Source organism: Lonchura striata, chromosome 11 (assembly GCF_046129695.1).
Source record: "Lonchura striata isolate bLonStr1 chromosome 11, bLonStr1.mat, whole genome shotgun sequence".
Taxonomy (NCBI): Eukaryota; Metazoa; Chordata; class Aves; order Passeriformes; family Estrildidae; genus Lonchura; species Lonchura striata.
In genome coordinates, this window is record NC_134613.1 from 21,696,954 (window position 1) to 21,839,132 (window position 142,179).

The following is a 142,179-nucleotide window of genomic DNA, read 5'->3' on the forward strand; positions in this document are numbered from 1 at the left end:
CTTGCCAGGACAAGCTGGCATGAGGTCTTATGGTCACCTTCTCCAGCTGCCAGATTCCTTTGACTTGCAGGAACTCTTCCCATGATATCTGAGGCCCCAACAGGATCTATAAATGGGTTCATTCTTTCATTCAGCCTTGCAGGTTTCGTTTGAGTAAACACCCTGTGGAACAACCACAGCAGTTCCTTATTGTCCCTCTTGAGCAGAACACCTTGGGTGCTGTGCTGCTTCCAAAGTCAGCGTGGGCTTTGCCCACCATGGGCTGCCCAGTGGCCATGGGGGAAGCTGGAGCATCTCCCAGACCCTTGGTGGGCCCTGGCCAAGGCCTGGGCACAAAAGGGCCTTTGTTCTGCTGGACTCAGTGCCCTGGGGCTGCTGCTGCACAGCTCCCTTCCTGACACCCCAGACATCCCTGCTCCTTGCCAGGTGGGTCAGGGTGCTCAGCTGGGAAGAGAAGGGGCTGGCACCTGGGTTTCATGTGAGAGATGCTGCAGTGGTGGGTGTGTGTCCAAAAACCTCTGGGAGCAGGGGATTGGTTCCCAAAAGCAGCTGAGAGCCTGAGTGTTGCTACCTTGGAAAAAGAACAAAATCTCCCCCTTCAGCAGACCTGAAACCTCATTAGCACAAGGCTCCATTAAGTGAGCACTGCACGTGCTGCAGGAATGATTCCCTGGGGGCAGAAATAAACAGACATTAAAAACAAAATTAAAACAACTCCCACCAGTTCAAACAGTTTGAGATTTCAGTGCTCCTTCCCATCTCTCCCACCAGCAAAGCCTGTTCTCCTGATGGCAGGTACAGGTGAGGGACATCAGGCAGCCTGGGGAAGGGATGGGGTCACAGCCAAAGGCAGGAACAGCCCCAGAGCCCGGCAACAAGGGGCAGCTCGAGCCCCAAGCCTGAGTCTGGGGGAGCTGCACCTATCACAGTCCTCATTATTTTATTTCAGCTGATAAAAATAAGCTCAAGCAGGGCCCTGGCAGGGGGTTATTCCTTCAGCTGTGAGAGGAGAGCAAGAGAACAGCTTCGGGCTCAGTGCTGGGGGGGAAGCGGATGCTCTGGGATTGGATTAACCCCCAGCACCAGCAGTGGGAGGGCAGCGGCTGCCAGAGCTGTTAATTACTCATCAAGGAAACAAAAAGAGATGAACAGGACCTGCCTGGGATTAATTGAGCCCAAAAGCCCCCCCAGCTTCACTCCCTCACTCAGCTGCCTCCTGAGAGCAGAGCCACACGCATCCCTGGGCTTCTCCCTGGAGTGCTCCGTGGTCCTTTACCTGCTTTGAAAGGATTATATTCAATTCCCAACTGGGTACTGATTCCTGTTCCTGGTTTGGGCTGTTTCTTTGCTGGCATCAGTGCAGAGACAGGCCCTGGGATGAAGGACAGCTGTGCCCAATACCAGCATCCCAGTCTGGGGCATGGCCTGAGTATTTTTTGGAGGGAGGCATGATGCAGGGGCAAACCACTGGTTGCATCCCATATCCTGATGCTCACTCAGGACATTCAGGGGCCCCAGCACTATGGGTGAACAGATCCCACCAGCCTGGCTGGGGCTATCCCAACCCAACCAACCCCTCCATGTGTAGGAAAATGGGAATATTACAGCTCATTCTGCTACAAAAGGAAAGACGAGCTGGCTCTGCCTCATGGCACATGGTGCCCTGGACAGTGGGCAGGAATTGCTGTAATTTGATATATTAGAGCATAACCCCACTTCTTGTGCCCCCAGGACAGGGTGAGGGCAGGTGAACATTGACACACCAGCTGGATGCTCCCCATCCCACACAGCATTGAGGGCTCTCAGCTTCAGCATAAGGAAAAAGGTGATTTTAAGGGAGGTGGGGAAAGGGGCAGCACTGGCTGTTTTATATTCTGCTACCGAAAGGACAGAGGAAATGAGTTTTCTTTAAGCAAGCTTTAAAAGCACAGGAAATATCCTGGTTATTTCAGGCCTGTCCTCGGTTTACCCCTGGGATGGGAGCTGGGTCAGGCTTCAGGGGCTTAACCCAGGTGGAGCAGGGTAAGGACAGGGTTGGGATGGAAATGGGAATGAGGGTGGAGATTGTGATGAAGATTAGGGTGAGGATGGGGCCAGGGATGGAGTTGGAGATGGAAATGAAAATGAGGAAGGATGGGGCCAGGGATTGGGCTGGGACTGGGCTCACCTGGGACAGGTGCTCAGCACTGGGGAATCACTGCCAAGGGATGCTGGCAGAGGGACAGAGCACATCCCCAGCCCATGAGTGGAACATTCACAGCAAAACACAAAGGTGGCATCACTCTTTTGTCTTCTTTTTCTAAAAGGTGGAGCAGGACCCTGCACAGTCCTCTTGACACCCCAAACAGAAGGGACACCCCCCCATTTCCAAGAGACTCCAGCCCAGCCTGCTGGAAATGTTGGATCCAATTCAGGTCAATTAAAGTTGAGTTTTTATTGAATTAAAGTGTGAAAGTAAATACAGCCAGCCCAGTATTTGGGCTGCTTTTTTTTTTTTTTTTTTTTTTTTTTTGATGTTGATTTTTTTTCACCCCACTCGTAAAAGTGATTTAGAAGGCAGTATGGATTCCTGGGCTGGAGGAGACCTAGGAGATGGTTCTGGAGCTTGGAAAGGACATGGACACGTTCCTTACACCTGGGCAAGTGTCAGCAGTAGTTCGGACGTGAGGAATAAAAGTGGTTCTGGCAGCAGCAGCCAGGTAAAATCCAGGAAAATAGTTGGAAAGGATTCCTCATGGGAAGCACTGCCTTGGCTGGGGAGTCCAGGTTGTCTCCAAGGCTGCCTAAGCCTGGAAGGAGTTGGCTTTTGAGCTCCAGCTGGGATCAAACCCCTGAATTTGCTCTGGTCAGCACAGTAACTCACATTGGCATAGTCCACTGGGTACAAAAACATTCATTAAAACAGGTCCCACGTGGGCAGTGTCCCACCAGCCCAGGGATCACCAAGGCCAGAGCAGAGGAGGAGCCCAATGGGGCCTGGACTTCCTCCCCATTTTTAATGCCTCTGCAAGATTCTTTCCAAAAAGCTCCCGACTGCGGCTGGCTGTCGAGCCGAGTATTTTTAGCAAGTATTCATGTGAAACTGCTCAGGATCATAATTTGCAATGTAAAGTTAGAGGCTTCCTCAAAAACTCAGAGTAAGCAGATTTGGGTCAGCAGGACTTTGTGCTGATTGTGCTGAAAGGAACCATCCAGCCAGGTCCAGGGGAGCTACAGGGGCTGGAGCTGAGCACTGAATTTTCCGGGTAATAAACCCCCACTGTGCCCACAGGACCAAAACTTGAAATCCTTCCATGGACTGTGACCCTGCAAAGTGACAGATAAATAATGTCACATGGAAATAGTGGCATCCAGCATGACAGTCACCAGGAGTACCCGCTGCCTGTTTGGGCTCACATTTTCCCCAGTCTCCCTTGGCCTCTTTTTGCCATCATTGATCCTTGAGCAGGAGGGAAAAGCTTTTAGGAAACAGCGTTAATAAATCCAGCTCCTCACCCAGGGGTGCCCAGAGAAAGTGAAGGGTTTAACACCCTGTGCCCAGGGGCTGCAAAGCTCTGTCTGGGTGGGAGTTTTACTGCTGTGAAGATGCCACAGCAACCAACCCAGGTTACCTGCACCCAAAGAATGAGGGAGAGGAGTGTCTCACATTTTTAATTATTTAAATAAAGAACAGAAGCATCTCTATAGACAGGACATGACTGGGCACCATGTGCTTCATTTTCAGCATGACAACATCTCATTTTCTCACACCTCTGTGGCCCAAAGGAAAACTCTCTATGATTTTCCTGCTTCCTCAGGGTGAAGGAAACTTCTGTCTGAAGCAAACAACCAGAGTAAATTGAGGATGAAATGTCCCAGCCCCAGAAGGGATTTTTGTCAAGGCTGGGTTAGCACCTACCAGCTGATGATTTCCATTTCTGTCCAGTTCCTTACAAGTGGGGCAGCAAATGCCACTTACTTTAGTATAAAATGGGCTTTATGTATTTAGACTTTGTCATAAAGGGTTATAATTAAAATTTCACTTTTAAATGGACTACTTTTAAACTGTGAATCCATAAAATATGTGATCAATTGCGATGTGAGACCTCAAGGGCTGCCTGCAAGCTTGGTGCAAAACTCACTTTTAATAGAGATTTGGTAACAGAATTAGAACTGCAGCAACTGAGAAAAAAACCCCAATACCACATGGGTACTGTTCTCAAAATGGCTTTTTCCAGTTACATTCTGCTTTTACCAGCTGTTATGGGCTAAAAAAAGTCCTACATAATCATAAATGTTAATAAATACAGTACAAGTACAGGGCTTTTTCTCCCTGTTTTGCTGCCATTCTTTGGGGTTCATATTTTATAAGCTCTTTTCTGTACCACAGATAACAAGTTGTTTGGTTTTTTCTTTTCCCCTTTCCCTTGTGAAGAAATACCTCTGCAATCCCTAAGATTCTTGCTTTGGGACTTAATTTTGTCTTCAATACTGAACAACTCCTAGAGCTATTAAAAAATAAGTGCTCAACCCACTTAATAATTACTTTTACTGTGTTTTGAACACACAAAACATTAGGGCACCATGCAGCCTTGTCACTGTATGCATCTGCAATGTACACTTATGGGTATTTTCAGGCAGCAGAAGTACTTTTAGCATTTTCATGTGGAAAAAGTCAACACCAGGGAAAGGCACAGCTCATCAGCACCAGCTCTGATGAATGGGTTTGTTCTGCCTTCCCTCAGAGCCAAGGTTTAAGCACTGGGCTCATCCCAGGCCACATCACAACACAGAGGTCCAAACCCTTGGAAGAGTGAGATCCTTTTACCTGGATTTACTTCCCAAAGTGTGTTACTCTGTGCCTCTGTTGGGTGGAACGACACAGACTGACGACGTGAGCAGCTCTGATTGCAAATAAAAAAATCTTTATTGCATCTTAGAAGCAAGTCTTAAAAAAAAATGAAAGAAAGAAAGGGAAAAAAAAAGAGAGAAAGAAAAGAAAAATTTTCCATGCACCTACATCCTTGGGACTGTCACCAGAAAATGATGAACATTGTAAGACACAGACTCTATGCTAGTTGCAGTTCATACTCCATACATGTGTAAACAATGGTTATTTCTTCTACTGGAATAGCAATTGCACTGTAAGATCCCATCAAACGTGGCAACAACCACCAAAGCCTTGGGTTTTCTCCACTCCTTCACTTGCCTCCATTTCCCAGAGTGCAGGTGAGGTGGAACTGAGGGCAATGGGATGAAATGGGACTGGAGGATACGATAGAAAAATATATTGTTCGCTGGTTTTTATTTTTTGTTTCTGCTGAGCAGGATATTTACAGGTACACAGGTCCCAAGAGATCATCTGCTTCAATGACAATGTCCAGTCACTGTCTAAGTCTCAGTGTAAAGGGTTCCCTATCTGGCTTTAAGGCACTTTATTTCGTGTATTTTCTCTTAACCTTGCTAGTTGTTAACTCATAGGGATCACACTTTCCTTGTATTCAGTCTCCTCATCCCCAGTTCCTCTTAGAATACCAAAAAAATTACTAAACTCACTGAAGTCATTCCAAAAATGTTAAAGAAATTTGGGGGGAAAAAACAAAGATTAATGAAAAAATATTTTAGAAAGTAATCTTTGGAGATCATTTACTATAAGTATGATGTACACTACCTTATCAGTGAGAAGATGCAATACATTCCTAATATATATATATATATTTACACACGCATATATATATATATAAAATATTAAAATGACTAACGGATATTCAAGGAAAGGTCAAGAACCTAAAACAGTGGATATTAAATAAATTAACGGTCTAGCAGATACAGAAAAAAAAAAAATCCCAAAACAAAACTAGCAATCAAACGTAGTAATTGTTCCCATTAACATCACGGAAGGAAATGGATGCGGTCGGGCGCGGGACGCTCGGCGCTGAGGAGTTTTCCAAGTTCTCCTCAGGGATCGGGGATTGTTCCTTGTGTGCTGTGGTTTGGCTGCCAGAGATTCCCATTCCCAGCCCCTTCCCCTCCCTGGTGGCGGGGCTCAGCCTGGGACAGAGCCCATTGCCCAGCACGGATTCCCCGCGCGCTCCCCGGCTGCGGAGCGACACCAGCACAACTTCCACAAGGACTGCTCGGATCACGGCTTGTGCTTACGTCCTTCACTCGCCTACAAGTGGAGGTTACTTTTAAACTGAAATCATCAGCTATTAGGGAAAAACAAAACCCCTCCTGCAATTACCACCCTTTCGTCGCCACAGCGACTCGGATTTTCTAACGCAATTTGAGAATTAATGGCTAATCCTGAACCAAAGGAGCAGAATCTTTGCACGGTAGCAGTCACACCAAAAACATTTAGACACAGCGTTTTGTCACTTGGCTTTGCACGCTCAGGTCCACATTTACAGAATCCCAGCCATGAAAACGGCAACGGAAACGGTAGGAAACAATCTTTTGTTCATAAGGAAATTCTAATTCAAGTCAGATTTCCACTGATCAGATAACTCTTAAACAATATTTTTTTTTTTTTTTTGTTTGAAGGCAAATATTGATCACAGTTTTGTTCAAAACCAAAAACACAACAACAACAAAAAAAAAAACCCAAGGGCCTTGTTCTTCTCAAAACGAGCACTTTGTAAGAAAACAACGATGATTTCTAAAATATATCCTGTGTGGTCTTTTAAAAGTGAATTATCAAAAAACATTTTCCCAAAAATAAATTAGATAATTAAAAAAAAAGTCTTTTCCAGCATAGCTGGACATTAGGCTGTCCTCACTGAGCCATTAGTATTGCTGCTTTTCCCAAAATTTGGGTCGTTTTTTTCAAACCATATTTCAGCCAGCTGTTGTGTGGACCCATACGTTGAAGCTTTGGACCCCAAGCACATTTTATATTGTTTTGGATCAAGATTAGGGTCACAAAAAACAGGGTGATGCACATGGACTACTCCAATTTCTTGGCTTCTGAAAGTTTTTAAGCCAGCTTGAATGACTTTGTTAAATAGATCTACGTCTTCAAGGCCCCAGCCTTGGATGGAGACATCAAAGCCACCCGCTCGAAGAAGGTCACCTTTGTAAATACAGGTGATACCAAAGCCATAGTTCCTCCAGAAACCTGTTTTCTGAGTGAAGGCAAAATGATTGTCACTAGGAACCTTTCCACTATAAACAATCTTTGGATCATACTGGCTAAAAATGATGGGAAAATACACTTGCTGACCCAAAACTGTGTTGGCTCTACACCGCTGAAGGAATTCTGTGGTAAACACTAAGTCAACATCACAGAAGAAAAGTAAAGACTCGTTCTGGAACTGAGAAGATCCAACTTCCAAAGCCAGTGCCCTTGAGAACTCCCCTGACACCGGCAGAACCTGCATGTCAGCCTTGGGGTATTTGGAGTGGTAATCTCTCATCAGCTCGATCTGCTTCGCTTTGTCAGGGTTGGAGTTGGAATTGAAAAGCAGGACGACCAGCTTGACGTTCTGGTTTGGAATGAGGCACGTCTTTTCAAAATTCCCCATGAACCTTGCAAACATGTCGAACCGTCCGGAGAGAGGGATCAGGATGTTGATCTTCTTGTCTTTGAGCTCCTTCCTTTCTGCTTTGGACCTGCTGAGCTGGAAGGGGACAAACATCTTCAGCGAGTTGGAGAGGAAGGACAAGGAGCCAGAATCCTGGTTGATTTTGCTGGCCAGCTCTTTGGCATCCATCTCTTCGTGCTCCATGAACTGGATCTTGCTGAAGGTCTGCTGCAGGTAGGCGTGCCTCCTCACGGGGACCGTCATCTTCTTCCCCTTGTGCTTCTTGTAGAGAAGCAGCAGGTCCAGCACGTACTCTGCTCCGTACATGGGGTTCACCCTGCGGTATCCATACTGTATTTCCTTAAAATCAATGATCCTCCCCCGCGTCTTGGCGTTGGCGTTGATCATTTCCATGACCTGCATAACGATGTCATCCAACGCCTCGTGCTGGGACGAGTCCATCCCTCGCCGAGGCGGCTGCCCGTCGGCACCCGAGTACAAATATTTTCCCGTGAGGAACTCCCACTCCAGGATCTCCTCCCGGTGGCGGGGCTGGAAGCGCATGAAGGAGGGCGGCATCCCCAGCTGCAGGTCCTCCTTGTGGATTTCGGTGTTGCTGTACTTGCTCATGAGCACGATCTCGCGGTGCAGCTGCACGGTGCGGTGCCGCAGCTCGGCGATCTTGCGGCTCAGCATGTAGCTGTGCAGCCTGTACTGGTACGGGGGGTTCTTGTTGGGGTGCAGAGTGATAGCTCGGTGTATTTTGCTGTTCCTCAGGTCCCGGATGTAGCCTTTTTTGTTCTTCTCGTAGTTCTCGTAGAACAGCTGCTGCATCTAGGAGAGACAGAGAGGAGAAGTCAGAGTCTCGGCAGAGCTGACCCTGTGAAAGTTTGCCCACGCAACCCCGCTGGGAGAGAATTCCCCCTCGCTCACAGGGCCAGAAGGCTTTCTGAATAAGCTGTTCTTGGGTTTAGGCACAGGTTGTAGCAATACCGGCTGCTATTCAAGGAAATTAAGAGGATTATTCATTGTGAACTGGTGAAAGAAACATCTATCATGGATTTGGGATTACTACAGCCCATTCTAGAGGTATCACCGGCGGCCAAACAATTCTGCAGTAAGTCCATTGTAAGCTCATTTCTTCACAGCAACACAACATCACCAGGAAAATAACACCGTGAAATGTTCACTACAAAACTCTCATTATTCATTTGTTTCCCATTGTTTTCATATTAATAATAAAGAAGAATAAAAAGGGATGCCGTGTACATACTAAGCAAATCTTACAAGACCTCTTCCATTATACCCAAATACTATTTAAGCATTAAAAATGAAGGTTTAGGCATTAAAAATGCATGTTGCTGAATGTTTTAGTCAACATGCCAAATATGCTACCTCAAGTGCTGCAACACAAAGCTACAGCTGTCATCTTAAAATGTCAATGGACAGTAAAGTGCACCTGAGATTCCTAGAGTTCCAGAAGTCAGGTAATACAGGATGCATGCATACACCAGAACAAAAACATCCTTAACATGGCATTTGCTATTTCAAAACAAGGAGATAGTGAGCTAAGATTAGATTCACAAGTCTTAGGAAAGCAGACCAACCAGCTTTACAGTCCTCAGTAGCTCAGGCAGTAGCTGATATTGTCCAAGGCAAACCAGGATGATAATGTGGAAAATAAACTGAAAATAAAACCTTTACACCAAAGGTATATACCGACTTAGATAAAGGAAATTTAAAAAGACCACAGGCAGATTCTGTGTCACAGCAGAAAAGTCATCAACCTGCCAGAGCTGACACAGCACCCTCATTCAATATGGGATCCAATCTCTGTTCCTGTGGAATCTGCCACAGGAAACACAGCAATAAAGCTTGTGTAAAAGGGCTGTACAGGTCAGCAAAGAGCCAAACTCAAAGAACCAGGGAGAAGATCTCAAATATGATGGCAATCAAACAGAGCACTAAAAAGAAAATCACCAGCACAGAAACCTTCCTTTTACCAGCTGCTCAGAGCCAGCACAAGTCCTGTTTTATTAGGCCTTGGGTTGCAATTTCCCCATTATTGTGGACAGACACAATCTCAGGGATAAACTTACACCTGGATTTAATTGCTGCTATCTTAACAAGCTGGCTGTGTGCATGCTGAAACCTGACATTCGGCGCAGCGCCGCCGACAGCACGGAGCAGGCTGAGCCCACCGGGAGCAGGGATTTTAATCTGAGCAAACGTAAATCATGCAAAGGAGCGAGGGAGGGATTTCAGCAGGGCTGAGAAAGAAAGGACGTTTATTCCGTGGGTCACCACCAGTCCCCCACCCCCTTCTCCTTCAAGTTCACCTCCTCCCGCTCTCCCCAGGTGATCCCTGCTGCGTGCACGCTGTCTGGGAGCGATCCAGGCCAGAGGATGGATGGATCTGCACAGCAACCAAAGGAGAACATCTTGGCCATGGCCCCTTGGCAGGCCTCCGATGAGCTGCCTGTCGAGATGTGGAATGTCCCTTTAGAAGTCATGCAAGATTTACAAGAGCGCTACGGGCAGAGGTTAGCTGGTCTAATCCCACGTCCAGCAGAGTTATCCAAACTGAATGAACCTCATGCTTTCCCAAGAAACACATTTTTTACACTCACCCAAGAGACTGTTCTTTATTTGTATCCCTGTATTGTTCCCTCTACTAATAGCTTTATTTTTTTTGGTCACTTTGAACCTTTCTGTTGCTGTGAAGGGCTCTAGGAGACCTTAAATCACAGCCACTTAGGGTCAGTCCTGTGAGCACCTTTTACTGCAGTGGAGAGCTCCCACGGGAAGAACAGGATCAACCCAACACTGCAGGACCCCCTTATTTTACTGACAACACTGACCTATCCTCTAACACTATACACATATAAAACTAGAAGTATTAAATGCATATGGTAACCAATTTCACTCACAATTTTAACAACTATAGCAGAGGCTTTTCCAGGAGTCCTGTGACATCAGATAAAAATTCTTAAATCCATTATTTAAAGGAAAAATTGACAATAGGATTTAATTTCAAGTCTTGTTTTGAATTTATAAGACAACAAAATCAAGACCATTCAGCCTGAATGCATTTACTTCAGAATTGCTACCTAGGGCATTCTGAAGAGGAAACCATGACAAGCAGAAAGGCTTTCAGATTACACAACGAAGTTTTAATAGAATACTGATGGGTAGGAAAATGTTATGAAACTTCCCAATGGAAGTAAAGATAGGAACCCCTAGCAAACTGCACAAATTAAAATTAAGAAGCATATTTTAAAGCTCTGGCTTGCCACTCAGGAGTAACCTCTTAGATAGACCAGTTACCTTCTAATACTCCTTCCTATCCATTCCCAAAACTAGCTTGCTCCAAAAACTGAAAATAAAACATCTCAGCAAGCCTTTACCAGGGCTTCAACACAAAGCAATTCACCACTGAAACATCCATTAACATCCACCTTGCTCCAGCCAAGAAGGAGACAACTGCCCGAGCCCTGCTCCAGCCAACCCTGCGGAGCTGCTAATGAGAAGCACCACAGTAGCCAGGTTTTTATATAATCCCATTTTTCAGGAGAGTGCCTTGCCAGGCTGGCACGTTCCACGTTTTTCCTATGAAGTCTCCCCCACTCCTAGCCCAGTGTCCCCCCTGTCCCCTGGCATTCCACAGGCTGCAGCAGCATCCCGCAGCTCCGATCCCAGCAGGAAGCACAAAGAAGGGTACTGGAAGGGGTTAATCAACTCCCTACAGGGAGTACAAGGAGTCACAAACGATTTCTTCACAGTGACACCAAGAGCTGCACACAAAGTCCAAGTGGCCAAAGGAGCAGTTTAACCCTTCACGGGCCGAGGCAAGGGCAGACACTGGACCAGTGCCACAGAAGGGCTGCGAGGCTCCAGAGCTTTGTCCCAGAAACTAGCCCCACATGGATTCTGTCTGCTCACCTACAAACTTCAAGGAAATGAGCAGTTCCCTCCATTTGAGCCGTTTGACAGCTCCACCAACCCTGATTTGCTCAAATCATTAAGGCTCCCCAGCACTGGGTTCAAGCACTAACAAGGGCAATGCCCAACTATCACAAAACATTGCTAATATAATTTCTTACCATATTTGGGTCCAAACCACTATCCTAAATATCACCAATTAGCACACACTGGCTTTTGACTCCACGTGACATTGGACAGCCATAAGGAAAATACAAAATCATAATTAACTCTCGTGTACATCATCCATAGGTGGGTGGAAAAAGGCCACAGAGAAAGGAATACCTGTGATTTATTTGCTCCTCCCAGTCACTTAGCACACACGTGGGGAGTGACAGGAGCCCAGGATGTGCACATCTCCCACAGACATTACGTGCCAAATTCTCCATGGCCTGCTACCAGTCTTGAGAGCTGAACTCTTGCAAACTCTTCTTCTAGTGAAACCGGTTTCTCTGTGATTCTTTTTTTTAAAAAAAAGAACTTTTCATGGATATTAATTTTGCAATGATTATATTCTAAGCATGCTTTATTCTAGTGCAGAGCACTGAGAGCATAGGGATACAAAGAAGAGCTACTCTTTATTGACCACTATTTACTCTAGACCTGTTGAAGCCTTAAAAACCCTAATGTTCCCCAAACCATTAGAGACTGAATGTTTAAACTGTGGTACAGCTGTTGTGGGCACTGCTGGCTCATGTCCAAAAGACCAACTGAAAGGAGAGAGTGTTATGTTCTTCGTTTTAAATGAAGAAGTCTTTTGCAGGCCAAAAAAAAGTGTACTGGAGAAAATGGACTTTAAAAATAAGACCAGTTTATGCAGAAACTGGCCTGCAGCCACAGAGCAGCCCCCAAGGGCTTTCTCTCACAGCTCCAGATTGTGCTACCAGAGCCCAGAAAACACAGCCCCACAAGCCTCACGAAAAGCGATCATGGATCAGACATGGTGTATGGCAGGTTTCAAAATGCCCAAGATGGGTTTCAATACAAAGCCCAGCTAATTAAAAGCCCAAATGAAGGTTAATGGCACCTAGCTCAGAGCACCTCTGTCAGGAGGAGATGAGGATGTGGGTCCCAGTGTGGAGCTCTTCTGCCACAGGAGCGATGCAGGTGCTGGGCCAGCCCCCACCCTGCCCCACAGCCCTGCAGCCAAACCCAGGCTGGATGCTCATGTCCATCTCCTCCTTCCAAGGATGTGCCACAGCTGATGGCAAGGGGGCAGCTCCTGTTGGATGACTGAAGTGAGATTAAATTCCTTCTGCTACCACATCCCAAGGAACTGCACTAGCACCATCTTGACCCTTTGTACTGATTAACCACAACAGATCTCCAGTTTTCTCATTTATACATCACCAATACAGCTCAACTGATGAAAAAATTTGCCAAGGGAAAGGAGCAGCGGGGTTTTGTGACTTCCCTCTGCAGGAGGGGAAGACTGTAGGGACCTCCTGGATACAACTCTGTGTATTCAGGGTTCTTTCTGTTTAAATCCTGATGCTTTATAACACTGACATGACTGAAGCCACTGCTTCAGACAGAGCTATTATGGTGGGGACAAACACAGGGAAGTAATGGATAAACACTCATTTCCAGTGAACTTGGCCACTCGTTCGTGGCTTTAAGCTCCCCAGTTGCCACTACAGGAAAGGATGCAGGAAACACCACTCGGTGCTGGGAGATCAGACTTCCCTCTCACTAGCAAGTGAAGCTTTGAGCTCTGAACATGATTAAATGATGTGATTCTTCAGACAAGTCACTTCTCACACAAATTTCATCATGTACTGCCAGTTCACGTTCGCTTTGTTTCATAAAGAGAGGCAAGAAAATCATCCTGAGCAGTCAGTAGTTGAAATTTCCATGGCTGGGGTAGCAGGGGCAGATCCAGCTTTGACCTCTGGGTGCAGTAAGCCCAGGCAAGCTCTGAAGCAAGAGGTTTATTCTGCACAACACAAATACCTCTTCTTGTATGATCCTAAATGGAACAGTGCTGGTCTCACTCAAGAGCCTTGCAGTGCCTCCTGCACCACTCTCCTCTCCAAAGTATTCCAGAAAGGAAGCCAAGAACTAAGGCAAGTTTCAAACACAGCAAACTCAAGGTCATTGAATTCCCAAGGAATCTGTGAATTAGGAGAGTTACTGCTGGAGTTCAAGCTTTTGTGAACCATACCAAGTAGCTGTTTAATTAAACAACTGTTTTTCTCCCAATCCTTTCTTGTTTAAGCAAGTAGAAGAGCTTAAAAATTACTTATTCATTTACAGTTTCTCAAACCAAGTAGCCTTTAAAGTATTTCCAGCTTGGCAAAGGAAAGAAGAAAACCTGCAAAAATGAATGGGCCTTCAAAACTGGCATTGAGTTCCTCACCTCTGACCCTGAGCTCCACAATCTCATTACCCAAAACCTACACGTGGGAGCAGTCCAAGGCACTTGGGAACTGAGATCCTCCAGCTAGGAAGCAGAGAAATTCCCTCCTCCTGGCCCTGCATTAAACTGAGCTTCATCCTCCTGGTCTAAATGAGGATACAGAAACCAGATAAAACAGAACGTGCCAGTTAGGATATTTAGATTTAAGTGTGTAAACCTTAGGAGAGCTGGATGTGATTGCAAGGTTTTCCTCCAAAAGGTTCTGATTTGACAGAAACAAAACCAAGTAAAATACCACTAAATATTAACAAATGTTCTACACTACAGCTATTGAAGAAACAGAACATTGTAGGTGCAAATGACTAATTGTCATTGGGATTGCCTGAGAAACTGTAATCAAAAGTTGCTTCTAACATAATTTCCAAATTACGAGTCCTGGTGCAAACTGCTGCTCCTCACAAGGCTCGCCCTTGCTCAAGTCAAGGCTCTGACCCATGGGGCAAATGATTCAGCTCTGCCTCTCCAGCCTCTGTCCCAGATCCAAACAAAACCAGGGATACAGTGACTCCCTGCTGATTGTTCATTTAGAGGCCAGACTCAGGGATGAGGCCAGATTACTTGCCCACTGAATCTGCTGCATCTCAGCATTTCTTTTCCTTGTTGTCAACTCCACACTTTTACTCCACAGTACAGGCAGAGCACAAGAAAACTTGTTTTTCATTATGAATTTCAACAGGCCCATGAAAGCCAGAGCCACAGCCTTGGAAGTCTGCATCTGCTCTTCCTCATGCGAAGTGTTAAGATTCCAGAGGAGCAGCACATGACCCTTGAAGGGGAGTTTCTTGGAGATGATGAGCAGAAAGCTTCTGAAACCCTGGCCAATATATTTTGGATGCTAAAAACAGAGTTAGAGGGCTGCAGCCTCCTCTGAACACAGACTACGGAAGAGAAGACCTCTTCTGGACTGATTTTCCACCATGTGTTTTCAAGAAGCAGTAATGTAATCATTTAGAAATAGTTTTGTTCATGGAACTCAAAGATTCCTATTTGGGAGCTACTTTCCACATCCAGTGGTTTTGTAGGAGCAGTGAGCCATGATGGATGAGGAGCCTTTTTGGTCCACTTGGCAAGGCTACCAAAAGCTGCTGCTTAAAGGGGAGCAGAGAAGAAACCTCTGCTTGGAGAAATTTCAGCTGCAGCCCAGGCAGCCACCCACCATCTCAGCATCAGCCCAACATCAGAAATCCAAGCTGGAGCAGCTTAGTCTCTGCCAGATTGGATGGGGACAGCAGTGATCCTGCATCACACACCACCCCAGATCTCTGCCAGCACGATTCTGCAAGGAGCCCAGGGGAACATTGGCTCCAGTGGGTCTGTCTGCAGACCCCTCCCTGCCAGTCCTGCCCACACCAGCACAGCTTGCTGCTGCTGCAGGATGCATCAGGAACCTCCACCCCAGAGCAGGCACAGGGGGACAATGTCACAGTGACAGCACTGAAGGACAGGGCTGAGGCAGTCAGCACAAAGCTCTGAATCTCTCTTGAGCCTTCACAGGAGATTACTGTGAATTTAATTAGGCAAAGATTCAGCCTCACAATAGCTGCAGTTCTTCCCTGCATGTAAAAAGGTGGGGGTGTATTTTAAAAAACAGATTCATTTGCAAGACATTCATCACTTCCAGCTTAGGCAGAACCATTTTGGATGAGGAGAGCCAAAGCCCCATTTTCATGGTAACAAACCATGCTATCTGTTTCTGATCCCTTGAAAAGATTTGTGTCAGGAATACACCTTTTGGAAAGGGGCAGGAAGGAAGCTGGGAATGCTGAATTAAATCCCCAAGACAAGGCCAACTGCTCAAGTGCCTGTGTCAAAGCTGCAGCCCCTCAGATCTGCAGTGCCAGAACAGCCTCAAAGAGAGAGAGCATCTTCCATAACTTCATTTATAAATCCATCAGCATTATGCTTCCCTAACAACTGATGGTAAAAGCACTTCACTGCCAGACACATCAGTATCAGCTGATGAAAACTGACAGAAAACTGGGAATATATATACCATTTCTAATCCCTCTGCTGGTGAACCCTCCTCCCAGATGCCACAACAGCCTCTCCATGGGTGCTGCTGTGCCTCTGCCAGGCGAGCAGCTGGAAGAAGGGATGTTGCTCAGGAGGAACTCTTGAAACCTCAGCCCCTTCCAAATTGCTGATGGCCTGTCCCTAGGAGGTGGCAGCTGCACAGCTCTTCATGCTGGTGGGGTTATCTGAAGCACAGAACCAGTCAGCATTCAAGTAACACTCCAAGAGGGCTCCCTGTCCACTTGGTCCCGCTGGACCATCGAGGTTCACTCGTGTCTCACCGGTGTCACCTGGTTTGCAACAGCACAAAGGACAAGGTGCTGGTGAATCACTGCAGCAACTGCATGGCACAGCCATCTCCCTTCCAGGCTTGGATTTCAGTGAGTGCTCCAACATGGTGCTCTCCAGCTGCTTTTTCCAGGGACATGCTGAGATACCCGTGGTTGGTGCTGCTGAAGGCTGGTCTGCTCCGAGCGGGGCAGGAGCTGGCAGCATGAGGCAGTGCTGGGTTTCCTGCTCAGGTCTGCTGTCAGCAGTAACCACAGTCACAGAAATCACAGAATATTCCAGTGGGATCATTGAGTCCAGCTCATAAGTGAATGGTCCATACTGGGATGAAACCCACAGTCTTGGTGCTATTAGCACCATGCCCAACCAGCTGAGCTCATCTCAGTACACCCCTCCCTGGCATCCAGCAATGAAGCAGGAGCTCAAATTAAGCTGGATTTAAAGAAATCTCCTTTCACTCCTGTTGGAAGAAAACTAGAACAAGCTATGGAATTCCCTACAGATCTCCCACAGAACCAATGCCCAGTACAGACACAACGTTTGTGACACAAGCAGAGGGTTTCACTCCTCTTTCACCCGCCTGCGAGCTCAGAGCAGTTCTTCCTTTTCCATCTGTTTTTTCAGCCAGAGCCACCATTTCTGGAGCTGGTTTGAAGACTGCCTACAAGGGCCTGGACTCAATCACCAGCTTGTTTCACACGGGGAGCAGTGCAGGGTGACAGCTTCCAGGGCTCACCAAAGCTGCACAGCATTGTTCTCAAGTGTCTATATGAAACGCGTGCACTTTTTTTTTTTTGCCCAAAGAATTGTTTAGCAATTGCTCCAAGGAGGGGAGGAAAATAAAGTCACAAACCCTTGTTTTATGTGGAGAAGCCACATGTTTCAGTCAGCCCACGAGGATCCACAGCTGAGCCCTGGCCTGGGGATAGCAGAGCTTTAGGAGGCTGTGATGGTAACAAGCACCGTGCAGTAACGCAGCTGCTGCAGAAAGAATTTCCAGTGAGATGATGATTGCACAAGGGTTCCTCTAGTGCTTGTACCATTACCACGCACGACTTACAGCCTTCCTGCTCTTCTGTGCTGAGCTTAAAAACAAGATCTGCCCTTTGTCTCATCACTGGAAAACATATGTACATCATCCAGCGTAGACGTGGCACTGCCAAAACCATTCCATGACAAGGTCTCTGCCTCAGACAGTTCTGCCATCTAAAGTAAGAGCAATACACAGCAGTTTGGTTATAAAATACACAGCTCCTTGATCAATAAGGGATCAGCAGGCGAGGTTCACCCATTCAGAGGGTTGATAAATCTCCCAACAATTTGCCTTTCATGCCCTGTAACCCAAAAGCACCATAAATTGTGCATTAATAGCTCTAACTACAAAGGTCACCTATTTTTCTTGCTTGCTTTGCTGAAGCACAAGGGATAATATATTTAAAATAAGTCACTTTTTCGGAGAAAGCAGTGACTTACTAATTACTCATTTGGATAGGGTTGGCCAGGTGGGTTCAGATTGAACACCCTGGAAAGAAAAATGGTGAGAGGAGGGAAAAGGTTATGAAAGAAGGGAAAAACACTGCTGAACATGCACAGGTCTGGGACCAACCCATTCCTCTGTAGTTTCACATAGCTCAGAACTAGAGGAAGGCAACATCTTTCTAGGCAGCCACAGTTTTTATTGTCCTCCTGTCAGTGGAACAACTTTCTCATTATTAAAACGAGCTGTCAGGCAGACTGGCATTTCCCTCCTCGCCGTGTCCAAGTCAGCCCGTTCGTTCAAATATGGTTAAAGATTTCACACAGTGTTGCTGGCTAACTGTATATGGTCTGAGGTTTTCTGGAAGTTTGCTGTCTGGCACAGTTTGGATGAGGAACAAGCAGCGTTACTCTGCAGCACTCTGTAACCAAGTGCCTCTTGCATTACACACAGTCTGTCAGAGCCAGGGGTTCACCTCCACATGGGTGTTCAAGCCTTGCTGATGTTCACCATCCATCATCCAGCTCTGACAAAGAGAATATTCAATTGCTCCCTTTGTAATGCTCTAAATTAAAACAGGAGATGTGGATGCCGATAAATGCAATTATGCTGAATGTAAATGCATTAGAAATGGAAAGGAAAAAACCACTGTTTCAAATACTCCCCAGCTTGGGGAAGGATTTGCTAATCACACAACACAAGTGAACTCTCTTTTGAATACTAGCCGCACATACAAAGAGTTTTTGGGTCTTTCTAGGGTTTTCTTTGCTTCCAACCTAGAGCACACTTTGTTCTGCTGGCTGCAACCAAGCTGGCACAGGTGCAGTTTTGGTAGAGCAGACCTGGCTCCAAACCTTGTGCCCATTGCCTGCAGCCACCACGGCTTGGTCCCTCCGTCCCTCCAGCTGCCAGCCTGCAGCCTACAAGCCTCAGCTTGCACGCAGCTGCTGCTTCCTTTCCCTCTCCCTTGGCCACTGCAGCCTTTCTAGATTTAGAAACCAAGCAGCTAAGAGGAATTTATAATTTTCAGTAGTGACTTTCCCATACTCCACTGACATTATTCTGCTCATCTGGGAACAGGGGCAATGGGAGATCTCCTGGGTGGGTTTGCCTGATGGGTCAAGGTCCTGCTGCTTCAAGCAACCTCACGTGTGCTCAACAGAGAAAGGCAGGGAGGAAGGAAAAGCCATTGCTGTGAATGCAGAAGGAGCTTTAGCCAACAGATGGAGAAGGCCAGTGGAGTTTGCAGCTTCCTTCAGCAGACAGCAATGCCTTGTCTTCTTACGACCCATTTTTAGTTGCTGATCGAGGACATTTCAGGGATTTGACTCATGAATAGCAAATTACTTGTGCTGGCTTTGCCAAAAAGCCTTCTCCTTGCTGCAGGAAGCCTGGGCTGCTTTGAAGTAGCTCCTGAACCAAGACAATTTACAGCCTGACAGCTTAAAGCTGCATTGAAATGGGCCCTGGTGTCCTGGGGGTGTCATAAATCACCGGGGCTCGGAGGCGGGCGGGGCAGGGTGCATGGATGGGGACTGTGTTCTTCTGCTGTCCCACAAAGGCACGGCCACGAGGGAGCCAGAGCCCTCAATGGGGCTTTCAGAGGGACACACAGGACTACTTTCTGCTGCCCTTTCCTCAGCCCTCTTCCGAGATATACTTGTACCATCTGAACTGCAGGTTGTTCCCGAGTTCAGTGAGGTTTTGAGCTGAGCTAATCCAGGCTGTGACGTGCACCCCACGAGCAAATAGGTGCCCCCAACTCCTGGCCAAGAGCAGGCTTGGGAATCTCTCTGAGACCAAGCTTTGGGGACAGGCTCAGCCGGTGGTGGCAGAGGGATCCACTGCTGATTCAGTCCTGGGGGCTGCACCTTGTGTCAGAAAACCAAACAGGTCCTGACACATTATTTGAGTCTTGAAATAGCAGCACTGCTCAACGCAGCTCATCTGGCAGAGCCCAGAGCACCCCCAGAGCTCTGGGTGGGAGGACAGCTCTCACTCAGCTCAAGGACATCTATCAGGGATGTCCTCCATAGCCACAGCCCGATTTGGGATGACCAATCCAGCAGTACTTTGCTCTAAAGCCTGCAGAAAGAGCTCTGCATGTACCCCAGGATTCTCACCCCCGTTTCATGGCTGTTTTGCCCATCCCCATTTGGGGTTTTCCATCGCAGAGCCAGGGAATGTAATGCAGGCTGTGGGACCGTGCTCTTCATCAAGCCCTGCCTTTGCCTTGTCTTGATGTGAATGCCAAAGTCAAATATAATCCACCCACCCAAACCAGATGTTAGAAACCTGTCTGTCTCTCTTCAGCTGTCCTCTGAGGTCTGGCTTCCTGTCAAATGCTTGAGGCGAGAGTTTTTTTTTTATTTTTAAGGCAATGATAATATGTTCAAAGGCTCTTTCTTCTGTTTGGAGAAAGCAAATCTACACCTGGTCCAGAAGTGCTTCAATACACAGCAGCAACTAACAAATCTCTGCCTCTGAGAGGAGTTTGGCCACTTGACTTTCAAAATAGTTGTTTCCTCCCTTCACAGAAATTTTAACAGCTAATTCAGTAATGCCACAGGAACACAGGTGACAAATTCAGCCCAATCTGTTCAGGGTGCCACCTTTTACTCAGCAAACCATCACAAGAGAACTTGTATTCTCCCTTCTGGAATAGCATTTATTTCTACATATCTCTAAGCCAGAAGAATACAGAGATGATCTCCTGGACATTTGTTTTCCATGGAAACAGTGCGTAGTTGGATATTTCTAACAGATAAAAAAGGAGAGGAACAAAGACAGAGGGGGGGTAGAAGGGAGAAGGACAGCTCAGACCTGAAGGGGCACGTTTGCAGCACTGTTGTGTTGTCTCATAGTACTTCTTAAGCAAGAACCTCCTTTTGGGTACTTTATGTCCTAAAAAAACCTCAGCACGTAACAGGAGTCTGTGTTGCGCAAAGATGAGAGATGGAAAGCATTATGCTGACCTTAAAATGTAGCTCAGGGGCCTGGTACATCACAGACTGTTTAGTATTAGCATTATCCAGAAAAGCACCGAAAAATGCATTGCAGGATATTGGAGAAATCTATATCCGGATATTAAAACTAGTATTGAGTAAACTGTGAGGAGTGACTATCACAATATGGGCAGACCGCAAGCTTAACAAAGCCTAGGAAATAAAGCACTGTGACTAATTTGAAGCACATTAAAAGAAATCACATACAAACCCCACTAAATCCATCAACTCCCAAGGACACTTCTTTGCCTTGTTTAGAAGGGGTGAGGACACAAACACATGAGATTTACACAACATGTTCTATTGCTCACTGCTTTATGCTGATTTCCAACCAAAGTACTGCCTGTTCTCGAGGACTGGGATTTCACACTTGGAGGATTTCTAAGAAAGAGGTTTTATGGCTGGGACTGAAGCGACGTGGCCAGAACACAAGGAGCCAGCAGAGCCGGTGCCTGCCTGACGATGCCTGCCCACCACAGCAGCACTGTCCCCTGGCAGCAGGGATGAGTCCAGGTTCTGGGACCCACCAGCAGAGAAACAGCATCATTTTAGCAGATGGACAATGTTATTTGCAACGAGCCAAGAATTAGGTCAAAGAAAACCTTCCTCCCCCTGAAGTGCTGGGCTCCCTGCACATTGATTTCTCCTGTGGCGTTGCCCTCCTGTCCACTCTGCAGGGGACAGAAACCACCCAACCCATGAAATGTCAGCCTCTCCATTTTGTCAAAAGGCTAAAGGAAAGTAGAACAACCCCACAGCATCAAAAAACCCGCATCAAAACCCAGCCCTACCACAACATCCTTCTCATCTTCATCCCTCAGACAACACGCACTGTACTGAGGCTGGAACTGTCTTGAAAGGACATTTATCTGCTCTGCTCTGGGCTTGCTTTGTGTTCCACAGGAGAGCAGCTAGACAGGGATCAGATGGCTCAAGGCCACGAGAAGTGTGTGGTCACAAGAGCTGATGGTGGCAGCAGGAGCTGAGCAGTCTGTACAGACACCGTGCTAGGTGCCAGCCTGGAAATTTCCTTACAGGAAAAGAGATATATTGGAGACTGGAAAAGAGCAGATGACAGCAAGAGGTGGTAGTTTATGAGAGTAGTTGAGACCACTGCTAATAATTAGTGCCCTGAATGCTGCAGAATGCCAGGAGGAGTGAACTTTGTGAATCATGATGCAGGTTTCTAAGAGATGCACTAATTCATGCCACTACTGAATGATATCAAATCCAAATGTCAAGTCCACTCCAAACCCAGGATCACCTAGCCAACTCTAGATTCAGTTTCTTTCTTCACATCCAAGTTACAAAAACCATTACCCTGACATAATGGTTTAGGTTTTAATAGCATTAATCTTTTGGCCATAACCATGAAGGAAATAACAAAACAATAATAAATCTGTAAGCCTCAGTGGCAAGCAAAAGAATGTAATCTTGATTCTCTTGTCCACTAAATAATTATGCTTACATCATGCTAAAATAGAAGTCTACATTCTGCTTTCTGTTTTTAAAAATACAAGGAAGAGATCAAACTGTCCATATATATGGAATTATAAAACCAAGCCATATATCACCCAGACCAAAGTATGTAATCACGACATAACAAACGGAGTTTAATACTCAGCGGAAACCACAGCTCTGGAAGACATTTAAAGGAATATTTCCATTTTCCTAGGTACTATATCAGGTTCTTGGCCAGACATTTTTGATTGCACTTTACTAAAAATACAGTCCTAGTTTCAGAAGACAAAAATTTTCGAAGCATGACGAAATGTGAAAGGTAATTGCAATGCACCGCTGAGCTATTTTATTACATTATCTAACATCTTTAAAGAGTAGATTAGCTCACAGTGCAAACATTCTGGTTTCCCTGATGTTTGAGTCCTGGCAGCAACACAAGCAGCAGGAAGAGCCGTGCCTGAAGACAGGAGAGTGGTGCTAGTGAGCTTCTGGAGCAGCTTTCCTCAGCAGAACAGGCAGCACTTCCCATCCAAGAACAGCATGGAAGAGCTGCAGCCCCTTTGCTGAGGCAGTCTGGGAAGATTCTGGGAGAGGTGTGTGATCTCCTGCCAAGCCCTCCTCAGCAAAACTGAAAGAGCCAAAGGTTTATCAGCACCAACTGGGTCTCACTGCTGACATAAACCAGGGGGGAGCTGATTTGAGAAGCTGCCGGAACGCACAGCCCCAGAAGTACTCAGCAGTGGGCAAGCCTCCACCTCAGCTGCCTTCATTTAATCCTAAATTCTTCCTACCTTCATTTAACCCTAACTTCCCACCCTCATTTAACCCTAATTTCCTAACTTCATTACCTGAAGTCCCTACCTTCATTTAACCCTAACTTCCTACGTTCCCAGAAGGAACAGCACAGTGCTAATGTGATAACACCTGAAGAACTAAGGCTGCCCCAAATCAGAGATGCTCAGCTCTTAGGAAAAGGACACAAGCCTGGTGAGAAACAGCAGCTGTGGAGAGAGCAGAAGGGACTTGCTACACCTGCAACAAATAACTCACTGCAGTGGCTGAGATTTGTGCTCCACAAATCCCTGTTTACCTAGGAAATCCATATTTACAATGGCTGTGGTTACATGTTCCTGCTACTCCCTTTGCTCTCCCACCTGTTACAACCAGGAGCAGGGGGAGCCTCGTCCAGCTGTTCCATTATTCCCAGAGATTTCTCCCTTCCTCTTCACTCTCTGGCTGGTTTGTCCAAGAAACAGCTCTGGTTATGCAACAAAAAGCCATGAGAAAGAATAATCACTAACCAAACCTCTGCCTCCTTTGTGCAGCCAGGCTCACAAACTGACTGCTCCCCTCGTCAAGCACAGGCTCAACTTCTAGGAAACCAGCATGCAGGTGGGTCCAGAATGGCATGGGATGCAGGGAATAAGCAAATGTCCCTCAAGAAGGCAAAATGGAGGAGAAATTTTTAGGTCTTTAGGCAAAAGTAGACAGTAGCTGTGTGCTGCCATCACCTAAGTATATGACATTGCAGTTTATTGCTCCATAAAACTCAGTTTTAAGCTCAGTTTGCATCCTGAAGGCTGTTTGCAAGCAGCAATTTAAATGCAGGGTTTCAAACATGATGTTACAAAACTGAAGATCCATTTTAGACAAGATTGAATGAATTGTATTTTGAATGTTGTTTTTTCTAAAACATGTACAGTCTGCCATAAAAACAAGTGAGAGAAACTACAGCCAGAATACGAGGTGTCAATGGTCAAGCATATCCTCATTAGAGGGTGGCCAAATGATATTTATTTAAAGTGTTACGCACTATGAATTAAACATTTATTTTGTGTCACCCAGTAAAATATCTGAGCCTCATTTTGGCAGCTGTGCAAATTCTACCTCGACTGCACTGATGACTGACTGTACTTCTTTTGACTTTCATACAGTCTTTCTTCTCGTTTTAAGAGAAAAACCTAAAAATCAAGAATGCCAAAAATGCAAACATTTGTGTATCAGCCCATGGTATGCAAAAGGAGGACGAAAGCAGATCACCACTCACGACATCGTCTCTATTAAGGTCGCAGATGGAATTACAGCATGATAATTAAAGTTCTGGAACACTTGGCAACCTTATCCTGTAAGAGTGACTCTTCCAAAAGATCTGGGAACACGGACTTTCTGTTCCTGGATCGATGGCTTAAACAGGGAACATATTAAACATCATTTGGAGATCTGACCATCAGTTCCTTCCCCCACTAAGGCGAGAAAGAGCCTCACAGAAAGAGGCTTAGAAACCCCTCAGAGATCCTCCTGCCCAAGGTGGCTAAAACTAGAGATGACACTCCACAAGAAACTCACGTCAGCCTGCTATTAATACTTACCCAGTCTGAAAAGTGTTTTGGCATGGTTTTAACAGGATTGCAAGATTTATTCCATTTGAAATGCTCTCTGGACCACACGGCAGAGCAATGCTGCTCTGTGTCACTGTTCCATTGACTCAGCAGTAGAAATGTGCCACTTTTTCTACTCAGAACAGTCCTGGAGAGCAGAACCAGCCTCTGCTACGTGAGGGACAGCAGTGGCAGATGGCAAAATAGTCAATACAAAAACTCTAACAAGAACTGAAATAGGAGCTGTTGACAGCTACTTCCATTGGGCAAGGCACATTCAAAAATCACGTTCTACAGACCAACATTTACTTCAGTGCCTGGCACAGAAAAGAATGGTCACTACATGCACTGCCCATTGGAGGGTTTATGAGAGATAAAACAGGAGAAACAAGGAAGGAAAGGGACTTAAAAGAAAGTCCAAATTTGACCACCAGGTGTGTATGGTTCCTATCTGATAACATGTAAATAAGGTTCCATATTAATTTGAAGGTGTAAGAAGATCCGAGAGCTGAAAACAAGGACACCACACTATTAAAGTGGCAGCCTCACCCAAATGAAAAAAAATGGGCAAGATTATATACCACTGCCCAAATGCTCCAACCTAAAAATCAGATTAAAGCCTATTAAAAAAAAATAGATGTATTTTAAATAAAGATTCTGGAAGCTGTTGTACCGAGCATCCTACTTGCTTTACATGTGACCAACCATCCTGTCTGGACCAGACCCCTAAATTATCCATACAGATCATTACCTTACACAACTGTCTTTATCTTTCTCCACTTGTCCCTACCACTCATAGTCCTGTATTAATGAAATTTTATTTCAGAGCTTCAGAAGATTCCAGCAGGACAGGGAAGGTTTGGTGTTAAATGTAGTTCTGGTAGCAAAAGATATGAGTGGAGAAGGTCAGGGGACACGGGGGCTTTGCTCTGAGAAGTTGCCAGCAGACCAAGTCCCAAGTAAGATATAGATATTTTTTTTTTAAAGAGGTCTGGCTAGTTATCCATGGTGAAGGTCACTGTAGGTCACCAGAGCTGATGTCAGGAACAATTCTTATCCCAGGGCAGATGGGAGACTAAATCCTTCCCCCAAAGCCTCTCCTACTGCAGTGTGGGAAACACCTCTCTCCTAGGACCGCTTAAGCATCTCTCCCCTAATCAATCATCCCTCTGTGGAGACAGCCAGGAATTAACCTCATCCCTCTGGAGCAAAATTGGATTAGGCTGAAATTCCTGACCTAATACAAGCACACCTGGGAGAAACTGAAGCACGCGAGATCAAACGAGCAAAGTCCAGGGGGGGACACGACCGAGTGCTCTACAAGCTGCAGCTCCAAAGGCAAACACCACCCGCTTTTCCAGTCGCTCCCGCTCCAATTTTTGGGCAGGGACAGCGGGCTCAGAGCCGCGGTGGATCCGCAGCGCTGCCGCCTCTGCCAACCGCAGCGTCCAAATTCCTGACGGGGAACGGCCGGGCACTGCCGTGAGCTGCACCTCGTGGAAAATCCATTGTCAAGCCCTGAGCTAAGCCAGCCCCGAACCCTGCCAGGAATCAGCCTCCCCATCCACGTGGAGCTGCAGGGACATAAGATTCCTCCTGGCTAGTCCAGTTGCACATTTTATGCCACTTTGGTAATGAGACGGGTTTGGAGCAATCCAAGCCTCAGCCCTGAAGGATAAGAACTGTGGGCACAAAAAGTGGCCTGGGATTAAGCAGCATTTTGCTTTGCTTAGACTATTACCCTGGGTGGAGCACAGCAGCTGGGCCAGATATCCCTGAAAGGCACTTTGCTGGGCAGGACAGCTGGATCCTCTTGGACTCCGAAAAACTCCTGGTTTGAGTCTAAAAGAGCATCAGAGAGGGAATGCTGACTCAGATTTTTAGCTTTTTCCCCATGCCCCACCACATCCCAGCAGTGCTAGAAAGGTGCTATGTTCCCACACCCACAGCAAGAGGAAAAGGAACAAGTAAGTTTTTGGGCTCACTTAGACAGTGAGAAAATGTATCAGTGCAATGCACCAAAACTCAGCAAATTGTCTTTAAAATGCAGCCTGATTTGTGTCTAGAGAAAACCAGTGTTCTGTACTGATTTTTTTCCCCTGTCAGAAGAGCTGCCAGGAGCACACGAGGCCTCAGCTGTGCTGAGATGTGGGGAAGCTCAGCAGACAGCAGGATGAGCCTCCCTAAATGAGAAGCAGCAGGTTCAGAACCAGGAGGAAGGGGAGGGAAGGGATGAGAGAAGGAAGCAGATTACTGGCTGTGGCCAAGGCTATACTCATTATATAGAAAGGACATGAAAGGCTTTACTTAAAGTGCTAACGTCAGTTCAATGTATTTATAAGGATTCAAACAAGTCCCACCGGGCAGAACAGCCCGAAGGAGCTTTGTGTTTGTGTAATTTAATGGCTCTTTGTTCACTGGAGTCAAAAAAGCAGCTCTGGATTTGGGAGAGTCCCCAGCCAGGCCCAGCTCCCAGGACTGAAAGAGATATTGCTGCAGAGTGCACTGAACTCTGGTGGGGCAGCCTGAATTAAAGGGCTGTTGTAAAATAAATCCTCTGATAAGAACAATTAATGTTATCCTAATTATGTCTTTTCTCATACTCGCCACTGTTCCTGCTGGCTGCCACGAAGGCAACTCCTCCTCCTGGGAGAAACTGCAAGCGAGGTGGGGACTTTAAAAATACACTTCTGCCAATTTCTTTTCAATCCAGCACACTGAATACAAGATATAAAAAACCACTCTGCAGCCTTTTGTTCTGGGCTGTATTTTTATTACTGGCAAACCCATTAAGCTTGAGGTTTTTCTTATTTTATCTTTGCTTTCAGTTTTTTGGGGTGTTTTTTTTTTTTTTTTTCTTTTTTGGTAATCAAAATGGCAATAGTTTATTATATGCTCTGAGGTTTCCTGCACACAAAAAGAAAAAAAGGCTGTGCTACTATTCCTGTCTCTAATTCACCCCTTTTGCTTGCTCTGCTGTGGGCAAGACTTCAAATCATAACCAGCAATTTTGTCTGCCTCCTACTTACCAAAAATTACTGCTGCACCCACTGGTGATTCACAGACACACACATTTGGTACCAGGACATCCATCTGAAACAGCAGATGCCTGGCATCTCTATCTTTGGTCATTACAGCATGAGAGCAAACCAGCCTAAAAGGTCTCCCTGATAAACTAGTGGAAAGCACTCATGTGTTTTCAAAAGGATTTTAGACTGATTAGTTGGAATAATATTTTCAAGCCAAGAGGATAATACTGGAGCATTATACATCCTTGAGATATGTTATCTGAAATGTACCATTCTTTGTCAAAATGGATGTCTACAAAGGCTATAACTGTTTATTTCTAAGGAAGACAAGGAAAAGGAGAGAAACCTCTCCTGCATCAGTAGATTTAAACAGAACTCCAGCTCCAGGCAGCCAGGACATCCCTCAACCTGTCCAGAAGATCATCCTTCACTAAGGCAGGGCTCAGCATCCCCCTCAAGCACTCAGAAGTGCTGCCCAACACCAAGCTGTATCTCCATCTTCCACACGGTATCTGCAGAAGAACACGCTCATTTGCATCCCCAGAACAATAGAGAAATTAATGAAGATGACTGCAACTCAGAGAGCCTTGTGTCTGCAGCAAGGGAAAGGTCAAACAAATTAAGGCTCTGAATTCTGGGCAGAGATTTCAAGCTGGCTCTCTAACATTTGCAACACAAGGGAATAATTAGAAAACATCCATCAGCTCCATTTCCGTTCACAAGCCCGTTACTGTGAACATGGTGATGAGCTGTCCTCTGCATAGCTAGATCTGCTCTCAGATTATGGTCAATTAATTCTTCTCAAGTATTTCAACTCCCAAACACAAACTTCACTTCCTTCAGCTCCCAGATCTCAGACCCGCCGACCACACACAGCACCCCTCGCAGGAGGAGCTCCAAAAAGAGCTGAGCCCCTGCAGGGAGCCACTGCAGCTCTCAGGGACATCAAGGATGGGAAATGATCCCTGCATTAAAAAAAAAAAAAACTCTAGGTACTATAAAAAAACACAGAAAAGATCACAGGAGCTCCACGCTGAACACACAAAGCCCACATCACCTCCCTGCCTGTAGCTGTGAAGTCACATTCAAACGCTCGGTCTCTTTTACAAGGAAGCATCCTGCTGAGCCCTGAGGATGTTTCTGGATTGGGGGACAGGAGAAATGCAGGAAGCTGCAGTTGAAAAAACACATTTTGTGTGAGCTGTTCCATGTGAGAGCTTGCACACCCAGACGTTGTACTCCCTACAGAGCTGGCACAAACTTATTTTTAACAGACTAAACCAACCTGTCCCCCCTGGGATGCAGACGGCTGCTCAGAAGAGATCTGCTGGTTTGGCTCTGCCTCCCAACTCCAGGCTTTTTTACCACACAGCTGAGGAGAAGACTGCCAGTTTCTGGAAATCTGGGTAGGGATCCATAAACCTGTGCAATGTCTCCAGCTACACTGCGAGGAAGATGCCAGGAAAGATTCAATGCAGGAGCCTCAGCAACAGGACTGAAAGGAGACAAAATCCCTTGCCAGACATCCTGGTGTGCTGATTTGGGCTGGGATAGAGTTGGCTTTCTTCAAAATAGCTGGTACGGGGCTGTTTTGGATCAGTGTTGATAACAAAGCAATGTTTCAGCTATTTAGAAGTGCTTTTAGGAGAGTCAAGGACCACTCTGCTCCTCATCCCACCAGCAAAGGGGCTGGGAGGGCACAGGGAGCTGGGAGGGGACACAGCTGTGACAGCTGACCTCAACTGACCCAAGGGATATTCCAGACCAGATGGAATCATGGTGAGCACACAGAGCTGGGGGGAGAAGGAGGGGATGCTCAGAGCAATGGCATTTGTTTCTCAATTCACTGTTTGGCATGATGGAACCCAGCTTTCCTGGGCATGGCTGAGCACCTGCCTGCAATGGGAAGTGGGGAATGCATCCTTTGGTTTGCTTTGTGTGTGCCCATGGTTTTTGCTTTACCTACTGAACTGCCTTTATCTCAACCCTGAAGATTTCTCACTTTTACTCTCCCCATGCTCCCTCCATCCCAGGGGGGAGTGAGCCAGGGGCTGTATGGGGCTGGGGCTAAACCACAACACCTGGCAAGGAGAAAAGAGGATCTGAAGAGCTGCTTTAATATCAAAGTCTCCTGTTACCCAGGAAAGTTCCAGAGAGAAATCAAGGGGGAAGGATGAGGAAGAGATCACACGAAGGATTTCCTCCCTGTGGCAGTGACAGCACAGGCACCTGCTCACCCCTCAGCTGAGCTCTGCTTTCTGTGGGTTGTGTCCAACATCAGCTCACACTGAACCAGCACCTCCAGGGATGCCCCTTTATTCCCCTATTTGAGCAGCCTAGTCCAGGGTTGGAGCTGCATGGTCATTACAGCCCCCTCCAACCCTCCCACCCCGAGATTCTGGGCACCAAACCTGCTCCCCATCTCCTGACAGACACTGGGAGAGCAGCACAGCCCCACCTGCAGCACTGAGCAGCAGACAGGGCCAGACCTACTTGGATCCAGGATTCCCAAAAATGGTCACTTCCACTCTGCATCATCTCCAGTCTCCCCTAAGCCCCCTTAACTCACTGCCTGGCCCAGGAAAGCTCACAACTGATGCACATTTTTTGTTGTAGTATGGCTGCCAAGGCCAATATTGATATCTGGCCATAATCCTTCCTAGCCCTGCGGAGATCTCTGGGAGATCAGCATGTTGCAGCAACAAGGTTTAGGGGCTAATAGGTGCTCCATTAAAAGCTTGCCCTTGGAAGTTTTAAAACATGTTTTTCCTCAAACATTATGACATCCCCCACTATGTCATGCCCTTTCCATGCTATCCATCTGAGCAGCCAGCTGCAGCACTGCCCTTGTCCCACTTTCCCAGCTTGCATTTGTGTCCCTTTCCCCCCAGTTTTTCTTTTTAATTTAATTTAAAATGTTGGTAAGTGCTGGGTTAGCTGAAGCTCCATTACCTAGAAGTGGCACCAAAAGAAAAAAACCCCAGACTTTTCTGGTTTTGGAAATAAAAATGCTTTGGCTGCCAAAGAAAAGAAAGAGTTACACCCATGCAAAGCTTTCACTTAGGGAGAATTAATACAGCCAACTGTTTTTGGATGGACTGCTGGCTAGCTGCAGTATAAAAAACAAAAAAAGAAATAAGCAAAAAGAGTCCCAAGCCCTGTTCTCTCCCATTAGACTCAGTCCAGCTTCCAGCTTCTCCTGGGTTCCTGTTCAGAGGGAAATCCTCCGTCACCTCTGTCTAGACTACTCACCTGAGTGAGTTTTTACTGGAAGAAGTGCAGAGCTGCAGCTTCCAGGACCATAAACCTTTCACACCACACATGCTAGAACACACATACAAGCTGTATTTTACACACTTGCCATGTTTTATAGACGTGTCTCTACCATCACCCTAGTGACATTCCCTGCTATGTTACTGCCTCACTGACCACCAATTCAAACATTTCCATCCTCAAAATGCTTCACAAAATGCCCTTTCAATCAGAAGCTGCATCTGCAATTCCTAGCATGACTTATTCTGCATACTATAGGATTCTGGCTTGATTCCTGTCGCCTCCCACAGAGCCAGTTAAGCTAAAGATCTGTCCAGAAGGACACGTAATCTTAAATGTAACACTGCTGAACACACAGCCATTCTACCACAGCTGAGTTCCCAGCCTGGGTAATTAGAGATTTTATTCCTCTATTGTCCAACTGCTGACTTCATTACAGACTCTGTGAAATTCTCTCATTTAAATGCCCTGATACTCATTAGCAATAATTAAGCAGGGCTGATGCAGGAGACAGAAATAAGAGGTTAAGGAGAAGGGAGTGACTTTTCTTTTCTGCTTGGAGCAAGTCCAGTGCTAGGTGGCTGATTTAATCACTCACTTCACAAGCCCTGCAGCACTGACATCCCTCACCCCAGCACTGCAAAGGCTCTCACATCCTTCTGGGCTTTCTGCTGGCTGGCTGCTCCCCAGAAACACAGCAAAGGGATTTTAACAGGAACTAGATCAGCCACTCAAGCCTCTCTTCTGGACAAACTGGTAGGATAAAGAGGATTCTCTGCACGGACATAACTCTCTCCAGCAACATGAGCTGATGAAAACACATTAAAATGCACCATGTGCAATTAAAAGCATGCTGACTTGAATTTTTCCACTTAAAAATAATAAAAAAATTCAGCTCCTCAGTACATATCCTCCCCTTCCTCCCTGATTTGCAAGTTTCAAATTCTGAATAATCATTATTCTGAATAATTTGCCCACAGGCACAACCCTGAGAAGACTCCTCACAAACTAGGACATCTCAACTCTATTCAAAATTCCCAAGTGCTGCTCCAACTTGCTTATCAAATGTCTGATTCCGGTGGCGGTGGAGACGATCAGTCTGTGCACCGGTGGCTCAAATATCGCACACTCTTGCTCAATTTTGTCCTGGGATTTTCTTTTTTTTTCTAATTTTTTTTTTCTGGTTTCCTCTTAAAAAAAAAAAAAAAAAAAAAAAAAAGCCAGCAGCTGTTCCAGCAGACAGCTCCCGGATTTCCCTGGATGTGCGTCAGTGGGATGATGCTGCTCCTCAATCTGGCTGCCATCCTTCAGACAGAAGGAAGGAAGACCGTGGTCATATCTAAGCTACTGAAAATCTTGGACATCAGCAGCAAAGCAATGCAGGCAGACAGATTTCCACGCTTGCACTTTCTAAAAATGAATCATAAAAAGCCACGACAGTGGATAGGACAGTTTAAGCCAACCAGTCAAAAATAAGCCAAAGCAGAACAGCACTGCCAACGTTGCTCCACTGTGTTATTTCACATTCAGGAAGGTCTTACAAGCATTTGCAGAGCCTTAAATTAAGCCATCAGCACCAGACTGGACAGCATGTGGACATTCACCACCACTGCTCAGTGAAGCAGCATGGCAAGCCTCCAAGCTCTGCCTTCCTACAGTCAAAGTGCCTCTGAATAGTGTATTTTCAAGCACAACTTCACCTTTAATTAATGCAAGGTGTACACTAACTCTGCATCCTCTTACCTTCCCAGAAATATTCAGTTTAAAGTCAGCTTATCAGTTTCATATTGGAAACCCAAGACACGGCCAGGAGTCCAAGATGACACGGCCCTGGCCACAGCAAGCGAGAGAAATGCAACAAAAGAAACTTATGCATCTTTGCTGGAAAATCCCAAGAGAAGCAGTATCTCTTCTGGGCCCTCTGCTTCCCACAGAGTATGACAAAATCACACTGAGTCAATGTAAAGTTGTCATATCCTGTGAGGGAAGAGTTTACCCACCCCACAAGCCAAAAGGGGAGAAGGAGCTGTCAGTCTGTCTTAACGAGGTGCAGCTGATCCCTGAAAGCAGCCAGAGCCCAAATATCTTGACATCAGCTGATAAACCCTAAATGAAACCATTTTGCCTCAAGCAATATTGTGACAGAGCAAAATCACATCCTTAGCAGACCATGTGCATTGCTGTGTGCTGAGAAATGTTCATGGGAGTCAACCTAAAGACCCGACACACAGAGGAGACTTTGGCTAGTAGCAGTAGAGAGGGCAGAACTGAGTATCACTCATGAGGCAGGAATTCTTGCCAGGACTGTCTATGCTGCACGTGACAAGATCTGCTTCACTTCCTCGCCACCTCCTGCCTAAAAATTCAACACAGACAACAACATCCTAAAGCTGTCCCCACTGCAGACAAGCCCAGAAAAGATGTCTTGTTTCAGCCCCTTACACATGGCTCCTGAGTGACATTCTTCCAGATCAGAATGAGAACATCCACCCTACCCACCCCCAAAAGGCTCAGCACAATTCAGTCTTTAACAAAAGGCAACTTTAGCCCACCACAACCCGAGTCCCATCAAGGAGGTGCAAGTGGCCAAACCCAACGCCGGCGTTGTGGGCGATTTGGCCCCGCAGTGACAACCCAGATGTTCCCTGTCCGTGCCTCCCTCCCTCCCTCCCACCTCCTGACAGCATTAGTCACTCAGAAGACATCAGAACAAAGCCACATTCAGGCTTGCCAGATCAGGTTTTGTTTGCTTCAAGACCACAGTGGTAGACAGCTGTTGCACACTCTGCCCTGAGGTCTGAGCGAGCTCCTCACTGGGTTGATGAAGCTCTGATCACAAAGAACCTCTGAAGGCTCCTGATGGAACTGGGGCTACTGGCACAGCCTTGAACCCCATGAGCTTCATGATGTGGCCCAAACTCACAAAGAGTTTGGTTCCATCACGTTCACATCTGCCCCTCAGAGAGTTGCAGGTGGCCCCTGGATGACTCTGCAGCTCCTTCACCAGAACAAGCAAGGCCAGCTCCCTCACCTTGTCCTTGGAGGATACCTGCGGCTCATGGGTCTTTGGCCATCTTCTGCTAAACCCTCTGCAGTTTCTCCATTACCTTTTTGAGCTGAGGGGATACTATTTGAGGTGCATCTCACCAGTATCAAACATAGGTGGTATGAAATTTCCTCATCCTGCTGGCCATGCTTCCAACACTACACAAACACGCACACATTAAATCCCTAATGGTATCTGTGACACCAGATTGAAGCATTTCTCCTCTCATCTGCTTTCCTTATTGAAGAAGAGATAGATATGCATACAGATAAATGCACAAAAATCTGGGTAACAGCATTTTCCTGCCTCGGAGGTGTACATGATGTTAAGTTTATTGGTGGGCAGCCACTAAAGATGCAAAAGCAACATGACAATACTAGCAAATGCCTTGCCCTGAGCTAGTGCTGTTTCTTGCTTAAAACTAACTGTAAGGGTATTAAATATATTTAAAGCCTAAGGTTATAAACAGTTCCGTTTGGAACATTTTTGCTTTTAGACTATATACGTATTGGTATTTATGTAATCAGAGAAAAAGCAGGGCAGTTTAATCCATAATGACTTTTTTTTCTCCCTATAAATAGGCATTTAATCAACAGAAGACAAAGCATGGCGTCCTGGAAAACCACTGAAATGATCAGACTTGGCAAACAAAGCCCTGGTCTTCCTTATTTTCTGCATTAATTGAGGAAAAGAAAGAACTGGACTTCTTTCAGAACAGTTGTTCACCTTAAGGGGAATGTAAAGATCTGCTGTTCCACCTCACATCTGCTTTCTGTGGTTGCTTCACACTCAGGAGCACAGCCAGGACCAGGCACCACCTCAGCCCCTTTGCTCTCAGGCTAGTCCAGCTGCTGGGAAAGGTGAAACTAAACAAAACTAAAACAAGGGAGGGGTGGGGGGGGGTTGGATTTTCCTTTTAAATGGTTAATAATTCATGTATCAAGAGAAGCTGTGGGGTGAAGAAACAGAGTTAAAATTATTGCATCCATTACCAGGATGGTTCAGCTTCATCCTACACCTTTCAGCTGATACCTACAAGCCCAGAGGTAGTCATGGATCAGCCCTCCCAAAACAGCTGGAGAGGAAGGGCTGAAGAAGGGATGGAGGCAAGGGGCACACCTCTCCACCTCCTCCAAGCAGAGATGCCTGTCTGCTCTTCCCTGCAGCCTCTCCTGAGCTCTCAGATGGGCTCAGCTCCAGGCAGGCTGTGCTGGGAGCTGCAGGTTTGGAGCCCTGGCCCCTGGCACCCATCCTACCCTTATTCCCATACGGGAATGCTCAAGCAATGAAGGCAAAATCCCAGTGCCAGCCCAGCACAGGGCTGATCCCCACAGGGGCAGTGAGTGAGTGTGCTGCTCCAGCGTGCCCCAAAGGGATGTTTTCACTTCCAGCTCAGCCCAGGGCATCAGGATGTCATTCTGAGGGCTCCCATGCACCACCACATCTCCATGCAAGTGCTTTGTTCTCCTTTATGATGCCTTGAACCAACAGTTGTTTAAAGTTCTTTTTACCCCCCTTTTTCTTATAAAAGGAAGATGCTGACAGTGCAAGTGGCCACCCAGGATTTTAAAGCACTGCAGGAGGCCAAAAAGGAAAGTCACCCATCAAGCTGTTTGCTATCTTGATGTCTTCTTACAAGAAAGGCAGTTCCCACAATCAGCCCTCTTTACTGCAGGCTGTAATTCTGCCTGGATGGCAGGATGACCTCCTGGATACTGCTCTAGTTGCATATGAATGCATTTGAGGCAACAGTTAAAATTAATGAAGGCAGGTGTGGGGTCTCTCCCCAGCAAATATTCAGTGTTCTTGTGCTGACATGGATGTGTCAGTGCAGAACACACAAATGCTCAGCCCAGTGGGGAAAAATCGTGTGTTATGGAGCTAAAAGAATGGCAGACCTGTAACTTTTAAGGCCTCAAGACCACAAACCCCAAGAACAAGAACAGTTTTAATTGGTACAAGCAGGGATGATTGAGCAAGGATACACATACAAGGACGGCAAAAGTTTCAACCTCTTCTGAAAATCTCTGTCCTAGTAAGCCAATGGCAAGGAACATATGGCTCTCAGCCATATTATTTGTTCTAGTTTATTATGCAGAGCACAATACAGACAGTAACAAGTGCGTGTCAAGATGCGGCCTGTTAAAAGTGCTGAAAACATTTACTGGGCCAGTAGCAATGAAAAGGTTCCCTACCCTTGTATTACACAGATAGAGGTTTACCACACACAACACCAGCTTGAATGCATTGCCCAATGTGCAACCAACAGCCCCAAGTCTCAAATGTTTTATGAGCAAGCAGCTTGGACTCCTCTCTGATACATGTGAGCAATTGCAACTGGAGCTGCACTGGCACATCCAACAGGCAACCACCAATTGCACAAGGATTGCAAAAGGGTTGCATTTTCCACTGGTTTACCCAACGGCCAACGCCAGCCCAAAAGGCATTTCAGAAGCTCCAGTGAGTGCAACAGAATGAGTCAGGCCAGCAGGGATCTCTGGAGATCATCAGGTCCTACTCTGCCCAAAGGAGGGCAGCTGGCATGGGTTGGTCACTCAGGACCCTACTCAGCTGGGTCTGACTGTCCCCAAGGATGGAGACTCCACAGCCTCTCTGGATACCTGGCTGTGTGACTGACCACACTAGAAAGTTCTATCCTATGTTTAATGTAATTCCCTGAATCCCAGTTATGACCCACTGCCTCTCCCCAACTCCCGAGGACCACTGAGAAGAGGCTGAATCCATCTTCTTCACCACTGTACCAGGTATTATATGTGCTGATGAGATTCCCCTGAGCCTCCTTGCTCCAGGCTGAGCACACACCTCAGACCCTCCAGTCCTCTCAGCCCCTTCCCAAGGAGTGTCACTGGACTCCAGCATGTGTCTGTGCATGTCTCTCTGGTACTGGGGAGCCCAGCTGTGGAGCCAGCTCTCCAGGTGTGCCTCAGAGGGCTGAGGAGAGGAAGGTCACCTCCCTCAGAGCTGCTGGCACCCCAGGATGCTGCTCCCCATCACACGGTGACATCTCACATGGAACTCTGCCCACCAGGACCCCACATCCCCGTCTGCAACGCTGCTGCCAGCCAGTCAGTCAGAGCCCTACGACCTGTGTGAACTCAGTGAAGTTACAAAACTTCTTTCACATCAATTCCCCCCACCCCAGCCCGTATTTGCACTTCCACAGAAGCAGCTGACTCACAGAGCTGTGGCAAACCCCCAGGTCTGCCCAGAGCCTCACCCATCTGCATTGAGCTGTCACAAAATGCCACCAGTGTGACACCTGAAAGGTCCTTTCCTTGGGGTAAGAAAAGTACAAAGTTCTGATCAGATATGGATCAAAAACTCAGCCTAACGTTGTAATTGCCGTAATTAAACGCACTTTGAACCATTGAAGGAAGAGCACATGAGGAAATAACACTGTGAAACAACATGTAATGACAGTGTTAGCACAGCAATTACTGTTTGCAGGCTTAAAAGGCAACTGGAAGGTAACAAAGAGAAGGCCAGTCAAATCAAAGCTTGAGGCAGCACATTAAAAAAAACCCTCAAACAGCATTAAAATTGTCTCACTTCAAATTTGCATTCTGTCTCCTGGAGATTATTACAACCTTTTGATCTCTGCAAGCAAGACAAATTATATTACTGTGATTAAAAATTCCAGTCCTTCTGTTGCCCCAGTAAGTAGGACACACACAGGGCACAGCACCGTGCTGGCCCCTGTGACAAAGGTGCCAGAGATCCAGAGAACAGCACAGCAGCATTTCTTTCCCGAGACATCTCAGTTCCTGGGCACAGAAGAGTTAAAATCATAAGCTGCCACGACTTTAAGGATGCTCAGCTCCTTCATCCATAGTGCAGGGCACCAGCTGACCAATACAGCCAAGCCAAAAGCTGCTCTCCCAAAGGTAAAACCGAATTGCACGCGCCCCTTATTTGATTTCTTCCTGCACATGTAACAAAATTAAAAGGGGAGGGGGGAATTCCAGTTAATTTCACCCAAACTTAATTGTGAAGGGAAGCCAAACAAACTAACACATCTCCCCTTTTCCTTTCCATAAAAGCTGCCTCTGTCAAAGCCTTAACATCTTGTAAGTGCATGCCAGCAAATCCATTTAAAGCTCAAACACAGAATTTTATTCTTCTGTGATTGCACAGCAGAAGAAATCATTCCTCCTCCTCTGTCATGCTGGAATGATTTGGGCTGAAAACTGGCAAGAACCAAATTTTAAAGCTGGGTCACTCCTTCCCCCTCCTTTTCATCGTGGTAGGGTCTCAGTAGCAACCTTCAGACTTAGTCAAAGGGGATTTGGGAGAGGTTCAGGAGCAGCGCAGTGAGAAAACTGGAAATGTTACCTTTAGTAATTACCAAAGGAAGACTTTCATGATGTTACCATAGGAATTAATCCTTATATTAATATTTAAAGCATGAACAAAGCAAGGGCTCTGGAAGACATGATGGGGGGAAAGTAGCAATTTGCCCTTGCAATGCACTAATTCTAGTTTGAGGAAAAGAAAAAAAAAAAGTAAGCTTGAGACCCTTAAGGAAATTGTGCTGTCTGGGTGAGAGGGTGAGCTCAAAACCAGAACCACTTCCTTCCCCATGACATCTTCTCAGGCAAGTAGCCAAACCCACCTAGATTTTACAAGTGTCCAGAACTGAACTCCTTTCTATACAGCTTCTTGGAACATGGTTTTCTTAACCAAACCATGCAAACTACAAGGCAATGAGGCAGGAAGAAAAGATTTCTTTCCATATTCTGCAGCGTTGTTCTTAGTGATGACAAAGTTCAGCACCACAGACATGAAAAAACAGGATGGTGTCAGACCAGATGTTAAACTGTATATTAAAAATATTTTTAAAATATCAGACATCCCTTGCAGATCATTGCTTGACAGCAAGCCTGAGCAACACCTCCTGAAGCAAAAGCTGGGCAAACCTAAAGCAGCCCTAAAAAAGATGGGATATTAGGAAGGAATTGTTCCCTGGGAGGGTGGGGAGGCCCTGGCACAGGTGCCCAGAGCAGCTGGGGCTGCCCCTGGATCCCTGGAAGTGCCCAAGGCCAGGCTGGATGGGGACTGGAGCAGCCTGGGACAGTGGAAGGTGTCCCTGCCCATGGCAGGGGATGGAATGAGATGATCTTTAAAGTCCTTTCCAACACAACCCAGTCCACGATTCTACCACTGTTTTCAATAGAAAATAAAGAACAGAAAATAGAAAAAACAGAACAAAATCCTGTGTAAGTGCTGTGACATGGCAAATGTAATAAAAACACAGGTCATACAAGATGTACAGAGAACAGAAAAGTGAGGGTCTAGAGTAGGTCTCTCTTTAAAAACTCGTTATTTTAAGAAAGCCTGCAGATTTCAACACTACTCCATGCAGGAACTGTGATCTTCAGTCTCCTTTTCCCTGCCAACTTTCCTCAGTCTTTTGTGTTGTTTTTATTTAAAAAAAAAAACAAAACAACACTGTGCACCAAATGCTGCATTTCTAAACATTACACATTTATTCCCTGCTCTACTGGTGTGCTACAAGGCTTCTTCTAGATTCATTCTCAAACCATTTTAAACATTTGGAATATCTCCCATGTGGGGGAAGAGCACAGAGCTCCTGGTCTCTGCACAGACGGCTCAGAAGTGGAAAAATCCTATTAGCAGCCATTTGGATATTAAAGACCAGGCCAGGGAGCAGAAGAACCTACTCCCTTCAATTTACAACAGAAGGTGAATGTTTCATTTTTCCTGACATGTTTGAAACAATCTGAATCCTGGAGTTGTATGGAGGCTTTGAGATGTGAAAGCAGCTTGCTTAAGGAAAGAAATAAGATTTTTAGCTCTTATGGAGGAAAGTGCATGTAAATCAGTTGCTGTGGTTAAAGTGAATTATCAAATTCTTCAATGCCTCATGATTGCAGAATACTGCAAACAAGTTTGGGGGAGCAGGCATGGAAAGGACAGAAAGAGTAATAGCTAATGAGAGAGTTCTCCAGTTCCAATTTCCTAAAGTTGATGTCCTGAGTACATCTATGACAGCAAAAATAACAAGTCTTTTTTTTTCCCCCTTTCTCTGTTAGCAACAGCTATAAATGTCATCAACAGTACCAGCAGGAAACCTCCACAGAGGGTAGGATGTGAAGAAATAAGATGCTTGCTAGTTTTAGAAACCATTAAATTTGCCATTTCCACTGAACTCCTACAGTCACTCCTTCCTGCAAAGTTCAGGGACTCAAAAAATAAAAAAGCCATCCAAGCAGAAAGAGAAACTGCCTCTGTAGCAGGGAGCTGCCACCAGCCTCCTGTGGTGACACCCCAGCCCCATGGCATCACAACTGGACACTGCAGGCAGCAGGAGAGGCCAAATTCCTCTGGGTCAAGAGGTTCAGAAAGTGAAGACTGACTCCTCTGTTCTCCTCCAAAAAATACAAGATGATTTCAGAGGAAAGACTGCACACTCCAAAGGGCCTTGTTCTCATGTTCCCATGAAAAATCTCCCTGCTCTTAGATGCCAAAGAGAAAGGAGCACCTTTTGGAGAGCTGTTATTTCCTACCTTCAGAAAGATACACTGAATTCAATCTATCAACTCCTATTTTCCTCAGAGATGTTGGCTAAGCTTATAAACCCTACATATTTAACTTGCAAGCTTGTGTGGAATGGGAAGACAATGGGACAGAGACCAATAGAAATGTTCCTGCCAATTTAAAGAGTGCTCCTTTAAGGTTTGGGGGCTGAACAAATCAACTGAATACCGAAGAATTACAATTAAACCTAACTCTTTCAAAAATGTCATTTCAAGGACAAACCCACTGCTGGAAACCTCTAAAGAAGGCTGTATGAGCAGCACGAGATAAATCAGATGTCTTCCACGTCTTCAAACACTGCAGCTTGCTGCAGTCATGGGGTGTTTTTGCCTTATGGTGGGACAGCAACACCCAGACTGACTTGAAATGCCTCGGCTCAGCTCCCAGGTACAGCTTTACTCCAGGGAAGAAAGTGTTTTTCTCACACCTTCCCACTCAGGCCCTGCTTTCACACCGCCCTGCACTGCAGACACCCACAGGAACCATTATCTGTGAGCCTGGAACTACCCACTTTAAGGAAAAAAAAAAGTGAGATCTGTCAATGGGCTGCCAAAGACCCAAAATAATTTTAAAGTGCAGTAATGTCAGCAATGCCACTGAAAAGCAGAGCACTGAGTGCTTGAAAAGCCACATCTTCACAAGCACCCGGTAGCCTGACCCCCACTAATACAGGTTAAAAAAATAATGTAATAAAAAAAAAAAAAAAGTCAGCTGAGCTGCCTCATGCACCACGGATTCTGGTACACTGTCACTTTGACAAAGATTGCTTGTTAATACCAAAAAGCAGTGCAGCAGGAGCAAGAACCAGCTCCTCACAGTGCCTTTAATTCTCCTGCAGCACAATTTTGGAAGGGAACAAACCCAGGGCTGCACCAACCTTTCCATGTTCCTCCTTCCCTGAGTGCTGTGGGTATGACCAAGTGCTTTTTGTTTTAAAGGCCAGAATTTGAAACAGGAACGTGAATGGTTTCATGATCCTTAAAGCAGCAAGAACTTCTAGGTTCACCTGCAGGAAGTATTTGACAAACAGTGATCAAAAATAAGTTTTGCCAGGTAACACTAAAAACCCAACAGCCCAGAACGTGAACATTTCACATTTTGAAGGAGAGGATGGTCACCACAGCACAGCACAGCCCTTCACAGACAGCAGAGCCAGAGCAGCCCCAGCCCTTTTCAGTCTGTCCCTGGGATTCTGGAGCTGTTTTATTGAGCTGTCTGCTCTGGAGCAATTATTGATCTGCTGGCAGCAAATGCTCATCAGGGCACAGCCCCTCGTGAAGAAGGAGAGTAACTGGCTATGGTACATCAGGAGCTGCTGGCACATCTCAGGGCTTCCCAAAGACAGGAATGTGCAGTTTCTGCTGAAAAACAAAGAGTTTGATGGGTTGATTTGACAACAGCACTGAATAAAGCAAAGATTCCTGCAGAAATGCATAATGAGAGCTGCAGGTAAATTAAGTTATGATGCAGCAGAGGCTCCAGGATCCAAAAAGTCTGGCTGGATTAGCAGGGAGAAAAGCAAAGCAAACATCTGCTGCAGGACTAGTGTTTAAATAGACACTACCTAGACTTCAAAATGAGAAGTTTTCAATAACTGAAACATTAAAGGCCTCTGTACTGTCCATACTACTTTACCACCCACTTAAAAAAAAGTTGGACAGCATTCCCAAAATCCATCTTCATGATTTAAAGGCCGTTCAGGAGTGTTATGGAAACCTGCCTAATTCATCCAGACAGTTTTGACAAATCCAAACCAATGTGTTTAAATGTTTAGCGAGGAAACATTTTTCAGGAGATGTAATACCTTTTATTAGACCAACAGATACAAACAAGGAGCCCGAGGGGCTGGGAAAGCAAAGAGACTGACAAGCTTTCAACATCTAAGTCTTCTTTTCCAGTCTGAAGATGGGTTGTTGGCCTGAAAACCTATCTGCTCAGACTAAATAGTATTAGAAAAAACTAGAAAACTTGGTCCTCCTCTAAATTCCCTTCGCTTGTACACTTAAACTGTCAAGGCTTCACCACTAAATCATTAAATGATGAATGTACCTTTGGACTGTGCGCTTGAACACAGCAAAAGGCTTGCAAATCCTTTCTTTAAACAATGAGAAAACCTAAATCCATGTATGGGAAGTGTACAGTGTCATCCCTTGCCAACCTTTGCTTCCCTGCCCCAATATAATGGCAGCCTAATGTTCTTCACCAGCACATCCTGGGCCAGGAATGTCCCAGGGCTCAAGCTGTCCATGTGCTGCTCTGCCCAGCCCAGCAGCCAGGAACACCAGGAGGATGCCTATTCCTCCAGACTTTAAAGGCTTTCTTGGGAATGATATGACTTTTTAAATTTTTTAATGGCTTTATTACAGTTTTTAATTAATCATTTTAATTAACGATAAGCAGCCGTGTTAAAGTCTTAAATCACTTTTAGCCAGCATTTAGCAAATTGTGTCATTAAGTCATAAACTGCTATTGGGGGAACACAGCTTGGGAAAATTACTGAAATTTTAAATTTTGATAAGCTGACTCTGATATGATTCAATTAGCAAAGCCTAGGTGAAGACATTTTACAACGACCAGAAGATAATGGCAAAGACTCAGTATGTCTTGGAAAGTCCATACCAAAAAGATACTAAAAGGACTAAAATGATAGACTAATTAACATAAACATAGCAATATATCAATAACTAATAAAGAATGGAACACGAATTAATGAAAGAGAATTATGTAATTCAGGAAGCATGAACAATAATTTCTTTGTTTTCCAATGAAGTATAATAGGTGAAAAAGTTTTGTATCCATGTCTGTGTAGAGGCCAGAATTTTGTCAGCCATTCACACACCTCCTGGCCAAGAATAAAGCAGTGCCTTACTTGCTAACATTAAAAGACTGTGTTAGAGGGCTTTATTTATCCTTGCATTTTTGAAGGATTTTGGTAACAGCTTCACAGGAAAAGTCATTTTTCTGTTGCCTCGTAGCAAGGCTGGGATGGAGGAAGCAGTGCTTGCAAAGGCTGTCACCACACACATGACACACTGGAAATGCTGCCATCCCTAAGAGCATGGAAGAGGGAATGCACAGAAAGTCACCCTGGAGCTGTGCTGGGAGAAACACGACCCCAGTGGAATGTGCCTTTGGAATTCCTGTCTGCCCCTGTGGACTGCAGGACCATGAGGGGTGGCTCCAGGATGGGAACATCCCACTGCCCCTCTGGCCTTCTGAAGGAGTCATTCTGTACATATTGCACAGCCTTTTAAATTGTCTGTCACTGGGGACAATTGGAATGATGTCACCTAACACCACCAAGGACAGCCAGGGGCTCTTCCATGAGCTGCACCAAGGATGCTGCTGGATATGAGAAGGAGCCTCACCAGAGGTCACGTTTAACAGAACCAGAGAACCCCAGAATGGTTTGGGTTGGGAGGGACCTTAAAGATCATCCCATCCCACCCCGTGCCATGGGCAGGGACACCTTCCACTATTCCAGGGTGCTCCAAGCCCTGTCCAACCTGGCCTTGGACATTTCTGGGGATGGAGAAGCCACAGCTTCCCTGGGCAACCTGTGCCAGAGCCTCACCACCCTCACAGTAACAAATTTCTTCTGAATATCTACCTTAATTCTGCTCTCCTTCAGCTTCAAGTCATTCCCCCATGTCCTATCCCTACACGTCCTTGCCACAACTCCCTCTCCAGCCTTCCTGCAGTCCCCTTTAGGTACTGGAAGGCTTCTAAAAGGTGCCACCAGATGTGTCTCTTCCATGGGTTGTTAAGTTCTGGGATGGTTTCACATTACAGACACCACCACCACAGACAGGCAGGAATACAGATACACCCTGCTGGCCTATTACTCCCAGAATTTGGCCACCCTACCCAAAAAAAGCAAATGCTGCTGCTGCCAGGGGATCCTCTCCAACAGTGAGGCACGGCTGGACAGCTCAAGCTGCAAGAAAACACCAGCCCTGTGACAACTGGCTCCTCGATTTCCTTGCTGCAGGAGCAGAAACCACAGTGAGGGGCAGGGAAGGACAGCCAGAGCTGTGCCCATCCCTGTGTCTCGCCTCACACCCATGCAGTTCTCAGAAGGGTTTGATGTCCCTGCCAAGCAGCTGGCTGTGATTCCAAGGAGTCCTGGAGAGGCTGCCCAGCGCTGGGCGGTGCTGGGCACTCAGCCTGTGCCCAGAGGCCAGCCCGGAGCTCAGCCCAGCCCTGCAGAAGGCAAAGCTGCAGCTCTGAGAGCCTCTGAGGCTCCTCTCACTGCAGCCAGCCTTCAGGAGGGGCTGGGGCAGCACGGGGAGGAGCAGCACTGGAACCTGTGCCAGGTGAAGACAATCTGCAGGGAGACTCAGCACTGTCAAATGCTCGCAAGACAGGCTTGAATTAAAGAGGTATTTTAAACATCAGCTGCCTCCATCCCTCCCTGAAAAAATATGAGCCAAAACCAAGACCAAATAGGAGGACTTACAGGCTAACAGTACCTTAAATAAGTAAGGTCAATTCTGCATGTGACTTGCATTTTAATACTGTATTAAATGATATATATTTTTCACTGCACCCCTTAGTAAAAAAAGCCTTAAATAGATGCCTGAGGCCTTTTGGGCTGTTATTAACAGCAGAGACAAGAGAGTTTGAAACACACACCCTGCAGGGATCTCTGTGCACGTATCCAATTACGCACATTTCTGTTTCCAGAGTCTCCTCCTGATAAGTGTCTGGAAAAAACTGGAATTTCTTCAGCATGCAGAACTTCTGGGATGAATTTAAATGAGCATCTTCAGCATTTTAGGAACAATCCTTTACAAAGAGGCAAACTAAAAAGACAAGATTCATTGTCCAAAATAGGCTCTAGGTAAGGCTTTGTCATAAAATTCCTGTATGACTTATGGGAAATGTCCACTCCATGGAATAGAAATTGGAAATGGAAACTGAACAGGTATAAGAGACTGTTTTCCCATGCATTTAATAAACCAGATGACAGCCTGTTTAAGTGGTATTACAGATTGGGCAGAGCTGTCTCTAACCAAGCACAATGTCCCTGCCCTAGAAGATTTGGAGAAAAGTCAGAAATGCCCTCTGCCAAAAAGAAAAGCTCTATTTTATTGTCATGGAGGCAGGACCTGACACCACGTGCTAGAGTCAGAAAAGGGTGAAATAAAAATAATTTTTAAAAAATTAAAATGAAAAGAAAAAAGAAAAATAACTTGTCAGAAGAGATAATTTATTACCATAGAACCTGAGCCAACTGTACAAGAAGGCTTTGCAGCAAGCAAAGCTCTGCCAGACAGCTGTGAGAACTTCACACTCAACAGGCAACCAACCTCGGCTCTAATCACCACCTCCAGCGCTACTCCAAGAAAGATTTGCTCAAAATCTGCAAGTTAAAGACAATTCTGATTATAATTTATAGTCTTGGGATGGCCAAAGCACTCTCTTACCCCAGAGGAGAAGCCATGAGGCTTGGTAACAGTACGATAAGAAAAAAAGCAGCCAAGAAAACACAAACAACAAAATCCAACAAAAAACCCAACCTCTCTCTGACCTCTAAACTTAACAAGCCAAAAGCGAGGTGACACACAGCAGGCAAGCCCAGGCAGAGCAGGGAGAGTACAAGGCAAAAGGTGAGGCACAAACACGTCCACCTGGCAGGGACACACAGAGGAAACGGGGCTACAGACTGACAAAAACCAGATGAAATCAACCCAAGGAAATACAGATCCTTCCATCACACCTTATCCTTTAATGTGGTGGGCTTGCAGAATGAAGCTGTAAAGCACAGGCCCTTCCAAAATATGGAGTCCAGCTAGGGAGTAAGTGATTCCCCAAAGTTTGACCCTACAGAGACTCAGCATCAGGTGTTGTTGCCTCCAGCTTTGCATTCCACCTGTGGCAAAAGGTAAGGACAGAGGACAGACACCACCTCCCGTGGATGCACATTCTAGGAGAGTTTTGTATGCTGGTGCTTTAACAATCCTGCCATTCTTAATCACCACTGTGGTGAAAGGTAATGTGTTTGCCCATTATGGCTTACAACTGGGAAATATTTATGGAATGAGCAGCACGTTAACATGTCTTTATTTCCAGCAGTTAAACAAGGCTTCTGAGAGTCCTCCCTAATATTGTGGACATTTGTTTCATTGCATGAGACTCTGTGCTCAGTTTAGGATTAAACTGTCATAGGGGGATTTACTTATTTAACTGAATACTTGCTTTCTGAGAGAGAAATTCCAGTTGTCTGCTTCTCAGCTCTATCTAGCCATCAATACAAGCCAATTTCAATTTCACGTTTCCTGAATGCCTGGATTGAAAGAAAAAGAGGTGAAAATAAAAATCCATTTTTTCACAGGAAAAAAAAAAAAATCAGCCAAGACAGACAATAACAACAAAAACAACAAAATAATCTAGCAGCATTAAAAAAAAAACCACACAAGGTTCTTCCTAAAGATATTGGGAAGCCTCTTCTGTTCAGCCTTTATTATTTCCAGCTTCTTTAAACACACAAACTTGTCAAAGTCTGACATGCAGAAGGGACTCTTGCAGGCCTGTCTTTTGTCTGCTGTCCAAACTTGTTGGATGCTCTGAGTGGCTGCAGAGTGGAAATGAAGCAGCAGCTCCTGTGGCACAGCCCCACCGCCCCGGGCAGATGAACACCCAGCAAGCACAGGAGGCAACCTCCCTCTCAATGGAGTTAATCAGATCAACAATTATTTTCCATAGCATCGTCATGTTCAAGCATAAGCATGCTTATCTTTGTGCTTGAGATAAAGCAAAGGCAAAGCCCTGCTGCAAAAATCCCTTCTTCATGTCTGATTCTGTTGTTGGAGACGTAATTCTCAGTAGGAAAAAAGGGTTAAGGACACAGAGTAACTTCATTATGTCCTTAACACTCCAGCATTTTGAAAAGTATATGGAATTGCAAATATTAGTAAAATTTAGGTGAGTTTTTTGCTATTTAAGTTTCCATAATAATGCAATACTATTTATTTTAAAGGCTGCAGGCAAAGGAAAAAGGAGAACCTTATCAAGGTAATAGTATAAAAATACCATGTCCCAGCTACAAAAATCATTATTAACAGCAAGTTTTTAGGAAACAACTCCTAAACTGTTCACTTTTCAAAACTCTTTCTCATCTAAAAAGTCCTTTAATTTTAATATTACTTCCACAATCCCCATTTAACAGCTATGATGAACTACTAAATCCTCCCCTTTTTACACAGAAGAAAAGCACACAACACAAACAGAATGAGCAGTGCAGGGTTGGAATGAACACCAGCCTAACTTCTACCTACAGCTTCAAGGGCAAGATAAGATGATTTGCATACCAGAGGTAAAAAGGATTCCACAAAGACACACTCCTCACCTTCTGAGATAAGTGACATCCAAGTGTCTACAAAATCCATGGAAAGTTAATGAACTACTACAGGAGTGCCTTTGTCTCTGTCAAAAGCCTAATTAAAGCTGCTGGCTTAAAACTAAATACTGATATATACCCATGAAATCACATTTTCAACAAATGAAAAAAGTTCAGGGAGCCTGGGTGAAAGTGCCAAGTGCAAGTGCTCTGCTCTCTTGGCCATGCCAGTGCTTAAGAAGTGTCTAGATTTTAATGAGTCTCCATTTCAGGTTAGATTTGTTCAGCAGGTCAGGTCCATCACCACTTTGGGAGAAGTGGAAAGGCCTCTCAGGTTCAGGAGCAGCCCAAGCCCCAGTGCTGAGACCAGCTGGGGTTTTCCAACCAAACACCCAGGTCAAAACCCAGCACTGCAGTTAGGCACAGATTAACCAGTCAAACCCATCAAGGCAGTTAGGCACAAATTTTCCTGCCCAAAAGTCCAGCATTGTAGTTAGGCACAGATTAACCAGCCCAAAACCCAACACTTGGCACAGATTAACCAGTCCAAAACCCATCAATGCAGTTAGGCACAAATTAACCAGTCGTGTGACTCCATTCAAAGCATGGAAAGTTCTCCTTCAGGAGGGAGGAGAAACACAAATCTAACAAAAACTCCAAGAGCCAGAAAGCCCAATCCATCACTATTATTGATCACCAGAAGAACAAACAACCCCACAACTGCCCTCGAACCTTTAGACATCAGTGGAAAAAGCAGACATGTCTTTCCACCTTTCCCACCTGCACACGCCTAGCCTCAGGCAAAATCTTTTTAAGAAAGCATTTTAAATATAAAAAGCTCTTGGTTGCATGTTGCATTGTCCAGGTGTTCCCTTTCTGCTGCAGTGCCCTTTGGAGTGCTGCAAAGGACAAAGAATTAAAGAGATGGAAGAGGAGAGAAACAAGATGAGACATTCTCATTAAAAGCAACCCAGCCCCATGTATGAATTGAAAGTTCGGCTGACAAAAATATTTAACATCTTAGTCTGATCAGAGAAGTTTTCCACTGAACAGTTCGTGTTTCCAGGACATGGAGGAGGGGGAGGAGGAGGAGGAGGAGGAGGAGAAGGAGAGCACAAGATCTGTTGGTGAAAACCAAGACACAACACCTGCTCACACAACTGGGCACCGGGTTTGGGCAACTGCTTGAGAAATCTGCCCGAGCCCAGTGGCCAGGTAAGAACTGAAGCCACTGACCTGGCATTCCTGAGGATTTCCTAACACAGAGGGTCCCTTTGGGCTGTTGTGTCCAAGTAATGTTTTCTCCCAAACCAAAAACAGAAAATCACCAGCACTTCAGAAGCTCTTGCATTAGCTTAAGGCTGATTATTACTGAAATACACACAGCCAGATGCCCATTTCTTTACCTGATACCAAAAATAATCCTGAATGCCATGAAGTGTCATTAATCACCACCATCAAGTACAAAGCAGTAACCTTTTTTAAAGTGCTTTCACATACAGCAGGAAGGGCAATACTTGAACCTGCATTAGCAAAGGGAAAGGAAACACTGCAGATATTACCCTCTCCTGCCAGCAATTAAAGAGGCTCTTCATGGAAAAGCTGCTCTTTACAATGTTTGCCCTACTTAGCATTAGCTCTCAATTAGTAAGAGGCAATGCTCCAGAGGATGGTAGGAATCCAAAGAAAAATACTAACAGGTAGAGAGTAGAGGTTGAAGGCTGGTAAATGAGCTCACAAGATCCTCTGGATGGCAATAAGAGGAAGAAAACAGATTGTAGCAAATGAAATGCTGCTTCTCAGTGCAAGGCAGTGAAAGCAGTGAAAATCCACCACAGCAAAAAAGAAAATGGTCCACAAGTCATCTGGTTGCAGGGGAAGACTGGAAAGCACCAGAAATTAAAGTCTGTGGAGGACATGACCCCAACAAACTACCTAAAAGTACAAGTCAGACTGTGCACAGGATATAATGCCACTGGTTTGAAAGGAGCCGAGGTATGACTCACGAAAATATGACAAAGATTTGTAAAACAATAACCTGAATGTGAAGGAGCCAGTTAACAGTGTAACTAAGGTGTTCTTCTCTGACCCTAGGGCAAGACACCATAAAGGGAAAAATCCAGAACTCCCAAGGGACTAATGAAAAACTCAAAAGTGGTTGAGAAATGTCTAGAACACAACTACAGGATGAGCAAGACAAATGCCCTGAGCTCTCCCTTAGGATTTCAAGGGAGGGGAAAAGTGAAGTTTACAGATGTCCTCTCAAGTCCAATTACTCTTCTCTATTAGAAAAACACCCTGCCCCTTTCCATTTAGGAAATTTCAGGTTTACTGCATATTTTTGTGTTACTTTTCCCAGTTGAAGCCTTTACCAGCTGCTCAACGCTTTACCAGCCCTTCTGCACAAGGGTACATCAGAACCTTGTGAATCAATAGTGTGTATTTACAACTCTGGCATTTTAGATCTCAATTATTGTGCCAATGTGCATGAGATACTGTTAATTTAATCACCTGTGTAAGTAGTAAACCATTCAGCTGGGCAGGACTGCCTGAACCACAGCTGTGTTTTCATTTACCTTATAACCTCTGATAAACCTAACCAAACAAAAATGCTCAAAATTAATCAGATTTATATTTGCACTGCTCAACTACTACATAAATCATGGGGAAATGATCACTAGACTGCAGTTCTCAGACTGTTAACATTCACTATAAAAAAAAAAAAAAAAAGCAAAAATAATTAACATTCAGTAGAAGATTTTTGTCTGGAGCCAGTTTAACCAGTGAAAAGGTAATTTTCAAAGCACAGGCCCAAATTCAGTACAATGCTGATACCATTTGGGGTTGCTTGTTTTACAGAAAATACTTCCTGTACTATGGAAATCAAATTCTTCAGTCATAATTTGCATGTCTAAGTTAATGCATGGCAAACAATGCAGAAAACCTCAATGTCTTTATCTAGGTGTTGCAGGAAAATATTTATTCAAGTTGCATGTTGCAGAAGTCAGTATTATATGTGCATTTTACAAGACATGTCACTTATTAATGCATGGAATAACTTCTGTGGTTTTACCTATGTAGGAGCATTTTTCACATCTGTAATTCCTCATTTCTTCCCTCCACTTTATTTAACTTCCAAACATCAAACCTAGTATTGCCACAACAGTGCTAATCCCCCTGTCAATGGAGACAGCAGGTAAAACAGATAACCCTTAATGAAACTGCTTCTCCTACCTCTCCAAACACACATTTTCTTCCTAAATTCCCATTTTTCCCCCAATACACATTTTGTGCAAGGCCATATTGATAATTCCCACCAACAGGAGATCTTACATGGTTAATAAAAATCAGACATTTTACAGCTTGACACTCCACCCCCAGTATTTATAAAAGATTTTATGCATTTCAAAGGGAGATTCCCAGCTTGATAATGGAAGAGTCATTACTGGAGCCTAGCCCTACAAAAGTCCAAGACACTGAGCTTTAATGGCATGCCAATCTTACGTACAGAACAGCTATTTTGGATAATTACAGAAGTTGTAATAATGCCTTTGGAGTCCCATGAAGTTGAGCTCACTCAAGACAGGAAGAAACAATAGTCTTGCAGGAAGAAACCTTTTCAACAGGGATTCAATTTGTTTTAATAAAATACTGAGAACCCTATTCTTTAGACGTCAGTGTTTTATAGTAGTACTTGTAATTACCCACAAGATTTCTAATCTTTAGCTGATGTACATCAGCATAACCTTGCTACCTGATCAAATTACAGTTATTTACATCAGAGGAAAATTCAACCTTATGCCAGGCCTTGTTTAGCAGTACCTCTTGTAACTTATCTGTATTTCACAGTATTAATACCTTTTCTACAAAATAATCTTAAATGTCATCTGATACAGAACTTGCTGTTTGGAACTGAGCATTTTACTACAGCAAAATTAATTTCCAATTATTTGTATATTAAAGACAGCTCAATCCAAATCAATTGGGAGTGTCTGCAGAAAGTTCAGGAGAAACATTTGTCAGGATGAGGATTTTTGGGGAGGCTCCTTTTGGTGCAGGACAGGTGAAGGATGAAGGCCTTGTACATGCCACGAGCACATTGATCTGAGCTTTTCCTCTCTCCCTGGGAGGGAACAGTCTGTTCTTCAAGCAGGCAAAATGCAGCAAAAGCCAGCAAGAAATAAAAAAAAAAGTTTGATAAAATACTAAAAGCTTGTTAGCTACCGTGCACCTCGGCTTTCATTGACGTCTTTGGTGCAGCCTTCACGTTTTCAATCCCTTCTGCTAACCAGGCGTGATTAATTAATTCCCCTTCAGTTTCCCAAGCCTGCTTCTGCTTAAAAGCCAATTTAGCAATTAAATTAATCGTCAAATATTTCTTGCCAGAGAATAAAAAAGAAGTTTCACTTGCCTGGGCAAAAACGCAATTCCCGAAGGATCTGAGCATTTAATGAGCAGAACAGTTACAAAAAAATGTAAAAACTGGCAAATCAGACAGCAAAGAAAGAGACAGGAAGTGACAGATTTAAGAAAATACCTCTAAAGTAGCGGAAATGAGTCGTACTTTAAGAAGAAATCATACATATAAAGCACATAAAACAGACTATTCTTTGTAGACTTGACTGAAGAAGGAAAGGAAAAAAAAAAAGAAGAGATAAAAAAAGACACATCCTGAATAGCATTAAAAGTAAGGCAGCTTCAGTGGTCAGCCTCTTCTAGTCAAGATGGAAATTTGCATCAGTTTAAAAGCAGTGTCCAAAGTCTATCTGTGAAAGAAAAAGTGTGAAAAAAAGAGAAAAAAGGCACTAAATGCATGGAGAGGAGTGATTTGAGCCAGCAAGAGGACACACAGCTGCCCATGTAAAATAAAAGGTCTGCTCCATGCACTGTAAAGTCTTAAGAGTGATAATCTTGGAAGGATAAAAGGATTTTATTTTTTTTTTTTAATAAAATGCACCTCTCCTGGGAGGGATGTGCTGAGAAGAGCCTTGTGCTGAGGTTCTGCCCAGGTAAAGCTTTGCCTAACTGAGAGATTTCTGCACTGATTTACGAACTGGAGGTTCTGTGGTACCCAAGGTATGGGATGCACATCTGGGGTGCAAAGAAAATGCACCTTTATCACAGGCTGGATGGGCAATTCCCAGAGTCACAACAGCAAGAACTGCCCAGCTGGACCCACTGAAGTCCTGGACACCCCAGCCCTAGGTCAGGGAGGGGACTGGGAGCAATTTGAGGACAGTATTAAGGGCTTCGAGTGACACTGACATTTTTAAAAGGTAACTCAAGCCTTGCTTATGTGAAGTCAAGTCTTCGTTAAACACCCATTTTTTGAAGCTGGCTGCTATAATGCAGGAAATGTCACACATAAAAGAGCTTTATGTGAGTGCAAACATCTTACAGGGCAAATTTAACCTCTGAGATTGTGTGTTCATCCCTACAAAAGAACATTCATTGTCCAGACGTGCTCAGTGAAGTTTTGCTGGAGAGGAAGGGGAATGCAAGAAAAAAAAAAATACCTTCACTGCATTTGTCAACTACAAAAGGCACTTCTAAGACATTTTTGCATAACTACGAGATTCTCTTTCATTTTAATGTAACCTCATTAAATAAAAATTTACCTGGACTTGATTCTTAATTTTTTGGAACTATCTTTCACAAGGTAGAGAAATGAGACTAATTAATAATGTGAAAGCCTTTTGCCACAAGAATTTCCCTTTAAAGGGCTGTAACAGCAGTTTTAGCACTGAACTGCTTCAAGCAAGCTCTCAGCCTGGTTTTCTCTGGCCATAAAGGCAGCAGCAGCTACACTAAGCAACAAGCCTGCTACTGTAATACATCACTCATCACAGCCTAACTGGCAAGATAAAGTGTTTGCTCGTGAGGGCATTGTGTGGCCAGTCCAAACAAAGACCACTTCATCCTTCATTTCCTAGAAATCTTTTTTTCTAGAAGAATAAAGCTCACATCCTGAGCTGTGCCTATGGAGAATGCTGGAAGCCTGAGCCACTCCCCAGCCCTCCCCTCTCCCCACAGGGCAGAGCTGCCTGCACACCCTGTCAAATAACTACTCCGTTGCAGATCCCTGATGCATTTCATTCAGTTACAAATGAAATAATATTATAATCACTTGGGGTTTTATTACTGTTACCTGGAGACACTGCCAGCAGCTCCCTCCAGCACTTTGCTGAGTGGATGAGATTTGCAGCAAACCTAAAGCAATCAAGCCAGCAAGGTCATCTTTATTGCAGAGTGAGAAATAAAGGCTGCATGAGCCTCACATGGTATTTCACTCCTCTCCCTCCTTTCCCTGCTCCTTCCAACACCTCCAGTTCCTGAAAGCTCACGGAGAAGATGTGGAACTGCTGGGAGAGCATCCCCCCATCCCTGACTGTGGGGCATCTTCTCCCTTCAGGGAGCAGGGCTGCACACATACAGATCTACTTAGGTATATCTACATGTGCAAATCCCCATTTCTTCCAGCATTTCCCCAGAGAAACCAACAGAGTGATCTATCATCTCTCAAACTATTATCCTGTTAAATCTGCTGTGGTGTGGGCAAGCAGGGATTTTACCCAGCAGCAGCTCTGGTTTGAAGTGCACAATCAGAGATGAGCCTCAGCACTCTCTGAATGCCCTTGTTTTTTAATTCCCCTTCAGATCCTATGAATTTCCTCCTTCCACTGACATTACATGGCTCTGAGCTTCCCTGGCTACCCCAGCATGGAAAGCAGAGCTCTCAGCCTTGACCTTCAGCCAAAGTGCTGTGGGCAGGAGGGAAGGTGTGACACAGACACAGACCCTTCCTCTTGCCCTCTTGGGAAGTTGGAACTACATTTCCCACAGTTACACCTGGGAAATTTTCCATCCAAGCCTGGTTAACCTGTACATCCAAGTCCCCACTCTCAACATCCAAAGGACACCTGCTAAAATCCAGCATGAGCTGGAGGGTGCTGGCCTTCCCAATGCTACACTGTTCAAACACCATCTGATGTCCAAGAGCCACAGGACAGCTTGTCCCAGCCTCTGAGAGCCTTCTGGCCTCCTGGCCTGCCTCCTTTGGTGGCCAGTGAGTTCCTGATCCCCTGAGAGAACCAATGTGGCCACTCCACACTGGAGGTGACAAGGAAAACAGGGCAGATGAGAGCTGGCAGAGCAGCCAGAGAGCTCTCCTAAAGCACAGACAAGTTCTCTCTTTCCCAAGCTGTTTGTGTAAATTGAATTTGCTTCAGGTTAAAACATCATTCAGAAGATGTGGTTCTGGTCCTGCTCACTTAGTGCTGGCCATGGCGCTGTGTGATGTCCTGCCACTCACTGCTCCTCCCTCAAATCTCTTGGCACGTGAGCGTTCCAAGGCCAGGGCTGGAGCACACAGCTCTGCCCTTCCTGCACAACTCCCAGACTCCCAGCTGTGGGATTACAGACCCCACGCTGCAGCACATCAGACATGGGAGGAACTCCCTCCACGCTGCAGTCTGTCACCTTCAGCCCAGGCCCACTCTCAGGGAATGAAAAACAACCCAAATTGGAACTTCCACATGCCCACAGCACCACAGGCAAACGGGGATACTGCCCTGACAGGACACAGTGCCAACAGCTTCCCTGGCAGGACACGCTCAAATCCACGGGGCAACTGGGTCTGAGGAGAATGGACAATCCCATGGTCTGTTTGAAACGTTATAGAAGACACAGGTTGAATATTAATCAGAAAGAAAAAAGTACTGATCATCACCATATCAATGGGCTCAGCTTAGCTTTCAGTGCTCATTATTGTCTGGTGTGAGGTGCAGGACTGAGTCTGTGCAGATATTTCCAAGCTGCAAAGATATAGCCACGGTTTTATCCCCGAAGCCTCTAGAAAGGACTGCAGCAACTCCATCAAACACTTGAAGATTTAAAAATAAATTTTTAAAATCCCAGCTCTGCAACAGCGTCATCCAAGTGACAATTCTCAGGAACGGGGTGTGGAATATTTTACAGTGATTCTGCTACATTCCAGCACACACATTTACTTCAGCTGACCGCAGAGTGCATGAGCACACAGCTCCATGAAAAGGGGTGCTTTCCTTTGCAGTGTGTGGCAACCGGGGGAGTCTAACCAGAATATTAAGAGACAGCCATATTTTACTATTATTTACCATCGAGGCACCACAAGAACCACTGCAGCTCCTTTCTTCTGAATATAATCATCATATTGATAAAACTGGCAGCATTCCCAAACTGGACACGGCTTTTTTGTCCCACCACACAAAGAGAGGCAGACACAAAGACAACCAGTGACGTTATATTGGCTACCAAAGAAAACAAAATCCAAGCCACTGTTCTTCACTGCACGCTCTCTGCTTGAACAGGAAGAAAACACACTCTAAGAAGTCACTTTCAGACCTGTAAAGAGTTGACTGTTTTGCATGGTAACTAGGCATGAAATTACAGCAGCTACAATTCAGGCAACACAGTGTTTTTCCTATGTTGGCCATCAGTCAGGTGCACAAGTGCTCCCACTTGGATTTAACTCGGATGCCACGCCAGAACACATCCCGTCAGCAACACACTTGTCACTTCCATGCAGGATGGTTTTGCTGGCATGTGGAAGCAGCTGAGGCTCACAGCATGTTGATTTCTTGGCAGGTATTCCACCTTGCCTAGGGGAGACAGGCATAGGGGAGTTCTACATCTAGGAAAAATAAGATTATTGTAGCCCATCAGATATGATTTCCGGCTTTAAGGATTAGAGCTGTGTCCCAGCCAGAGCCAGGAAAAACAGCAGGTTGTTCCTTAGCTTGCACCTTGTAACATTTTATTGTTTACCTGCATTTATTTTAGACTAACTTCCTTTCTGAAAGCCTATCTCAGTCCTTCTCTGCCTACTCCCACCACACACCCAGCCCTCCCTACTCTCAGAGAGAACTCCAGCTAAGGTTAAGCATATTTAACTTTTACATCATCATAAAGAAATAGTTCCTTCAACATCTGCAAGTGACTGCTTTTCCTCCTCCTCCTCAGCACTTCCCACCTCAAATTTTGCCTCTCTGTTAGTCCTCTGCAAAGGTGAGCACCTGTAAACAGCTCCCTGATTTACCAGGCAAGAAACTGCTTCACTTGGAGCAGCAGCTACAAAAGGAGCAACATCTGCTCTGTAAGCACTCAGCAGAACGTTGCACAAGAGCATTTACTTTAGCCTGCCTGATATTGCAAATGCCAAAGGAATCTGGTTCCCTCTATCTCTACTCACGGGACCTCTGTTTAGAATATTTGAAATTATTTAGGCTCCAGCACATTAATAAGACCCCCCGCCCCAGGGTTTCACTCTGGCTCTTGCTTTCACCACCCTTCACCTCCAAGAGGTTTTTCCCCATTGCTGCACTTTGCTCGCTGGTGCCAGTGCAGAGTCTCATCTGCACCCCGGCAAGCTGGGCTCCCTCAGTTTTATCAGGAAATCATCTCCAGTGATTGCCCTGGGCCACAGTTCAGAAAGGCTGATGGAGAACTGCAGGTTTGTCTGCAGGGCTCCTGGCTCCCAGCTCAATTAATTCCTTCTGATGCCCTCTGGGAGCCGGAGCACACCACGCTGATTATTTTTGACATTTCTGCCTGTGACTTTTCTGCCCTTAAACGGGTGGGGAGGGGACATTTCCTGATCTCACTCTAGGAAAAGGCCCATTCCAGCAGAAAATTTGGTTCTCCCTCCTGAAAACAAGTCTGCTCCTGCCTCACCTCACTTCAGCCCTGATGGTGGAATTTTAATTGCAGTAACTGGTGAAAGAGGGGAGGGAAGGTGTGGTTTGGCTGCAGGACACAGAGTCAGGACCTCTTACACTCTACACCTTGCCCTGACAGTACCTCCTCCTGTGCCCTGGGGATAACCCCGTGCCATGCAGGGAGAGCTGCTGTTCCACAGCGTGGAAGGAGCATGGGAAAGGTCTGCAAACCCCTTTGATGGTAAAGCACAGAATTCAAGACCTGGGGTAACAGCTCCCTCAATGTACAGAGGAATCGGGTTCCTCCTGTGAGCAAGGTCAAAACCACACTTCAAGTTTGTCCGAGAATGACAGCCAGTCTAAAATTAAGCTGAAAAGTAACTTCTCACCCTCTTGTGAAACAGGCCACAAAAAAGCCTAAATGCATCTTCAAAGCCAAAACAGATCTTCAGCAAGAACTACTCCCTGGAGAGGGGAGCAAGCACAGGCACATGTTCCAAGGCAGAGCTGGGTGTCGACACCAAGGCCGGGACAGGGCAGAGCTGCTGCTCCCAAGGGACAGGGACTCGGTGGTGGAAAGTGTGATGGACCCGCCTCGAGTCACCTTTAGCCACACTCAGCTACCAAATCTCACCATTCATCCACAGTAATGGAGCCGAAGGGAAGAGCAACGTCAAAACAAAAGAGTTTAACATGAAACAGCACATCCCTCTCGTGCTCTTCCTCCATCCCACGAGAGCTATCTCATGGTAATTTGATGAAAAGCTGTTTTTCCACCCAAGCTCTACTTTGAGTCAAGAAGCCAGCAGTGACAGCATCAGAAAGCTATTTGGGAATGGAACTGAAGAGCTGTCAGATAGCTTTGTGGGGTTAAAAAAACCAACTTAGAAAACCAAACACAGGAGACAGGACATGGCAAACCTCAAGATGTCTGAAGACCACAGGAGACAAACTCAGAGATTCCCAAATCACCAGGATTTTGTCAGTTTACAGAGCCTCCCCTCACTCCCTCCCCTACATTTCAGAAGATGAGTGTGCATTTCTGGGCACGACTGGTTTCGGCCAAGTGTCTGTGGAATAAGCATGAGGACATGTGCAAGGAAAAAAAATAACAGTGGAGGCCAGGAAAAGATGGGGAAATTAATCCAAAGGCTGCAATAAAGTTCAAAAATTTTAAGAAGTCAGGGTTTTTTTCCATTTAAGTGCTTGGTGAAAGACTGGGGTGCCTCTGTTATGGCGCACACAATGTCCTTCTAGCCAGGTCTATCTCTGGAACAGAAATATAACACACTTTTCCCCAGAGAAAGTTCTATTGTCCTGCAGTCACTGCCAAATTCAGATGTTTAATTCGAAGTGTGAAACAGAAGGATTCCAGTGTGCTTTTAAAGAGAAAATCTCCAGGCTACCGCTCCATCCTATAACTAACACCAGCTTTGTTCAGGGCAGGACACAGCACAGCTCCCTATCCTCAAAAGGAAAGGGAGGCAACATATAAACAACATATCACTGTACATCACAGCCTGGGAGCTGCATACCTCAAACAGTAAGCAGTGCTAACAGTCTGAGGCACCTCGACAGATGTATGGCCAAGCAGCCATAAAAGAGCCTTTGTGCTGCCTGAACAGGAACAAGGCATTTTCTGTACGGGAGCGGGCCGGAGCACCTCGCAGCACAAACGGGGTCACACATTTCACACCTCCCCTGCTCCGGGACCCCGGGCAGATGGCACAAGGCAGGATGGAGGAATGACCCACGTCAGGCAGGAGCCACTCTGCAGCCACGAGGAAGATGACTTTGCCCTCAGCTTCCATCCTTGCTCGCAGGTCCCGTGTCGGGAGCGCGCGGCCTGGGTTAAAGCGCAGCCAGCCCGCCATTGAGCAGGACAGTCCGTGCAAAAGATCATCACAAATACTCGTGATCCACCAGACAAAGCCTTTTCATCCTCATGCTTAAGCACCCAGCTGCTATTTTATATATTTTGAAACACACTTTTCATCTTCGCCCTAGTTTCCAGCTCTGAAATTAGGCTAATTCGTCAAGGCCACAGGAGCAGCGCTGTTATTTTTGGCCTAGGGAAGATAAGAAACCATGTGGATGGTTTTTCCTCAGTACAAGCACACACAGCAGCAGCAGCAACCTTCAGGATTCAGCCAAACACATTATTCCACAGGATCAGAAGTGGCTTCCAGTTGGGCCCAGTAAAACACAGCAAGGAAAAGTGCAACTGCAAAAGGTTCTCACAGTGACTGCAGTGCATGTTTCAACTCCAGGGAAGCAGAGAGAGGGGGGGGAAAGAAAGAATATTTGAAAAAGTCAAAGAAAAATTGCTCTGTCCAAAACCTGGAAAAACCACAGTTAGCAAACACAGGGAAGCAAAAGCCCTGCTGCTTTATGAAGATTAAATCTGCTATTGTCTCACAGTTGTTGGCTGTTTGCTTTTTTTAAATAAAGTTCCCTTTGGCCAAAGATGTTAGGAAGTATCTTCAATAAGAAAAGGATATAAAAACAAGTATGCCAGTTAATAAATCAGTGATAAGGTTAAACAAACAAGGTAAGGTAAGGTAGGGGTAAGGTTTCTTGACAAATCATCTGTGATAAGGTTAAGCAAATTTCTCTTTTGTCAGGACAGGAAAGATACACATGCAAGGGCACAATATTTTCGCTGACCTAGACAATGAACATGAGTGGTGTATGTTCTGAGTCACTCATGTCGGACAAGACTTTTTTTCAAGCATATGGTCTGAAGACTGTAAGAAACCATTAAAAAAAAATGGGTCAGGCATTTAACCCACTCTGCACCTTTACATTGAGGGGAACTATAGGAAAAAAAGCTTTATAAAAAATTCAGACCTTAGATACAGACAGTTTCCTGCTGAATATCTATGCAGAATTACACATAATGTTAATTCTCAACAACCCATCCACCAAGAACTTTGTCCTTCTGAAGACAAAGAACATTGCCCTTATGCAGAGATGGTAAGGAGCGAATTCTGCTGTCCCTTGGGCAAGTATTTTCTCTCTCTGCAAGACAGTAACGCATAATTAAAAGTATGGTTACAAAGGATTAAGGCAGCTCAGTTAATGCAAACTAGCACTCTCTCCTGCATTCCTCACTAATACAGTGGTGACATAACCAGCCAAAACATGTAGCTTTAATTCAAATAAGGTTTAAAGAAGTTACTGCCAAGTAATTACACCCATTGAAGGCCCATGAGCAGAGGAACCTTCATTAATACCCCGCTGCCGTTCTCGGAGCGCTTTTCCACCCAGCTGCACCAATCTGAAGTGGCAACCATGAACAAGAGCAGGCAACAAGTTTCAGGAGCAGACTTGTGCCTGCCTTTCAGAAGACACTGACACATGGCTGAGCACAGCCGAGGACAGAGGCAAGGACACAGCATCCAAGTGCTGGCTGCCTCCTCAGAAGGGCTGGGGCAGTCCCGAGGTAGAGAAGCTTTCTGGTGATGTCCTCCTTTATTTTTCTGATAACACGCTTTTCTTTGCAGCTGAAAGAAGGTGACAGTGGCACTTGAGGAACCGCAGGCAGTTTTCTACTACCCTTTTCTGCTTTCTAATGAACTGCTGGCTGAGTCCAAGCCATGGGTTCCCATTTATTTCATCACTAATCCTAGCCTCTGTGTAAGAACCTGTGCTTAATCCACAAAGAGTACCGGATGCTTCTAAAGACTGCTTCCAAGAACAAAACTGTAGCACTCAGCTGGAGCTCCCTAAAGCCATTCAGTAGGAAGGATTAAACCCAGAGACTTGGATGGAACTTAGATCCAGTGGGCATGACCCTACCTGTGCTCTCTTCATTACACAAGAGCATGTCGTGCCTTTTCCTAAACCTCTTTCTAAGCTAATGACTCCAAAACACTGGCTCCAGGAGCCTCATCTCACAGCTCTGCACAAACATTCAGGGCTTACATTCATGTGCTCTCAGTATGAACCAGCACAGACTCAAATGAAGCTGTTTGTGGCAATGCTCCCAGGACATCAGATCACCAAGCACAGAAGCTGACCACTGAAGCTGCACCTGCACTGCAGCCCTGGGAGCGAGTCCCTGCCAGCATCACACAGGCTGCAAAGCTCTCTGTGAAAAGGAGAAACTGCTTCCATGCTCACCTGGAAAAGGGAGCTTACTGTAGTGGCTCTCCTCTTACCACCAATACTTCACATCAAGGCACAATTCTGAAGTGTGGACAAGAGATAAATGGATAAACAGACATTTCCTATTCAAAGAGTCTTTAAAAGAATGGTCCCTATTAGCTTGGATTTCTAATAGCAATATAAATTATATGCAAGCATTGATTCTTTTCCTGAAGTCACCATTACCACACAAGCTGCAAGTAACTTGCATGAAGTTCAATGGGTTCTCAAGAGTCCCCCCATAAAAATCTGACACAACTTTTACTTTTGTTTAATTACTGTAGCACCACTTTTACCTTGCTCAAGACACAACTGAAGAAAAACACTAACTTGCTCTCACTGAGGGTACCAGCAGTTTACTTTCATGCAAATTAACTAACCAGAATAACAGAGCTCAACCTCCAGTTTTGCAAGGGCTCCCAAATACACTCTTAGCCGAAACTTTAAAATTTAAAAAAACAAAACCATTTAGTCCCCCAAACTTTTCTAATTAAGTTCCCAATTTCATTGTGACACATAAAGGTCATTTTGGCCTAGGCATGCGGGAAGATAATCCCCACCCTCCAGGCAACTGGGATTTCTGGCAAGATTTTAAGAGGTCTCCAGCTGATAACCATGAAAAGTTCACACCACCAGGAGTCCAGATAAGCTTTTAACACAGGAAATTAGTGAGAAATTGTTTTAAGCATTTTCAAGATCAATTAAGATGGTGTAACAGTCCAGCAAAGTAGAATTGAGTTCTCTGCTTCAAATCAGATGGGTTTAGAATACAAAACAGCAGCTCTGGAGATGGGAGGTGTCTACATGAAATGAGGTTAGACAAATGCAGGGCAATTAATCCTCTGTGCAGTCAGATTACAGACTCCCCCATCCCCAGGGCCACCAGACACAGCCAGAGCAGGTTCAACTGCTGCAGGTTGTCATCCTGCACCTTCTCTGCTCATCCAGGGTCCAGCAGCTCTCCCTCACAGCCTAAAAGGCCAATCTCTGTCCTGACATGTGAGGTACCCTCAGGGACAGCACACAGGGACTCAAGACAGTTCTCATTTGTAACTGCAGATGCAAACTATGAAAAAAAGCAGCTCCAAATGCCATTTTCTGCCTTGTCAGCACTGGGAGACCGTAAAGTTCATCAAGGACGCTGAATTTTGGAGAAGCAAAAGATGAACTGGGAGTTTCTGGCCAGGGTGAGGAGTCAGCTGCTGTTAACAGCTCTTTTTGGGATCTCTCCCAGCATAGGCAGCAGACCAGTGACTGCAAACAGTGTGAACTGGAGAAAATGTGACTGTACAGATGACAAATGCATCCTCAGATGCTGCCCTGGGACACTGTCAGCCCAGGGAGCAAGGCAAGTGTCTCACACACAGCCTGCTAGAAAATGTTCTTTCCCAAAACATTCAGAAAACCCCTCATAGCAGGTTAGTGCTACACACCACTGTGGCTACAACCACTCCATAGAGCAACTCTGGGTAATTATCCATGCTCATTCATTGGAAGGTCAAAAGAAAAGGATCTTATTATGCTAAATTTGGTTGTTGGGTTTTGGTTTTTTTTAAGTAATAAATAGGTATTACACTGAGACCCATCGTATCCATCCATTTAAAAAAATCCAAGTTTTGTTTCTTCTCAGTGGTAATTCAATTGTTCTTATTGAAAAAAATCAAGTATTTCTTAAAATACCATACTCCAAGTAGCAGGTAGCACTGAAAGCATTTGAGCTGTGTGTTCCTACCCTCCTGTTGGTGACCTCAGCTAAGTTTATATTAAGCCCCTTCCCAACATCAGCACTTCATTTTTATTTCCCACCACCAAACGAGTCTGGCTTTTCTCTCCCATGCTCACAGGCTCTGACACCTCCTTGCTGCTGGTGCTTTAAGCTGCTCACAGAACTTGGCTTTAATAGATTGAGGGGAGAAATTCAAATTTTCTCTCCAAATTAACACAATTAGCCCCCTCTCCTCCCACAATTACCCTCAATATAGAGATGAGCTAAAAACTTCCATACTGAGAGCTCCAGCTGGCATTTTATGTCCTCTTCAATCAAGAAAGACAATTTTTAAATCTATTTTTATCACTGTCTAGTCATACAGGACACTTACAGAGATCCTGGTTTTATACAGAGGTATCCATGAAATGGCTTATTCCCCCCACCTTCATCTTTTATACACAGAAATTAGCGCTAAAGAAAATGGAAAAGGAAACTTGCCGACTCAATGTCTGGTCAGATATCATTGACCCATAGGAGATAACTGACTACAAAGGTATTACTGGGTTTTACACCGATTAGATTTGGAATTTAACAGTGTCCTTCCAAGGCCTTCAAACAGATGGAATTCCCCTACAAGAGGCAGGGCAGCTCTGATCACAGCACAGGTACCAGAGTCTCAGAGTTCCAGCAAGCTGTAAAGTGAGATTTTACCCTGCAAAAGCAGGATGGTTCTCCCATCAGTTCAAAAGAAAAATAAACAATAGAAAGCTTCCAGTCTCGGACTCACCTCCTTCTGCCTATCCCCATTGCTGTTCAATAGAACAAACTCAAATCCTCATCTCTCTTCTGAATGCCTTAATTAAGAAACTGGGATGATGAGCTGTTTTCTTAGAGTTCTTTGTCCTGTCATGCTATGAAGGATTAGCCTTTCCTGACTTGTCCTCAAGATAATAACTAATCCTGATGTCTTCCTCAACTCAACAGGCTGCACAGACACTAATTTATAACAGAATCACTGCACTCCAAGACAACAGAAATGGGGGGAAAGCAATCCTTCTGTTTGCTGGATTCATGGCTGAAGCTTCCTAAGAGTGTGCACGACACCATCAAAGTCCTCATTTCAGCAACCCTCAGCTTAGGCATTAGGTCAAGTCATCCAGCTAACTAAGGACAGATTAACCATGTGCTCACAAAAACTAGGTCAGTCCCAAACAGGCTCTACAGCCTGGAAAGGCCTCTCAGCAAGAATCCCCCAGCCCTCCCCTCTGAAAAGGATGTTCTGCAGAAAGTGAGTGGGACCCAGACTCACGTTTTGTTACAACACTTGTTCTTCATTTCTACAGCACAGAATAAACCTTGAGCAACCTGCATTCAGAAGTCAGTAAGAAACCACTCAGTAATGTCAAGTTCTCCCTCTTTGGAATATCTGGTTCTCAAATACTCAGTTATTTTCTGAAGTGAAAGAGCCAGGTCAGGACCTGGCTGCAAACCTGAGACCTGTCTCCCATTCCAAACCTTCCAAATCCTCCTAACCCACACCTTGGTTTCACAAACCCAGTCTGCAGCCTTTACTCCCTCCTTTGACCTCTCTGCCCTCCTCCTCAGCAAACACTAAAATTAGACCACAGTGGTCATACCACACTGCCTCCCCCACTGTTGTCATGGACTCCCTGTCACATCAGTCATGTATTTCAGTCTCACCCTGACCCCATGCATCACCTCCCCTGCCCAGATAATGCTCTTCTCTAGACTTACCTGTCTGTCCTTTGACAAAATGCCATTCCTCATTACCTTCAGGGAGCTCAATCTCCATCCATCCCCAGAATGCATGGCCACCCACTTACATCTTAATCTGAAGCCAAAAGACATCTCTGAGGTGTTCCAAAGATAAAATTTAGTGCTGGAGGAAAGATGGCTTATAAACATCCACCCTAAAACTCGGGTCATGCTTGTATCCTCCCTCTCTCACACACACAATTCACATCACAGCTTTCTTGAAATTAAGAGATGCAGTGGGCTGCACACACAGCCAGATAAGGTGCCTGTGCTGTCAGGGTTTGTCAAGTTTCCACGCTCTGACTTCAGAAAATGTCCAAGCTTTGAAGCCAGGACAATACACACATATAATAATGTCTGATTTCAGGAGTGCTGCTGGAAGCTCCTACCACAAAGACAAGTCAAATCTTTCATTTGCTGGCAGAGACTCCAAGGAGAGGTTCATGGAGCAAGAACAACCAAACACCACAGTCCAGCCCCACTGCCCACAGTGTCTGCACAGAACAGAGGTGCTCCAGAACACCCTGCCCCAGCACCTCCTCACAGACCCCATCCTGCCCTGCTCTGAGAGCACACACTGTCCTGGTTGTCACTCACCCCCAGCCACAACAGGATCAATCTCCTTTCTGTTCATGAGAGAAGGTTTTCACAGAGGATAAAGCAAAGGAACTGGATGTCAGCCATTAACAGCAGCACCTCTTTCCAGTCCTTCAGATCTGATCAATCATTGCAGGACTACAAGTTTTTTTATTTTTTACTTCCGGCTGTCTTACAGAAAACCATAAACTTCAGTTTTGCCCTTGGGAACATCAATCCCAGACACAGTATGTTCTGGCACTGCCAGTATACTTGGCAGATAAAATGTGCACTTTAAGGGCTTTCTTAACTTCAGTGAATTTTAGAGTAGCAATTATCTTCAGTTACTCCAGATGAAAGACCACACAAAATGTTAATTCAAGCCCCCCTTCTCCCAAAGCCCCCTGCTATCCCTGGTCACCACTGCCCTACTTTTTCCCCTCACCAACACCCAAAAGGTTGGACCTGCTCTTCCTTGTTGCTCACATTTCCTGGTGAGATCACTGCCCTTGTCATATCTTTTCCATCTACACTGTAAAAAATCCTGTCTCCTTTCAGGACATTTTAGAGTTCTTGTTGCAGTTTGGAGGAAAGCATTGCTTTCTCCACACAGACACACCTGCTGCATCTCACCGAATTTCTCCCACAACCTCAATCAGAACACGAGATAAAACAGACAAAACTGGTTCTTTTTACCTGCCAGAGGTAGCAAAAGATGCTCCACTGGATCCACTGTAGGATCCACTATTGCACTGTAGGACACAGAGGAAGGAACTGGGATCACCTAAAAGCAGCGTGTGTCAGAAAGGTTTTAATACTGAAGAAATGAATGAGATGTATCAGCCCTGCCTAGACTTCTAGCAGTTACAAAGAGGCTGTAATAAAGTTGTGAAGTTTTGAGTTGCGAAGGCTGAAACACCACCAAGCGACACAGTGGTGACTTTGTAATTCAGGTGCATTTAAAGGAAATATTAGACACAAAACTGAGATCAGCAATACTTTTGGGATGGTTTAAATCACAAATGAAAGAGCTTGTCATCAAAACCAGAACATGTTCTCAGGCTGAAATCCAAGATCCTGCGTGGCACCACATGGCAACGCAGGAGAAAACAAAACTTCCATGTCCCTGTGATCCATATGAGATGGACTGGAAGAACTACTGGTGAGAAGAAAGGGGAGAAGGAAGGAGACTTAAGTAGGCAATCTTTTCCTGAGAATAACACCCAGCAATGTGCCAGAAGTCTAAAGTACCAATACACTAGAAATGCAGAACCACTTCTGAGGAAGTTCAATCCAAGCCTTTAGTTCTCTTCAAGAAAAAGGACCACACTACATTTTTTCATGAACTCTCAAGCTCTCTTCTGGAAACTTTAGAGATTTCACAGCTCCATGCTTCTTATTATTGTTTTATCATTTGCTGCATAAAAACTCTGGCTTTGGCTGCTCCACCCTATAGAGTGCTGAGTTTTACAGCTATTTGTGAAACAGCAGCGACAGTCTGGGTTTTGTTTTTACAATTGCGATAATCCCTGCCCTAAAGAACTTACATTTAACAGCCATGTCTCATCTGTGACTCACTCAACCTGTGTCAAATAAGGCTGTGTGAAATAACAGCTCTGAGCCTGGTCACAGGAGCTTAAAATCTCTTGTGGGCTGCAAACTGCTCCCAGAGCAGCAGCCTGGGTGGGTCAGAGCTGCCCAGAGCCCAGAGAGCTGCAGTTGTCCTCAGCCTTGCACACACTGCTGCTGCTGCTTTTCTGGGCTGAGATGACACAGGAAGTCCAAAGAATGGTGGTGTCAATTCCTCCACTGCTGAAAAGCTTCTGACGGCAGGAAGAGTGTGAACAAATCCTCTCGAGTCTTGAAATGGGCAATAACTGATGCCACTCTAATGAAGGGGCCTGAGAGGCACTGCAGAGAGTAGAGGAGTGACAGAAACACAGGAAGGGGGGGAAAAAAGGGGCTTTGAGACAAACTGCTGCGAGCAGAAACACCACACAGAGCTGGGCCTGGTGATGCATTCGGGCACATCACCAGGGCCAGGGAAGATGAGCAGCACAGTAAAGACATTGTGGGATACTAAAATCAGAGAAAAGGGGCAGTGACAGTCATGGAGATGAGTAAAACGATTCTGGGCAGGGAGCCCACCACCAGAACAGTGCAGGGAAAAGCCACCCGCGGTGAGGACCAGCAGGGCACTCCACGCCCGAGATGCTACGAACGAAACCCAGCGAGCTGGGGGGTCACTGCAGAGACCTGAGCTCCTCGCTGGTGCTGCCACTCGAGCCTCTTCAGAATTGGAAATGCAGGCTGCAAAGGAGAAGTATGAGGTTTGGGATTTCTAAGGCCAACACTGCTCTGTCTGCTGAGCCTTGTGCTGTCACAGCTTTTCTTCCGACGGGAACTGTGGAGGACGCGGTGGCTGTGCCCCAGCAGAGCAGGCACAGATGAACCTTTTGCTCCAACAGAAGCTCAGCGAAACACAACACTTTGCAATTCACTTACAGTGGCCTGTTACTTGATGTTCATGAATGTACAAGACATGGAAAATGGGAAAATGTCACTTTTACACCATGCCTTCCTGAAACAGCTGTTGCAACAGCTGTGTTTTTTCACACAGCTATTGCTTTATCTGAAATAAAATACCAGGCACATTTCATCCGGGCAACAAGAAGACCAGATAAAAAAAGATGACAAGTATTTAAATTGAAAAGCCACAGCTAAATGAGAGTGGACATACTTCTTGCAGAAGCTGTGTACTTTTGTCATTTAAATGCTTCCTACCCTCCCCAACAGTTGAGCCCTAACACCCCACACTCACGGGCTACTTCTGAACACCCAGAAGTTTATACACTTCACACAAACCAATTTTAACAGCTCATGGCATTTAGGAGAATCCAGCATTAAGGCTAATAACAGAAGCTCATCAAACAAAACTGATTATGAGAAAGCCCATCTATTTCTGTCAGACAGCATCCCCAGTGCAGTTGTGTGCTATCACTGGTTATTCCAATCCAACATTTGGTTATATTGAATTTAGGAGCTCTTTGCCAGTTTCAATAGGACCAAAATGCTGACCTTCAGTAACTAATCAAATGCCAGATGGTACAGGCATTCACAGTAGAAGTCATTTCAACTCTGAATGTCTATATTAAAAACTTTATGCTGCTAAAAACTGTGGAAAAAGTTACTGACTCTTCACAAATGGCTAAACCACAATGCTGGCGAAACATAAACTAGTTCCAGGTCTGAAAGAGGGGAATGTGGAGAGGCACTGTTAAGTCCAGAAAATCTCCAGGCACAAAAGATATTAATTAATAACTGAAGCTGGAAACTTCCTTTTCCTTCCTCAAAGGCTTCCCCATCACTGAACTGTGAACTGAAACAAAGCAACAGCTTTTGGGGGTAGAAGCTCAATGTCAAAGTTAAACCCAAGTCTTTGCCAGTGAAAGAGTGGCTCAGCTGCAGTATCTGTCACTGTGACCACAGCTCCCGTCACACAGGCAGAAGAATCCCCCTTCACCACATCTCACAAAAGGACAAATCCATAGTTGCGTCAGGTCGTAAATGTTTGTGCACAAACTGTTCAGCCTCTCTTCTGCTTTCAACTTCTCCCATATTTCTAAGGCAGACCCACCAGCATTTGCCCTGGTGGAAGTGCAGCTCAAGCCCAGCAGCTGCTTTCAGCCAGGCAGTCTGTAAACACCCAGGACTTGCTTCAAGGAGCGCAGCACACCCAGGCAGGAGAAGCCCCTGTCACCTCCAGGGAGGAGCTGCCAGCTCCCAACAGCCAGCAGCAGGAAACTGCCACAAGCAGGCTCTCTAATTTTTTTATTCCCCAAAATGCCAAATTTGCAGGCACATCAGTGTGGGCAGACCACGAGTTTCGGTAAGAGTGGTGGCTTGTCTCTGCTGACGTCAAGGACCTGCTGAGCAGGCGCCTGCAGGATGGGGCTGCCAACGAGTGCCCAGAACAGCAACAGATTTGAGCTGCCAGAAGGCAGCTCCGCATGCAGGGTTACAGTGCCAGCCACCACGAGACATCTCCAGTTTGGGGAAAAAACTGTCACTGTCAGGGCAAACATCTGTCAGCCTCACACATTTCAACTGCAGTAAGAAACACGGTAATTGGATCATCCATTTTCCATGCTGACACCAAGACGTACTTGCCTAAAGAAGATAAAAGAGGCTTGGACAGTCAGAACTGCAGGCACTCGAAGCCATTTTGATTTCAGCTTATTCCCTTTCCATCTAAATAAAAATATCTATTATGAATAATGAATGTTCCTCCATTTCCCTCCTTACTGCTACATTTCCAAATCTTTGTAGGTCTTTCCAAGGGTGACACTCGCAGGAAACAAAAAGCGTAGAAACCGTACGCGTTGAGTTGGATGGTGATGCTGCAGAAGGAGGCGAGGGCTGGGGGAGCCGCTGTGCACAACAGCAACCCTGCCCTCTCCCTGGCACCACAAAAACCACCTCCCCACTCCCCCCGTCCTTACCTCGTAGGACCAGACGCACTGCACCCCCGCGAACCTGCGCACGCAGCGTCCCACCTCCACGTCCTCGTGCGTGGTGTACATCTCCCGCAGGCACTCGCCGATGTGCGGCACCATCCTCCGCAGCACCTCCCTGCTCATGATCACTCCCGGCCCCCCCATGCAGAAGTTCTCCCCCGGCTCCAGCGCCAGCTTCCCCATCTCCTCCGTGGTGCCCAGGCCGGTCTGGCCCAGGAACAGGGGCTCGCTGCTGTTCAGGCTCCTGAGGAAGTTCTCCAGTTTGTCCCCTTTGATGTAAACGTCGTCGTCAGCCCTCATAAACCATTCGTATTTGTCCAAGTAGTGGTCATGCATGTATTTGAGCATCATGAAGGATTTCTTCTGGGGTGGGTAGGAGTCATCTACACCTGGAAGTGGCACAATGGGGATGGGGATAGACGTGTCCGAACCCTCGCTGGAGAAGAATTCGACCTTGCCGGGAATGGTTTTGGACCACGTTCTAGATTGAAAAAGACAAGAGGGAGTAATTAAATAGCAAACCAGAGCAGAGAATGCTGCCACAGACTATGGTTCACCTGCTTTACAAATTTTCTTTTCTGAACACCTTAAAAGTTCATTTTTTACCACACAAATAAGGACATTCACATAGCACACACAGCAACTGGTACATATACAAAATTCTTCTATGACAAGAGTCTGAGTACCAGTTTTGCACCTCCCTATGTTAAAAAATAATTCAATAGCAGCAGTTCACTAGTGGGAAACAGGATTCCTTAAGCACACTCAGTTTTGCACTAACAGCTTTTGATCACAAAACACGGAGGCAATCCAACAGGGCCAACAATTCACATACAACTGAATTTACTGCTTCCAAAGCTTCCCTGCAAGTTATTCAGCATCATAGCCACCTTCCATCCCCTCTAAGCCTCCCCAAAAGCTCATATGTGCACTTAGAAATACAGACTTCCAGAGAGTAAATTCACATGAACTTTTAAGGAAACGGCATCCCTTGGGAAACCCCAACCAAACAGCAACTTCTCCAGATGGTGTGTGGAGAAGCAAAGCACAGAGCAGAAGTAACCTCAAGTGGCTTTGTCCATACCAGAAACGTTCTAAGAGATGCCTGTAAAACTCCTAATTCTCACAGTAACATGGTGCTACCCATCATCTGCACCTCCAGCAGCTTTCCAGACTCTTCACTCCAGGTTTTAGTGGAAAGGAACTGCACAGAAGAGGAGCCTTTCCTGTGCAGGACAGCAGAGCAACATCTGCTCCACACCTTCCCCGCTCCTCTCTGACAAATCCAACCCATCTGCGTGGGCAAACTGGGTCACTGAGAGCAGGAAGAGCTGCAGGATGATTCCTCAAGGCAGAGCACAGCCTCCTCCAGGAGGATTTTCAGTCACGTAACTGTTACAGCCTTGCCTTCAAAAATTATTAATTTTAAGCTTGCAGTACCATTTTCTGAGATTCTGTCTGGGATAAGAGATCACATACCCCTCACAGAAACTCACAGAAAACTATTTTAGTTGGTAAACCAACAGGTTTTGCCCCTTTTATATACAGGGAGAATAATTCATAGCTCTATTTGGCAACTATAGTCAGAATATAACCTAAAGCTGATGTGAAAAGACTCTCAAGGTAAAGGACACACTATTCCCTCAATACATCACTGTCATTCTGACCAGGTGCTTCTCAGCACAGGCTCCTTGCCAACACCTGAGCAGATTTTGGGCATCACAGACCATCTGAAATATGAAATCTCCAGAATTAGCTATCATATAAAGCCTGAAATGTAAAAATACTTCAGGAGAATTATTCCTTAAGTTCCATCAGAAAATGCAGAGGTATTTAGTGAGACTACCTAAACATCAACTTTGACACCTTAACAGTTTCTCACTTATTCCACTGTGTGTAATGAATATCATCCAATTACTTTAAAAGCTTTGTCTCCTGGATTTCTTACTGCCATGGCTAGTGTTTCATAGCAAAAGTTTAGATCCAAGCTTCCCAGAAGAGCACGGAGTAAAGCAAATGGAAACATTCCCACTGACTTCACAACAGAGGTGATGAGGCCTTTAATCATCAGTGAAGCAATTAATGCACAGTACTGCTGGTTATAAATCATATCCTGTTAAAGCACTGAGAATTGCCCATTTCAAAAGGGGACATGGTCACATCCTGAACTTTCACTAACTATTAAGGAAGTTCTGCTGTTCATTTTCGGACACCCACACTCCACGTACAAATCATCTCAGATCAACTCCCAGTCTAAGCTTAAAAGACTTTTCTTCACTAAAGATGCATTTAAATTTTAGTGTGACAGAAAGGACAGAAGGAGTCACTGAGAAATGCAGCTCATCCACTGAGACAGAGCTTTGGGTGGACCCAGGACACTCTGCAGACAACCACCAGGTTGAAGTTACAGCCTAAAGTCTTAGGGAAATTTCTGTTTATTTACTTTTTTATTCAGAAGTAGACAATGTATTTTCAGACTTGCTCTTCGTACCTGAAAGATCTGCCTTTATCATGACTATAACCTAGGGCAATACAGGATGTCTTCTATCACTCCAAGCTTTAGCTCCTTTCTGGAAGTCATCAAGCCCTTCTGTTGATTGAGTTTAAATTTACTCCTTGCTCTCCAACTAGGTACCTTCAGCTCAGGAACCACCAATAATTGCCAAGAGAAGAGCTCCCATTCAACGGAAAGGGAACAAAATGCATGCACATCCATGAACCCTGGCATGCTTGATTTCTTCTTAGAGCACTAAACCCCTCATCTCAAAGCCAGTTTGAGCCCATCTTTCTGTATGAGCCATATTTAGGTTTCCCATTAGACCAGGTGTAAAACAGAGACATTCCTGCATGTGTGAGGAGCACAAAGGGGACAGGAAGACCGTGCTCTAACAGCTTCCACATCCCAAGGACCTGTGGGTGGCCACAATGTCACTCCAGCCTTGGGATCTCATGTCAACCACATCGACCATGCACCAACACAGCTTGACTGAGCCTTTGTTCACCTCCTGCAACAACACAATTTCTAGGATGAGACAGCTCAACGTGTTATTTGTGACCGTGGCTTTGTCTGAGCCCAAAGGGACGAAACCCTTGCACGTGGAAAAACAACCCAAGTGTCTGTGTCACCAGAGCACGGCTGGGGCAGAGCCTGAGACAATGGAGCCACCACGGGCTGCTCCTCACGTCGAAGCCACAGCTCCCCGTGGCCCTTTCTGGGGACAGAACACAGGGAGAAGTTTGCTCAGGAAACGTGGTGCTGCACTCAGCCAAAGACGCCAAAGCACAGAGGGTGAGATGAACTGTGAGCAGGTTTTTCTGGCCCCAGTATCAGCAGAACGAAGGACAGATGAATGCAGGGATGAATTCTGATCAAAGCTGCTTTTAACTTTTTTATCCACTGTTGCAAATATTCAGACCTGGCTCCATCACCAGCAATTCTGTAGTTTAGTATGTAAAACCTACATTTTTTGTCAGTCCTCTCAACTCCACTGTAGTTTACCTTGTCTGCTCTCAGGTTATGGGCAGCAACCTGACCCTTCAGCTCCTGAGCACAGAGCTCTTGTCTCAACACCTCCCCACCTCTGTGGCCCCACCAACATCCCCCTTTCACCAGCTGACATCACTCTCCTGGTCAAGGTTCCTCCAGTATAAGACCTGCAGGTTGTATCTGCAAAAGAACTGTATGGTTGATAATACTTTAAAAAAAAAAAAATTATTGAAATTTTACACCCTCCTTCTTCCCCACCACCCTGTCACCCTGAGCTGTTTAAAGGACATTGACACAACATTTCTGCCACCAGACTCCTGTATCTGCACCTGCAGAGACTACCTGGGCTGCAGTGATCGGTCACTGAGGGCTTCAGTCAAAGCCACTTCAACTCTGTCCACAGAGAAATATCAGCTTGTGAATACAACTGATACTGCACTGAACGGGTCATTTAAAAACCCTGACAGATCCCAACCTTATCTCCCCTGTGTAATCTGAATCTGCTGCTTAAGCAGGAGGATGTGCATGAATCAGGACACCAAGGCTCTCCATTACCCTCCCCAGGAGGTAAAAAACCTGCACGATGCTGTGTGACCTGGTTTCTCTCAGTGCACAGGACACAGTACTCCACAAACCAGAAGGCTGTGTTGACAAGGAAATCAAAGTGAAAATTAAACAAACACAAACTAAATGAGTAATTCTTCCTCAGAAACAAAGCTCTAAGCAGAGGACATGAATCCAGTGATGCTCCAGTATTGATGGCTACCAAATAAATTTTACCATCCCTCTCTCACCAGTTTTGCATACTGGATATCCTACGTGTACCCTAGGCTAAGCAAGTCACAAGCAAACTATGTGAAAAGATTTTATCTTTTTACCTGGAATGCCAGGTACTCATGAAATACAGAAAACCTTGTGCACACCAAGAGTGCTAAAAAACCCCCATATTTTCTAAAAAGTGACTACAACTGTAATCTTGAAATGTTGTCAGAAGTTATTTCTTCATTTAAAAAGAAGCTTAAAAGAACAACTTTCAGTAGGGGCAGCACAAATCTGGAATGTTTTATCTTCAGTTTCCAGTATTTATTATTTATTTGTATTATCTTGCTTATCAACTCTGCAGACTCTGCTGAAGCAGTCAGTGGCGTTATGCAGACAGTGCTCCCTTTGTAGAGACTCAAGCTGAAGACTGACAAAAAATGTATTTGGTTTTTGTCTGCAACTCAGGAAGTTTCCCTCAGAGGAGATCAGAGAAATCATGTGAAGTTTTGAGAAATAGTCATCTTGTATAATTACGCTGAAGAAAATCATAATTTGTGAAGAACTCAGCAAGACAACAGACATGCAAGACTGATGTCTTGAATGCAGCTAAATTCTATGTTGAATTAGGGCTAGTTTGGCATCACTGTTCTTCAAGGTCCCATTCTTCCAACATTTGCTACATGGGAAGCAATGAACCACAGCTTAGACAGGAAAACTGAGCTTGGAAACCAGCACACTGCTCCTGCATGTGGTACTGTAGATACCACATGAGAGGTCACCAAAAAAAAAGCAGTTTTTTTAAATTTCCAGATCTCTGTCACTAAGATCTGCATTACAGAATTCGAATTTTGAGGAAAAGCTCCTTTTCAGGTTTCTGCAGGACTGCTTTAATGGAGAACCCAAGCAGATATCACAGCTCTTGGAGTCCTTTGAGCTAAACTCCCCCAATTTTAAATGATGCTAGTTTTCTGTCCATGCATATCCACCTTCCTTGTGGACACGGGGACAGAAATGGATCCATCACCCACAGGCACACAGACAGCCAGTGGGCCAGGCTAAGATCAGAGCCCAAGTGTCTCAGAGTTTTGGTCCATATGCTCATTTGGGGGGCATAGATGACTTTGTTTTACTTACCCCCCACCCCATATCAATAACAGTTGCTCTGTGTGTTTCTTTCATACCGTTCCTTAAACATCCTCACAGATTTTAGGTTACTGGCCAGAAATGCCAAGTACATCATGTGTCTGCTGGAGGGTACCTGAGCAGGACACTGAGTTCTCACTGCTGCAATACTGTCGTACGATTCACACATGAAGTAAAACACGTACTGTGCTGGCACGACATTCAAAGTCACTTCACAGGGCCCCCTCCCAAGAGGCAGGAGCTCCACAACCCATCACATCCCCTCACCAGCGACCAGAACAGGCCAAACCACCCGACAGATGCAGATCTGATTTTAGGAGCAGCACAACAACGTGTAAGTGCAGGCTTAGACAGATAACACTAGACAGATAACACAAACTCCCCCACACCCAAATCCTTCTGGCTGCCTTTCACTTAAGCTCTTCCGAGCACTCAGGTATTTGGATTCCAGCTTCCTGTAAGCCACACCAACAGAGGCAGCACGTTGGGAATGGAGCCTCCATCCTTCTGCCACAGGGCAGGGATGGCTCAGCAGCAGCCCCGGGCATCGCTCATGGTCCTCGTGGCACTCGACAGTGCCGTGGGGACTGTCCCAAAAAGAGAATTGCTGCGGCTGTGCTCCTGCAGAGATGCTGCCAAAGGCCAGCCACTGACATCTCGCCATTAACTGCATTCACACCACTCTCCTGCCACGTTTCCCAGGAAATCTAGTTGCTACGCAAACGGAAAAAAAAAAAAAAATGGGTTAACTGCCTGATATTTCTGTTCCTGAGACAGCAGACTTAAATCTTCTGGGAGACTGCTTATTCCCATCCTCTCCTTCCTGCAGCTCTTTTAGGACAACTCCCCTCCACTGCAAAACCATTAGCACATATTGTTGCACTTTCCCTGAACCCCAGCCATCCCTTTAACTCCTTCCTGCCCAGCTCTGTTCCTGACTATTCCTTGTCCTTCCAAGTGACACCGTGGCTCCTGCTGCTGCACTTCACCGGCCTCCTGGAAGGGAAGCTCTGCTAACCTGGCTGTCAGATGCAATCACTGCTGAGGCTGCAAATCTGCCCTCCCAAAACCTGCGGATCTAAAGCTCACTCTCTGCCTCACAGACTACAAAAGCAGGACTGTTACAAAGAGCCGGCGGCTCCCGAAAATCCAGCAGGCCTGTTTTGCCTTGCAGTGGTCATTTTGCTCATGATTGATGTTCAGGAAGTGGATTGCTTCCCCTCTTGTTAGACCCTATCTGGATTCACAGCAGCCAGGATCAGCAAATGCTTTCCGCTCTGGTCCCTTTTAGCTGTGTCTGTAAATGGCCTTTGAGCCACAGCAATTTGGAGGTATTCAGCTTCTGAATCCCTAATTCCTTTCGGCGTGGTATCAAGGCTCTGCACACGCTGCCACCCCGGGAATGCCTTGCTAGCAGCTTCCCATTTCACTGGCTGTGCCAGCGATTCAGCTCACCAGGATGCTTTGTCAATGTAGTAATCCCAGCAATTGTCTGCTTGAGTACTTCATGGCAATCAAAAGCCATTTAAGATTTCAGGTTTGTCTTCCTCTTCCCCCCTCCCCATCTTCCCCAAGAGATGTCTTCCTGTCACCAGGACATTAGCTCATTTCTTTCACCAGCGGAGGTGAGAAAAACGCATTTAGCCCTACTAAGAGTCTCTTTATCCGTCTCTTCCAAGAACAGACATCATCTCTAGAGGTTAAACCAAAATAGCAGTGTAACAAAAAGCGATACTCAGATCTCCATCTAAGGGCTGAAGGAGCCCAATTCTATTAGCTGAATTTGTTAAATTGCATCTTTAGCCATTGTTTTGTGAGAGCAGATGTCGTCGATCTTGTTCTCTAGACCCAGCTCCGCCACAGCACCAGATTGTTCAGCAAGCACAGGCAAAACCAGGGACAGGAATCCTTCCCACATCAGCAAAGAGAATTCCTCGCCAAAGAACACTCTGGACAGCACAGTGATAAATTTCCCTTTTCAGAATTCTTGACGCAAAATCTGATGGATGCTAGACAAACTATTCTGCCATAAAACCTGCTACACGATGTCCCAACACGACTCCAGCCTCTCTGTATGTAAATCTAAATTGCACAGCCTGTGAGATTTGCAATCCAAAACGCTCCATCCCACATGGTGAAGGAGAACATAACCCTGAAGAAACAGATTCCTTCACCCATTTCAAAGCATCAATCATGCGCTTTCTGTAACTTAATTACAGGTCTACTGCTGGAAGAAGGAATTAAGTTTCCATTAAAACCATTGCTGGTGGACAATATGCCTCAGATTGCCCAAATAAAGCAATTTTACTGCACTGGATGCTGATATAAAGACAGATTTCCTGAAACCAGAGCTGAGCTGGGTTAGTATAGTATGATGGCCTATCATACATAATTTTGCCACCCTGCTCTTACTGGCCAGTAGGGCCAAGTACTTTTCAGCCAGGGCAGGCAGGATGTGGAGAAGGGTTTGTTCTAACACAAGACTAAAGGGGATGTTTTATTAACGATCTGCCCCAGAGCTCCTGGCTGCTCCTCCGAGGGTGCTGCCTCAGCCAGAGCTGGGGTATACCCGAGCTGACATTTTAGCTCTTAACCCTTCCAGCTTTCCCAAGCAGGCTTCCCGTGCAGCCTCCCAGCACTGCCTGCTGGCGCACACACCGGAGCAATGAGCATATCCCAGCAAATTTCAGCAGAGCAGAGAGTTGCACCAAAGCCACAGACACATCTCTCACAGAAGAGATTATTATCCTGATGCTGCCGAGGCTTTGGACAGAATTCCCGCTAGCCCGTGGCACGCACGGCCATGCCCAGCCACACCTGGGGACCGCGGGAAGCTGCACAGTGCAAAGCACCAAGACTGTTCCTGCTCCAAAATTAGGGGTGCTCAGGTAACAAACACACGGCTCGGAGACCCTGGCTCCTGCATTAGCTCAACCACTCTGAAGCACGGAGCGTTTCACCCAGGCTGACTCTCCTCATCCGAGCTGTTTCACTACCTGGTCCAGCCTCAGCAGCGGCTGCAGAGAGCCGAGGTGGGTTTTACTCTTTGTTCCCAGACGCCTTTTCTGGGTCTCATTCCCGAAGCATACGCTTTCATCTTAGCACAGTGGTCTTTGCTTCCCTATCCAGGGGATTACAGCAGTCCCCAAACTTTATTTCTGTTACCGTCAGGCTGTCAGCTCGCTCCACAAGCAGCAGCCAAGGATCGTACCAGCGTGGCGCAGCTGCGCCCGAGGCAGAGGCACCGAGGGACGCGCTTTGATGCCCGTGTCTCCGCCGGTGACCGGCAGTCACTGTCCCCTCGCATCGGCGGGGCTGCCTGACCCTCAGGCAAGGTCACTGGGGCCACCTGCCAGGTGGAACCTGGCCGAGGCAGACCCTGCGGGAGCGGCAAGGCGACTCACGGGACCCCTCGCGTCCCTGCCGAGCTGCCCGGGCAGCGGAGCCGCGCTCGGGCACCGCTGGTCCCGCAGCCCGCCCGGAGCGGAGCGCTGGGGCTGAGCGTGCCCCGCGGCTCGCTCGCACCTGCCCCGGGGCCGGCGGGGGCATCCTCGCTGTAAGGGCATCCCGGGCGGGGCGCTTTTACTCCGGGGAAACCGACCGACCGGCCCGAGTCCAGCTGAATGGGAGCGAACCGAGCCAAGCCCGGCTCGGCTGAATGGGAGCGAACCGAGCCAAGCCCGGCTCGGCTGAACGTGACCGAACCGAGCTGAGACGAGTCGAACCCACCTGAACCGACCCCAAGCCCATCCCAGACCCAGCCCAACGCAGCCCACCGGACCCCCATCCCCGCCGCTCACCGGTGCGCGGCCACGGCGCGGCTCCGCAGGTACTTCTGCGCCGTCATGACCCCCACGAAGAGGAAGCTCTGTGCCGGCGGGCCGGGGCGGCGCGGCGGGGCGGCGGCGGCGGCGGCGGGCGGCGGGCGGCAGCCCTGCGGGCGGGCTCGGTGGGGCCGCGCCGCCGCCGCCAGCTCGGAGGCGCGGGGCAGGACGAGGCGCGATGCGAGCACGAAGCCCAGCACCAGCCCCAGCAGGACGCTGAGCCAGGCGCGGCGGCCGCGGCCCGCCATGCCCGCCCGGCCCGCTGCTCACAGCGCCGCCGCCGCCGCCAGCCGCGCCGAGGCGCCCAGCGCCGCCATGGGGGAAGGGGCAGGGACGGGAAGCGGAGGGAGGGGAGCGGGGGGCCGCCCGCCTCCCCGGCCCTGCCCCTCGGCACAGGCGCCGTGTGCGGCCCCGCCGCGCTGCCCCTGGCCCCGCCCGGCCGTGCCGGACCGCCCCGGTGCGGGGCTGCGACGGGCCGTGGGCGGGGGGCGCCGGGACCCCGCTCCGGAGCGGCCCGGCAGCGGCGCCGCTGCACCTCCCGCCCCGTCTCTGGAAGCGCTCCAGGCCCGGCTGGACGCGGCTTGGAGCCGCCCGGTCTGTGGGAAGGTGTCCCCGCTGCCCAGCGCGGGGAGCGGGATGAGATGAGCGCTGAGGGCCCTTCCACCCCGGACGTGTGACAGGGCCCGGCACCTTAACCAAGCATTCCACACAGGGAATAGGGAACCTGGCCCAGCATCCCACACTGGGACCTCAGGACTGGGACGCCAGAACCTCAGCCCAGCTGCCCAGATCAAGAGGAGCAGGAGGCTCGGAGAGTGTGGATGCTCAGCTCTGGGGACAGGGGCTGAGACGCTGGACATAACCCCAGCATCGGCATCCCAGCACCTGCGCCAAGGGCCAGAACTGGGAGCCCAGCCCTTCGGACTGCCATGGGGAGACGCTGGGGACAGATCCAGGATGGGCACCAGGTCGGGTCCCTGCTGCCCCATGGCACACACAGAGCCCAGGGGGATGCAGGCAGTGAGGAGCAGCCTTCCAGCCCTGTTTGCCTGGCACTGGTGCATTTGTGCAGCACCGGCTGCATGGTGACAGGGAGCCAAGGCACAGGCTCTCTGTTTTTCTCCCACCTTTCTAATTAAACCAACCAGAAATAGGTCAGTCTGTTTCCATCCGCAGGCTATAGTGAGTGCTCAAGAGATTGAAGACTTTATTGCATGCAGATCTCTTTTTCCTTTGTCCACACTGAACCTCCACGTATGTTTCATCTACAGAGCACTTCAGCTTCAAATGCTGCAGCCACAAGCCCCTCACATTTCACAGAAAAAAAACCTTCCAGTCTCAACAGAAGAAACTTATCAAGTTCTACCCACTGACCTCCTGCTTATCATTGTGGTTTCTTCCATTTCCTGCCCACTTTGGCCTTTCCAATTGCCAGTCTTTTCCATTTTAAACTTTATTTATATCATGATGTCATCCACAACGAGCTGGGAAGAAGAAAGCCTTGGTGTAACGGCAGCAACCTCTTGAGCAAGAACCATTGCAAAAGAGGATATCGCACCACATTAATACTCTACAGTAATAAGCCAAAGAGACACATCCATGACAGATTTTTTATGATCACAAGATCATGTCTCGCTTCTGGGATTGAGCAGGTAATGACACAAACTGCTTATCTAATGAGCTCAATGATATGTCATGGAAAAAATGCTTTTGTTTGGGGTTTATTGCTCTTGTGATGGTGCAATCCTCACACCGAGGTCAGCACAGATGAATTCATGATGTCAGGAGCACAAATAACACAAGGAAAGTGCCACCAGGATTTATGGTATTAAACAACAATAAAATTGAAAACAAATAGAAACTAGCTAAGAAATACAAACAGTGAACAGGAAAGAAGAGCAGGGCATCTCCTTTTATTTGCCCATGGGCAGAACAGAGATTTACTGAGTGACACGTGTTTGTGTGAAGAGGAAGAGAACTAAATGGCGAAAAAGAGAGAAAGGAAGAACATTCCAAACTGGAATAAACACAAGGCAGGTAAAGCCAGGAGGGGCAGGAACACCATTGCTTGGCAAAGGCCAGCTGGACATTATTCCTTTCTACTTCCCAGGGTTTGCAATGCTTCACAATTATTTCTAACTACTGGTGCACTGACCCTTTCCATGGAGCCTGGGGTCATCCTCAGCCTGTGCCACTCTGCACACATGGATCTTTTATTGGACTTTAAAAAAGTTCTTCATTAAACTGTGCTTCTCTCCTCTCCCCACAAGCCTGATCATCAGGTCCTGAAATACACAACACCAAGAGACAGTCAAGCTACAAAAAAAAACCAAGACCACTCCTTTCCAAGAGAGGCACATGTGGCAAGTCCATGAGCAGGAATGAGATTACCCTCTCCCTGCTTCAAATCAGCTGTAAAAATCTCCTGATTTAAGGGAGAGCCACTGTGGCCTATGAATTACAGGAAAAGGCAGAGCTAGCGTGGTTAAAAGGCAATAAAAAGGAAAAAGGTTGGGGCTGGGGCTGAGGAGCTGTCAGTTGGCTTCTTCCCACAAAGAAAAGAAGTTAGTCATCAGAACTGAGAACTCCATGCGACTTCAGCACACATGGAAATGATGAAGCAGAGCAGCACATTCCCCTGATGGGTCTCCTCAGCCCAGAGCTCTCCTGGGCACGTTCCCACCTCGCTGCACCTCCAGAGCAGGTATGGTTCTGGAGCTCACCACGTGCAGGGGTGGTCAGAGAATGCTTGGGCAGGGGCAGGAGAAGGAAGGGCAGCTTTCCTGGTGCCAGGATCTGACCTGCAGAAGAGGCACAGTCAGATTTCATATGAGATCACACCCCAGCTCTAAGGCTGAGATGGCCAGCTGTGAAGAAGGGGTGCCACCTGGGAATGTTGCAATGCTCACACAATTCCCACAGCACATCCACATGCCTGCCTTTGTGTCATTTATTGTGCCAAACTCATGTTCCAAAGTGCTAGGCAGGCCTCTTTTACTGCTTCTGCCCCCTCCCCTACTCTTGCATAGAGCAGTTGCTGGAAAAAAAAGGGGGAAAAGCAGATTTAGAGACAACTTGAAGAGCATGGCTTAGTTCTTCCAGTGGAATTATAATACTGTTACCTGCCTAGAGTGTATTTTTAATCTGGATGGCAGCAAAAGGTCATACTGCATAATCACATTTAAGTGCCATTCCCTATTAATACAGCTCTTGATCTCAATAGCTATCACTATATATCATGGTTACTATATATTCAAGGATGTGATATTTTTTCTTTTGTAACACAGTCTACAAGCATGAAAGCATTTTTATGCAGCATGTTTTCAATTCGTTGTGGGATGGCTGGAGGAGGTATTCCAAGGGTTCTCCAAAATCTGCAGAGGATGCACATGGTGTGTGCTCATCTCCACGCTCCCATCCCACTCCCTCCAGGGGGATTAGCACCCAGACCAGCCGGTGAGGGCCCACTTGACAGGCCCACATGGTTTAGATTCATAATCAGATTAACAAAACTGTAATCCTATTTTTAAACAATGAAAAAGCCAAGTCCTTGAGCTGCCTGTGTGTGTGTGTGTGCATACAGAATAAATGTCATCCTTGTGGAAGAAAGAACCTGAATACCAAATGAAAAAGTTTCTTCCACATAGAAGACTTTGTCCATTAGAAGAAAGGACTACCTTGCATTATTACCACTGCTTTTTCCCACTGGTTTGATCTCCAGCAAGCCCACTTCCAATACTTGCAGGATTTACCTTCTATAAAGACACATTCTTTACCACATTTAAAAATAATAGTTACAGAAGTGAACTACTCCCCAAATGATCCAGAAACTTAAATTATGAATGTTCCAGTACTCAAACTTATACTTTAAAAACTGCCCAGGCACTGGAAAATGAGCATACTTCATATATTCAATATAACAGACTCATGGTGGAAAAAATCTCACTGGGCAACCAGTAGCATTTGTCTCTGTCACAGTATTTCCAGCACTGCTGCATTTTCCCAGATGATGCGGAAAGTCCTTTCTCAGCTCCAGCACCCACCTTTTTTGGTTTTTTTTTTTGTTTTGTTGCTTGTTTTGTGGGGTTTTTTTTGTGTTTTTTTTGGTTGGTTGGTTGGTTTTTTGTATTGTTTTGGGGATTTTTGTTTGTTTGTTTTGGGGTTTTTTGGTTTATTTTCTTTTTTTGTGGTTTGTCTGTTTGTTTTTTGGGTGTTTATTGGGTTTTTTTTTTTTGTGTTCTGTTTTTTTTTCTTTTTCTTTTTTTTGTGTTTTTTTTTGTTTTGTTTTGTTTTTTGGGTTTTTGGGGTTTTATTGGGTTTTTTACTTTTTTGTGTTTTTGTTTAGTTGGGTTTTTGGGGTTTTTTTGGTTGTTTTGGGGTTTTTTTTTTTGGTGTTTTGGTTTTTTGGGTTTTTTTTTTGTTTTTGTGTGTGGGTTTTTTTTTTTTTGTTTTGGGGGGTTTTTTTAGTTTTTTTTAGGTTTTGATTTTTTTTTGGGGGGGTTGTGTTTTGGTTTTTGGGGGGTTTTGGTTGTTTTTTTGTTTTGGTTTGGTTTTTTGGTTTTTTTTTGGGGGGGGGTGTGTTTTGGTTTTGGGGGTTTTTGTTTGGTTGTTTTGTTTTGTTGTTGTTGTTTTTTTGGGGGGGGCTGTGTTTTGGTTTTGGGGGGTTTTTGTTTGGTTGGGTTTTTTTTGTTTTGTTTTGGTTTTTTGGTTTTTTTTTTGGGGGGTGTGTTTTGGTTTTGGGGGATTTTTGTTTGGTTGTTTTGTTCTGTTTTGTTGTTTTTTTTGGGGGGGGGTTGTGTTTTGGTTTTGGGGGGTTTTTTTTTGGTTGGTTGTTTTGTTTTTGTTGTTTTTTTTGGGGGGGGGCTGTGCTTTGGTTTTGGGGGGTTTTTGTTCGGTTGTTTTGTTTTGTTTTGTTGTTGTTTTGGGGGGGGCTGTGTTTTGGTTTGGGGGGTTTTTGTTCGGTTGTTTTTTTGTTTTGTTTTTGTTGTTGTTGTTGTTTTGGGGGGGGCTGTGTTTTGGTTTGGGGTGTTTTTGTTCGGTTGTTTTGTTTTGTTTTGTTGTTGTTGTTGTTTTTTTGTGGGGGGCTGTGCTTTGGTTTTGGGGGGTTTTTGTTCGGTTGTTTTGTTTTGTTTTGTTGTTGTTTTGGGGGGGGCTGTGCTTTGGTTTTGGGGGTTTTTGTTCGGTTGTTTTGTTTTGTTTTGTTGTTGTTGTTTTTTTGGGGGGGGCTGTGCTTTGGTTTTGGGGGGTTTTTGTTCGGTTGTTTTGTTTTTTTTTTTGGGGGGGGCTGTGTTTTGGTTTTGGGGGGTTTTTGTTCGGTTGTTTTGTTTTGTTTTGTTGTTGTTTTGGGGGGGGCTGTGCTTTGGTTTGGGGTGTTTTTGTTCGGTTGTTTTGTTTTGTTTTGTTGTTGTTGTTTTTTTTGGGGGGGGCTGTGCTTTGGTTTGGGGTGTTTTTGTTCGGTTGTTTTGTTTTGTTTTGTTGTTGTTTTGGGGGGGGGGCTGTGTTTTGGTTTTGGGGGGTTTTTGTTCGGTTGTTTTGTTTTGTTTTGTTGTTGTTTTGGGGGGGGCTGTGTTTTGGTTTGGGGGGTTTTTGTTCGGTTGTTTTGTTTTGTTTTGTTGTTGTTGTTGTTTTGGGGGGGGGGCTGTGCTTTGGTTTGGGGGCTTTTTGTTCGGTTGTTTTGTTTTGTTTTGTTTTTTTGTTGTTTTTCCCCCTGCCCATGCTGCTCCGGTCAGGGACTCGCCCGCAGCGCCCGCGCTCGCTGCCGGAGCCGGCCCGACAGCGCCACCGCCCGGCCCCGCCGCGCAGCGCAGCGGCCGCGCCGGGAGCGCCCCGGGAAAACCCCGCTCGGCTCCGCCGCCGCTCGGCTGCGACCAGGGCACCGGCGTTTGAACGCGGTGATGCCACAGCCGGCTCAGGACCGCACTGGAAAAGCCCAGAATGTGTTTAAAAAGAGAACCTCAAGATGTCAGAGCCTAAAAAGCAGAACACCTAAAGAAGTGGCAGTTACATTGCCCAATAAATGGAATTCACAGGTGGTGTTGACCCCTCCCAGTATGTGATGAAGTAAAGCTGTATAACCTGTGGTTTTTTGCATTTTTCAAAGTGCATCTTTTAGGCCAAGCTGACAGTAACTCCCCATTTTAATGCAGGGTACTAGAACTAGACTTAAATGCCAGGTATTTCAGGGTATCCATTTGCCCTCTATTCTCTTTAAATAAAATTTTCTAAGTTCTTTTCCCTGCCTCCCTCCACGATTGTTACCCACAGAAGCAGCTTGGAAGCTCAGCTAAGCAACCACCACACAGAAAGAATCTATGGTAGAGGAAGGAGTGAAATTGTAAATTCACCAGTGGAGATCTTGCTCTGTGCTGAAAGTGCTTTTTAGCAGGTGTGCACTTCAAAATAAAATCACAGTAATCAGTACACAAGAACAGCACCTGCCTCCCTGCCAGCACCTTGCCACAGAAACCTTCAACAAGAAATGTGTATTTTCTCCACCAAAGCGAGCTGAGGGCACCTATTGCACTGAAGACATCGGTTTCTCATAAAAAAAAAAAAAAACAACAGAAGGTTTTGAAGTCACTGGCTCTGGAGCTGGGAATATGGGCAGGGTGTGTGTCAGGCTGCCTTGGAAGCTCCCACAAAAATCAGCTACAGCAGCACAGGGGCCAGGACACCACCCAGCCAGCAGCCGTGTGCTTTTCCTTTGTGGTTGCAGAGCTGTTCCAAAAGCCAAGCTTTCATTCCACACAGGAGGGAAGAAAAAAAAAAAAAACAAAAAAAAAAAACCCCAAAGCTTCAGCCCATCCAAGTCTAGACCAGCTTTTTCTTTTTTTACAGCTGGAAATTGCATCGTTTCACTGTTCAGCTATAGCAGGGACAGAAATACGCTGAGCCTCACTGGGGCTAAACTGACCCCTGAAAAGGTGCCACTTTTTAGCCTGTGTAAGGACAAAATTCATCCAGAAGGTGGATCTGATGCTGAGATGGGTGCTGATGTGCAGCCAAGCTTGCAACTGCACAAGAAGGGAGCTGCCTGCTTGAGCAGGAGGCAGAAAGAAGAGGACTAGAAGGATTTAAATGCAGCCAGTAACAACAGGGCTGCTGGTGAAACGTACAGGAGACCCTCAGGCTGGATGCCATCCCCCTTCACAGAACTCTGGAATGCAAAGTCATCTTCTAGGGAGGGGAATAAGACACACCTCTCCCCCTGCAAAAAAACCCCAAAAAACAATCTAAACACCTAAGCTGAGTATCAGCAGAGTCTGAGTAGAGAGCCACTACACAACAGCCCAACTCCTTGAGTTTTGAGTCAGAATAAAACTCAGTACAGAGCTGCATAAAACACAGATGAGATTTGTAAGTACTGGCATTTCACACCTGCACTCTGATTTTGCAAGGACAGCAGTTCCTTGCAGATACAGGTGCAATTATAATTTTCATTCACACTGAATTTTGATTGAGAAACAGATAACTCTGGAACACCTGGGAACAGCTCTGCTGACAGAGTCCCCCATTGCCCTCACTCCCCCAACTCTCTCTTCTGTTTGTTATTAAAAATTTCCAGCATAAGAAAGGTATTTTTTAAACACCCAAGTATGCAGTATCACTCTTAAAATCTTCCCCTCATTTCACCATGTTTTTTAAAGACACAAATAAAGCCAAATAATTTTTATGAGTCTGACATCGTGGGTTGTTTTGTTCAGTTTTAACTCCAGTGCTCCGGATCTCCTGATGAATAGTTAAGAGAACTACGCACAAACCAGATCTCATCTGCAATTTAAAGAAAATAAAAAACTCTGCTCCTCCAGCATATAAATCATCAAAAAAGCAACAAAAAAATACTTAGCTGCACTTCACAAGCAAGTAACATCTTCAGAATTTTTTGTGCCTCTGAATGTTTGCTTGATTTTTGGATTTTTTAACACCCAAACCAGATTATTCTTCAGTGGTTAAATACTATTATACAGCAGTTAAATAGCTTATTACCCAGCTTTTTCCAGATAGAGATATTTCCAGAATATCCGCATGAGTAAAGCAAAAGGCTTCTTGCATAACTGCTCTAGTGGGGGGAAAAAAAAAAATCTCCTGAAGGCTTTTTAATATGATCTTTCATAATTCAAGTTCTTGGGAATTCATACCAAACCAGGAACAATGGATTCATTAAATAGTTCACTTTCACCTAATGCTTTCTGCATGCTTCACTCCTGAGCTATGAAGCAGCAAGCAAACACCTTTCCATAATGCTTGTGGTCAGGGGAGACCTTTCCATTTGAAGTCAGAGGAAAAACCCTTCCCTCTTGTGCAGGTTGTGAGCCAAAAGAAAAGTTTTATGAATGAGGTTTGTCCTCCCACCCTGTTCAATAGCTTAGAAGTGTCAGACTAAAAAAAAACTCAGGAACTTGAGGATTTAAAAAAAAAGACAAAAAAGGTTGAAGCTTCCAGAAATACATATTTCTTTTCATTTTCACTTGACATGTCCTATTAAACCTTAGAATTGGGCAAAAAGCCATATCCCTAGTCCTAGCCAGAAGCAAGTCTTGAGACACAGAGAAAGATTAGCATATGGTCAGTTAAGACCTGCTTATTTATTTTGCAAATATTTTTCTGAATAAACCCATCCCTGACTATTTTATGAACACAAGGATTTCTGCTTCTTTAAAACAACCTCCCCCATTTGTTTTTCTGCAGACAGTACCTCAGTCTGTTGCTCATTTCCCCAACACAAGGGGAAAAATGTTTCCTAAGGCATTACAACTTAGTCCTCTTTCCTGAGGAACCCTCTTCAGATCTTGAAAAGATCCTTCCCCACCTCTATTTCTTTTTGCTTTATGAAATTCAGGATTAAAACCTGAAGTTACATACACTGGCCTCTGAATGAATTTCCATAGGAACATCAACAGCCTCATTTCATCTTCCTGCACACGTGACCAAACACTTTGTTGTGTCTAAAACAAAAGGTTCTTGGCCTTTCAATTTCATTATCAACTTTAAAACTCTCTAAGTTCCTGCTGCATTTCTAGTCAAGAAAAATTTCAACATGCATATAAACAGTGTATACAAAGCTGACACTCCTATCTATTGATAAGTACAAATATTCCAAGAGTAAATATTCAGAAACAAGTGCTCAAACAGCCCTAAGGATCTACTGCTCCCTACCCCAATGCCCACAGACCAGCTCAGGAGCAGCAATTGGACTCAGGGACACTTATCCTAGGCCAACAGGAATTATTTCACTCCAAAGACAACCTGGATTTCATTTGTCTGTTGCATTTTAGAGAGAAAATCAAGGGGATGTGATGCTTGGAAAGTTTGGTTATGATGACCAGTTGTTTTCTGTCCTCAGTGCTGGACATACACCAGAAGGATGAACACCACATACTCCTTGCACCCCTCACTTGCCAGTGAGACACTCACTGGCCAGAGCCCTGCTCAGCACACATCACCCTCAGCTTTGGTGCTGCAGGGTCACTTCATCTCCCACCTTGCTTTATACACATTTATTGCACTAGAAAAAATGCCTTCCATAAAAAAGATGCTGTAGAAAACCACGAGGCTGTAAATACTAGATTTGTGATGTTTGCAGTTATATTTAATATTAATAGTGTGTTGTTTTTACAAAGCAGTTGAAATAAAAAAAAGAAAGAAAACGTAATAGCAAGAATCCCCATCTCCTGTCTAGCATCAGTAATCCTCACTGGTTTGTTTACCATTTATAAGGAAAACATCATTCAAGCTGGCTTGTCACAGAGGCTCTTCTGCAATAACTGGCCTTCAGTGCAAATCCGTGGCGTTTGTCAGATCACCTGTGCTTTTTCTGAAAGTCCCTCTGCCTAAATTCAAGGTGTCTGCCAACAATAATATCCATCCTCTCTAAATGACTGTGTTTAGCTGGAAGATAAATCTGGTAACATGTCTGAGGATGGTAAATATCCTCATCTTACAGAGGTAAAGTGAGCACAGATAACTAAATTTGCCAGAAAGCCCAGATCTCACAATCCCAGGTAAATCCCCTTGGCTGGACACTATGCTCCCTCTCTACAGGAGAGTGAAAATTAACTGATTATATTGCAATTGCTTCTTTCTTTGCCCTCTCTAAGAGGATCAGCTATTCTTCTGGTTTAGGAGCAGCCAATGTGTTACAATTTGGAAGCGGTGTAAATAGAACAAAGAACTGTTTTAAGTTACCAAGTGCACTAAAGCAGCCCCAGAGGAGTGGCTGTGACAGGCCAGCTGCAGGCAGTGGGACAGGGGTGGGATCAGGCCTGGGATCAGACCAGGGGACACCAGGGACGTTAGCCTCATCCACCTGCGGACGGGCCCCGCCGGCCGGGCCTCCAGGAGCACGTCCCTCCTCCTTCTCCAGACAGGGGGTTATAGCCTGGAACACACAGGAGAAATCCACCCTGTTAATATTCATCCTCCACAGCCCTCCACCAGCACACAAGGAACACCAAAAACAGATCTCATAATATTTACACCTTGCTCATACTTCACACACAGAGAATTTTAGGGAAAATGGAAGCACAGAAAACATCCAGACTTGAGAGGGTTTATTTCTTTAAAAGCTATTGCAAAGCACTTGTGTTTTAATTTGATCAATTTGGATTAAATAAAATTGAAATTAATTACCATTTAATTTTTCTAAGTCTGCACTCAAGCTGCAGTGCTGCTCTGCAGGATGAACAGAGCAGCAACAGCAGCTCTTACAGTAAACTCTGTAGAGTATCTGCTCTGCAAGAGCCCAAACAGTCAGGGACTTAAAACAATCCTTTATTCCAGTCCTGCAAGGAATACTCTGAAGGTCAAAAGGTAAATCCACTCATTAACACTGCAAAGTATTTTTTTAAAGTGTTTGAAAGGCAAGCATAGGCAGTAAGGCAAATACACTTTAGCTGAACATCCTAATGCTGTAACCATGGGAAACTTCATGTCAGGAGAACACACTCAGAAAGTCACAACTTGGCAAACATCTTCAATTTTTTCTGCACAAACCTAAGAACTCAAATCCTAGCAGCACTGCTAACGAGGGGATTTAAAAGGAACCTGTTCCACTGAAACTCCCAGCATCACCTTCATCTTTGAAATTTGTTTTTCTCATACCAAAGCCAAGTTTTGCTTTCTAGCTTAATTGAGCAGCTGAGCAGCACAGATGGTTCTTTCACTTCATGCTGATCTACCTCAGGAGATCTGAAATCTCTAATTCTCTAATTGGTTACTTAAGCAAGGACTTTGCTGAGGATTAAACTAGGACAGGTAGCAGGTGGAACTGTGCCCAAACCCAGCTGCCCTGATCCTGGCTCTCAGCACAGCTGACCCCTGCATTTCTCATCCCCCAGGGAGGTAAATATCCCATGACAGAGATACCAAAGATAGCTGACAGCATCAGACATCACACCCTCATAATAAACAACCTAAGATGAATCAATCTATTTGATTCCTTCAAATGCCAGGAAAAATACTCAAAGCAGAAATCCCAGCACTGTTATTGAGGTTTAGTATGTTTAATCAAGAATCCACAAGTTTTATACACCTAAGTCACTCAGCACTGCACCCTAAGTGGGCCTCCTTTTCAGCCTGATTGAGGCTGTCCGGATGATCCACTCCACCATGGAAAATTGTTATTAAAATACATCCAAATTAGCACCTGCAGGTATGGCAAGGGCTATTGGGCTGAGAGGAGAGGAAGCAGACTGCCTGCATGGCCAGTGAGCCTGACATGGGCAGTGTGAAGCCAAAGAAAGCACTTCATCCATCAGGATGGTTCCAGTAGGTAACTGAGTTTAACAGTGAGACCTTCTGGTGCTTTGTGAGTGTTGTTAAGAGTTTATAACAGGATTTAGATATTCAATAGATCATCACTGTGGTATATAAAAAATAAGATCACATTTTACATAATATTGTCTTTCATTGTCTGAATCTACATAATAAACATTAAAATACCCTCTTCCTGCATTTAGTCAGTACTACAGGTGCTTTAAAGACAGACCAGATACTAAATTACTGAACTTCTAGAATAATGGGGGAAGGATCCCAGAACTACCGTAAGAATCTCTAATTCTGAGTGACAAAAATCTCAGTAAATTATGCCAAAGGATATTTACAAAAAAAACCTGGCACATTCTTTTCCCAGGTAAAACCACTCCCAAAACTTCCTGCCAGCTTTTGCACAAAGGACAGAGCCGTCCAGTTGATCAGAGATAAAGAGCTTGTTTGTAAGGAACGTTTTGTTTCTTCCTTGAAAAAGACAAAAACTATGTACAGAGCCCATAGATACAGCTGGAAAAATGCCCTGTTCCAAGTTCAGAGTGTCTGAAGGATTCCATACTCACCACCTCCTCTCAAAGGCTTTTTGTTTGGTTTAGATTTCGGGACTGTTGAGGCAGAAGAGGCACCAGATTCTGCTTCCTGCTGTTCAGAAAAGCAAAAGGTTACTCAATCTGAATTTCAGCTCCCTTAATCACAGGAACACAAGTGTGACCTGATGAACATGGCTGTTACCTGATTCAGTTTCAGGTTTCCTTTGTAGCTTTTTCCCTCTTGCATACTCTCCCACATGGCGATCTTCTGCCTTCGCCGCTCCTCCTCCAGCTACAGAACAAATCCAGGACACAGGCTTAATCTCAGTTCTCATCTTAAAACTAAGATTTCAGAGCTAACAGAATCCCCAGAAACAGCTACAACAGACTCCTCAAACTGTATTTACCTGATGCAGTTATGTCTGAGATTATGGAAGAATTTACTCTTTTTATACAGCCACATCTCTCCCCCTCCTCAGGATGTACTAACTGAATCTGCAGCTTCTTTTGGCCACTTGATGCTTTAAAAGATTTTGAAGGTAAAACAAAACCAAGTGGCAAGTTTAAACCCTGAGTCTATAAAAAGAACTGAGTAAAGCATATTAGAGTAATTTAATGCACAACCTGGAGTTCTACAGCACAAAGAAAGGATTCTTCATTTGATTTTAATGCCAATATTACTTGAAGCATCAGCTACAAACTGTAGCTACAAAGCTACACTTCTAACACTTATATTTGCCTTTAAGAGCACAAAACACACATGTGCCGTGGCACAGTTAATTTCAAGGCCAGCCAAACACTGCACACACCACAAAGCTCCTGCAGGTACAGATTTACCTGTGAAAAAATGAATACCAGGCCCACAGTGACCCTGGCTCACAATTACAATTTGCTGCTGTCTTTTACAGCAGCAAAGTGCTTGATGACAAATTTATGAGATAAAGGAAGAAATGCTCTCTGGGTACCTGTCTTTGTTTTTCTTTGTATTTTTCTGCTTGTGCATTCAATTCCTCTTGCATCCTGAGGCGAGCTGCTGCCAAAGCTTCCTGCCTTCTTACCACCACATCAGGTTCTAGAAAATCAGGAAAGAGTTTGCAAAACTACTCAAAGTAAATCCTAGATGGTCTCCTCAAAGAGTTGTAATAAGGAAAGACTCACACCTCTCCCTGCAGCTGTTTTGCAGAAAAACACAGCTCAAGTTCAGTTTCCAGCTAATCTTTTGTAGTAGTTTATAATGCTGAATTAAACTTCATCATGTTCTACTGTTTTAAAGCAATTACTTTAGCAGGATTTTAATAAGGATATAAGTGTACCTAACCATAAAATTTAAACCTCACACTTCAAGGACACTTCCTTCTATTTCTGAAGGATTTGTTAGATACAAATTAATTCAGAAATATCACTCAGGCTTTGCAGGGACCATTTTTACCCAGAGAACTTCTTTTACGCACAAGGATGAGGCAACCAGCCCACATTCACTCCCACTCCTTCTGGCAAAGGGTCCTGCTGGTGTCAGTGCAGCAGGGATTTAACACCCTCCATCAGCAGAGAAATCATTTGCAAACATGACACACATCTCAGGAGACACCTGGAGGTCTCAGAAAATCCACACTGAATCACTACTGCTCTTCATGAGTGACCTGTGAAGGTCAAAAGGAAAATTATACCCCCCAAAAAAGCCAAATGGTGTTCTGTTTTCTTCCAGCAGCTGAAGCTTCTCCACATTTATTTGCCTAATTTTTTGCTATGATCCAGTGATGAATATGGAAAATAAATGTCAGAATTTTCAATAATTTCATTTTACAGGCAGTTTGGGCAATTAAATAGCCATTTAATTATCATCACAAAAGAAAAGCAGGAGGATAAGAGCACGGAAATAAGATTTTACTGTGGAGCCAACGTGTCCAAGGGATCAGTGCCAAGCACTCATGGATTTGGCAGATCCATGAGCACAGGCTGTGCTTTTCAGCAGGATCGTGACTGTGTGAGATTTACAACCTCTGCCACACTCCCAAAGATAACACACAGTGTCACACCCAAAACGTACACAGTTCTGCCAGAGCAGGAACTGGGAATGAGCAAGTGGAAGGGGGTGATGAATATTAATAAAAAGTGAATGTATATAGGAGTATTTCACCAATAAAGGATTTAGATTGGGCATTTTGGCTTTGTTTGGTAAGTGGCCACAGGTGTTTCCAGCCTCCATCCCCTCTCCTGCCCCACCGAAGAGCAGATGTCGCACTCCTTCACTCTCAAACACGTCACTTGGGGACACAGCTTTTCCTTCAGAGCCTTTCACAAAGTTCCCTCGAGCCATCCCTTCCCCGTGAGCATCACCCTCCATCGAAACCCCTCGGGGCTGGTTCCGCCTCCCGAGCCCTGCGCGCATCTCGGACAGGGGCCGGGCCCGCGGAGCGCCAGCGGAGCCGGAGGGGCACGAACAGACAGACAAATAAATAAACACACAAACACCGCTCCGAGGGGCACGAACACACAAACACGGCTCCGAGGGGCACGAACACACAAACACCGCTCCGAGGGGCACGAACACACAAACACCGCTCCGAGGGGCACGAACACACAAACACCGCTCCGAGGGGCACGAACAATCACCGCTCCGAGGGGCACGAACAAACAAACACCGCTCCGAGGGGCACGAACACACAAACACCGCTCCGAGGGGCACGAACACACAAACACCGCTCCGAGGGGCACGAACAAACAAACACCGCTCCGAGGCGCCGCAGCGCTCCGCACTCACCCTCCGCCGCCTCGGCCGCTCCGGGCCGGCCGCCCGGCCGCGCCGCCAGGCTGCGCGACACCTTCTGCACGAGGAGGTAGACGGCGACCGCGGCCAGCAGCACGTACCAGCCATAGCCGGACAGCACCGAGCCCACTGCCACGGGGACAGGCCGGGGGTGAGCGCGGGCCGCTCCGCAAGGGGCCCACCCGCGCCGGGGTGCGGCCCCGCCGCGCCCCGCGCTCCCTCCCGGCCCGCGGCCCCTCACCCGTGTGCTGCAGCGCCTCCAGGCCGCCCCGGCCCAGCGCCGGCCCGGGCCCGGCCGCGGGGCCGCCGTCCCCGAGATCCATCACCGCCGCCGCCGCCGCCTCACGTCCGGGCCCGCCCCGCTCCGCCAATCACCGCCCCGTCCGCCGCCGCCTCACATCCGGGCCCGCCCCGCTCCGCCAATCACCGCCCCGTCCGCCGCCGCCTCACGTCCGGGCCCGCCCCGCTCCGCCAATCACCGCCCCGTCCGCCGCCGCCAGGAAGCGCCGCGCCGCCGCTGGCAGAGTGCCCAAGATGACGTGCGGCTGCGCCGGCCAATGAGAGAAGGGGACAGGCGCAAAGCAGCCAATCAGGGTGCGCCAAAACGCTTTCCGTCCCGTCCCGCCCGCCCCGCCCGGGAAGCGGACGCGGCAGCACCGGGAGAAAAAGGCAGCGCTCGTTTATTGAACAGTGAAATGCGCCAGGACCGGAGCGATGGCCCCGCCGGGGACACCGGCACGGCACGGAACAGGAAAGGGCTCCTGGGGGGCCGAAGCGCGGCACGGCCCGGGCTACGATCCGTTTGGCACTGTGTCCTCTTCCATTTCTTCTTCACCGTCCTCCGATGGGCCTGAAAGGACACGTCAGAGTTTTAGCGCAGCTGCTGCAGACGTTGCTGTTCTTTTCCCACCCCTCAGCAGAAGAGAAATAACAGGAACGTTTAAAAACTCTACAGAAAGGAAAATCAGGTAGCCCCCATGTACAGAAACTGGCGCTATGGCCAGCCTACAGCTGAGATCTATCTCAGAGCTCCCAGACTCGTTGCTGAGGCACTGATGCTCGGCAGAGCTCCAGAGAGGCTCTGCAATTCATCTCATTTGGTTAAATAACTGGGATGAACTTTGGAGCACCTTGTTTGGTAGGTGACAGCCTGGAGCCGCACCCACTAGGGATGTGCTGCACAGGTGACAAACTGACACTTTGTCTGCCCAGCTCCCCGCAGAGATCACAGAGAGCATCAGAAGGGAGGGAGAGAGGCTCAGCTTAGGAAGAGCAGCAGAAGCAGTGACCTGGTTTCCGCTCCCTGCCGGGGATCTGGCCCGCCTGCAGCAAACCCTTCAGCCGCTCCACCTCCGCCAGCGTCGAGGCGTTCGCTATGGCAGCCTGAGAAACAGAGCTCAGTGAATCCTCACACACCTCAGAACAGCACAAAACCCAGAGTTCTACCAGTTAAGGGACACTGAACACCTAGGAAAAGACTACTAAATTCTAGTCCTAGAAAATTCTACAAATGACAAATTATTGCCTCCCCTCTCAGAAGAACTCTTAAGTTCAGGTTAACATTTCATTTAAGTTTTCAAAATACAGATAGGTCAGAAGAAAACTTACAGAAAATGAACCTAAACCAGAGCCAGGATACACTGATCTATTTGTCTGAACAGCACAGAGGAAACTTTTGTTCAGTTTGGATCCATGACAGCTTTTCTCCTCCACTTTTCTGACATATTTACCTTAATTGCCTCCACATCCCCTGGAGAGGGCCCAGTTTTCTTTTTGTCTGTTGGCAGACCAGCCCCTGGATTGAAACTTCAAAAGGAAAAAAAAAAGACCTGTTACACTTTTTGAAGAGTAGCTGCTTCTCTTAACTTGAAATGCTTCCAAACTAGGTTTGAAAGCATTTCATTCCATCAAGTGTAGTATCTTATCTTTGTTAACAAACTGATACAGTGAAGAATTGCCTCCTTCAGAAACACCAGCCACTTGTCCTCACTGAGCCATTCCCCCCCACCTTTTCATCTGCTCAGAGGCAGAACTTAACTTTATTCATCAGGCAGTTGACAAAAGCTCTTAAATTTGGATGTTGCTGAATACTCTGCTGGTCTGCTGCCATTACAAAAGCAGGGTGGATAAATAAAGAGTAACTAAAAATGAGGTTTCTGTTCCCATGTGTCAAATTTGATATTTCAGCAGCCTAAAGAAAAGCCTACATTAAACTGGAATTCATATTAACAGTCAAAAGAAAAAGGCTATCTGCTGCTGCTGCTTTAAGGAGATCACCTGCTTATTCTAAAACTGTAACAGACCTGAATCCCTTTCAACTCACAAACTCAAGCTCAAATCCATCTCTTATAGGTTTAAATGCTAAATAATAAGTTCAAGACATTTTCCTATTTAACCATTAATTTGGAAGTCCTGTGATCTGAATCCTCATTACCAAATAGGTTGATCAAAACAGATGATGTACCACTTAACAATGAAACTAAATAAACATATAATGGAATACTTTAATTAAAGACTTTAATTTGTATTTCATCTCCTAACTACAGCAGATTTTGCAGTTTATTCCCAAAATAAACACATATTTATTTATTTTGGGAAATAAAATAATTTGGCCAAACAAAACCAATCACCAAGGAGAAAAACACCATCAACCACAAATTAAATAATGGCTACCTCTCTGCAGTTAAATAACAAAAATAAATTTAGGGTTTCCTGCTTGCTGATTTCAGTGAATCCACCTTGACTAAGTTAACTCTTTCAGAAATACTTCTGAGATGTATTCACCACCATCCAAAACTTGGACAAGGCACGTGTGGCTCCCAAAGCTTTTGAGGCATCCTGCCAGCAGCTGATATTTCAGTTTTCTGCCTGATACTGCACCCAAAGGAAGTGGTGTTTCTGAAGGAGGATGCCAGTGTAAATTTGTTTGTTTTATCTTACGTTTTTGCTCTCCTGGCAATATCCTTTGCAAGCTGTGCACCCCGTTTGCCCTTGAACATTTTCTCTGCCTCCTGTCGCTCCTACAGCGATACCACACACACACACACAAAGTTAATTTGAGAACATCACAGTTTGCAAAGCTTCTGTCTTGGCCAAGAAAGAGACTTTGGCTCATCCTCATCAGTGAAATTGGTACATGGAGACCAGATGTAAGAACAAGCAGATAAACACTGCCCAAATACTCAAAAGTTGTATCAACCTCGTGCTCTTAAAATGAAGAGCTCTTTCCCACACTCATCCCCCACCCAGGGCTGAGGGCTCTGGTGTTTGCTCATTTCTTTCTCTAGAGGTGTCTCCTACCAACACCAGAAGGACAAGAAAGAGTTAACACTAAACAAAGGCAATAGAACTTAATTAAACATAATTAAACAGCTTTTTAAAAATATTTTAATAAAATTAAAATATCCTTAACAGAAGGAAACCATGAAAGAAAACAATGAGAGCATTGTAGAGCCACTTACAGAGTTTCAATAAAATTTACAACTATGGCAACAAGATTGATGTTAGTGGTGAATTTTCAAAAGTGCAAAAAAAACCCCAAAAAAACCGAAACCGCAAAAAACCCCAAAAGAAAACCCTAAAAAGAAGCCCAACCAAACCAAAAAAACCCCACCAAGTACAAATACCTAAATCAAAAGCAAGCAGACTTACTTTGAGCTTCACTTTTTGAAAATCCAGCACTCTGACCTGGGGAACTTTATGAATTAAATATAATCTGTAATGTTTCTTATTTGTTACAGGATTCCTTAGAACGCTGTGAAGTAAATAAAGGTTATAAAGAGGCTTTTAATATAATTTTTTTTAATACACTTGTATTGAAATATATTAATATACTTGAAATGCATTAATGCACTTCCTGCTGTAACAGGTAACAAATAACATCATGAAATAAGTTCAGTGACAGTTCTTTGATATTATGGAAATTATAGTAAAAACTTGCACTTTAGCAATTCAGTAGATTTAACTGAAGGATGACATTAAGAACAACCTCAAAATAATCATAATACTCCCCCAAAAAAGTAACTGAAACATCACTTTATTATTACTGAAAAGTCCTTGTTTACATGTATTTTAAACTTTTTTTATCAACAGATTAAACATCTTGGGTTTAGATTTTTAAAGGTTAAACTCACTTCAGCACTTGTGTATTGGTTTCTAGAGATGTTACATCTCATTAGAAACAGTCTGTCAGTAATATAAAACCTCAGCTATTAATTACCAGATGCTCATTAAGTTTATAAATTAAATTTTTAGACATAAAGGATCTGTCACATCAGCTCATAAAAAGCAGAGCATTCCAGACCAAAGCAAAGGGCCAGGCCAGCAGCAAAGTTCAAACACCAGAGAAAGAGCAGCTTTTCTTTTTGGGGTTACATACCTCAGGTAAGTCAATGATTTAATACTTGATAATGGATCCAGTTCACCCTGGGTAAAGGGAGCACAGCAAGATATTTTAAGCGCCTTTAGCAAAAAAAAAATCAACTATTTGAAAACGAAGTTCCTGAACTAATATATATTTTTGAGATTAATTAAATTACTGCAATTATTTTAATAGGAAAACCACTAAGCTTTGTGACTGCTGTTCCACTACATGATGCAAATCATGTTCATTAAAGCATGTACACCATTAACTACTGCCAAAACTGCAGGATGTTACTCTAAAGAGAAAGAACCAACTATTACCAAAAGGATATGGCACTCTCAGGAAAATGGTCAATTGGAGAGATGAAAACCACAAATTTTAAGCTTGTTTAGCTTTATCCTGCATGCCAACTTACCAGTTCAGCAATGTTGTTGTTGGTAAGAATGAGCTCTGTGAGGCTGGGCAGAGCCTGCTCCAGGTTCTCACCAATCCGACTGAAGAAGAAGAAAAAGCAAAGGTTTCATTTAGGGCAGGAATTAGCAATGCTGGAAACACACAGAGAAACTCAACAACCCAGTCTGACACTGGCAGAAGTCTGGGTGAGCATCCAAAACACTTTTCTAATAAAGCTGGCAATAAATCACTGCAAGAATATTAGGTGCAATGAGATTTAAATCCATTCCCTTGCAGGTATCCCTTTTCTCATGTCTTTCTGGAGCTGATTACTGAAATCCAAAGATGTGGCCAGACCCCAAACTCTGCATCTCCTTGTCCTGGCTGAGAAACAAACACTGAATTTTGCATTGAATCAGAAAGAGGGCCCACACAGTCCTCAGTGCTGATTTTATTGCCTCAAACAAACACTCCTGCATCTGCCCAGCACTGAAAGATGCACACACACTCCTCTCCCCCAAGAGGATTTTCCTCTGCCCAGAGTCCCATCAGGCCAAAGCACAGCCCTTACCAAATCCTGTTGTTATTCATGAGGAGCGTTTTCAGCCTCCGCAGCAGGGGGAACCCGTCCAGCTTGCGGATCTCGTTGTCAGAGAAATCGATGGCATCAAACTGGTCCAGAGTGGCACCCAAGTTCTCAATGACAGGGATTTTATAGCCTGGAGAGAGAGCGCAGGGCAGGGATTAGATGGTGCCCACAGCAGAGCAGACAGAACAGAGTGTGTGGGGGCAAATCGGGATGCTGATAAGGCTCAGACAAAACACCTCGGGACTGATTCTGCTCCACACCACTCCCAGACCAAACTCTCCTCCTCAAGCCCAACAGCCCTCATGGCTTTTTGAATCCTTCATCCTCCCCCACAGCAAAACCCCAGCTCCCTGCCTGGACGTGTCCTCCGAGCCGAACCCACCTTTCACCGCCACAGCACATGCCTCCCACATTCCCTCCAGTATCGCCTTCTGGTGGTTGGCACGAGATGATCTTTAGGTTCCCTTCCATCCTAAAGCGTTCTAGCACTCTGTGATTCACGCCCTCACACCCCCCGCAGGTCCCGAAGCCGCTGCAGCCTCTCCAGGCGCTCTTCACCCCCACCCCCGGCCGCCGCAGCCCCTCCAGCACCCTCCCGCGGCGTCCCCGTCCTCCTTCCGCACCTCCGGCCGCGGAAGGCGCCAGGCCCCACTGGGAGATCCATCACGGACCTCCGAACCCCGTCACGGCCTCTCCTCCGGGACGCACCGCCAGGCCCCAGCACAGCCCCGCGCCCACCCCGGCCCGCAGCCCGCAGCCCTCAGCCCCTTCCCAGCGCGGCCCTCTCGCCCCGCGGGGCCCGCGCACCGCGCAGATCCAGCTCCCGGTCGCGGACGGCATTGGTGTACTGTGCCGCTTGCTCGATCAGCTCCGCCGTGAGCTTCACCATCGCGACAGACGGCGACAGACCGGGACACAGCGGGACGGACACAGCGGGACACACACAGCGGGACACACACAGCGGGACACACAGCGGGACCCACCGCGCCGCGCCGCCGCAGTACGCCGCGCCGAGCGCCGAGCGCCGAGCGCGCGCAGCCCGGGCGGCCGAGCGCCGAGACAGCGAGCGGCAGAGACCGCCCTGCCCGCCCCTCCCGCCTTCCCTTCCCCTCAGGGACCGGTGCGGCCCCGACAGCCCATCCCTGCCTTCCCCTCAGGGAGGGGTACAGCCCCGACAGCCCATCCCTGCCTTCCCCTCAGGGACCGGTACAGCCCCAGCACCCCGTGCCTGTGTTCCCCTCAGGGACTGATATATCCCCCAGCACCCCATCCCTGCCTCCCCTTCCCCTCAGGGACTGATATATCCCCCAGCACCCCATCCCTTCCCATCAAGGACTGATATATCCCCCAGCACCCCATCCCTGCCTCCCCTTCCCCTCATGGACTGATACCTCCCCAGCACCCCATCCCCGCGTTCTGCTCCTCCCGGGCCAGCTCCCAGCCCCACTCCCAAGCCATGGCTCACAAGCCCAGGAGGGATTTGGCTTTGCTGTCAGCACAGGTGTCCCCAGAGGTCCCCTCCCACCTTCTGGTGTTTCCAGGCGCAGATTTAGCTGCAGAAATCCGGGCAGAGCAGGAGGAGCACGCTTCACGCCATGGCTGGTGCTCCTCTTCAGACAGAACCGTGTTCAAACACTTGCTGCTCCTCAGGGCACCTTCTGCAGCAGCCACAGCTCTTGGTGCTCTCCATCCATCCCAGCAGCAGCTCAGCCTTTGCTCCTGGACATTGTTTTGCCCATAAACATCTTCCCCCTGCAGCTTTTGGGGCAGTTTCCCTGTCACTTCCACGTGCACTCCTGGTCTGAGGTGCTGTGGGAACACCCCACAGGCTGCAGCACCACACACCCTTTTTATCTGTGAGACAAAACGTGATCGCAAACGTCACGACATCCCCCTAACTGGCTTTGGGAATTTGGGGAACAGCAAGGAAGGGCTGGGAGTAGCGCTGGGGGAGCTGAGGGGGCTCTGGCTGCTGAGGCTGGGGCACTGCCTGGCACCACTGGGACAGGCACAGCTGGCGGGTGAGCCACACTGCAGTGACGGGACTGGAAGTGACATTTAAGGGACACCCCCAGGCCCCCAAAACCTGCTCAATGTCACCAAGCTGCTGCTTCTGGGGAAATCCTTCCCTGGCCTTCATGGCCCGCAGAGCAGAATGAGGAAAAATGATTTCTGCCGCCGCTGCTATCGTGGGGAGGATGTTTTTTGTGAGCCATGACATTTCTGTGAACCCAGAGGATGTGATAACAGGCTGAACACTGCTGCCACGCTTGGCACTGCTCAAGGATGGCTCGTGCTTTTCTTTTTGGGAGCTTCTCAGGGCATCACCCCGGGCCTGCCTCAGTGTCCAGGACTGCAGATCCCTGCCAGGGATCAGCTGGGCTCAGGCAGTTCCTGTGCTCCCTGCTGGCAAAACTCCCTCATCAAAGCCCTATGGGAAAGCACAGAGTCAGGTTTTTTATAACAGCTGCATTTGTTTTATAACATAGGAGGGAGCAAGAACAAGAGGGAGCTGTCACAAGAAAAACCCAAGAATTAGCAGCGCTGTTGTACATGACTCAGGCATCATGCAGCGTTAAAGACTTTAGTCATTTCAGGCTGCTCTTACAAGGAGACTCTTTTAGCCTCCTGGAAAGCAGGCCCTGCCTCTGACAAGGCCAAATAAAGCATGGACCTGTCTCCCTCAGCACAATACATCTGTTTGCTTCAGCTCTACAGCCACAATAGAATTGTAATTGCGAGCAGATGGATTCTGGGTCTCAGACGCTGCACACAAGCTCTCGACAGTCCTTTCTTTGCAGTGAAAACTCAAAGCAATGATTTTTAAGATCTGTTCTCCCCACCTGCCAACTGCACAATGGCAGATGGCCGTGGCTGCAACCCCAGGGCCAAACTGCAAACGAGGAGTCAGGCTGCGCTAAGATTTTCCAGAAAACAGCTATTATAGATTTGGCTTTGGTGCCAAGAGACAACAGAGAAATGAGCTTTAATAAATTGCCTAAATATGCATTTATCTTGAAGACACAGCCACTTTGATCCTCTGAGCATACCAGTCAGAATTTAATAGCTCTGAGCAAGTATTGCAACAGCTTGGAGAAATAATCTGAATTTTATTACTTTACAAGAATGATTTCTGAGGAAAACGCTGGAAGCTGATGTTGTTGCATGAATTCAATGTGCAGAATTTGTTTTTCTTTCCCTGGCAGGCTGGAAGGCAGCAGAAAGCAGGATAGAGCTGGAACTGCTGGGGACTGGTCATCTTAAATTGCCTTGCCTTCCCCAGTGTGTATTTTAAGTTATGTCAAGATGTAAGAGTAAGCATTTTGCTTTCTTTGTAGCATTTCAGTACATCTAAATATACCAGGGAGCAGTGTTTAGAGGCAGGCTGCTGTGAGCCAGAGAACTGGAAGGCTGGCACAGTACTCCTGATCCACAGCTCCTGTTTTCTCACTTACACAGCAGGAGAAATGAAGTTTGGTGTTTTCCAACCCAAGGGGCAGAAGCCAGAAGTGTGTCACCCCAGTTCTGACCTCTGGTTTGGCCTGAGACTGAAAGGGAAATCCTGCAGCAAAAGGAATCACTGTATGTGATTAATTCACATTTATCATCTGATGAATGTGAAGACCAACAAAATGCAGGAGCCCACAGCTGCACAACCCTGAGAAAGCGTCTTCCCTTGTAGGAGGGCTCGATTTCTTTTATTTTTCCCCCCACTTAAAAAGCTCAGTTCCAGATTTCCAGGCACTACCCTGGGCACTTGGCCCATGGTTGTTGCAAAACCAACACGACAAACAAAGGGTTCTACAGCTCCCTGCATCCCCAGCCACAGCAGCAGCTCCTCTCTTTCCCAGACAGCCAACAAGGAACAGCTGCTGGGAGCTGCAGTGGGGAACTGGGAGCTCGGGATGCTCCTTGTATGAGTGGGGAAGGGGAGCAAGTTTTTCTGCCAGCTCATCCACACTGCAGAATACACCCACCCCAGCACGGCCCCAAACCCCAGTAAGATGGCCCTGGGTGCACCAGCCCGGCCTGGCACAGGGCAGGCACAGGGTGGTATTCTGGATTTGAGTTTCTTCTCTAGGTAAAAGACCTTTGCAACAACAATAGCGAGGTTTTTGCAGATGCAGCTCATCTGTTCCTGAGCATGTCTCCCACAGGTGCTCCAGCCAGGGGAGCTGCTTTGTCCAGCAAAGTAAGGACATGCAGTGCTTCCAGTGAGGACTTAATGAATTTGGAAAAAGCACAGATTCATTTGTCAGGGGAGATCAATAGTTTATTAACTTAAAGATCAGTTCACCATAGCTCCATCTTTCCTTGGATTTGGTCCAGGCAGGTGAGGGCTGGAGACAGTGTGGCTTTCTCTCCTCACCTGGCTGAGGTGAGCTCTTGTGGGCAAGCCCAGGCAGGGCAGGTGTCGTTGCAGCCGAAACCAAGCAGGGATTATCCCAGTTCCGTGTGGAACTGGTGACAATTTCACTGGCAAGAGGTTTAACTCATTAAAACTATTAACAATGAAAATCAGAACATGCAGCGTAGGAAAGTTTACATATGTCTCGTGCAAAGAGTGGCTTTGCAGGGTCAGAGAGGAGAAAAGGAGAAGGAATAAGACACAAAAAGATACCCCACTCCCATATAAAAAATAGTCCACAGAGGAAAAAAACAAGGATTGTATAAGTTATTTTTTAAAAATCTGTAAAACAACATAGCCAAGGATATTTTAAACACAATTATATAAACACCACATGACTTACTATTAAGAGAGAGCATGAAAAGGTTTGTTTCAGGGAAGGGTTTTGTGGAATTAAGTTTCCTGGCTGGATCCCTGGAATGTCTCATTTGGGAAATAGATGCCCAAGAAAAATCACTGCCATGAACAGGAGGATTTTGTGTGAGAGAGAGAGGGGTGTACCCAGCGAAACAGGGGAAGGATCATAACACAAAATGCCAAGAAAGATTAACTGGGACAACATCTCGTTTAGAGGAAGGATTTAGCTTGTTCCAGAACTGACTTGATCAGCAATGCACAAGCAGTTCCAGGAGGGAAATACATTTCATGGTAAGGCTGGTCCATGTGGACAACCCCCCCCCAAAAACCCTACGACTCCTTGTAGGCACACGGGTTTTGCCTGGCTGCAGTTACCTGCAGGGCAAAGCCCCGCTGGGCTGACACACCTGCAGAGCCCCATGGGGCAGCTCTGCCTTTGGTCCTCAAACCTCCAGTTATTGCCACGGCCAGAGGGAAGCAGCGACCGACGGAATCCGAACAGGAGCGCCCGAGGGGGCTGTGGGCCCTCTCTGGAGCCGCCTGGTTCATCGTTTTACCTATGTACAGAGCACGGCGCTGGCAGTGCAGGGTTAGCTCAGCTGGCACCTGGCACAAAAGGGTACCAAAAATGAGCCAGAATCGGCTCTTTCCTCGCAGGTGTGTGTGAAGTCCTGCATCCCTCGTGGCGAGGGCTCCCGCCGGCCGCTGGGAGCGGGCGGATCAGTAGGATTTCTGCGAAGAACCAAGTGTGTGTACATGGATCATGCATTGGTCCCTGCTCACCAGGAGTGTTTGAGAGTGTTAATATCACCACTTGTCTGCTGCTTCCAGGCCTTGATCACTCAGGGTACGCTCCAATCTCTGCTTAACATATTGCTATAGAAACGCGCCGACAGTGATATTAAAGCTATCAAACTTACGAGCGAATGCTTGACAGCACCATGTAAAGTCTCCCAAAGCTGAAAAAATAAACTTTTGTCCTAAACATTTGGCAAAACTGGGCTGGCAGTCAGTGGAAGTCCTGGATGGATGCAGCCGCTGAACTTTACCCGGCCATAAGACACGTCTGACAGCAGAACTGCACAAACAGCTTCTTTTCACAGAGCTTGTTTGATTTCACCATCTCACAGAAAGTCTTGTCAGCTGGGAGGTTGGGGTGAGCAACAAGAGAAAATGAGAGCAGATTAACATTTTAAATAAACAAACATTGCAGATAACAGGGTCAGCAACTGTGCCAGTGTTGCGGGAGACAGAATTGAATAGGAGTCACTTTTTAAGGGCATCTTTCACGTGGCTTTAATAAAGGAATAAAGGGGCTTTGCTGTGAGTGGGAGAATTAGCCCCAAGACTAAACTATAACGAAATACAAGTGTTTGGATGTGTTTGAGCAACAGGCAGATATCCAGAAGCAATACCAGATGAGCCACCTGCCCCCCACAGCCAGAGCCCAGCCTGTTGCAGCCATGCCCCAGCAAGCCCAGGAGCTCCAGCACTTTGAATGGTGAAGGGAATCCCCCAAACCTCTCATTTTTGCTACCAGGAGAGCACTGCTTTGCCAGCAGCTCTGCCACTTACCATTGGTGCAGGTTTCGTTTGTCACACAGGAGCCACCAAGGAGGCTGTAACCTTCCTTACACCTGAGGCAGTTTCCACTGGAGCCCTCGCAGGCTGAGCAGTGGTCATCACACCTGGGGACAGAGACCTTGCTGTGACCTGAGCCAGCACCAACACCCTGGTTAGGCCACCCTAAATGGGCTGTCAGCCAAAAGACATCTGCTGGCACTGTGACAGCCAAACCAAACCAGAGGATGTAGAAAATGGCAAATTTGAAGCTTGAAATGCTATTGAAGCCCTGGGTTTGGTGAGGCCAGCTCAGTGCCCAGTGACAGCTAGTGACATCCCAAAAGCTCTTGCCTTCTGGGAAGATTCAGTGGGACATGCGCCTCACCTCCCAGCCATCCCAGCTAGAAAAAGAGCTGCAAAGGGAACCTGTGCTGCTCCCATCCATTTGCTCAGAGTAAAGAGCTCAGCACTGTGCTTCCTGCCTGGGGACAGTGGCTTGTGGAGATTGTGCCTGAAATCTCTGGGAAGGGATGCTGTTCCCTTGTTCCTCCCTGCTGAAGAAGCAGTGCAGGTGAGTGAAACCCCAGCAGGCAGGGATGGCGTTGTGTGTTCCCAAGTCAGTTTTAATCCTTGCCTTTCATGTTTGCTTTCATGACGCTGAATCCACTCCCACTCCCCACTTAAAGTGCAGAGCTCCGGAGAGAGTGGGAGCAAATTGTTGCCTCCTGGCATCTCCCTGTCTCCCGCACACAGCCCCGTGCTGGGCCAAGGAGTGGGGAACTCTGCTCCAACCTGGCCACGGGGCAAACGGAGCAGGTTTAATTGAAAGCTGGAATATTTATCTAAACATTGCTGTTCCTCCCACACCTCCTCCAGAGAGCCCGGGGCTGAGGCTGAGCCCCTTCCACCGTAGCCCTAAGACACCTTGGCAGGCTCTGGTGGGAGAGTGTGCAGCTCCACTGCTCTGAAATCCACAGGGCAGGGGCGTGTGGGGTCCAGCCCCACACCTGCCCTGGCTCCCTCATCCCTGTTTTAATTTCCATCAAGCTGTAAGCTGCTTCCAGCATGATCCTCTCATGGCTGCCAGTGTCCTCCATCAGCCCTGGCTTTGCTCTGGTGCTTTCCTACCTCTTGCAGACTTTGTTGGGCAGCCCGTGGCTGTCGGCGGGGTAGAAACCCTCTCGGCAGGTGGGGACACAGCGCCAGTGGGGTGCAGGGCCCTCGGGGGTGCAGGGGGTGCAATCCTCCTCACCTGGCCCTGTGGGGACAGGGAAAAGGGCAAAATGGCACCTGTGTGGTTTTGGAGACAGTGCAAGCGTGACCATAGCCCCACATGAGATGGGGGCACCAGTTTGGCTTTGTCTTGCTCCTGAACAAGATGCTTGTTTTGCCATGGGGTCCCGCACATGTTCTTGGTTCCCACCCATAAAATTCAGCTTCCATCCCAAAAAACCCAGCTGGGACCCAGTGTCTCTCTCTCTGCAGAGCCAAGAGCTGCCTACCAGGGCTTGGTGAGGAACAGCACATCAAAATCCCTTGTGGGCCATCAGCTGCCACTCCCAAGCATGCACAGGTTTGGATTTCCCCAGGGTGGAAAAGAAGATGCTGAACTGGGCCAGGGAGGACCTGGAGGAGGAAAGTGCTCCAGAGAGGAGCTGGGAAAGCAGAGGGCCCACTCTGATGCCTGTGTGCTGTGGCTGGACAGCAAAGCTCAGTGATGGAGGTGGTATCATTAAAGGGCTTCCACGCACTAAGCTTGAGAAATGGTTATGCAGGAAAAGGAGGAAAGAAAAGGCTGGAAAAATAATTGTGGTGGAGTATGTTCACACTGACTGGAATAAGAATTAGAAGGGAAATAATTTTCTTCAGGGATTAAGAGCCCATTCCCTTCCAGCCTTGCCAACAAGATCAATAAATATTTTGGATTTAGACTAAGGCAATTGCCCATGTATGATAGAAGAGGTTCATGCCACTGAACACGGATTGTCTAGAGATCATATTATCATCAGATCTATGATGATTTCGAGGGCAGACGCAAACATTAACAATGGAAAATAATTGGACTTGCAGGAAGTAAGAAAGGCAGGATTTAAAGGGAATGCTGATCAACTTGAGGCAGCTGGGGGAAGCCGGGAGCAGCCAGCCCAGCACCGTGGGGCAGCTGGGATAACATGGGATAACACAGGATAACACACCTCAGCTGCCTGACATTTTTATCCACTACAAAGCCACCTTCCATCACACCGAGAGGGTTTTACAGCCTCCCCTGCAACCTTATTAAACTGAAGCACCTGGCTTCGGGGAGCTCAAGAAATAAAAAATGGCTCTAATAAAAATGTAAAAACTCCCCTAAAAACCTTTCCAGCATGAACATATACCTCAGGGGACACGCTGGAGACTTGGGATTGCTTTCCCTCAAGCACGCTCTGCCTCGGCTCAGGGTGGGTGCAGTGGGGATTGGCATCTGCTGCAGGAGGGTTTGGGGTTTGGCATGGGATGCTGTGGGGCCAAGGACATACCTGTGCTGGCAGGGCAGGTCTCGCACCGCCGGGGCTCCCGGCTGAGGTACATGGCAGGCTGGCACTCTGGCACACAGCTCTCCCCTGCCAGGCTGCCGGGAAAGCAGAGAACATTTGCACCCAAAGCTATGGGATATGGGGACTCAGCACAGCCCGTTCCCATCTCCTCATCTCCCAGTGTCCTACAGCTTCCTTAGCCTGCAGCACAGGAGGTGTTGGAAAGCCAGCCAGTGTTTTAGGAGAAATTAAAGTCCTGCCTGGACCAAAGGGACAGCTGCCTATTCCTTAATTAAGCATCCAGGAGGAAATAAAATTATTTTTTTCCCATGGGCAGCCAGCCAGGCTCTCCTGAAGACCTTTTGCACTACTGAGGCTCCCTGGAATAAAAGGAAATTGGTTCAGCGCCGTGGCTGGGCCGGTGCTGCTTCGCCGTGGCCGGGATGATTTGAATTCCCGGCTTAAAAGGATATTGGACAATAAAAAACAAGCGCCGTGTGGATTATGTCTGACAAGTGCCTCCACTTGTGCTTTTCTGAGGGAGTAGATAATCTTTTGGCAGTGGGAATTTCTTTGTCTGAGCAAGCCCCACTGCTACACTGTGGCCCTGGCTCACTTACAGTGCCTGAACACTACAGACTGCTATGGGATTGTACTTCCATGAGCAACTGGGTATGGAAAACAGCTTCTCCCTAGTGCTGGCACTGGGCTCTGTGTCCCACAGATGCCGTGGGGCCAGCAGCAGTGGCACCCAGTGGTCTTCACAGGGTCAGGGCTGCCCTGCCTGCAGTGCTGGAAAATCACTGTCCTATACTAGCCCCACTCAACAGGTACATCAAATAAAATTTTCAGCATGGATGAATATGAGGGAAGGGTTTCTGCATTTGCAGGGAGCATTCTCAGCCTGCCTGAAGCAGCTCAGGCTGGTACCAGCTCTATACAGCATTTACCCACCATCCTGGAAAGAGCTGGGAAAAATGAAATTAAATTTAAATCATGGTTTTCAGCTAAGAAAGAGACACTAATCACCACCTTAAAATTCCCAGACCTCCAGCACACTGCACCACAGCTGCAGCACCATGGAAGCAGGATCTCTGGTCTTGAACTTAATTCACTCTCTAATTTCCCATCGGTTTTCCCAAATTTAAACCAGAGGTACGAATGCTGCAGGTATGAACTCCTCCCATGCTGGTGTTTTACCTGAATCCTTCTTTGCATGCAGTACATTTGTCTGCTTCACCGACACATTTTTTACAGCTTTGATGACATTTCAGACAGCGTTTCTGACCTTTCAAAAAACAAAGCAAAGCAGAGAGAATAAAATCTGGACGGTGATTTGCAAGCAGCAGTTGGAGCCGCAAAGCTCCACTGCACCCCAGGGTGGAAAGGCACAACCCTCCCCAGCAGATCCCTGCTATTGCAGGTGACCTTATCTGTCACCACTTGCTAAAAAGAAATATGCTTTGCAAACAGTCAGGATCATTAATTGCAGTCTTCTAATTAAGAGCTTTGAGTCAAATACCTCTGCTTTGCACCACCCTCTGAACACCCAGTGGTTTCCCTCCTCCCTTCACCGTGCAAAGTGCGTCAAGAGGGAAATTCAAAGCCAATACTCAAGAATCAAGTTGTGTTCTCCACCCAGGGCATTTAAAATAGAAGCAACCCCTGCACATCCTCATGCTGCGACTTGCAAGTGATAAACATCCTTACGTTCCTCGGCGTAGAAGCCAGGCGGGCAGAGCAGAAGGCAGGTGCCCATCTCGGGGTGGTGGTAGAGGTTCCTCTTGCAGGCCGTGCACTGGCTGGCTCCCCTCCCGACGCAGCGCTCGCAGCCCTTGTGGCACCGCCGGCACCTCCGGGCGCCGTTATCACCGAAAAACCCAGCGGGGCACGAGCTCACGCACATCCTGGGGAGGGAACCGGCAGTGCTGGGCTTTGGTGCCGGCACCGGCCACCTCCTGCCTCAGGCACCTGCCCCTGTCCCCTCTCCCGCAGCGTTTGGGGTGTCCTCCAGCCTTGGCAGCAATGTGAGCTCGTTTATTTCTTATTCTTATGTTTACAGTGTCTTGAATGTCACAGCTCTAATACGGAGATGGGGAATCTCTTGTCACAGCTGTAGGTAAAGTTTCCCTGTGCCATCCCAAGAGATTGAGGAGTGGAAACCCCAGTTCCTGACAGTTCAACTGGCTGTCCCTTGGGTGTGGGTAACCTCAGCCCATAAAGCCAAAGCTTCTTCCCCAGCGTGATTATGTGGTCAAGATCCTCCAGGACCCTCCAGCTCCATGTCCTCCACCCCACTGTACCCTAATTCAGGACAGGGATCCTCACATCTCCTCCACCCATTTAATTTCTCATACACTTCTTTCTTTATGCAAACATCTATCACTCACACTAAGCTGTGAGATCTCAGGAAAGGTGCTGCTGTCCCCCCCAGGGACTCCACGGGGACACCCCACGATACCTCACCTGCCAGTTTTCATACTGCCCAGGCTGTAGTGGATGCAGTTCAAGCACTGGTCGGCGTTGGGGCCATCACAGCCCTGGTCACCGCACTCAGGGTGGCACGGGCCTGAGAAGGGAGAGAGCAGCACAGTGTGGAAGAAGCTGAGCACCCTCCAGACACCACTACCAGGATGCCCTGAGCACACTCTCCCTGGATTAAAGGACACCTGGACCCTTCCCCCATCTTATTCCATATCCTGTATCTATTATATTTTAAATTTTATCCTATCTATCCTATGGAGCTGCATGGCCTTGGGTGCTTGTCTTTCCTGCAGCTCATCTTTCCCAGAATGAATCCCACCCAGCCATACTCTGGCTGAACACTGGTGCAAGAGCAGCTTTGAAAGAGGGACTTGCTCCTAAGGGAGCAGCAGAGACACCCGCCCCTGCCTGTGCTGGAGGAGGGAAGGTGGGCAGAGGAGCTTTTTTTACCCCTCAGACAGCTGCACCACCAATTTGTGGCTGGGACGGGGCATTTTCCTACCTTCTAATTTCACCATCCTGCTGCCCTGTGCTGGCCACAGGCCCTGATCCTCCCAGCCTGCCTCAGCCCCAGGCAGGATCAGGCCTCGTGGCTCCCCCAGTTTTTACCAGGGTTTGCATTTTCCTGGGTACTCTGGGGGAAGCAACGTGGCAGCTCAGGCAGCGCTTACCCGCGTACTCCTCCTCCTCCTCCGCCACCTCCACCTGGCTCTGCAGGAAGGCGGCTCTCGATGGCTCCATCTCCGACGTTGGCACTTCCAGTGACCTCCCCCGGGACTGGGGCCCGCTCAGGGCAGTGTAGGGGTGCTCGCCTGTCCCGTAGAAGATGAGGCTCCACTCCTTCAGCTTCCCTGCGGGGCAGATGCAACGTCACCCATCCCACTCCCTGTCTCCCCCATCTCTGGGGGACCCACTTTTGGGGGAAGCAGAAGGAGGGTGGACTGGACCATCAGGGTGTCACCACTGGCACAGCAATGCCGAAGAAAATATCGAATACCCAGAAATGTTCATGAGCCCCTGAGCTTCCAGCCCACACAAATGCAGCTGTTTAAGCCACTTACAAGGGATTTTTAATTCCATAACTCATTTTAATTCCATAACATCTGAGGAACTGCAGCATCACCACAGTCTCCGAGTCCAACACTGGAGAGAACCAGTAATTTTAAAAGCTTCACAATAGAGGATTATTTCTGTCTGACAAAAGCCACCTGGCACACACTGGATTATTTCTTGCTGCTGTTGCTCCAGCCCTCTCTTTGCCTGACACAACAGAAGTCTGAGCTTGGCATCCCCCAAAACACTGTGGTGCACCTGGTGAGACTCCCCCAAGGCCTTACACCCACACCAAGACCCTCCACAAGCCACATGGCTTTGGGGAGAGAGTCCAAAAAAGCTGCTCCTTCTTTCCAACACTGTTTTTCTTCCAATTCCCCATCAATGCGAGTCACTTCATGCCTGCAGTGTGCTCGGCTTTAACTCCTAATCCCTGTGTTACCAGGAAGGACTTAAAATTTGCAATACCCAAATCCCTTGGCTCTCCCAAAGGCAGGAGAGGACACACCTGCTGCACTCAGCACTGCTGGTGTGGAGCCTGCGAAGGGCCAAACTCCGGCAGCATCAGCTGGGGAAGTGCATTTGCCAAAAGAATTGAATTTCCTTTAAATCTAAAAGATCCTGAGTGAGGAAAGCCCAGGCTGCACAAGGCTGATGTGGGGGTGCAGCAGTACCAGCGACGTGACACTTGTAGTACTTAATTTATATTAAATTAACGAATTTAGTGGTATTAAATTAACATTTAATACTCATTTCTGCTACAAGCTGGGAGCATCTTTTCTCTTTTTCCTCTTGCTGTCCCCTCTCTGCTTCAAACACAGTGCAGACTTTTTGAGGGGATGATTAAGGCACTCATTTTCATTTTGTTTTGCCAAGCCCTGATGCCTGTGAGGGGCTCAGAAACACCAGCCACAAACTGTAAATACCAGGGCAAAATCAGCTCTGTGGGCGCTTTGCTGCTGCTCTCTGAGTTCAAAAGATTTGGGGTGAGGGCAGCAAACAGAAACACTTTCTGTGCAATGCACCCCCACGTGCACCTCCCGCCAGAAAGTAGCGTGGGAGAAATTTTTAATATACTCCTGGCTTCCTATCAATGATTGTGTGGATTTAACACCCCCACAACACACGGCAGCCCCAGGCAGGATGCTTCAGTCCTGCTGCCCCCAGCCAGTGAGGCGGGGCCGGATCCTGCCCACACAGCTCCTGTGCTGGGAAGGGGTCAGGGAGCAGGCGGCCAAGCTGGGCAAGGGGGACACAGCAGGGTTGGGGACATGCAGGGGGCCAGGCTGAGCCTGGCCACCCCCCACCAGCATGGTGGCAGTCCAGGGAGGATGTCCATCCGTCTGCAGCCCGCGGGGCATCGTCCCCTTGCGCCGTTGCACAACCAACCCACATGCCAGATGTCCCAGAAGCGAAGCAAAACAAACAAACAACAATTACAGCTCTTGGGTTTCCTCGTTTTGACTCATTACAGTTTAATTTTGGAAACCTGGCTCTTGGGTGCAGGCAGTTTACTGCTACTGCTGCTGCTGCTGCGAGAAAACCAGCTTCCAGCTCAGCCGGACCAGCAGCCTCCTGCGTTCAGAGCTAACATTTCATTCCTATGTTTGAAAATCTGGGCAGTACTCATAGCAAAATTTACAGCCAAGCGAAGCAGCCTAGAAAGGGATTTGGGAGCGAGAGGGCCTGGTGGGCTCTGGGGGATCCTTACCTTGCACGGCAGGGTTGCGCACTTGGGATGGCGTGTCGTGGATCTCCAGGGTCCACTCCCCTGCCGCCCGCTCCCCCCAGCAGTGGACAGTCATGAACTCCCAGCCCTTGAAGCCTTCATTGGAGTGGTCAAACACCCTGCAACGGCAATGCCACACACCAAGAAACGTGACTTTGAAATGTCATATTTTATCAGAAACAGCAGATGGGTTGAAATCCTAAACTGAGGATTGTAGGGATCCCTGCACACCCTTGTCCACAAAGCTCTCCTGCAGCTGAAACCTGTTCATGTTTCCCACTTTTCCCCAAAAACCCAAGTAAACTTACAGCAACCCCCTGAAGGAGGATGCTGCCCAGCCCAGGCGCGCCGTGGCTCCGGCTGCTCTCACCTCCTGGCAAGGAGCTGTGACCGTGTCCCAGCTGGGGAGATGAGGCTGATCTGGAGGTCCCCCCGGCGCGGGTGGGCGATGCTGAGCCGCACCACGACGTGCTCCAGGTACAGCACGTGCTGGTCCCGCTGCTCGGCGCAGGCGCTGCTCAGGGTGCTGGCCCGCAGCACGTGGTCAGCTCGGATGTACCTGCCAGGGACGGGGCACGGCGTCAGGATGGGGACAGAGTGCTCCTGGCTCCCAGGCATGGACACCCTGTTAGATTTGGACCTGGTCTCCTGCTGCTTCACAGCAAAAATTATCTTATCTGCCACCGCAATTCCCAGTGTCCTAGCATGGGAATTTGCTGAATTGCTGGATGGTAACCAGATGAGTTTGAAGTGCTTCGAAGATCTATGCCTTATGGGCTGCAAGGGCGCTGCTTTATTATAATTACGAGTGCAGCACTCCTCTTTGGGCTGTAATTAGTGTCTGTATCAGATAAATAGCTTCATGAACACATTTGGCTCTGCACTCATTCCTGTTTTGCATATGCAAGTCTCTAAAAGACTTTTCTGATTAACAGCTCTCTTGCTCTACAGCCAGGCATTGGTTAATGAGTGTCCACTCGGTCAGATCCCTGATCCCACTGTTCACCTAGGAGAGACTGACCTACCAAGGATGAGATGTGAACCTGAGCTGGATTGAACCTGAAGCCAAATTCAAAGACAACCAAGACACTGAAAATTTGGTAATCTTTGCAACAAATTACCAGGTTTTAGTGTCTTCCATCAAGACAAAGTGTTCGGTGTAAGGGCAGAGAGACCAACACATCACTGCTCACACAGGACCTACCCAGCAGGCAAGGTGGGTTTGGTCTCTCACTGTCAGCCCTCAAAAATTCCCTGCTGATCACTTATCTGGGAAGTGAAATCTTGCAAAAGGAAAAAAAAAAAACCACCCACTGTCAAAACTGGCCCTGGAGAGCCCTAATGGGACCTGCACTTCACCGAGCCATAGGCACAGACCCCACAACACTCACTTGGGCACCCTGTCCAGGCTTCCCACGCAGACGTGCTGGGGAGGAACCATCCTCCACTTCTTGGCTTCCACCACAATAGCGTCAGCATCCACCAGCCCAAAGCCATATAGATGGCTAACTGGAAAGAGAGAAGACTCAGAAACCCTCAGCCTTCCCAGCAGGGATCAGGAGCTCCTCCTCAGTGCTTGGTGGAGCATCCTCCAACCATCAGGGAAGGTTTGGAGTTCACCCTGTTGGGGTTGTGAGGTATTTCAGCACATGGATCTCCTCACCCTGGCCAAGTTACACCCCAAATCCACACTGGCACAATGGAAAAGCCATTGCTGAGAGCAGCCCAAGGAAAGCAGCAGGAAATTCTGCAGCTCAAGAGAATCTCCACCAAACAAGTTTTCCAAATTTCCACCAAGCAAGAGCTCCAAGCATCTCACTCCATGAATTACTGCCCTCTCCTCCCTCCATTTAACAGCCTGAAGGTAGGAATGAACGTGATAGTGGCCACCCACAGTGAATTGTCCCCATAAGTGAAGCTCTGGAGACCTTCATTTTCCCTTGGCTGGCCGTTCCTGCCCTGCCATCCCCATGGCCTCTCACCTTTATGCCCCGCTCCGTTGGTTTTCCAGTCGGGCGCTCGCAGGTGCCCCGGCCGCGAGGTTTTGACCAGCAGATGCTGGACATCCCTCCAGGTGAGCAGAGGGCTGCAATGACACGTGGCTCATGGGGTGGCTCTGCTGTTCTCAGTCTTCCCAGCAGCAGCAGGTACCCCACTGAGTTAAAAAAAACCCAAAAACCACACCAGCTGCCCTTCTTTCCTCTTTCCTGCTCAGAAAAAAAGCAATTAATGATTCAAATGCTGACACCCTCCACCACTTGAGGAGCCTGAGCAGAGTGGTGTGCCCCAGGAAGGGATGCCACATGCCCATGGGAATTGCAGGATTTACTCTTGATTAAGGCCATTTAGTTCTCAGGCTCTAGGGTAGAAATGAAGCAAATCAGGAAGGTTTTCCCCATTTTTTTTTTGAAGGAGATGGGAGCAAAGCACATCCTGAGGCAGAACAGTGGGCTCAGCAGCTCGCTGATACACAATGCTGAGCAAACCTTTCCTTTATAGGAATAACAGAAAAAAAACATGCTGGAAATAAAACCTGGGTTATTCATTAAACAGAAAAATTAAATCCAAAATGCCTCTACCTCCCCAGGCTGAGTTTGTGTGTTCAGAGTGCTGGACACTGAGTGCTCAATGCTTCTGAGCCCCCTCATGACCCCAGCTCAGGGATATTGCTGGAGAATTTTCCTGCTTTACTTACAATCAGTTGTTCAGCATCTCGAGCTGGGATTTATATTGCTCTCGAGCAACATTTAAAGAAAGAAATTCAATTTATTCTCTCTTGTCATAATGGAATGCCTCAGCACCAAGCTCTGGTAGTTAATGTTGCGGTTTATGCCTCAGCTAAACTATTCAAAAATTACATCTAAAGCTTTTAATGTATTTGTAATGAAAACTGCATCTCCGGAAATGCTCTTGCCCAACCTGGATGTTGGGATTAAACCAGAGAGGAAGGAATGGAGCCACAATCACCATCCCTGGATGAGAGTGCAGCACTGCCCTGGGGCTTATTCTTATTCCCAGCCTTTATTTTATTTCCACTCTATAAAAATAATAATAAGCTCATGAGAAGACACTCCATGAAGCACAAGGATGCCCAAGGGCTGTTTCTGGGCTGGGGGACCATGATGGAACCAGGATGGGACTGGGATGGGGACAAGAGGAAAAGAGCAGCTGGTTTGAACCAGGGGTGTGTTGCTGGCAATCAAGTTCTGTGAGTTTTTGACATTATGAAAAAGTACTCCTTTTCTCCCAGAAATGCAACACTTGCTGAAAACCATCTCTTCTGCTGACATTTCCCAATGTCTGTGATATTTTCTGATTTTTTTTTTCCCAGGAAGTATTTATAAAACTCCCGTTGGAGCTGGCTGTCAGCGATTTTAATGTACCTCCTGAAAAACCTGACTGATGTCACCAACCCCAAACTTTTCAACGCATGGCAACACGTGAAGAATTAGATCAATAAAACACCTGTGGGAAGATCAGATTCCAAACAACGACACTGGCAGAAAAGAGCGATTTGAAACAACTCATTTTGGTCACTCCAGAGGAAAAAAAGCCACCTTGTTTCCTTGAGGTTTTGCTCACCAGGTGCTAAATGTGGGAACATTTCTCCTGACCAGGTCACACTTACTTTGCCTCCAAAGCCAAGGCGATGATGCCCGCGACCATCGGGGCGGACACGGAGGTGCCGGTGTGGCCGTCGGTGCAGCGGTGCCGGAGATCCGTGGTGACCTGTGGAGAGAGGAGCTGCAGTCCCCAAAATGTTCCCAGCATGGCCACTACCCCATCCAGCACCCCAGATTTGCTTGGGATGCTGCTAGAGAGGAGATGAGCCTGCTGGTACCCAATGCCATCAGAGGGCACAGAGCCCCAAAAATTGGCTGCAGATACATTTGGTGCATGAGAAAACACCCCTGTACTTACGTTTTCCTTTGCTCAAAGGTGCAAAAACTATTTGAAAGGGGAAAAAAGTCAATTTGGGGGTGGATCAGCTGGAGGAAAATGTGGATGGAGTGGTGTGAGCTGGTGTGGGTACATGTTCAGAGGTTCATACTGAGCTGGGCCATATTAAACACATTCCTTAAAGCCTCCAGCTCCTGGTCTTGGACAAGAATTGCCATTTGCATAGGGGAAAAAAAAGCCATTTCCAGCGGTTTTTTTTTTAAGGTGGAGTATGATGTTTGGGTACCAAAAATTTGGATAGAGGTGGGGGGCCAAGAGATGCTTTCTCATTTTAACAGGCTCCTAAGTTTTGAGTTAACCTGGTGATTTCTGGATAGGAAGCTGGTTTGGGATTTTGCCCAACAGTGCTCCAGTAGCACTGGACTGGGGCTGGCCTCAGCCATGCAAACACTCCTGGAGTGCCATGAAAATGGCACTTGCATTCTGTTTTTTGGCTGGAAACTAATCTTTTGGAGGTCAAAGAAATCACTCCTTAACACACACACAAAAAAATTTACTTGTTAAAAAAAAAAATCCCACAATTTTTAGTCGGAAGACCCCACTTGGGTAGAAATCCCCAGGCTGGGTAAGGTGCTGTGTTGGTGTGAGATGTTTTACTTCCCAAGGTTCAGATGATGCACAGTGATGTCAGTAACAATCAGCCACGGTGTGACCAGGCCACAGCAGCTGTTGGGACAGGGCAAATACAGCCTGGGTAGCAGGGAAAACTGCACTGATCCACATGTGCACACACTTTCAGGCATCTCCTTGGCTCCAGAAAGTCTCATCTCCCAGTTTGGGGCTGCCACACCCTTGTTAAATGCCTCCATCCTCCCCATGTTTTCTCTCTCAGGCTAAAAATCCTTAAAATTCACTTTTTTTTTTTAAGAAAAAACAAGATACAGTGAGCAAGTACCTTGGGGAACAGGTAAATATTTACATGGATATTTTTGCAAACCTCCAGCCCTTTCACCCATTTACCAGGGGAAACAGAATCACAGAACCACCAGGTTGGAAGAGACCTTCAAGATCATTGAGTCCAACCCAGGCCTAACACCTCAGCTAAACCCTGGCACCCAGTGCCACATCCAGTCTTTTTTTAAACATATCCAAGGATGGTGACTCCACCACCTCCTCAGGCAGGCCAGTCCAGAACTTTATCACTCTTTCAGTGAAAACCTATTTCCTAATATCCAACCTGTATTTCCCTTGATACAGCTTGAGACTGTGTCCTCTCCTTCACAAAACATGACATCCTTGAGCGAAAACCAGAGCAAAAACCAGAGCAAAACCCACTGCAGGCTAAGGACAAAGCCCAGCTCTTACAACTGAGCCATCACCCAGCCCAGCCATGCAGAGAACACCCGGGGGATGCTGCCCCGCCCGATGTTGGGGTAAAACTCACAATTTTCCGCTCATAAAACGCCCCGCTGCTGTAGGTGGTGGCGAGGGTGGAGGCACACTCCTCCAGGTACCAGGGCTTGTAGCCGTTCTCGGTGGTGCTGCTGATGGAGATGGTGTAGATGCTGTTGGTGTAGCCATCACAGGAGCAGTAATCGCCCTCTCTGCCGCCGTTCCCCGACGCCCAGACAAAAATGGACCCCAGTCCCCTGCGACCCTGCGGGCACGGAGGGGATGGAGGGTTAGAGGAGGTGTTTGCCCAGGATGAGAGGTCATCTCAGCACGGGGAGGAGGGGTAAGTCTGATTTTTGAGTGTTTGGTTAGGGTGGAAGGATGGGTCCCACCCTGCCCAGCACTCAACCCCCTGTATCAGTCCCCACATGTGTCCCCCTGCTCAGTCAGTCCCAGTTTACAGGCAGTGACTTCCCAAAAGCATGGGAGAGCATCCAGCAATAGGATTTTGACATCTTCTATGGGGCAAAACATCTTGGGTACTCAAAGTCCCTGGACCAAGTGCTAATACACAGCATGGTGCTTTTAGGGATGGCCCTGCAGGAAGAACTGGCAGGGAGCCCCCAAACCCAAACCTCAAATCTTCCATGCCCACAAAGCTCCTCATGAACCACCCAAACCACCAGAAACCTTCTGCCAGCCTATCCTTTAAGGTTTCTTTTGCTTGTCTTTTATTTTTTAGATCCCACCCTTTTCCCCCCTCCCCATCACTTGGCTGGAACATCTGATGGAGCCATCCCCACTGGGTACAGCTGTAGGACCCCACTGGGAATTGGGGGGTGGGAAGGGTGTGCCTGCTGCCCAGACCTCCCCGGAGCCAGGGGAAAATCCCACCTGGCAGCAGCAGCCGTGGTGCCAACGAGGGGCCCCTAAAGAAGTCAACCCCACAGGAACAAGCCTAATTCACCCCTCCATCCAACCACTGCCAGGGCACCCAGGAACAACCCAGCCCCGCAGGGGTTCACAGCAAGGTGAACATCGCAAAAAGGAGGATTTTTGGTGAGCCAAAAGGGTTAGGGGCAGGAAATGAAGTGGCTGGTTCTCTTCCGTGCCCCGTAAGGCAGGGCTCTCGAGGAGGATGGAGCTGCTGGGCTTGGCAGGCGAGGGAAGCAGCGGAGCAGCCCCGGCCTCCCCGCGCCTGCTCCTGCCACAGAGAGATTTCGGTGCTCGCCTGGGCAGATCTGCTGTTTACCTCCCTCCCACTGCTCCGTGGCAGCTTCCTCCACAAAAAATAATAATAACAACAATAATAATAATAAAGCAGCTTTGCTCTGGAGGAATTCACTGGGATTTATTGTGGGCTTTAGGCGCCGGGGGGAGCGGGAAGGTTTATTACCTGTCTCACCCCCCTCCTGGGGCAGAGGCTTTCTGAGCTGACCCTGCCTCTGGATAGACAGTCTAAGTCAGGCTCTTTCCTTACTTTATGAAAGTTTTCATTATCTGGGCTGCCTCCCAGCAAAACTGGGTGGGTATTTCCCTAGCAAAGATTAATAGAGCTGTCTGGAGCTCTACAAGAAAAAGTGCAATTGCCAAGGGAATTACTGCCCTGCTCCGCATCACAGAGAGCTCAACCCAGCTTGCCAGCCCACCAAGCCTGCTGCTGGCATCTCCCATCTCATTTTCCAAGGTTTCCTGGATCTCCAAGGAGGCAGCATCCCAGCCCACAAACTCGGCGCAGACAGTGGCCGTCCAGCTCACCCACACCAAAGTCAAAACACCTCCAAGGATGGGTCCCACTGCATGCAACCCAAGCTTTCCCAAATCACTAATCAGAGGAATAAAACCAGACACAATTGGCCAGGCATCTGGAGATGGAGCAATGGTTTTGATTGGGATCAGAAGACTGGGAGCCCAGACCTCCCTTTCATCCCTCACCCCGAGCGTCACGCCCACAGGACCCAAGAAAGGCTCAGACCTGCTCCAAACCCACCTCCCCACGATGCCCAGGCAGGGCTGCACTGGGGGAAAGTGGGTTTGGAGACAGCACGGTCACATGAGGACATGAACAGGCACATGATTGACACTACAACAATGCACAGCTAACACCTGACAGCATTGCTTGGCAGAGCAAGAGCTCACCACATATTGCAGCTCCTTCAGATTGGAAAAATCCATTCTTTCCCTTTGTTCTCAAACAAGGAACAATCAAGATTTCTGTAAGCAGACCCCAAACATCCAGCTTCTTAATTTGCCATCCTCCTAAGACAATGCAATGCCAGTGAGGAGGTCCTGGCTGCTATAAAACCTGAAACTGGGCATCATTCAAACAAGGGAATCCCTCCCTGGCCAAGCTGGGGCTGATCCAGCTCATCCCAGCAGCTCATGGGTTGGCTGTGGGATGCACAGCATCTCCTGCTTCCACAGCACTGCAGGGCCTGGGTGTTTGCCCAACAGCACTCCATGAATGACCAGGATAAATATCCCCTCGTTAGCTCGGGAACTAATAAAGTGTGGCTGGAGGAACAAGAAACAAGATGATAAATTACCACAGCGCAGTCCTATCGCTAATAGATAAAGGTTATTTTAATGTTTCCATTAAAAACTCAATTTTAAGGATTTATAACTTGGTTACAGCTGTTTGCTCGGGCTAAAGGTGGCAGTTAACTATCTGCTTGCAGCTTTCCTCGTTATTTAAGGAGATGGAGTTGCCAATTACGAGTTGTGCATGTGGGATATTGGGTGCTGCAAACACGGGGTGGCAGTGGGGGGACCGGGGTGTCCCCTGGGAGGCAAAAACAAGCATCCTAAGGCAGTGGGGCTGTGCTAGGCAAGTACCCTGCTGCTGCCCATTTGCTCCTGCATGGAAAAACAAGGTCTAAAAAGCAGCTTGTTCCCCTATATTTACACGGCGTGAACTCCCCGGCACTTCAATGGATTCCTCGGCAGGCTCACCGCCCCAGCAGGAAATCAAGTAAACAGTGGGAAAAGCACTCCACCCTATTTTTAGATAAGAGGCTGCCCCAACTCCCAGCACACTGCAGGAAGAGGCAGCAGAGGAAGGAGTGGTGGCAGAGGTTGAAGTGGGGGCTTCACAGCCCAACCTGAGGCTGCTGGCAGTGGAATCCCATCCCTAGTTTTTCTGGAGCACCAGGGAACAGTCGCTCTGGAGCCCTGAGCCACTGCAACACTTACCCACAGCACCCACCGTGCTGCCAAAAAGGCCTTTATCCTAATGCTTTTAGCCAATATTTGGCATTTTTTTAAAGCACCTACAAAAGAAGGGGCACAGGGAGGCTATGGCATCCCCAGCAGGGACTGACAGCTGTGATGTTGGCCAAACAAGGACAACAATCCATTGTCAGATCCTGTGGCAACACCCACGTCCCTCCCCAGCCATGACACACAGCCACTTGTTCTGGGTGGAAAACCAGGGCAATGCTTAACGTGACAGAGCCCCCTGGGAAAGGACACCAGGAGCCCGAAGAGCATGGAGGAGAGGGTTGGGCATAGTAGGGTTTGGGATGCTGCTGTTTCCATCCACACCAGCATCCAGGGGGACATTTTGGGGTGCAAAATTACCCCCCCAAGAACCACTTTGGGTTTCTCATCCCGGCAGAGCGTCACAACACAACCTGGGGCCTCCCTGCTCTGCCGGGACCGTGCTGAGGGTTCCCACCATCACCAGGCACCTCCCGCCGTCACCACCCTCGGCCACCAAATCCACCGGAGCTCTTGGGGACGCCGGGGGAATCTAGGAAAAGTTGGAGATGGTTGGCTCCCCCCGCCCCAGCCCGAGTGCTGGCATCGCCTCAGGGGGCCGAGCTGCCCAGACCCCGGCCGGCCACGGCCCTTCCCACGGGACAGGAGGAGGAGGGCGAGTGCGTCTGGGCGCTGTGGGATCCACACCTTTTTAATGCCTTGCTCAAAAGCCTGTTTGGCCAATAGACCAGGTCCATCAACTGTCTTCCCATCATCATCTGGCCCCCAGCTCGCGCTGTAAATGTCAATGTAATCGGGTCTGATGCCAAGCGACTTCGCTTCAACAACATCTGTTACATCTCCATCTAACATACGAATGCCTAAAAGCACAAAAACATCAGACATTAGGGCTTCATGGCGTGGATGACAGTGTGAGGATTGCAATCAAAGGGCTTTGTTAACGGCGGCGGAAACCACACGGCTCAGGCGCGCCTGGAATAGCTGCAGCCCGTGGCCCCGCATGCCAACAAGCCTGGCAGCAGGATGCTGGGGAGCTATGGGGAATGTTTTCTGCGTTGCTGGCTTCATGGCAAGTGATGGGGAAGGGGGTGTTAAAATTCACTTCCCCTCCTCTGGTGGGGAATGGGTGGTAGTAGTGGTACTGCACTCCCCAGCAACAAAATCCCCCCACTAAAATCCTTTTTTCTCCCCTTTTAGTTCCTTGGTTAGCACATTTCTCCACCTGGAAGATTTTGTTGCTTCCTGAACACTCAGGCCCCCAGCTTCAGGCACATTGGTGGGATGAAGACTTTCCCCTCGAGTGGGGATGACTGTGACTGTTCCCAAACCCCATCGCTGCCCAACTGATGCCAGCGGTTCCCTGGAGAGGGGAAAAACCCTAGGAAAACCCAGGCTGTGGTTTGTATGGACAAAATCAGAGCCAGGACCCCAACACATGGTGGGACAAAAATGCCACCTGGGATAACTCTCACTTTCAGCTGGGAATGCCAGCAGGTACCAGTCAGGATGCTCACAGGCAGAGCCCACTAGCCATGGTGGGATGGGCTGGGGGATTGCTGCACACCCCCAGCCTCTGACTGCTGCAATATGACAGCACATCCCCCTCTGCTCTCCATCACCCTTTCCCTGCTGGATTTCCTCTCCATACACTGGGTAGAGGGTGCCAGGCACCCCAACAGGCTGACCAGAAGCAGCCCTTGAAGGAAAAGCGATGCTGGAAATTTCAGCATCGTATTTTGTCAGCCAGGGAGAGTCTGGTTTATAAAAACGCATTTCCCCCTTCCACATGTATTTTGTCTTAAAGCAAACAAATGCAGGCAAGATGTCATTCCAGCTGCAGCTGCGCTCTGGACACCAGTCAACTCAAATATCTCCTTCTGACGCTGTCCCCAACCAGCCAAAACCAAGCTTAGAAATGTAAAATCAGGGAGCAGAGCTGTTCCCAAAAAATTTCACTTTGTCAACAAGAAAACACAAGGAGAAAGGGCGAAGAGCCAAGCCCAGGGTCTGAGCTGCACACGGCAAGGAAAGACAGCTGAGGGATGGGGTTTGTGCTTGCTGTATGTGGCTGTTCTCATCAGCAAGCCCAAAATCAGCCTAAAGTCAACCCAAAGCCAACCCAAAGTCTGCCCAGAGACAGCCACCCACAATGAGAGGGGCTCCCTGGTCAAACAATGGGGAGCAGGAGGGAGCAGGGGTGGCTACTGCAAAATAAATGAGGTTTGTGTCACACAGGGAGCGACCTCCAAAGCAAGTGTTGGAGGAGAGAGAAGAGAAGGAATGGCAGGAGCCCTTTCCTTGAACAGTGATATGTTTTGCCCAGGGCATATGAAAAGCAATGCAAGAGCACTGAAGAGCAGCCAGTAAAATTAGATGGGAGCTCTCAGAGTGTGACAAATAGGCTTCCCCAACAAGTTGTGCTCATTAATCGCTGCTTTATTTGTGTAATCCATCTAAAATCACTCTCGCTGCAGCTATAGCGTATTTTCTTCCATTATTCCAAACTTGATACGGCTCAGACTCTATTTTTCCCCTTTGCCTACTCACATTGTGGGAAGCCCCCGGCCCCCAGCCCTCTGCCAGGTGTCTTGTCTCACTCAACACCTCCCCAGCACACCCCTGAGGCAAGGCACTCGTTAAAGGGAGCAAATTAAAATGAGACCCAGAGGTCGTCATAAAGTCAACAAGGAACGCTCGTCTCCACAGCTGCTGTAGAGAAAGGAGCGTGAAGGGAATGGCCTGATCCTGCAGGATCCAATAAATCCCACCATGAGCATTGCCTTGCTCTGCTGCTGCTTGCTGTGTGCTTCGAGATGGGTTTTTAGAGGCAAGGAGCCTCTAAGAAGCAAGAAGCCATCACACATGTAGGGGGCACAGGAGATGGGATGGGATGATGTGCCACAGCCCTTACAGCCCTACCAGTCCACTCTTCACCCTCCCTGGGGTTATTTCTTCCCTCTGGGGATTTTCCCAGCACAGACAACCACGGGAGGTACTTGGCCAAGAGCAAGATCCCTGTGGACACTGCTCCCATGCAGACACAACCCTAACAAAAGCTGTTTCCTGCACAGCCAGGATGAATAAACCAAAAGGAATTAAACCCCAAATCCACCAGTGGGCACTTGGATGCCTGCTGCTGATGGTCACTTCTCCCAGCACTGGGGTGGTAGGAGGGGCTGCAGGAAAAGCCCCTCTCCTGTTCCAACCATGCCAGGGATGGAGCTGAAGGCTGAAAGAAGCCAGCTCTAGGCATTTGCCCCTGACACAGTTCCACCAGCTATGTAAGGTGGGACACCACACTCCCATCCCCACTAAGATCCTCATCTCCCCAGAGCTGGCCAGAACTGCCCCAGCTCAAACCAGCTCAGCTAATGCAAATGAACTCAGCAATGCTAATTAGCACTAGGATTCAGTTTGGTGATATTCATTTGCTTTCCATACATGTTATTTGAGGGGCTGAGCAGAAAATCCCCCCTTATATGCATCTCTGGCCCCCTACTTTCTTGGTGTTTTTTCCCCCGAGGGTGTTTTTGGGGTTCTCCCCAGGCTCCCTGCTCTGAGCAGTTCCTCAGCATCCCTTGACCCACAAACGAGCGACATCAGCTCTGAACCTCAGCCAGCACCACTGACCATAGCAAACACAGCCACTCCAAGGACAGGCACCCCAAGAGCAGTTATGGACTTTTGGGGTGAAAACACCACATCCTCAATCCACATGCACCCTCACAGCAAGGATTCAGCCCAAGCAGAAAGTTTCCACCTTAAATACATGGAGCCAGAGTCCCCTGCATGCCATAGCAACCATCCTCCTCCCCCAACACCCCTGGCGCTCCCTGCAGCCAAGGCACCAAGGAGGAGGCTTTCTCCTGGGGGAGCAGCATCCCACCTCTCCCTCAGGAGCCCGTTGGTGTGACCATGGTCCCTCAGGGGGATGGTGAAGGGCAGGGGAGCCGCGGAGGCGCCAGGCTCACCTCCGATGCGGGCGTTGTAGGCGATGCCCACGATGCAGTAGGAGTTGTTTGCTGCTGCTGCCACCTCCCCCGCGCAGCGAGTGCCGTGCCTGCAAGGAGAAAATCCCATCAGCTCGTGCCCATGGCAAAGGATCCCTCCAGCCACACCCCACCCAGCACCCAAAACCAGCCCCAAGGTTGGAGCACAGGAAGAAACTGCCCTTACCCAAAACCCACACCAAGCAGGTGATGGAAACCAATGCTGAAAGCAATTTGCTATTTGCATTTTGCACCTAAATCCAATTTGCTGTTTGCATTTTACACCTTGATACAACTTCCTCTTTGCATTTTGCACCTAAATGCAATTTCCTCTTTGCATCTTGCACCTCTATGCAGGCTGCTCCTTGCATTCCTATTTCCTTTCCACCTGTAACCATCCTGCTTTAACTGAAGCCCAAAAAATGCATCCAGGCTTTGCCATCTCAGCCACCCATCCTGACTCATGTGGTTCAATCCCCAGCCAGGGCAAGGAACCCCCTGGTGCTAGTGGATTCATTAGTAATTAGTGTGGTTGTCACCGGCTGAATTTGCATTAAACACAAGGACTTTGTGCAAAACCCTTAACATAGCCTCCTCCACAGCACTGAGAATGGGGAAGGGGACCTGGAAGACACCCCAGAGAGGCCACTCAGCCTCAGGAACACCCCCAAACCCTTTGCTCCATTACAATTATCATCACATACTTGTTCTCATTGCTGGCATCGTAGCGTGGAGTTGGGTCGTGGTCATTCCCATTAACATCATAGCTTGCAAGAGGGTCCTGAAAATATTAGATTCACCATTAGATCCAACTTACTAGGTGGTTGTGGTGGCCAGTAGCTGCAGTGATGACCAGTGCAGGCAAGCAGAGCAGAAAATTACATCTTCCCTTTAGTTTCTGTCTCTTTGCTCGGAATAAATAGTTTTAGACTGCAGTCCTGCATGTTTCCCAGGGGAAATATCCTGCTATCTCAAGAACTGCTCCTCCAAACCCCAAATCCTGCTGGGTTCAGCACTCCCTTCCCTCCCACTGTGGCCATGTGAGGTTTGAGCTGGGGCTGAACGGGTTTAAGCAGGTTTTTGGCTCTGCCCTGCTGAGCAAAGGGAGGAGGCTTCTTCCCAGGCAGCTGCAAAGGGAGTTTCCCCAGTCCTCTTTATCTAAAAACCTCATTTCCTTCTTAAAAACATCTCAAGTTTAAAAAAAAAAAAAAAAAAAAAAAATCCCAAACCTTTTCCTCTAAATATGCCAATGCACTGACTTCAGCTGTGTTTACACACTGAAATTCTCCATAAATCAATTCATGGTGAGGATCAGTCCCAGTCCATCCCGGCCATCCCCCAGCTCACATAGTTTTGCAGGAGGTCGGGGTGGTTCCTCTCTATGCCGTCATCCAGGATGGTGACCACCACGTTCTTGCCCGTGTAGCCCCTCTGCCAGGCTGCCAGGATGTTCATCTCCGACCTGCACCGACTGTTTTTATCACCGCAGTGCTACGGGGACAAACACAGCTGCAAAAGGGCTGCACCCCCATTCCAGCCCATCTAAGCAAACAGCCAGGCTGGGAGCCCATTTAATCAACCAGAAAATATATTTACAACCCACCCCCTGCCGTATAACTTGCAGATTTGTTATAACTTTACTCCACAGATCAAACCCATCCTGCAGCAGTTAATCCAGGAAATGCTATCTCCCCATTATTCTTTTCCTCTTCCATTGCAAGTACTATGGGCCCCTGGGTTTTGAAGTGTTTGCTTCCTTTCCGCCCTTAATTTTCAATGAATTTCCCTGTCAAATACAGATCGATGAAGCAGGCAGGAGAAAAATTATATTACAAATAGATGGCTGCAGCTCTGGGATGGGTAAAATACAGCGGTGCTGCTCCCAAGCCTTTGCTGTGCAGACCATGAAGAGGGGCTGCTAACAAGGGTGAAACACTTCAAACCAGACTCTCAGGTGTACCAATTCACAATTTTAAAATCCTGCTGCCAAGCACATTTGATGCTATTATTTCATTACTGGTTGGGCTGAGCAAAGATTGATGATGCATTTACTCAGAAATAAATGACCTCCCCTAAAGCAGAGACAGGGAGACACCCACCAGGTACCACATGTTGGGCCACACTGGGTCGTTGAATGGCAGGGCATGTGGCTCCCCTCGGACCTGCCTCTTCACCCTCCTCTTCACCTCCTGCTGCTGCAGCCAGTCCACCTGCAAGCAGAGACCTGGGTCAGCATCAACCACGGGCACCGAGCCTGGCACTGCCCACTGAAATGGGAAGTGGGATGCAGAAACAATGCCAGCCTCAGCCTGAACCCATCCCCAGCATCGCCCCACGCCCTGGCAAACCCCCATCTCCATGACCAGAGCTGCTGTGGAGACAGCAGCTCCATTTGGAAGGAGACAGGATGGATGGACAGACAGACAGGGTGAGCTCAGCTCATTGTGCTGTCTAAGCCAGAGCAGATTCCTCTGCTGCTGCAGCAGAACCCTGGAGCACAAATAACGCCGCCTGCGAGCGCGTGCCTGAACCCCCCCGGCTCAGGGAAGCACAGAAGCACGCGCTGGAGTCAAACCACATATTTCAGTGTTTAGTCAAAGTTTTGGAGAAGACTCAGGTTCTTGGCTTTGACTTTGGGCTGATCCTTCCTGCCGGCTGGGAGGCAGCAGCTCAGCCCTGAGGCTCTTCCACCTGGCTCTGGGGCTGCTCATCCTTTGAGCTCCTTCCTCTGGATAAAATAATAACAACTGGGGGCACAACATGCATTTCCCAAAAATATGGGATGGCCACACACAGCTGTGGCAGATCTCAAGGGACGTGGCCAGCTCCACAAAAGTATTTTTGGCGGCAGCTGCATGTGAGGTGGCCTTGGAGCCGACCACTCTGACATTTGTTTGCGTTCCAGCGGGGCATGACACGCAGAGAGATCAAACGGGAAATGATCTGGAAAAGGCCATGATTGGGAAATGCTGGTGTTTGCCCACGGCGCTGCAGCAGGCGCTGCCTAAGGTGCTGCTTTGGAAGCAGTCCCATCCCATCCCTATCAAACATTAACCACCCCCTAGACCCTTTATTGCCACACAAAGGGCTTTCCTGCCTTCAGCATGGAGATGAAACACGAGTTCAGTGAAAAAAGGTTGTAAAAGTAATTTATAGACCAAATCTTTACAGATGTTCATGCTGGGGGAGAAAGGAAGCACGGGCCAATGGACTGTGAGGGCTGTGTGGCACATCCCTCCTTGCTGGACAGTTTCTTCCTGATGGCTCTGGGTGTTTTGGGAGCTGCTCATGGGGATGTCTCTATTGTTGTGACTAAGGTTTTGTAACAAAAGGAATAAAAACACAAGGTGCAACTTCTGTTGAGTTCATTTATGTAAAACTGTCAGCTGAACTGAGTTCTTGCACAGTTTATTGCTTTGTGCCTCAGATGGAGGTGGATGTCAGAAACCCGACAGCTTCCAGCCTACAGCTTGGGTTTTAAACACATATATATTATTAAAAAAAAGCACTGTTGAAAGGGGAAAAAAAAATGTATTTCATAGAAAAATGATTTTCCACGGTGCCTTGGCTGCCGAGAGTGCACCACTTTGCTTACACAGTGATGGATTTAAACCCTGGAAGCAAAAATATAACTTCATGGTCTAGTTAAAAAAAAATAAAAATACATTAAATAGAGGTTATGGCCCAAATAACGGGCTTTTTTCCTTAAAGCACCACTCCCTGGCAGCATTTCCATGAGTCTGGCTGCCCAAGCCACAGCTACCACCTTTCCCTGCTGCTTTGCAGGATGCAGGGATGATGCTGAAGTGTGGGATTTTGGAGGTTTTGCCAGGAGCTGCCTCACAGGGATGTCTTCATCTCAAACAGGCTCCTGATCGACCCCAGCGCTGCCAGCCAGCAGTCGATGGAGTCATCGTGTGTGGACACAGAGAAATCAGCAGTTTAAGGACATTGATTTCAAGGAAGAGTTGATAAATCAATGTGGCTGGCATGGGAAAATTGGCAAGCAGGAAGGAGTTTGGGCATCCCTGCAACAGCTCCTGCAGATCATGAAGCTCAGATCAACTGATCCAGGGTGGGGAAAAGCCTCTTGGAAATGTAAAATAAAGGGGAAAAAAGATTTTTTTTACTAATAGAAATGGCCCAAACTGTTATAGTCCTGAGGCCCAGGCTCCCAGTTCTACCCTTGCAAACCTTAATGATTGCAGAATCACAGAATGGTTTGGGTTTGGGGGGACCTTAAAGCTCATGTCACTCCAAATCTTCTGCCATGGGCAGGGACACGTTCCACCAGACCAGGTTGCTCCAAGCCCCATCCAACCTAGCCTTGAACACTTCCAGGGACAGGGCAGGCACAACTTTTCTGTATAACCTGTGCCAGGGCCTCACGACCTTTGCAGCCAAGAATTTTTTCCTAATATCTCATCTTCCCCTGCCCTGTCAGTGTGAAGCCATTCTCTCTTGTCCTGACACTGCAGACCCTCATCCAAAGTGCCTCTTCAGCTCTCCTGGAGCTCCTTTAGGTACTGGCAGCAATTAGCAATAAGGAGGTGACTGTGAGTGGCACCAAAACACCCCATGAGGAGGCTGTGCACAGGCAGCCCCAAACTGGACCCTACACCCTTGCTGGAAACAGAACAGGAGCTTTTTATGTTTCCCCTCACTTTGAGATTTTCAGTGGATGAGACCCAGGTCTGGCCAGCCTGGGAGGCTCCACCAAGCACAATAACCAGCACATGTGAGGGTGCAATTCCCTTTGCAGCTCCAGAAAAGCGATAGTCTAACTTATCCCAGTGGCTATGTAGGAGTTAAAGTGGAGATCCAGGATAAACGAAATGGTTCCAGCACATGTTTGCCATAAAGCACAGCAAATAATTCAGATGGGGTTGATTTTGCCCTGGTGCATTGCCAAAGGCACAGGGACCAAGGCCATGGCATCCTCTGATGAGGATTAAGAGACTGGAGCCGTGAGGATGGAGGCTCAAGCACTGCATGGACCAACATGAGCATTCCACTGAGCAAGGAAAGTTTATGGCAGTAAACACAAGCAAGGGAAGTTTATGGCAGTAAGAGCTGAAAGTGGAACCCTAAGAGGAGTGGCACAGCATGGTGTGACCCCACTCTGCATTCCACTGTCCCTCCCCAGTTCCCACCACCATAAACTATCCCCAGAATTGCTGGATTTGCCACATCCTTCCTCCCTGTCCCTCACTTGCCACATCTCTTGGCTGGTATCAGCCCCAGCAGGAGCAGCCAGCTGCCCCAAGGGTCTCTTGGGGCAACAGGGCAGCTCAGCAGCAGCATGGTCACACAAGGATCAGGACCCTCTCTGCTTCCCCGTGTGTCCTGGAGTCTCCCCTTTCCCAGATTTCTCCTGGGGGTGGAGAGCTTGGCCGTGGTCCTCCTGCCCAGCTCATGCCACCGAACCCCACAGCAAACAAACAACAGCGCTGGAAACAATGGCCCCCAGAAGGCAGGAACCACCCAACATCTGCAAGCAACTGGATTGGCTGGTTCCTCAGGATTTCTGCAAGATTTGTTTCCATCTTCCCTATTCCAGCTCCTGTCCTCTGCCTCGAGGTGATGTTTTCCTGCATGCATGCTAAGCTGGTGCCATCCAAATGCATCACTTAAACGATTTGTAAATGTACATAGAAGAGGAGGAGAGAAAGACATGCCAACAGGTTTTGAACTGATAAGGAAGGATTAAGAGAACAGGAGTTAATTGCTCCAGCTTGGAGCCCACAGAGCAAGGTAAGGTAAAAGTTAATATGACTAAAAGCCAATTGATTTAGTTTGCATTATAACCAGACTCATTTAAATGGGGGTATTTCAAATGCAGAGAATTCTGTTTGCTGGGATGCCTGTGCACCCCCTGAGGGCAAACAGCTTTAATTAAAGCCCAGCACACTTCCAGGGCACCAGGCTCCCCTTGACGAGGTTTCCCCCGCTGGCAAGGCAGCCACAAGAACGCCTCCTCCTCAAAAATGTGCTACAGACCTTGTCCAAATATTTAACAGCAAATCTCTCCGGAAAGCCTGGGGAGGGCAGGGCTGCTTTGCGTGTCTGGGGAGATGTGGATGGGACGTGTGATGCAGAGTGGGCTGGAGATGACTTGGGAAGGAGCATCCCAAGGGTGTCTGAGCACCCCAAGGATGGCCAGGCATCCCTGCAGGCACCAGCAGCTTGCCAAAATGGTTTTTTCTGCTTTTATGTCCCCCTCTCCCAAAAAAACCTTCCCACCATTAACCCTTCCCCTGCCCTACACAAGTCACATCTCACAGTGCTCAGTGGGAGCTGGGGGAGGAGGACAGCCAAAGGAGAGCCCCAACCCTTTCCCACTACTCCAAACCCAGCTCGCTCGGGTCCCTCCTTGCCTTCTTCTCTCCCTTCCCATTACTTTTGTCAATTCAGCTGCGCTGAAAATCCCTTTGGATGCTTGCTCTAGGAAAAAAGCAATGCAGAGCTATTGCCAAGGATTTCACACATAGCAACCATTGAGGCAGCAAATGTTGTGGCAACTGGATCAACACCCCAAGCATGCAACAGCCTTTCTGTCCTGGAAAGCTTTTCCCCCTTTTCTTCCTCCCGGCTTTCAGGCAGATGTTAGTGTTTAGTCACTTTTACGTATTTTTCACCACCGCTCTCTGTGCCCGTGTCCAATGAGTCACTCGTGTGTGTGCAGGGCTGTGGCTCCAGGGTAACATGGCATCCCGAGATGCTACAGCTCACTCTTGACCCAGATCAAGCCAATAGCCTTCTCCAGGGACAGGTGGGGACTCCCATCCCACCACCCCACAGGGGCTGGGGGACACCAGGGTGCCCAGCCCCGTACCTTGGGGTCCATGCGGAGGAAGTTGTGTGGTCCCCGGCTGCTCAGCGTGGAGCGCTTAAACGTCTTGCTGTGGTGAAAGTGGTAGTAGTTTTCCAAGCTTCCAATCTGAAAAAAAAAAAAAATAGAAGTTGTTTGGGTTGGTTTTTTTTAAAACTGTTTCCCCCTCCCCATTTTGTACTGGCAGCATCAGTGCAGCTATGCCCTGCACCCCAAATCCCTCCCTCCCACAGAGCTCCCAGGGCTGGGGAGGATACAGGATGCTGGCACAAGCCCTGGTGCCACCGCTGTGACAAACAGCATTGGTGGTCAGATGCTGCAGTGGCACAACAGAGCCCGGAAAACATTTTTATGATTTTTCACCCATTAAATGTATCTTTGAAAACTGTCTTTCATCAGCTCCCAAGCAGAAATAATGAGCTAAAAATGAGCTCAGCAGCTGCGGCACAGCCAGGGGAGCTGTGCCTCATCCTCCTGCTTCTCCGCCCGACGCGCTTCACCCTGGCTGCGCATAAGGAGAGGTGATGCTATCCCTGCTCGCCCTGGATGCTCCTGGGAAGCGTGGGATATAAATGTGCATTGCCTGGAGTGAGGGATGGCAGCATTTGCAGGAAAACATGGTGCCAGCCACACCACCCTGCCAAGCCCCGGGGTGGCTGTGCTGCCTCCGGCCCTCTCATCCTGGCATCTGGAGACACCACAACTCCTCTTTTTTCATCCCAAAAGCACAGATAGGATAAAGTCCTGGGGCTATGCGATGAATTAAGGGATCTCAGCCAGACGCCACATATGAAACATCCCACGGGGATTCACAGCCAGAGGGATGGGAATGACCCAAAAGCTGCACTCACTGGTATGTGGCTCCTAGATCACATAATTTGGGTACAAATTGGGACTTTGCTATAAATTCACTTTTGCTGGAGTTTGGTTTGTTGGGGTTTTTTTCCTACCCTGCCAAAAAACCCCACATTCCATGTCAGGACCGGGATGTTGGGAGCTGGTGGCATTCCCTGTGTCTTGCTCAGGGACCAGAAAGGGCCATCCTACAAGCACCATCTCCAGCCCATGAGGCAACATCTTGAAGACCCTGTGTGACCCAGGGGCCAGGGTGACATTCCTGAGGCCAGACCAGGCTGGTTGCAATGGAACAGCGGGGAACAAACAGGTTTGTCTGGATCAGATGCTAAAGCAGACGACAACTACTTGCATCTCTATCACACTTGATACCTTGAGATCTGCCAGTGTCTCTTATAAGCATTAAATATTTAATTAGTCTTGCTCTGCCTTTTATGCCAGGATGTCATTTCACCAACTTTACTGCTGTTAGTGTGACTTTTATAATTTATTTCCACTCAAATTAATTTAAACCCTCCCTCTTCCCCCTTCATATTACAGCACAACTGGGCATTTTCTTTAACATCCACATAAAGAGGTTGCTCATTGCAATCTGCATTTGCCTCTTAAACCCATTCTTCAAATCCATTTTCACTTAAAAAAGAGAAGGAGGGTGCTTCAACCTCTCCATATTTTAGGGGAACATTGACAAGGCCACTCTTCATCTTGTTCACTCTGCCTGGAAATCAGAGTATAGAGCTTGCCATAAAATCATAAAATCCTGCAATGGTTTGGGTTGGAAGAGAACTTAAAGACATCCAGTTCCAACCCCCTGCCATAAGCAGGGCCACCTTCCACTAGACCAGCTTGCTCCAAACTTCATCCAGCCTGGCCTGAAAGAGGGATGGGGCATCCACATCTTCTCTGGGCAACCTATGCCAGTGTCCCACCATGCCCACAGTAAACAATTCCTTCCTAAGTAAATTTCTTCCTTCCTTTTCACAAATAAATGCAAAATTACGACACAATGCAAAGCAGCAAAAGCACAGGGAAGGTAATGATCTGATCACAGGCTCTGGGGATACATAGCCAGAGCAGCAGGAAAAGAACTCTGTGCCCCATTTCTTTATCCTCCTGGGTTTTATGGGCAGAAAAATAAGAAAAACCTTCCCATGCTGGGAATACCTTGAAAGTCTGAGCAGAGGTTGGTCCCACTGGACCAGCCTGGTAGACCTCCAAATATCCTGTTCCACCTAAGACAGTCTAAGGAGAATAACTTGTAAATGCCAGTTTTCTTTAAATGAAAAAGGATTTGTTGTCCTCCTCATGGTCAGTCAGCTCAGTAAGGGCTCTGCAATGCAACTCCATCTCACCCGAACAACTTAATCTATGCAAAGTACAGCTACACTAGCACTGGTGCCTTCCAGAAGGGTGGATCCAACCGGGAAGGCAGTGAGCACTCCCCTCCTGGGGACACCACCCATTCCCGTCAGGGACAAGGGGTCCAGTCGCTGACCTCCTGCCTTCAGGAATGTAATTCTCAAATGATCACGGATGTGTTCAGCTCAGGAAGGATCAAGCCAAGAGCTGTGTGATGACAGGAATCCGGGAAAGCTCCAAATACAGCCCAAAATTAATCCCATCCCTCTCCTGCACTGCAGGTGAGACCAACTGAGGATGTTCCAGCCCTTCCAAAACTTCGTCTTGGACACCACAGATGGAAAAATGAATACAAACCCTGTAACCAGGATGGGAAGGGGGTCACCATCACCCCCGAGCCAGCAGCGCTGCCCGGGGCTCCGGCACCGTCCCCACAGCGCCCTCGGCCAGGGCCTGTCCCGGCTCGCCCCGGCACGGCCGGGGAACAAAGCCCGGCGGGGAGGAATGAGCAGGCGAGGAATGAGCAGGCGTTCGAGGGTGTAAAAGCCTTTCTTTTGTTTAGTTGTTTGCTTCACTTAAATGGAAGTTGACGCAAGTGATTCCCCAAGGGAAATGTCACTCTGCCATGACCCAGAAGGGTTTAGAGTGTGGTTTGGGCACAGGAAAATGCAGGGAGAGCTCAGAGCTGCGTGTGCCAGCCCCAGCAGTGCCTTTCCCGGGCAGTACCGTGTCAGGAGCCTCCAGGATCGCATCGCAGAGGAAAAGATGTCACCAGCCACCAAGGCAGGGCAGCACTCAGCTGCGTCCTCCAGCTGATCATCACCTCTCCTCCTCCCTCACCACTTCGGACTCCACTCGAACATCTTCCAGGGTGATAACATCCTTGGCAGAGTTTTCCAGCAGGTTCTGTCCAGATCTGGGCCCCCCAGGAGGGCACATCTCACTGGGGACAGTGCCATCATCAGCAGCTCCACAAGCTGATGATGCAGGAGGAGAAGAGTGGGACAGCCAGGTCCCCACAAGGCTCAGCATACCATGAACCTTGAGCACAACACTGCAAATGTCACAAATGAGCACACGTGCAGGGAAAGCAGTCCCTCAAGGTTTAACCCTGGACAGGACCCAGTGGGAAAGAGCCCAAAACCCAGTGGGAAAAGCTTGGAGAGATGGAGGGCTGAAGGCAGGGTGTTGAGAGCAGCTGGGGAAGCCCCAGAGGTGTGGGAGCCAGGAACACCCTGATGCAACCACAGAAATATTTCTCTTGCTCTCCAACCTGCACAGGGCTGCCCTGAGGAGAGGGCTCAGGGGGGAAGGATGGATGCTCCAGTGGAGCCACACTGCACCCATGGGCCAAATGCCTCCAGCATCATAGGGATGAGCTCACATAACCGGGATGCTGGGAAGGAGGGAGGGGTAACAGATGCTCCTGCAGGGAAGGGACACAGCAAAACCCCAAACCAGGAGCTGACGTTAGGCTGATGCAACTTGGGAGAGTGGGAAGTTCAATCAAGATATTCTCTGTCTGAAGAGGGATAAACACTGAAAAGCCCTTTGGGTTGCACAACCACCTTCACCCAGCCCTCAGATAGACGCAATTGAACAATACATGTGATTTTCTCCTTGGTGGGACGGGAGCTGAGCATGCAGGTAGGAGAGTGAGGGTGTGATGTGAGGAGTTATCCCCCACGGGAGCTCACAGACACGGGTGCACGAGACAATGTGCTCAATTCAGCCTCCCCCCAAAAAAATTGTTTATGCAGCACCCCGTGACCTTAATTATAGTTAAAAGCAGGGTTGCGATATAAAGCAAGGTTATAATTTGTAGTCCGGGAGACACCTTGGGCAGGAGGACAACCTGAAGTGTCACCCAGCCAAAAAAGCGCCGGGCAGAGCCATGGCAATAAACTCTGGAACAAAATCCGAGGACACCAGCCTGCATCTGGGATTGCAGAGGATGAATAAATTGAAAGGAAAACGAGCTGCTGTGTGTTAGACACCAGTGTTGTGCGGGGGTTTGAAAGCAAAAGTTCTCTGTGTTCCCAAGATCTCCGATAAAAACCCGGGCCAGAGAGTCCAAAGTTTGTTAAACCCACAAATACAACTTTCCGGGGTGGGAGGAACTTGTGCAACCCCCCAGCGGCGCGGGGCGAGGGCACCCCGAGGAGGGACATCCACCAGGGGGGAGCCCGCCCCCGGGCCAGAGCGCTCCGGCAGCATCCCCGCATCGGCCCCGTTCTCATCCCGACCGCCCCGGGGGGCTCATCTCCCGCTCCCGGGACCCCCGGCATCGCCTCGGTCCCGGCAGACCGGGCAGCTCGGCGAGACCTCCGCCAGCAGAGAGATCTCGGGGTCCATCTCCCGCTCCTGGGATCCTGCCCCGGTCCCGGGAGTGCCGGCAGTTCCGCGGGATCCCCGCCGCCTCTCCGGTCCCGGGACCATCGTCGGTTTCCCGGTACCGGTAGTCCCAGTGCAACACGCCGGGCAGCTCCCCGGCGCCGAGCTCCCCGCTCCGGGGATCTGCCGCAGGCTCCCAGCGCCGGAATCCCCGGCAGTTTCCCGAGACCGCTCCGCCTTTCTGATCCCGGGACCCTCGGTAGCTTCCCAGAACCTTCGGCTCCTCTCCGGTTGCGGGACCCCTGGCGTGAGACCCCGGGCAGCTCCCCGAACCCCCGCAGGCTCACGGTGCCACAACCCCCGGCAGCTCCCCGGTGCACCCGGCGGTCCCCAGTGCGACCCCCCAGCCCCGCATCCCCCGCTCCCGGTGCCCCAGCACCTGCCCGCTCCCGGAGCCCGCCGGCCCCGCCGCCCCTTACCTGCCCCAGGCTGATGTACCCGTAGGCGGCGGCGAGCCGGGCGGCCTCGGCGGGGCCCCCCCGCACCCGCACGGCCCAGTGGTTGGTGTAGACGGTGCGGGCGGGCTCGGCGGCGGCTCCGCGCCCGGGCAGCGCCAGCGGCAGCGCCAGGGCCAGCAGGCAGAGGCGGGCGGGCGGCGGGGCGGCCGCGCTCCCCGCGCCGGGGCCGGCGGCGGGCATGGTGCGGGGCCGGGCCGGGCTGGGCGGAGCGGGGCGCTGCGCCTTTTAACCGGCCCCGCAGCCCGCGGGGGCGGGGGGATGCTCGGGGGGGGCGGGGAGGGCCCGGGAGAGCGGGCGGACGGGGCGGCCCCCGCCGCTGCCCCCCCGCGTCCCCCCGCCTGCCGCCGGGCAGCCCCGCTGCGTGCCCGGCGCTGCTCCCCGGAAACCCCCCGGACACCCCTGCAGCCCCCCTGCCCGACTCCAGGCAGCTCCCCGGACCTCTCCGTGCGCGGCTCTGTGACCCTTCTCCGCGTACCTCCGGACAACTCCCTGTGCCCCCCAGCATTCCCCCTACGCGTCCCGGCGCTGGTCTCCGAACAGACCCCCTCGGTCCCCCCGCGTGTCGCGGTGCTGTTCCGCGGAACCCCCCCTGCCTCCCCGTGCATGTGACCGGACAGCCCCCTGTCCCCGCTGCATCCTCCCCTGCGCGCCCCGGTGCTGCTCCGTGAACAACCACCCGCATCCGCCCGCATCTCGCTGCATGCCCCAGCATCGCCCTCCGGGTTTCGCCCTGCGCCCCACTTCATCGCCCTTTGTGCTCCCGATTCCCGGGGCAACTCCCCTCCTTCCCCCGTAGACAGCCCCCACGCATCCTCCCAGCTCTGCTCCTCAGGTAACACATGGCACCCTTCCGAGAGAGCCCCCGCATCGCCCCCGCATCCCCCTGCATGCCCCGGCACTGCATCTTCTTTTGTGCATCTGCATTCCCCCCGGGCAGCCCTCCATGCATCCTCCCAGATCTGCTCTGCAGGCACCCCCTGAACCCCGCGAAGAGACTCCCCACGTAGTCCCTGCATTCCCTCAGCCACCCATCATTCTTTCCACGGCTCCACTCCCCACGTAGCCCCTGCATCCCCCTGGGCAGCCAGTCTGAGCCCCCCTCCCCTTCTCTCCCTGGAATGCATTGGCACTGCCCACATCTCCCCCATCCCGTTCTCCCTGCATCCCCCCAGGCATCTCCCTCACCCTCATCCCTCTGTACTACCCCCACACGCACATCCCACTGCATCTCTCCCCTGCATCCCTCCAGCACTGCCCCCACACCCCTGGCATCCCCCCTGCACCCCCAGACGAACCCCAGACAGCTCCTCCTGGGCTTGGGAAAGGCCAGGAGGAACTGGCTGGTGGGGAGGATTTTGGGACAGGAGGCAGGATAAACCTGGCCGTGGACACACCCGAGGGGCAGCACCACAATCCACGAGCTGGGGCAGATGACTGGAGTGCTGACTCTGCCTCCCAGGGATGCTATTCAGGGAACTGCAGGGACCTCGGGGGGTATTAGAAACTGGGCTTTGTTTGGGGAAGGTGGTGGCACATACAAAGGCTGGGCTCAGGAGCAGCCCGGGGATGCTCTGTTCCACAGCCCTCCCTCCCCGCCAGTGTGGGCCCAGGCCGGCAGGGAGCTGACGACTGCCCAAAATGAAATAAAATTAAACCAGTGGCATTGCATTCACTCACACCACAGCTTTACCAGAATCATATCCGAGCTTCAGAAATGCACCCGGAGCTCTCAGGGCCCTGACAACGCGCAGCTGCATCTACAGGCTCTAGCCGGGATGGTCTCAGGGTGGCTGTGATTCCTGGAGTGGGTATTGTCTGTTTTCCAGACCCTGACCAGATTTGAATGGCATTTGGGCCACAAGCCCCACATCCCATCTCTCTGAATGCAAACACCTTCCCGAGCCCCAGACAGATTTGCAAAACCTACCTGGATGTGTAAGGATGAGAGGGCATCCAAGGAGCAGTAAGTACAACCCATCACTGGAGCTGAAGAGGAAAATCACAGCCTGGTGCCACCCACTTGTACCAGCCCTGCCACTGGGCAGGTGAGCTAGTGACAGCCTGAGGAAATAGGGAAGTACTCCCAGCTTAACAATGAGATTAATGCAAGGGAAATTTATAGGGAGCCTGTTCAGATAGGGCCAAAATCCTCTGGCAGCTCCTGTGCTGGGCTGGCTTTGACCCATTTGCAGGCAGCAAATACATGGAAGGGGCAGATAGAGGTGAGTCCCTGTGCCACAGACAGGCTTATCCCAGGAAATTACAAATATCAGCAAAATGGGGATTTGGAGGGTTTCTGTGTGCAAAGAGTGTCGTGCTGGCATTAGAGATGTGACAATTTGCTGCCACAATTTGCAGGCACTGGGGAGTTTGGTGACTTTCACCATAAGATGTTACTGAAATCACTGTGGGCTATCACTGCAGGGACACTGGAGCCTCCAGGACTCATCACCCCACATGTCCTCAACAGGGCTGCCCTGTAAGCACCCTGGGCAGAAAAGATGGGTTGTGTGTGACCATTCCTTCTGATTATGCAGTGAAGAATGGTTTCCATTAGCACCAACACATTGCAAATCCAATCCTCACTTCCCATCTGGTTTATGGGCTTTTCCTCAAGTTTCCCATTGATTAAGGTGTGTGAGATGGATGAGCAGGGCTGGCGGGTGCTGGATGTGCTACGTGTGTGATGCACATCCAGAGAGATGCAGCAGGGCAGAACCAGAGGAGAGGTGGGAATAGATGAAAGAAAACCCTTCGGTTTGAAAACATCCACCTCCCTCTGCTGGGGAAGGTCTGAGGGATGTCGGCAGGGGATGCAAAGTAGGGGCAAAGTATCTCCACAGGGAGCAGAGAAGGGCGAATGAGCTCTGGCAGAAGAGGGAGGTTTTAGGTTATGGCAGTGGGAAAAGCTTTCTGAAGATTTTCAGAAGAAAGTGACGACAGGAAAGAGATTGCCTTTGTGAGGGTGTGTGTGCAGAACCTCATTGTGTCTGTGCTAGGTGATAAAAAAATGGGCAAATCCCAGGAGAATCAGGCTAAATCCATGTTTGGGATTGCTCTGCATCCCACTGCAATGCTCAACAGTGATCATCATGGCCATCAAAACCTAGCTACGAGCCACTCACACACACTTCCATCCCAAGGCCATTCACCAAGACTCCTGATGTATCTGCCTGGGGAATAGTTACTGGTACCAGTAAACCCTGTGCCCTGCTGAGCCTGCAATATCATGTGAGCTGGGTGAGGTCCTTGCCCAAATGCTGACTGCAATGTTGGCACCCAGGTTTTCGTGCTCCCTGGTCCCTGCACTGCTCCTGACCTGTCTCCCACTGACATAATTTTGAAATTCAGGGTGGCAATTTTCCCAGATGAACCCAAGGGATTTACCAGGGGTGTCAGGAAAGACAGACTTTAGCCCCACATGCTTTGCAGTGGATGTAGACTAAGGCAGAGGTTCCAGTTAACTCTTTTCCTGGGATTATTTGAAAACCTGGGGAATTACACTGAGCCACCAACAATAAAATAAATTTTGTGAGCTAAGAAGTTAAACAGAAACTGCTGCAAAGGAAGCATGGAAAGAGGCACTGCTGAACCAGTAACGTTTAAACTCTCCTGAATAAAATTCATAATAACCCTGGCATTTTATACCTGTCCATGAATTACAGTTAAAATCCCACCAGGTCCCACACATGCTCATTGCTCTGTACAGCAGTAAGATTACAGCAAAGAGCTGGACGAGCAGGGAAGAATGTAATTTAAATGCTGCTCCTTTGAAAACCAAGCCCTTCTTTTTAAGGCACGTTCAGAAAAGGAAAGTATAAATAATGCACTCA

The 142,179-nt window shown here is 47.8% G+C and overlaps 4 protein-coding genes across 5 annotated transcripts; all 4 read right to left on the reverse strand.

Moving 5' to 3' along the window:
* Positions 1-4,882: 4,882 nt before the first annotated feature.
* CHSY1 (chondroitin sulfate synthase 1) lies at positions 4,883-79,678 on the reverse strand. Its single transcript, XM_021552637.3, has 3 exons — positions 79,407-79,678; positions 70,200-70,695; positions 4,883-8,336 (listed from the first exon to the last, which is right to left on the reverse strand). Exons 1-3 carry the CDS (start codon positions 79,676-79,678, stop codon positions 6,744-6,746), a joined length of 2,361 nt encoding a protein of 786 aa, XP_021408312.2. The 3' UTR covers positions 4,883-6,743.
* A 9,319-nt stretch (positions 79,679-88,997) lies between these two features.
* SELENOS (selenoprotein S) lies at positions 88,998-94,844 on the reverse strand. 2 transcript variants are annotated; one of them, XM_021552608.2, is made up of 6 exons: positions 94,735-94,844; positions 94,488-94,622; positions 92,692-92,798; positions 91,929-92,018; positions 91,760-91,838; positions 88,998-89,808 (listed from the first exon to the last, which is right to left on the reverse strand). In XM_021552608.2, exons 1-6 carry the CDS (start codon positions 94,814-94,816, stop codon positions 89,729-89,731), a joined length of 573 nt encoding a protein of 190 aa, XP_021408283.2. In that variant the 5' UTR covers positions 94,817-94,844; the 3' UTR covers positions 88,998-89,728. The 2 variants fall into 2 exon arrangements, with proteins under 2 accessions (XP_021408283.2, XP_021408284.2); XM_021552609.2 differs by having other exon boundaries at positions 91,760-91,835; positions 94,735-94,843.
* Positions 94,845-95,155: 311 nt separating this feature from the next.
* Positions 95,156-100,804, reverse strand: SNRPA1 (small nuclear ribonucleoprotein polypeptide A'). Its single transcript, XM_021552565.3, has 9 exons — positions 100,646-100,804; positions 99,821-99,968; positions 99,272-99,350; positions 98,872-98,918; positions 98,145-98,247; positions 97,434-97,513; positions 96,224-96,299; positions 95,783-95,876; positions 95,156-95,343 (listed from the first exon to the last, which is right to left on the reverse strand). Exons 1-9 carry the CDS (start codon positions 100,725-100,727, stop codon positions 95,285-95,287), a joined length of 768 nt encoding a protein of 255 aa, XP_021408240.1. The 5' UTR covers positions 100,728-100,804; the 3' UTR covers positions 95,156-95,284.
* Positions 100,805-104,089: 3,285 nt separating this feature from the next.
* PCSK6 (proprotein convertase subtilisin/kexin type 6) lies at positions 104,090-138,526 on the reverse strand. The gene is made up of 21 exons (XM_031505705.2): positions 138,308-138,526; positions 133,284-133,388; positions 128,548-128,658; positions 127,796-127,939; positions 127,153-127,229; positions 126,431-126,519; positions 123,147-123,319; positions 119,293-119,505; positions 117,577-117,677; positions 115,931-116,034; positions 115,340-115,457; positions 114,319-114,507; positions 113,931-114,067; positions 111,838-112,017; positions 111,149-111,251; positions 110,393-110,589; positions 109,883-109,970; positions 108,686-108,777; positions 107,295-107,424; positions 106,179-106,291; positions 104,090-105,746 (listed from the first exon to the last, which is right to left on the reverse strand). Exons 1-21 carry the CDS (start codon positions 138,524-138,526, stop codon positions 105,649-105,651), a joined length of 2,781 nt encoding a protein of 926 aa, XP_031361565.2. The 3' UTR covers positions 104,090-105,648.
* Between the last annotated feature and the right edge of the window lie 3,653 nt (positions 138,527-142,179).

What these genes read in the sequence shown, in the direction of transcription:
- CHSY1 (XM_021552637.3), bottom strand. Translation starts at nt 79,678, where the DNA reads ATGGCGGGCCGCGGCCGCCGCGCCTGGCTCAGCGTCCTGCTGGGGCTG. An exon ending in CGCGCCGTGGCCGCGCACCG is followed by an intron (nt 70,696 to 79,406) that starts GTGAGCGGCGGG and finishes TTTTCAATCTAG; the next exon opens with AACGTGGTCCAAAACCATTC. An exon ending in AGTGCGTCTGGTCCTACGAG is followed by an intron (nt 8,337 to 70,199) that starts GTAAGGACGGGG and finishes TGTCTCTCCTAG; the next exon opens with ATGCAGCAGCTGTTCTACGA.
- SNRPA1 (XM_021552565.3), bottom strand. Translation starts at nt 100,727, where the DNA reads ATGGTGAAGCTCACGGCGGAGCTGATCGAGCAAGCGGCACAGTACACC. An exon ending in ACAACAACATTGCTGAACTG is followed by an intron (nt 98,919 to 99,271) that starts GTAAGTTGGCAT and finishes CCCTTTACCCAG; the next exon opens with GGTGAACTGGATCCATTATC. An exon ending in GGGATGTGGAGGCAATTAAG is followed by an intron (nt 95,877 to 96,223) that starts GTAAATATGTCA and finishes TCTGTTTCTCAG; the next exon opens with GCTGCCATAGCGAACGCCTC.
- SELENOS (XM_021552608.2), bottom strand. Translation starts at nt 94,816, where the DNA reads ATGGATCTCGGGGACGGCGGCCCCGCGGCCGGGCCCGGGCCGGCGCTG. An exon ending in AGCGGCCGAGGCGGCGGAGG is followed by an intron (nt 92,799 to 94,487) that starts GTGAGTGCGGAG and finishes CTGATTTTCTAG; the next exon opens with AACCTGATGTGGTGGTAAGA. An exon ending in AAAGCCTTTGAGAGGAGGTG is followed by an intron (nt 89,809 to 91,759) that starts GTGAGTATGGAA and finishes TGTGTGTTCCAG; the next exon opens with GCTATAACCCCCTGTCTGGA.
- PCSK6 (XM_031505705.2), bottom strand. Translation starts at nt 138,526, where the DNA reads ATGCCCGCCGCCGGCCCCGGCGCGGGGAGCGCGGCCGCCCCGCCGCCC. An exon ending in TCACAGCTCCTTGCCAGGAG is followed by an intron (nt 114,068 to 114,318) that starts GTGAGAGCAGCC and finishes TTGCCGTTGCAG; the next exon opens with GGTGTTTGACCACTCCAATG. An exon ending in GACCTGCCCTGCCAGCACAG is followed by an intron (nt 107,425 to 108,685) that starts GTATGTCCTTGG and finishes CTGTCCCCACAG; the next exon opens with GGCCAGGTGAGGAGGATTGC.